Source organism: Nyctibius grandis, chromosome 5 (genome assembly GCF_013368605.1).
Source record: "Nyctibius grandis isolate bNycGra1 chromosome 5, bNycGra1.pri, whole genome shotgun sequence".
In the NCBI taxonomy this organism is placed as follows: domain Eukaryota; kingdom Metazoa; phylum Chordata; class Aves; order Nyctibiiformes; family Nyctibiidae; genus Nyctibius; species Nyctibius grandis.
In genome coordinates, this window is record NC_090662.1 from 64,258,981 (window position 1) to 64,378,521 (window position 119,541).

At 40.2% G+C, this 119,541-nt stretch overlaps 2 protein-coding genes across 4 annotated transcripts; both read right to left on the minus strand.

The window, feature by feature from the left end:
• Positions 1 to 10,929: 10,929 nt before the first annotated feature.
• POLR3B (RNA polymerase III subunit B) lies at positions 10,930 to 91,371 on the minus strand. The gene is made up of 28 exons (XM_068400808.1): positions 91,264 to 91,371; positions 89,879 to 89,911; positions 87,419 to 87,475; positions 87,274 to 87,338; positions 86,699 to 86,774; positions 83,451 to 83,551; positions 79,683 to 79,774; positions 78,364 to 78,481; positions 77,234 to 77,342; positions 69,301 to 69,423; positions 67,651 to 67,767; positions 67,039 to 67,173; positions 61,518 to 61,679; positions 57,996 to 58,196; positions 56,964 to 57,126; positions 54,832 to 54,985; positions 52,801 to 52,875; positions 51,933 to 52,031; positions 48,230 to 48,357; positions 39,829 to 40,038; positions 37,813 to 37,971; positions 36,285 to 36,402; positions 34,464 to 34,606; positions 23,409 to 23,512; positions 22,343 to 22,509; positions 19,956 to 20,069; positions 15,891 to 16,064; positions 10,930 to 11,483 (listed from the first exon to the last, which is right to left on the minus strand). Exons 1-28 carry the CDS (start codon positions 91,333 to 91,335, stop codon positions 11,354 to 11,356), a joined length of 3,399 nt encoding a protein of 1,132 aa, XP_068256909.1. The 5' UTR covers positions 91,336 to 91,371; the 3' UTR covers positions 10,930 to 11,353.
• Positions 91,372 to 94,599: 3,228 nt separating this feature from the next.
• On the minus strand, positions 94,600 to 112,208 carry TCP11L2 (t-complex 11 like 2). 3 transcript variants are annotated; one of them, XM_068400801.1, is made up of 11 exons: positions 112,022 to 112,208; positions 109,157 to 109,286; positions 107,003 to 107,172; positions 104,812 to 104,944; positions 103,683 to 103,803; positions 102,728 to 102,948; positions 101,633 to 101,769; positions 100,493 to 100,680; positions 98,909 to 99,090; positions 97,970 to 98,142; positions 94,600 to 97,397 (listed from the first exon to the last, which is right to left on the minus strand). In XM_068400801.1, exons 3-11 carry the CDS (start codon positions 107,136 to 107,138, stop codon positions 97,153 to 97,155), a joined length of 1,536 nt encoding a protein of 511 aa, XP_068256902.1. In that variant the 5' UTR covers positions 107,139 to 107,172; positions 109,157 to 109,286; positions 112,022 to 112,208; the 3' UTR covers positions 94,600 to 97,152. The 3 variants fall into 3 exon arrangements, with proteins under 3 accessions (XP_068256902.1, XP_068256899.1, XP_068256900.1); XM_068400798.1 differs by having other exon boundaries at positions 104,812 to 104,947; XM_068400799.1 differs by having other exon boundaries at positions 104,812 to 104,947; positions 112,130 to 112,201.
• Positions 112,209 to 119,541: the final 7,333 nt, after the last annotated feature.

Here is a 119,541-nt window from a genome sequence, read left to right on the forward strand (position 1 = left end):
GTTCGGTCGGGGGGCTTTGATCTAGTGGCAATTACAGAGACTTGGTGGGACGCCTCGCATGACTGGAATGTGGTCATGGATGGCTATGTCCTGTTCAGGAAAGACAGGCCGCTAAGGAGAGGTGGTGGAGTTGCTCTTTATGTGAGTGAGCAGCTAGAATGTATTGAGTTCTGTCCAGAGGCGGATCAGGAGCGAGTTGAGAGTTTGTGGGTGCGAATTAAGGGGCAGGCTGGCAGGGGTGATACTGTTGTGGGTGTCTATTACAGGCCACCGGATCAGGATGAGGACGGTGATGAGGCCTTCTACAGGCAGCTGAGAGCAGTCTCGCAATTACAGGGCCTGGTTGTTGTGGGGGATTTCAACTACCCTGATATTTGCTGGGAGGCCTACTCAGCCAGCCATCCCCAGTCCAGGAGGTTCCTCCAGTGCGTTGATGATAACTTTCTGATGCAAATGGTGGATGAGCCAACTAGGAGAGGAGCGCTGCTGGATCTTGTTCTCACTAACAAGGAGGGTCTGGTTGAAGCGGTGAAGGTTGAGGGCAGCCTTGGTTGTAGTGACCATGAGATGGTAGAGTTCAGGATCTCATGTGGCAGGAACAGAATAGCTAGCAGAATCACAACCCTGGACTTCAGGAGGGCCAACTTTGGCCTTTTCAAGCAATTGCTAGGGGAAATCCCATGGGACAGGGTACTAGAAGGTAAGGGGGCCCAAGATAGTTGGTTAGCATTCAAGGACTGCTTCTTCCGAGCTCAAGACCAGAGCATCCCAACAGGTAGGAAGTCAAGGAAGGGTACCAGGAGACCTGCATGGTTGAACAGGGAACTGCTGGGCAAACTCAAGTGGAAGAAGAGGGTGTACAGATCGTGGAAGGAGGGGCTGGCCACTTGGGAGGAATAGAAGTCTGTTGTCAGAGGATGTAGGGAGGCAACTAGGAAAGCTAAGGCCTCCTTGGAATTAAACCTTGCAAGAGAGGTCAAGGACAACAGAAAGGGCTTCTTCAAATACATTGCAGGTAAAGCCAACACTAGAGGCAATGTAGGCCCACTGATGAATGAGGTGGGGGTCCTGGAGACAGAGGATAAAAAGAAGGCGGAGTTACTGAATGCCTTCTTTGCCTCTGTCTATACTGTTGGAGGCTGTCCTGAGGAGCCCCGGACCCCTGAGGCCCCAGAAGAAGTCAGGATAGAGGAGGAATCTGTCTTGGTTGATGAGGGCTGGGTCAGGGACCAATTAAGCAACCTGGACGTCCATAAATCCATGGGCCCTGATGGGATGCACCCGCGGGTGCTGAGGGAGCTGGCGGAAGTCATTGCTAGGCCACTCTCCATCATCTTTGCTAAGTCGTGGGCAACGGGAGAGGTGCCTGAGGACTGGAGGAAAGCGAATGTCACTCCAGTCTTCAAAAAGGGCAAGAAGGAGGACCCGGGTAACTATAGACCGGTCAGCCTCACCTCCATCCCTGGAAAGGTGATGGAGCAACTTGTTCTTGGTGCTGTCTCTAGACACATCAAGGATAGGGGGATCATTAGGGGCACTCAGCATGGCTTCACCAAGGGGAAGTCTTGCTCAACCAACTTGATAGCCTTTTATGAGGATGTTACCCGGTGGATAGATGATGGTAAAGCTGTGGATGTGGTCTATCTCGATTTCAGTAAAGCGTTTGACACGGTCTCCCACAGCATCCTTGCAGCTAAACTGGGGAAGTGTGGTCTGGATGATCGGGTAGTGAGGTGGATTGTGAACTGGCTGAAGGAAAGAAGCCAGAGAGTGGTGGTCAATGGGACAGAGTCCAGTTGGAGGTCTGTGTCTAGCGGAGTCCCGCAAGGGTCGGTTCTGGGACCAGTTCTATTCAATATATTCATTAATGACTTGGATGAGGGATTAGAGTGCGCTGTCAGCAAGTTCGCTGATGACACAAAACTGGGAGGAGTGGCTGATGTGCCGGAAGGCTGCGCAGCCATTCAGAGAGACCTGGACAGGCTGGAGAGTTGGGCGGGGAGAAATTTAATGAAATATAACAAGGGCAAGTGTAGAGTCCTGCATCTGGGCAAGAACAACCCCATGTACCAGTACAAGTTGGGGGCAGACCTGTTGGAGACCAGCGTAGGGGAAAGGGACCTGGGGGTCCTAGTGGACAACAGGATGACCATGAGCCAGCAGTGTGCCCTTGTGGCCAAGAAGGCCAATGGCATCCTGGGGTGTATTAGAAGGGGTGTGGTTAGCAGGTCGAGAGAGGTTCTCCTCCCCCTCTACTCTGCCCTGGTGAGGCCGCATCTGGAGTATTGTGTCCAGTTCTGGGCCCCTCAGTTCAAGAAGGACAGGGAACTGCTAGAGAGAGTCCAGCGCAGAGCCACGAAGATGATTAAGGGAGTGGAACATCTCCCTTATGAGGAGAGGCTGAGGGAGCTGGGTCTCTTTAGCTTGGAGAAGAGGAGACTGAGGGGTGACCTCATTAATGTTTATAAATATGTAAAGGGCAAGTGTCAAGAGGATGGAGCCAGGCTCTTCTCAGTGACATCCCTTGACAGGACAAGGGGCAATGGGTGCAAGCTGGAACACAGGAGGTTCCACTTAAATTTGAGGAAAAACTTCTTTACGGTGAGGGTGACTGAACACTGGAACAGGCTGCCCAGAGAGGTTGTGGAGTCTCCTTCTCTGGAGACATTCAAAACCCGCCTGGACGCGTTCCTGTGTGATATGGTCTAGGCAATCCTGCCCCGGCAGGGGGATTGGACTAGATGATCTTTCGAGGTCCCTTCCAATCCCTAACATTCTGTGATTCTGTGATTCTGGATATCCCATGTGACACTTCAATCAAGTACTTTATTCTTCTGAAAGTGTGGAGCATCTCCTCCTGTGCTGCAGGCTGGCAGTTCACAGATGGAAGCACTACAAGTCACTAGCCTTTTTTTTTTTTACAGGTAGGCTATAGGATTTGATTTGATAGAGAGTAAGGAGCAGGTCTCAGCAAGGATGCAAGAAGTATACAACTGGGAAATTTCACTCCAGGTTCTTGCCTACACAGAACATCTACAAGCCGTAAAATAAACAGTATAACCCTACACTGCATCAATTGATGTATTTTTAGTGGTGAGGGACTCTGTTGCTATTGTGAAAGGAACACCACCTTTATTCAAGAAAGAATATAAGCTTGTGCTGGTGTGTGGAGAGAAGAGCAGGGTCATCAAGGGAACACAAGACACATTCCAGACTGCATCCAAGCTGCCAAACAACTGCATGTGAAGCTGTCCTATCCTTTTAGGTGACTGACTGATAAGGAGTTTCTTTTCATGATTTAGCAAAGCAGAGGCAGAGTGGAAGTATGAGAGTTCGTATCAACTTATCACCCCAATAATTTGAGCTCTCTCAAAACTGCATTTCTGTGACTGTCTTCCACTCTGCAGCCGATTGTGCCAATAGGCTGCGACCACACAAACTTTTCTTGCCATAAAAAGTTCCTTATGCTGGTACTAGACTCCAAACATCAGTACTAGACTCTAACATAAATATTTCAGGGGTAAACACCAAGAAGACCTTTTTCAACAAAAGAAAACTGTTGGCACAAGAAGAAAAAAGTATAAACTGTTATCTATTAATTTAGCTAGAATATCCAAGGCAGCTTTAGGCTGAAGTTCTAGAGGAGTTTTCCCATAGACTATCAGGGACAAGAAACTGCATTAGTTTTAGGAACGAGCATGAATGGCTTGTGAAAGGAGTCATGGACAACGGTTGTCTGCGACACCAGGGATCTGAGTTCAGTGACTCAGTGGATCCTTTTGGATCTGATGTGTCTCTGCAGAGACTGTCAGATTGCTGGCAGCAGCCAAACACAGTGACACGTCATGATTTTAGGGGTGGCTGCAGTCTGTGAGTGGTTCCGTATTTTCTTACTTGCCTGAGCGAGCAGCCTCCTGCTCTCAGAATGAACCCACACTTCTGTCCACCCTCCTTCCCAGCTCTTTTCCTCTGTTTATCCTGTCTTTACCTACTGGGCAAATCCCGTGGAAGAAACACAAAAGGATCTTGTTTCTGTATTGGTGTCCCTTTCCCACTTACTCATCTTTATTATCAGAACAGGACATGTTAACTTTATTTTACATATATTAACACCCCTGAGGAAGCTATATGTATAGGTGAAGGACAGGATATGGGGTAAGCTGACAGATGACTTCTGGAATGCGCTCTGTGTATGTGCTTGGGGAGCGTGATTCTGACAGATGCAGGAACTGGAAGAGGAACATCAAAAGGCTGCCTAGGTAAACACGTGCACCGATTCCTTCAAAAGGCTTTAATTGACACAAGCACTGAGAGAAAGGGGCTGGGGCAGGCACATATGCAGGTATCTGGGAGAAAACGAGCAGAAGAGCTGAGGCATGCAAATGATGGATTGCACATGCACCGGGCAGGGGGTACCTTCCTTCTAGTTTGAAAGAAAAGTAACATGAATTGCAGCTGGCTTGCTGTAACTGTAGACATGTCTGAAGCCAGGTTTTGTCGAAGATGAGTGTAGGTCAGCCTAGGTCAGCCTTAAATGACCTTCTCTTCTTAATGCTTCTGAAAGGAATTTTGCTCAGCTCCAGTCCTCAGGCTCATGGAGAAGTGCAGTGCCAGTGCTGCCAGGAGGGACCAGTGAAAACATCTTGTTCACACTGGTCAGCTCTGGCCTGCGTGGAGGAAGGGAATTCACTCTTCTGGGTAGTATCGGTGTCCACAGGAGTCTGTAAGAACCCCTGCCCCCAGGGCTGCTGCCCAGAACACTCGGCCTGCGAGACTCTTGCTGACTTCAGTATGAGAAAAGGGCAAGCAGTCATCGATTTCTGAGCTTACACCAGATTTAGCTGGCTTTTGTTGTGTGTGGCTGGTACTAGTTACCAGAGGATTTGTACTGTGTGTTGGAAGAAGAGACAGCCCTAAAAGCTATTATAGACAACAGACACAGAAAAGAGCCATTCCAGACTGCATCTAAGCTGCCGAACAACTGGATGTGAAGCTGTCATATCCTTTTAGATGACTGACTGAGAATGAGTTTCTTTTGATCTGCCTGGAGCACGGAAAATTACCTTCAGCGCCTGCCTCTGACTGGCAGGGTGAGGCCTGGACGCAGAGTTTAAGTTTCCAATTCACTAGGCATTCAAGGGAAAACCATTTCCATTATTAGAACATAATTTTAATGAGAAATTAGAACTTCACCGTTTAGCGCAGATTTCTTTTCTTAGTTTTTGAGTTATTTTTCTGTTTATAATGGCTTTTTTTGTTAAGTCTGAGTGCACAATAACTACCATGCAATGTCTGGAATGGTAAAGCACATACATAGGTCAAGTAGCTCCCCAAAACTCATGCTAACGAAAGACAAAGGCTCCGCTGCAGTCAGCAGCAGGGAATTGCTATTGATTTGGAACGAACATGCTGCTTATACACTGACTGGGAGGAAGGGACAAAGACATGCACAATGAAGTTATTGGAAAAAATACGTGGTCATTGGGATCACCTCAGAGGTACCTGCCTCAGGAAATACAGAAGTAAAGGGGTAACTGTAATTAGGAGAAATACATAGTTGTTTGTTTTTTTTTTTTTCCCCAGCAGCAAGATGCAAAGAGCAATGGGCTGCTCAAAAGCTTGGAAGGATTTTTTTGAAGATGGAACAAAGGCCCAAGTCCATTCGCAGGGCAGCCAACAGAAATCTTTGCTGTTGACTTTGAGACAGGAATTAAGCTGTACAATCCGCTTTTTAAAAATTCCAACTGCAAAAACACTCTGTATTGGCTCTGACCTGGTGTCATGGTTTAAAGCTGGGCTGGCTATTAAACCTGTGTCAGACACTCTCTGTTAACCCTCCTCCCCCCCCCCCAAAAGAGAAAGGGAAAAGGGAGAGAGACTTACAGGTTGAAAAGTTAAAACAGTTTTAATAAACTATAATAATGAAAAAGAGTATAATAATAATAATAGAAATAATCAAATATATACACATATATACAAAACCAAGATCGAGCTCCCCCGATGTCGGCCACGTCACCACTGTGGCACTGCAGGGCAGGCTCCGGGAAGGCCCAGGCTGGGCTCAGTGACGGACAGGAACTGGATTCAGGGATGCACGGATCGGGATCGGGGGCAGCAGGGGAACGGACAGAGTCGTCTTCGGACACCGGCCATAGCAGAAAGAGAGCGAGACCCTCGTGATCCCCCCGCTTTATACTGAGAATGACGTGTATGGGATGGAATACCTTTGTTGGTCAATTTTGGGTCACCTGCCCTGTCCGCTCCTCCCTGCAGGTGTGACCCCCCTTCGGCTCTTCACTTGTAAGCAGTGAGGAATTTAGCCGTGACCTTGGTTTCTCTAAGAATAAGTACAGCAAGAGCCTTTCTGCATCACATCCCTACCGGTGCCTCAGCGATAACGATAAACTTCGAGCGTTATCAGTCCTGGAAGCAGACACTGCCTGCAAAACATGCAGTTAGTTTCAGAAAGTGTAGTTACTTAGAAGAGACTTAGCTGAAAGTAAAAATCACTGAAAGGAAAATTGGTCTGTTTTAGGCCAAACCAGGACACCTGGGTTTGGAGAATTTAACTGAGAATTCTGGTGTTTTGGGATGTATGTTCATACATATGGAAGACAGAGAGGGTGTATTTGCCTCCTGGATCCATATAGCTCTTAAATGATTGCCGAGAGGCAAAACTGATCCACTGTCCAATTCATGCAGTCTTTGCTGCCTGGAAGAAGAGAGTCTGACCGGGGCCACGTACACAGGAAAGAGTAAGGTTGCAAAGTAGCCAGTCCTTACTCCTGCACCTCTCTACCCCTTCCCAAAGAAAGAATTCCCCCACTGAAACTGGTGGGTCCAGGCTGAGAAGGAAACATTTCATGAGAAGGATGGACTGAAGTCAGAACTTGGGTTCAAACATACTCAAGTTTCTAGCAGCATGTAGGTCTAAAACATGGATCCATTTTCTGGCCTTCTGAGCCTTAGATACAGAAACTGGAATCCAGATCTTCATCATGCCTTGCACATGTTAAGCCTCCCAGCACTGGTCCAGATCATAGCAAAGAGTCACCATCTGGTTGGATTTTATGGTTTGATGAAGTGCTCAGTTTTAAGGCAAGCACGTGTCTGGCACCTGGGGACTGCAGAGTCCTCATCCTAGTTCTGGCACGGCGTTTCTGTGGCCTTGGGCAAGTCACGTCCTCTTCGGAGGAGGGAATTCATCAAGTGCCCCATGGTCCTGCTGAATCGGCAATGGGCTGTAAAACAATCCTCAGCTCCAACCGGAGGAGAGGCCGGCTGGAGGGGCCTCCCGTCACTGCTGAGCCAGCTGTGCCACAGCCCAGAGACGCTTGTGCTGCGACACGGCTGAGGAGGGCCTGTGCCCCCCATGCTGATCCTGTGGGTCACTGTGGGAGGGCTGGGAGCCAGGCAGGTTGTTTCAGGGCTTGTGCTCCCTTGCACTAGGGCCTTCCTAGTCTTCAAGAGCCTCGAGACAGAGAAAGCACAGACATGTTTTCAGCCCCTCTAGTTTGGTTTGCAGTCGCATGATTCCTAGTTATTCTTACCATCAGACTTTACAGGTGTCTTCTAAGCAGAGCTCATAAGCCAATTTTCAGATGCACAGCACTATTCATTAGTTTGCCACTTGTTACCACTAACCAATGAAATATTCTTCAGCCTTTTTAGGCTTTTTATTATGACGTACTCCTGTTTTGCTATAAACCACAGGTATTTTTCTTTTTATCATCAGATAACCTGAGAAAAGACATACGGCAATTTCTCATCATCAGGGGTCTATGTCCGTCATTGGTTTTCCTCCCTGTTTAAGGAACAAGTAGGGAGTCCAAAGAATTAAAAGCTCTCTTTGCTGCACATTGAAGCTTCTTTGTAAGCAAAACTCTTAAAGAGATACGGACATTACAAACAAAACCAATTGTGCTTAGTGGGAGCCCTTTACTTTCCACATCTTAAAATTATTAAATCTCAGTACACCTATATTTCATATTATATCCTGTTTGAATGCCAAAATTGGCCTGTCTGGTTTCATTTTTCTTTATAGTTCACTTTTCTAGTTTCTATGTTTGGAAACATTTACCTTAAAAACAAAACGAGTAAAAAACTTGTAAGGGTTATGTAAATGACTTGAAGTGAGGCTGTGCTTCTGAACTCTGAACAAGTGACCTTCCTTGCCCACAGTTCCAGAACTGGCTAAAAGTGCTTTGCTCTGCCCCATAGCATCCTGCAGCCCATCCCCAGCTTGATTCTGTTTCTCACAGTACAACTGGACATGTATGGTGTTTGAAGGGGTAGCTTTTAATTAATGTCTTTGTTTTGCAGTGAAATAATAGACTTGATTACTGAATTCTAGGCCTGTAAATGCTTCTACTTTTTAATAGCGCTTAATCCTCTATCTGCAAAGTAAATGGCAACTTAAACATACTATATGGAGTTAGATCTCTCTTCCAACAGCAGCACACACCTCTAGCTTATCTCAGAAAGTGGATTGTATTCTACATTTCAACTGGGACTAACGCTAGTGACCTTTATGCTCAATATCATTTCTAGAAAGCCTCTCCTGGACACCAAAAAGCAAGAGATAAAGAAGTTGCAATGGAATGAAAACTTTATGGCAGTTTTCTAGTTCCATGTGCTGAAGCCTTAAGATTTTGTCAAGTGTTGTCCAGAAAATTGTATCTCTTCCAGCAATTAGACAGAATCATGGCAGGGTTGATTTGGGCAAGCCTAGTTACAGCAGTGCAGCCGTTAGCTGACGTGAGACCTCTTTGTGAAGGCATTCTCTGTATAAAAAGGGGGGGGAGGGGAGGTTGGCTAGGAAGATAATTCAGAGGGCTGCAAAGATGAGGCTCACAAGAGGAAATCAGTGTGACAGCTCTGGGGTTCTGAGGATGTATTGTATCTCATCAGTCCATGCATCATAATTTTTCCTGGCTGCAGCAGGATTCCTTCCTTGAATTGCCACTTTGACCAACTGTATTCCAGGAATCCATAGCTGGCTGTTCTGTTTCTGCTGCTGGCTTTGCAATGCTTATACCGTTGCCAAGAGATTATTTGCAGGTCTCTATTATGAAGGAACATAGGTAGCCTCTTACAGAGAGGCAAAAAGTAAAAATCAGAGTTTCAACTCAAATTTGCACTCATATAAGCCTCTGGTGTATGCACAGGCAAGGGTGTATAAATGGAACTGATGCAGGTATCACCAGAATAGTTGATAGCGGGTGACCCTCACCTACTGTCAGACAGGTCTAGTTTCTATGTTCTGCTGGATCCACCATTGCTAAGGCTGCCCCTTTCTTCCTAAACGTTAGCTATCGCAGAGGATTCCCTTCACCCTCACAAAACCTTTCATCCCCACACTTTCATCAGCTCGAGGTAAACTAGCTGCAAGGTTACCCCTCAGGGTTGCACCTAGACCTGTTCTCCCAATAGGGTAACTCATGAGCATACGCCTCTGCTCCTCCTCTTCATCTCTGCTGCATCTGCTTAAATTTCCCCAGGTGTAGTTGTACATATTGCTTAGTCTTTCATGTCCTGTAGCTCCGACCATGTAACCTAGGAGACCACTGAAAAGGACTAGCTAGCAAGAACACCTTACCCTCAGTGTAGTTTCCTTGATGCACGCCAAAGCGTTCCCCCACCAGCAGGCTGTAGCCTTGGAGGCTCACTCCCTCTGCTGGTGCGCCCGAGCCTCCAGCTGGCAACCTCAGGGAGCAAAGCAACAGTTGTTAATCTGGTTGGGGCTTTTGGTTAAACTCTTCCTCCAGTTTGAAGCTGTAGGTCACTCTCTTACAAGTCTTTGTAAATAACCCTGAACCGTTCAGATCCTGGTAGAGGTGCTTCAAGAGCTTTTCCAACTCAAATGTGCTGTGTTGACATCTGTGTTGTTATCAGTCCAATTGCAAAAAAAAAAAAAAAAAATAATTAAAAAAAAATCTATTCCTTCAGACTTGATTTGTAGGCCCAGACACAAAACTACTAGTTTAAGCATTTTGCTGGAAGCTTAGAAAGCAAGCCTACTCAGGCTGATACTCATCTGTGCTTCTTAAGCAGCTAAGAAAACAGCAGCAACATGACTGCAAGAACAGCGTCAGGATCGGCATGCATAGTTCAGCCATACGAGGAGCCAAAGAGCATCTCGGGACTTCCAGATCATAGGCAGTGTTCTGTATCCTCACTGATCTAGCATGCTGCCTTTCTCTGAAGTACCTGAACATGCACACACTTCATGTTGACTTCAGTAAGACTACTCCTTTGCTTAAAAAGTTAACCATATGCTTTGCTGAGTAAGGGCTCAAGTGAGTTTAGGGTACTAAGTGACTCTTAGTTCATCCACTGCTTTACTTTCAGGCCTTAGATCTCATGAAAAAATTCAGCTATTCCCTTTCTAAATCCTTTCAGGTCATTTAAACCTGCTTCGCTGTCAGTGGAGGATTTGTGGTTTTTCACAGATCTTTTTTGGTTTTGTTTGTAAAAAAAAAGTTTTAGCTATGCCCATATTTAAAAAAGAAGTTCTAAAGTCCTAGGACAGCATACATCAGTACCTAGTGTTTGCAGCCCATCTGTTCAGGGTTTTGGGCCACTGTATTATTAAATCCACTGTACTCGGTAGGAATTGAATTGATATCTGTGAGCTGTATCACGCACTTGGCGCATATGCAGTCACTTCCCTTGAACTTCATAGAAACTGCATACGTTTAGCTGAAAGCAGACTGACTGTATAGTCACACCATTGCTTGCACATCAATGCACCTGCATATTGAAATCCCACTCAAAATGTCTGATTTCAAGTTCCCGAGAAAGTAGTTTCTCACTACTTAACAAAATTCTAATGCTTTAACAAAATGCTTTAAGAATAGGGAAATGGTTTAGACATTACAAGAAGGCTTCACCACCCTTACACAACCACCAACACATATTCAGGCAGTATTATTTAAAACATTTATTAGCCTTTCATATTCCACTGGTCTGGAAAACATTTTTAACCTCTATGAATAAGAGGCGCATTTAGCTCAGCTCAAGCCCTAGTCCAGCAATGCACTTTTCAAAACCAAGTACGGGCTTGTTTGAAGTGATGCAAGTGCTTTACTGGATCATGGCCTTATTCCACAATTCCCACATGTCCTGTTCACTCAAACTAATCAAGGCTTTCAGAACTGCTCCTAGTGTACTCTAGTGACAGAGTCTCCCCTGTCAACTTAAAAACAGGTAGGATATGTAAGAAAGATTTCTTACACTTCCCTTCTACCCGCTCAGGTTTTAGAGTTATTCCTGTTCACCAAAAAAATCTTCCAGTTATATATGCTGGATTTTGATTTCTGTAAAGTATTTTCTTCCATCTTTTTCATCTTGTTCATTCATTGTACTTAGCTAGTTTTAGCCTAGGTATGATGTTCATTGACTGCAGTTCTTGGAACAAGAGTTTACAGGCATAAGGTATGCGCAGAGAAGACACGTGACATGATGATTTGCAGTAGTGGCACCTAGGGAAACAAACAAAAAGAAAGTCAGAGTTGGTGCATAAATTAAGCTCTGCAGAAAAGAACAGTTGCCACTATCCACTGGTTTCTTTGTCCACCTGCATTTAAACACTAGGCTCAGTCCTAGAAAGAGCCAAGTGCTTGAGACACATTTTAGCGCTTAAGCAAGTCATAACTTTAAGCCCTTAAATAATCTGACTGAAGTCAACAGGAGCTTAATGCTAAACCTGCACTTTTCTTGGAGAAGAATCAAAATGCCCAGTAGCTAACAGGACTGACTTCTTCACCACTCACATAACTGCCAACACAAATTCATCATTGCATAATGACAGAAAGGAGGCGAACAAAGCTAAGTACTTCTGAAAACATGGTCCAGTTTCTGTCTTATATATATGTCACAAAAAAGAGGCAGGAAGAAAGAAGGTTCATGCTTAGGTGTTTTCCTCATAGCAATTTCACCCTACAATGTCTCAAATCAGTTCATATTCCAGAAAAAAGGCATCTCACATCTTACATCTTTCTGTGTGAACAGCCAAAGCTTTAGTCAAGACAGGAAACGAGTAAAACTGCTTTAACACATATTCTTTGCACTCTTTACTCAAATAATCTTCTAAAAATTCTGGGGGAAAGGGATTTTTTGTCATATAGATACATTCTTGACCATATCAGGAATAGATAGGCTGGTCACTCAACCATCTTTCCAGTATCGGGACTCAAATTCAGTGGTGGTAGCAACTGTTTAAATTCTTTCATTTCAAACTTTGTGTACACACAAAGGAAATTAAGAATCTTTCTTACAAGTATCAGTTTCCAAGCTCCCTATTTCCTCTTTCTCCTGTATATTCCATCTTCTGGATATGGAGAGTTGAGAAAGACAGGCCTTTGGGAACACAGAGTGACTCAGCACTTCCCTAATGGTCTAACAAAGCTCTTCTTTGGCTCCTGTGTTTCAAATTTATATTTCTGGCATAAAGTCATAACAGCCTGAAGATCCAATTAAGGAAGAATTAGCAAAATTCCTACATCCTTCTGTGGTACAGAATGAGGCTAAGAGTCAACATCTACAATAAAACCAATGCTTAGTCACTTGTTTCTGTTACCAGTGAACTTGACCTAGAGCACGTGGAAGTCAATGGGACATGTCCAATAAAGTTGGTTAGTGTTAATAAGGTTCTTGGTTATGAGAGTTGGCATTAGTCTGCCAGTTACTTTTTCAGACTCTGATACTTCTCTTTTACAGGCATACTTAAAGAGCATGTTGAAGAGCTGTTTTTTTTTTTCCAAGAAAACTGTGGTTGCCTTGACCTCCACATGCTCCATTCTTGGGGTATTTATTTTGTCTTTTTTTTTTTAAACCAAGAAAGCTTTCAACCAATAGTACAGAAGCCTTGATTACATTTCTGCAGTTCATGATGAGGAATGAAGCTTCACTTATTCCCAGTAAATTGCTTTGGCTTTGTCTAAATCTGACTATAGGCAGGAAGAAGGTAATAGACTGAACTAGGTGTTTCCCTGGCACAGGCTTCTCCTGTAGACACTGTTACATAGGGGAAATGTTACAGCTAGCATGCCTTTAAAACAGAATACACCTCAACCGCAGGTTTATAACTACTCCCCTAGTCCAAATTTATAGGGATAGATACATTTTTATGGTGGGAGGAAGTAACCTAAACAGAAGCCATTTTCTGATGTTAACACAGCAAGCAATTGCTCTCAACAGAAGAAGCCCTGCAAGCCTGAAGAGGCACAACTTTTCTTCTATGAGCAGATGTCTGGCATCTGATTACAGCTACTAGGGACTGAGGAGCAGAGACTACTCACTACACCTAGGCTCGATGCTACACCATGCTGGGCCTGCTTTGTACTTGGATGAGGATCACCCAGAAAGGTTAAGGTGCAGTAAGCACACAGCACAAAGCTCTGTCCAACAGAGATCACAGAAACTGAAGTACTTGAAAGACCATTTGGTACTAGAATTGTCACTAAACTGGACAGGAAAAGGCAACTGTGCCAAGGCTGAATCTGGACCAGAAACATAATTTTTCTTCATGTATATTTTAAAATGCTCAGACTCTAGGGATCGGAGTAACTTATCATCAAAAAAGGACCAAATTTTGCTCATTGCATTCAGTGGAGTCCTGCCCCTGATCACCTGTACAACAGCAAAGTTAGAAAATTTGCCTAAAACTGGTATGTCACAGTAAGTTTCAACTGTATTTTTTACGGGGACAAATTGTGTCACTGCCACAACAGTTCCCTTCCCCCGCGAAAGTACCACTTCTGTCCCCAACACTGATCTGCTGTTACTATCTTGCAGAAAAACATACCCAGTGGCTAGTCCTTGTCTTGGAGGAATGGCTCATCTTCCTTAAGACAAGTGCCCTTAATGTTAACCACCAAACAATATATTTCTAAAAGGTTTCTTGCAGCAATGTCTTCTTAATGCCAGAATCACTGAAAAGCCCAGTTTGGAAGTTTCTCTTAATGACTTAGTCTCTACCGTGATGCTCATTATAGGGCCACTTGCTTCAGCTGCTGGTAGACACAGCATATCATTTAGCAGAAACTACCTCTTATTGGTGACTCTCACACATCAGACAGCTTTTCATAGAATCAGATTGCAAGAATGTCTGGCTCTGCCTCAGAGAGTGGTTTCTTTCACAGTTACTTAGAGTTACTAAACTTTGTTACAAACTTCAAAATACAAAATATATTAACCACACCTTAAAAATAAAATGTAATACTATTTATGAAGTTCAAATTCCTAATTTTCTTCAAGGCATCCTCACTTCTTGTGGTCTCTGAAAATCTTCAAGGACTGCTCTGAAAGCCAAGGTCTTATAAAAAAAAAATTGAGCTACATCTGTACACGAGGTTTTTTTAAGGCAGTGCTTTCCAGTTAGAAGTGGTTGGTTGTTTGACTTATGGCATGTCCTTACTTTCAGACAACTTCCTTCAACTGTTATTTGCATTGCAGTAGTTTTTAAGAGACCTGGATCAGAAAAAGGCCTCACTTGTTACATACAGTGTACACACACACGCTCAAGAAAAACAGGACACTCAAAAATACTTACTGCACAAAAGACAGCAGGACAACGCCCAACTAAAAATCACCAACCACAACAAGATGCACAGAGTAGGCCTCGTCTCTCCTCTGGATTTCACATGTGTTTACCTATCTCTGTCTGAACTTCTGCTCCACATGGTGCAGAACTGCTGCTGCTACGAGCAGACAAACATGATGTTCTGTTTCTGGCCAGAAGCCACATGCTTCAGAAGAAAGGTCTGACCAAGGGCAGAAATGGTAGCCGTCACTTTTACACATCTACAAACTGAGAACACACCTTACTTTCCTACTTCATTATATCATGGAAAAATCACTCTCAAAGCACTGAAGTGAATAAAGTCCAATTTCCTGCATCTCCCAATAGATTGGTATCAATATCCAAGATGCGGCAAGTTTCCGACAATGTTCTTTTGAGGTATTTAGAAATTAATCTCTCTCCTCCTCCTTCCAACTCCCCATCTTCCCCTGACATAAATATTAGAGTAACTTGTAACTTGAACTTGCAGTGTTGATTTTTTCCTCCCTTAGTCATGGGATTCCAGGTCACCTGTTTTCACAGAGCTGGCAAGAACTTTGTATCTCATAAATTCCTATTGGTCTCACAAGTCTGTTTTTCTGCCTGGCTAAAACAAAACCAAGCTAAAGCAAAACATTTCCCTCACCTCTGAAGAACATAAAAAGAAGCTTCCCTATCTTCCAACAAGTATTTCCACCATGCTACAGCACAACTTTAAATCTAACATCTCAAAATTACTGTAGAGAAAAGATGGTTAAGAGCAAAGTCCATAGTATTATACATGGTGAGCTCCACATATTTTTGACATCCAGTTTTATGCTTCCCCTACATGGAAAACCAGTTTGTTTGCAGGAGATAAAACTCAGTACTGGCTTAGGACCCCGAGTAAGACAGCAAGACCATTAGTTAGTCTAGAGATACGTTTCTTAGGAACAAGGCAGTCGGTCAGAAGCCAGCTGAATTCCAACCCAGCAGCTGCTTGTGTCTCAGGCTCCAATGTGGCGCTGGTGTGTTTGTCCGATGCTTTGAAGAGGAGCTCCTTGTTTTACAAGACTAGAAAGCAAAAGGTGTTTGGGAGGGGCACAGTGAAAGAAAGCAGTATGCATGTGATTATGAACTCCATAGCTAGAGAATAAGCAAGCAGATAACGTCGATTTCTTCTCCCGTTCTTCTGTGCCCACTCTCTCTCTTCAGCCTTGTGAGGTTCAACATGTGAGAGTATCAGCAAGATCTGTGACTAGCCTAGCTCATAATCTCATTTCTGATGTCAGAAGAATCAAGGACATTGACACAGCTAGTTTCCTTTTTTCAAAAATAGACAACTTACCAGCCAGAGTACCCCAGCAAGCCACACTGCCCACAAACATCCACTTCAAAGGCATCACTTGAAATCATCAGTCTCTCCAACAGAAGCATGCTGGCTCCATAACCTATTAAACAATCCCGTTCCATCTCTCCAAGACGTAAACCACCATCACGGGATCGACCTTCAGTGGGTTGCCTTTGAAATAAATATTTGAAAAATGTAGTAAGTATTCCAGAACATACACTTTACAACTCTAGGAATGCCTGTCTTCAAACTGTACAAACAGTACAGGATGAACGGACAACAGTTTTTTACAAATCAGAGTTGCTGATCTCACAAACGTGTTTGTTATTCAAGTTGAAGCAAATCTTCTTTGCTTCTGCACTAGTAATATGATGTAGTTCTGTGAGTAACAACTACAGTATCAGACCACAGCTCTTTATCTCATAGAAAGTAGCTGAATAAATGAAAAAAAAAAAAGACTGAACAGTATCCAAGATGATCTGGACACAGATTTAGTACTCCTTTTTTGATGAGACATTCATTATAGTTTGTAGCTAACTAAATGAAACAATATTCAGCAGCTAATGAATGAATCATCAAGCTAATGTTTCAGCTGAACTACAGCTAAGTAAGACTAAATTCTTAAAATAAAATCATTTTTGGTCTGGGAGAGAATACCAAAACAAAGCAGCAAACAAGTAGTACACATATTACTAACTCATTATTGAAATACTTTTTTTTTTTTTAAGTAACACTTATCTAGTTTATTTTTTCTTCACGTCTGACAACAGGCTAATTTTTGTATTGTATAGGTTCCTGGTTCTCTAGTTCCTCAACACCAAACTCTCATTTCTTGTCTGGAAAGACTTCCCGTCCTTATGGTGCTAGAGGAAAGTTTTAACAAGGCAATATAAGTATACGCTAAAGATCTGGAGGTAAAAAGGCAAGGTACAATGCATTATTTAACAATACTATGGCTGTTTAAGCCATTTTTTCTTTGGACAGTCAAAACTTTTAATGTCTTGTTTGTCATCCTGCAGTTTCATACAGTTTCAGTTCTACTCTCATGTGCTAGCACAATGCAGTAGTACTTAGGTTGCAAATATTAGAGTAAACTGTGAAGCAAAAACAATCTCAGATTCCTGAAGCATTAATACATTGCACACATTTTATTAAATACTTCAATCTTAGTATATTCCCTGAAGCATGACAGCAAAGAGAAGGAATAAAAAATGTTATTGGCAATCATAAGAGGCTTTGCTGCTCAGTGAAACCCCATGCGTATGTGCTGTTTCTGATACCTGCAGCAGTGTAATCCACCTAGAATACCCAATGACAGATCTGACCCATAACTTTTGGAGTATGTTTTGTTTATATTGTTTCAAACAACCAAATTTGTTAAGCATACTACATATATTAAAAATAAGTTTATGCCAACTTATTGTGACTCAGAGAAAAGAATTTTAAAAGCCTTCAACATCTAATAATCTTTTGTAACAACTATAATAAAATACACCTAATTACCAGACCAAAACATCTTCTAAAGATGCAAGTTGTATTTGTTTTTAGGGGGAAGTAGTTTCCCTTATTGTGACCCCACTGGAACCTCAAAACTAATCTGCTTGTAATTCAAATTGTCCTTTTCATTCATATAACCTTCTATTTTTCCCACTGTTGGGAGAAGGGATAGAAGTTGTTTACATCATGATCAAACTCCCTAGGGCCCCCTCCCCAGATGATGGCACCATCACTGTTCAGATGCTGTTTTAAAGGACTAACCCTGTGATGAATGCAGTTTCTCATCTGAAGTCCCAAGAAGCAGATGTTAAAAGCAGTTGGGGCCTCCACAGATACAGGCATTTGCTGCGGTGCTAGAAGTGCCTGAATTCCCTTTACCAACTGATTTCTATAATATTAGTTAACACATAAGCCCACTTTCAGAAGTTTCACCAGGTGCTGTTCCACAGGATAAAATATCAAAATAGTTTCATAAATGTGAGCCCCAATAAAGTCTCAATCAAATTAAGGAAAGATAAAAGATATTGAAAAATGATAGGGTCTCAACTCCACCCCTTTTAGAGTTGATATGCCATGGATGTTCCAGCAGATACAGGATGAAGATTTCTAAGGCAGCTGAAAACCCATTTAAAACAAAACAAACCGAAACAAAACACAAAAAGCCTCCCAAAACCTAAAACCCCAACTTGAGTCTTAAGCTCTTAAGTGTTTCACTCCCACTGACTGTTAAGATGACCTCATTAAAAAAAAAAACAAAACAAACAAAATCCCCCCTCCCTAAAAAGCAGTTTTCTAAAGTACCAAAAATATCAATATTGAGATTGGGCCTTTGAAAAGAATCTTTCGGATTTTTCTTTCCGCTCACATGAGTTTGAAAATTCCTCACACCACGAGTTGTTTAAAATGTTAAAACAGTATTTATAAAGCATTTGTGTTTCCCCTTTCCCTCTTTACACACGTACACTGCACCTGTTGCCCTGGGCAACTCCTTCCATTCTTCATTCTAAATATAACATTCTGAAAACAAAGCAGACTCCTGAAAATAAGATTGGGAATATCATTAAAAAGAGATATTTTTCATATTAAAAAAAATAGAAAGTTCTTAAAATTCGTAAGTGCTAAATAAAATGCAGCGATTCTTTTTTAAAAAAAAAGCCAAGTGGTCTTCATACTATTTAACTGCTGCATTTAGAAAAAAGCATAAAACAATTAACTTCAGTGCTTTTAAGCACATTAAGAATTTATTGGCACTAATTCTGCATTTTCTGAAAGAGCAGTGGGTTCAGCTTTATGGCCGTGTTCCTTGTTTCATTGGCCAGTGGAGGTAAATAAGTCTACCCCCATGAATAAGAGCAGGCCTGGTAGGTCTCAGCAGATCTCCCTTGTGCCTGTTTCAGAAAACCAGTGGCTAACTCGAAATGGAGTCGTTGGCTGAAACACTGATCTCCAAGAGGTGGAGTATTACCTGGAAAAGCACTGCCTGAAGGAGGAGGGCGTACCATGCTCCCACAGCCCCCGAGCGCAGACCAGTGTCATCACATTACTCCCTTGCAGTATAATAGGAACCAGCATATAATCTTATAAATTCAGAAGACACGCAGGTGGCAGCTCTGACAATGTCCATCAAAACAACTACACATGCAGAAAACTTATATTGATCTCTTGTAAGGAAAACTAAAAGCAGTTTATCTATTAAAAAGATTTAGCAGGACTGGGTATCTAGGCAACATCATATATAGAACTATGTTTTAAATTAATTGTCAACTACTCATGGCAAAATAAATTAAGTATTGCATTTCATTTAACAAATACCAATTCAGAGGGCAACATCCTGGCGGTTTTTGACTGTGCTGACAAAGTGCTGCTTTGCAATTCTACAAAGTCTAATCAGAACAATATCTAGAATCAGTGACATTCAAGGAACTCAAGTCTTCTGCCTTATTCCATATGGAAATACAGCTTTGCTCTGTCAGTTAAAGTACATTTGTTATATAATAAAATGCATTTCAAGACAATGACAGCCAAATTCCATGGTGGAAGCTGTTACAGGATTACTTTTAAAAGCAGGGATGCACATTGTTCTCATGCTTGTTTGTACTACACTAGGGCCAATGTATTTGCTTTGCCTTGACAGGTCATGGGTTATGGGCCACGTCAATATTAACCTGCTGAATACCAAAGGATGCTGAAATATTAAATTTCTTCCTTCTACTCATACCCAATTTTGTAAAAGTACAAAGGTTAAAGAAAAAAAAACCTCCTAAAATACCTATGATATGGGCAATGTGAAAGGAAAGGACCAAAGTGCGCACTGTGAATCAGCAGATGGTATTTTTACCAACTGCTAACACAAGTCTGAGAAGCTAACTCAGTTTTGGACTGCATAGAGCACACCTTCTGCCACAGTCTACTGTGAGAGTTTTTAGTCTGTAACAGTGCATTAACAGGCAACAGCATTTTGTGTCAAGTATCAGAAGGTAAACACACTTTGTTTTATACTCGTCAGTCAGCTGGGCACACTTCTGAATGTACACTAAGAATTTTGTGCTTAGCCGGTAACAATACCTGGTGAGCACTGCTCTGGGTCCTCGAGCTCTTGCATGCATTTTATCCAACACCATGTGCTTCAGTTTCTGGTAATACACAGGGCCAAAATAGATATATGCTTCCAAAGGTTCCCTGAAGGAATAAAAAACCAAAACAAAACAAAAATAATATCCACAGTTAGCATATATTTACCTTAAGAGAGACAAGAGTGTTGTGCACAGGAGGAATTTGAAACAATTTGAGGATTCCGAGTGCTAGAAAAACGCGTTTGGGCTTTCAGGGCAATCAGTCTGAAAACCCCACAGGGAACCCTTCTGAACACGAGAGCAGTACACTTCCAGCACCACGTACTGCTGTACCCACCCTAGCGAGGAACAGGCTCCTGAACTCTGGCCATACACTGTGCAAACACGATGCTTTAGCTGCAGGTACCTGCTTCAGCTGTTCTATGTTAAGTCCCTCCTCTGTCTGTGCAGGAGTGTTTCAACAGTGACATCAGCAAGTGATAAAGACTGTAAATGTGTCAGACTCTGGAGAGTGACTTAAGATATTTCTATTTACATTCCTTCACTTTACATCATTCACACACAAAACAAAGGTAAGCATATATGTAAACAAATACATGCAGCATAAATGCTCAAAACATCATTTTTATAGGAGCAGTTTAAGGAAATTGCATTTGCAAGAATCGCTTAGCACCAGCACACTATGAGCTTGACAGTCTTCCCATCCATTCATTCCCCCTGCGCACCACTTCAAAGCACAACGCAAGACCCAGACGGGTGAAAGCCCTCCCTTAGTGGCTGTGCATCAGTGCAGGGCCCCTGCAGCACTGCTCAGCAGCTGTACCCATGGGACAAAAATCACTGCCCAGGCTGGTGCTGGGGGCTCAGATGAGCAGGGTAAAAGGGCTCTTGAGATGCATGTTTAGACACCTGCATCAGCTTGAGAGCATCCGTAAGCAGTACGGAGGGTGTGGCTCCATTCTGTAAGCTGGAGTAATGGCTAAAGATTTCTGTGTTTAAAACACCCCCAACTGTAATAACAGCTTAAGCGACTAAAGACAAGAAAGCAACAGTTGAAAGCACTCAGTCATTTCCCAGCTACCACCTTCAGCACTAAGAATGACCAGATTTAACACAGATAAACTCAGCTCTGCCACTGATTTATTTTTAAAAAAATGTATGTGCAATGTAAAAACAAGTAGGAGACAACAGCATTGCACCTCCCATTCAGAGTAATTACTGACGTGATGCAGTGTTATTCCAAAAGCTGCCTATTGAAGAAAATAATAAAACTTAACTAGATGATTAGAATTTGCAAACTTCCATATTGTTATGAAATCTGCCTTCAAATTTTGTAACAAATATAAAGCACGTGCAATTTTCTTGGAAGAATACCCGTACCCTAAAGCAAAGTCTCTAAATAGGGTACTACAAAGTTGAAGTTTGGGGACAGGGGATTTTTAGGGCTAAATGATTTTATTCTCCTTAGGAAACAAGATTAGTCAGATTTGTTAAAAGTTACCACGATGTAACAACAGAAAGTGTTTCAAACACCAGGACACTTGATATACGAATTATGGAATATGGAGTGGGTAAGGAAAACACTGAAACAAAAAGAGAAACGACATGTGGAACAAGCTGGTAGGAAAAGCAATTAAAATAAGTATTAAAAAAACCTTACAAGATAGACTAAACTTGTTCCTTGAGAAGAAGGGGACTAGGAGGATAATAAAAATAGCAGGAAGGTAGAATTAAGATACGTTTTGGAAGGGCTGGCATGTGGAGCCATATGGCCTTTTCCTGTTCCTAAACTATCTTACGTCCTTTGAACTCCATGTCTCAGAAGCCAGTCCGATCAACACAGCAGGAAATTTGCAGATTAGAGTATTATGCAAGACTGAATCATTGTGTAATTGAAAGAAGAAAAAAAAAAGAAAAAAGGAGCACACACAAAATATTCCCAAGGAACAGACACCTGCCAAATCCACATTTTGCAGTATTGTTAAAGTTGATATGAAAATGCTTATCTGATTCCAAGCATATATAAGATTTGCTGCCAACACAAACTTGAAATTTCTTACAATCTCTCAGAAGGAAAACCTTGATTTTACCTTTTTTGTTATGCAGTAGAAGTTGGGAGATTTTCCTATGTACTACAAGGGCCATTCACATTACAGCCACACAAATACTAGTGATTCTTAAAATGTGGAACCACAAAATACTTCTAAGAAAAAAAAAAAAGCAGTGCACCATTCTTCAGCCCCTTCCCTCCATCTCACAGAGTGGTTTGCAAATAAGAGAAGGTTCCTGAGCTCTGAGACATGAGAAGAGTTTTCAGATGCGTCTCACAGGATTTCCCCACTCCCCTGAAATGTCTAAATCTATACAGCAGATTCTTACCCAGTGATACCAGATGTTACGTAGTCCTTCCCTAGGTAGTTATAACCATGGCGAATAAGATCTTCACACACATCCTTAACTTTACTGCCTCCAAAAGCTGTTCCATAGTGAAATCTGCCATCAAGGACGCCAGCCTTTCCAGCCAGGAGCTCAATTAACTTTCCTACCTGTGCAAAGAAAAGCAGAGTTAACAGCCTGCTCACTGGTACGGTTATACCTCTGGATCAGTCACAGCACAAGTTAGCCAGGCAAAGTGTCTGAGATGGCAGCCTGGGTTATTGCATGCAATGGGAGGAGTGGAAGCAGCCCAAGAACAGGGAATACTCCTGTGTGAAGGGGAGAAAACTGGACTCATTGCAGGGTCTAGGAACACCTTTAAGATCCAGAGTCAGGCAGCTCCATTTTTTCCAGTTGTCTGGAAAATGAGCAGGATCCAGTGTGGCCTTCTGCTCTGGGAGACAGCCTCAGAGATTGACACACTACAGTGCAGCCAGGGGAACTGAAGGGAAGAAGCTAATAAAGAAGAAAAGATAAGAGGCTGTACAAAGTAACCAGTGGAGGTCCCATATAAAGGCCCGGCTGTGAGGTATTCAGTGTGACCCTGCAGCACAGGTTCAAGACTTGCATCAGTTCCAAGGAGGCATGTGTAATCTATGAAGTTATATAGGCCTAGAACTATTACTGAAACTCCTCACCACCCTTCCCCTCACAGTCTGCCCCAGTCAGTTTAGTGGCCATAGGCAGTAGGGAAGGAAGAGGGAAAGGAAGAAATTCTCAAACAGAAAGGGTGCAAGTGAGGTATTCAGTTGCTTTCCTATTAGCTTGATATAGAACAAAATGAGAATGATGCACAGCCTGCATCCCTACTCCTTTTACAACAGGATGTTTCAAAACATGCAAACCAGAAGGCTGTATACTTATAGGACAGCAAGTGCATGGCATGATGACTGGAGAATCTTCTCAGCTAAACAATGTTTCAAACTTTTTTTTTTGTTTCTTCTGGCTAATCTACTTTACTTTCCCTATTGAGAGACACTGTCTCTTTAATTGTGACACAACCACTAACCGTCATACGCGATGGGAAGCCATGAGGGTTCATTATGATATCTGGACAGATTCCTGTATCACAAAATGGCATGTCTTCCTGAGGAACAATCAGTCCGCACACCCCTGCAGAAGAGAAAACATTTCAATTCACAAACAGCAAACCACCAGCAGGGCTGACGCTCATCACCAGATTTTCTTTAGTGTTTTCCTCCTCCTCTCTTTCTCATGGATCACTTTTTACCCAGATTCATTACCATGACCAGTGCTCACAACCTGCAGGATAGAAGACAGCCCTTGTGATAGGACTGGCAAAATTAGCATACCCTTACATAATGCTCCCAGTGATTTGTGACCTAGCAAATTAGGGAAGAAAGCTTTAGATACAATTTTCAGAGGCAACCAGAAACGACTGACCAGTCAGACTGGAACATCTCAAGGGAGACCTAGTGTTTAAAGCTGATGCTATAATTTCCTGCAAAAAATTAAGAACTCAGGCCTCTTACAGTATCTCTTTGGAGATAATACAAATAATACAAAATTATTATTGGTTTGAAATTTGTTTATCATATGTATCTTTGCTAAATACTGTAAATAAAAACAAATCAAGTCAGGACTTTGACAGGGACTGAAAGGAGATAAGTAGGGGAAAGTAAAAAAAAAAAAATCACCAAGATTTTTTCAGGTAGCATTCATTTGCTGAGCAAAGACTGCTTTCAATGAATTACAAGGTACAATCCATTCCCCAGACTGCTTATATTTTGTCAGTCCATGAACACAAACTGTACGTTTAAAAGTTTTGGAAGGTTTTTTCAGGTTCCATCAGTATTGGATGTAAAACAAACAAAACCCCCCAAACTCTAAAACTATTTAGGAAAGATTAAACAGAATCAAGAAAACTCATTTAAAATATTCCATCATACATCCCAAAATTTTCTTTCCAACCATTATAACTGTTTCTACCGTGAATTCTGCAAATCAAAATACTGCAGCTATAAATGACCGAGAGATCTATCATTCAAATTCAGGTGCTAAAATGCAGCTGCTTAAGTCTATACTCCTTTGAACCAAAGCTACTGTTGCAGTTGGACAATTTCTTCCAGAAGCCCTTAGAGCTGAAAAAGCCTGCAAGCTATTTGAGATCAGCCTGCTGCAACTGCCAGAGCACGCTTTGGGAACAGTCTTGAAGCAAGGGGGCTCCTGGAAGACCAAAGGTGCTGGTTACATCCCTAAAAAGGCATCCCCTGACCAGTCAGTTCACAGGGGGATATTGGCGTCTTCTCAGGAGGGAGCTCCTCTTCCACTGTCCAAGCAAGACAGGGATAGGTGTATGGGACAGTAGTTAATAGAATGAGAATGGTAAGTATGGGGGAAGGGAGCAGGAAAAAAAAAATAGGATTGGAGCATCTGGGGTGGTGGTGGTGGGTTGTTGTATTTAGTTTTTACACCTATTGAAACTAATTTTCACTGTTCTATTAAGATAAATCAGTAACATCCTTCTACCCCTCCCTGCCCAGCAGCAATCATTTGATGAAAATGAAAAAAAAAACCCAGCCCACTCTTGTGTGCACAGCTTTTTTATCCTAAAATTGTACACCTAAATACTTTATTATATATGTATTATGGCACGTACATTTTGCGTTATTTGCATGTACTTCTAAGAAAGCATTAGGTTGCATCTGGACTTCACGGCACCTGTAAGCCAGAAATTAAATCTTAGCTAACTTAAAATTACTTTAGGCTCTGAAAACCTTTCATATGCCAAGCCGGTTCCCATAGCAGACAGCCACTGTGTTGTTTGTTTTGTGTGAAAGTGAATGATAAAAGATCCATGAAATCGACACAGAAAGGCAGAACAGCAGAAAGAACTGAGGGTTCTCCATCATAGCGGCTTCTACCCTCCGCTGACTTGTATAACAATGGGACCTACACACCCAACTGCAGATCTAACACAGCTGTGCATTTCATTAGATGAAGAGCACTAGTGACACAAGTAAATAATTAACTTATTCTGGTCCGCTGACTGTGGTTATGAGACCAGTCATAGCTGACAGATTTTAATACAAGTTAACACAAAGACAGCATAATGAGCTTAGAAGTTAAAAACAAAATATTTAGACAGGATCCAGCAATGTGAAGCTCACTAAGCCATTTATAAAGTTTCCATTTTACAAGAAAAAAAAAGAAAAAAGAAAAAAGCGCCATAAAACCTCAATTCTAAGCTTCTGCATTTTAAGAAGGCGCTGAGTTTATTACAGATCTATAGCACGTCCATGTGAACTTAGAGAACAGGACACAGAGAAGATTCTTCCTGCCCTATGCTTTAAGAAAGTTCATTCTTTCTCATGAAAAACTGTTAAAAAAGCTGGAAGACATCTTTCCTATATACAACGCTAATTCTGATTTTATTTTGCAGTCACTTGCCTCAGAAGCTCTTTAAGAGACTAGTGCTTGCAGGTCTGCACTTTAAGCTCCTGGATTTGCTACTCTCTCTCAGCCCCGATCGCAGAGCCAGGCTTTGCAGCAGGGCAGTAAAAGGCAAGCCTAACAGTTCTGCATTGCTGAGCAGCTGTGGAAAAGTGATCAAGTGAATTAATCCATATAAGTGGAATTATCACTTGCAACTGGCTAATAAAACAGTAAAGGAGAAAAGAAGGTGCTGGATTTAAGGCAGCCTCAAGTTCCAAATGTTGCCCTGTCCAAGAACTGCTTTTCACAACTGAGCTGCCCAACTCCTCCCCATACAATATTCATAAATAGGACACACTCAAACTAGTAGGTAACTTTGCTCTGGCTCTTACTACAAATTTTTAAGATTTCCTAATTGTTACTGATTTAGACACCACATGAAAATCGTTCCCCAGCATTCACACAGGACACAATAATTTGGTTTCCTTCACTTCCCTTCCCCTCACAATTTTTATATCCTGCATCTGAAATTTAGCAATACCATTTCAGACTAAATGCTATACTGCGATGGGCCTGAATGTGCTCTCACCTATACGCTCTGTAGTTCTCATCTAGGACCAGAATCAAACATTAACAATGAGAAAAGGCTGCAGACAAAATAAAAAACAAAATGTTTTTTTAATGTCTTTTTTAAATGTGGATTAACAAGAGGGTTGTATGTATGAGTACGAAAGCATTCAGCAGCTTACTATATCTCATTTCTTTTCAACTGAAAAACAAATTGAATTGTAGAAAAAAAAACTTTTGTGTATCAATTTGATAATGACACCTTAGAGGCAAAATTAGTGAAAATGCTAACAAATTCTTTTAAGATATCCTTTTCTTTCAAAAATAAAAAAGTGGATTAATAAGCATGGTAGTTTACTGCAAGGATAACAGTTTAAATTAGAATAAACTTAAATCAGACATCTACAGTGGCTTAACATGCAAGTATAAAACAGCCACAGGCAGTGGTTTTCAATGCTATTGTATGCCAGCCAATAAATGACAGCCCTCTGACTATGCACGATGGCCCCCATCCTCACACAAGCTATCCGCATCAATCCCGACAGCATCTCAACACCCATGTACCTCCACAGGGCCCTGACAGAGCTTAAAGATCCTCTCACCCAAAAAGTACTTCTGTCCTTTAAAAGCTTCTTTTTCTAATCAGGAGAAATTCAGGTTTCCAGAATTGGTATCTTTTATGTGGTTCCTTTTACAGTTTGCTGACAAACACGAACATACACAGACTTGTAAAACAGCAGTTCAGCAGGGAGGGGGAAGTGGGGTGGCAGGGAGGGGGCAGGGACAAAACACAACAGTATGGGAAAGTTTTTCACCGGGCTACGGTAAGATGCCTTCTATACACACACATGCCAAATGAAAGAAAATCATCAAACACGTCAAAACAACCTAATATAGAAAACTAATTACTACCAGCAGGAGGGACATTAGAGAGCAAAGGAGACTAAGTGAATAGAAGCAGCAGTTAATACCAGTTTCTATCAGCAAGATAAAAAGAAGCACATTACTAAATGTGCTTGTTTACTTATTCTAATGATACAGTGGTAAAAGAGCTAAAACTAACTTGAAAGGCGTCTATTTTAGATTTATCAGATTTGCCAGAATTTGGAAATACTCCTCGGAAATAAGAGTACGTCACATAATTAAGAGGAGTTGCACCTATAACACAGCACTGTGAATTGTGGACAAGTGACAAACAGATCTGCAAAAATTAGTACAGTTAAACAGAAATGTACATCTGCTTCAAAACTCTTTAATTACATACTGTGTTGGCTAACTAAGCATAAAACAAGTCCAAAAGAAAAAAAAGTGCTGCATCACATAAGCTTTGTTCAGTATTGAATCATTCACTGATCTATCATATCACTTGCTACATCCCATTTGACATAACAGGTAAAGAACAGAATTAAAATTAACAGATAAATAATGCATAAGTAAACTTGATTAGTTTTCTTATTAAAAACATCACTCTAAATGAGAGGAGGTGCTAGAAGACAATACAGTTTGTACACTGCTTTCCCATGAGCTGCTGAATGGTCTGATGTGATAAATTTGCATAGTCTGAAGCACACAAAGAGCTGATTAATTGAAACCCTTACAATGCTTCTGGAAGCAGCTATTGTAAAACAATAACCATAGGAACTTTACAAAATACACATGGCTGAATGAGTCAAGAGCTTAATAAAATGTGTGTTCAGGATACACTATTTGGAAACAGAATTAGAGATTTTTATTCTGTGCCATAAAATGCTAAATCACCCTAATTTCAGAGGTTCAGTTGAGGATTTACTGAAAAGGTCAGAAGGTTACCTGTTTGCTGCTTGAGATAAAAAATGCTGTAATTTTCTTCTTAAGACAGCAAGCTAAGCAGCAGTTTTGTTAAAAATAAATAGAAAAAACAGTATGAGACGTTTTAATGGCATTCTGACATGTCATTTTCTCATATTCAGCTTCTGAAGATAAAGTAAGAAATTCCTACCTTTCCTGATGCCTAATAACTACTAATCATCCCACATTCCTGCAGTCGATAACAGTAAATTCTTTTTAATGCCACTTCAACCACTTAATTCCTATAAACCCACTGATGTTTTGTTAGAGATAAAGTACTAAGTCTGATTTGTAACAGGGGAAAATGACACAAGTAGCCATTTAAAACTAACATCTTACATCTTACTTTATATGTTCTGCTTATATGTACTATACAAGTGCCTATTAAAAGGCGAAAGAGAAGTTCTTATCAACTATGAAGTTAGGCAAGCAGAAGGCAGATACTCAAACTAGTAAAAATTTTAATAAGTAAGCAAGGTCAGATAAATGGTATTGTCATGAAGTTTATGTAGTTGACAATGCTGTGAATGGATTTTGTTTTGACACTAAAGAACATGGTTCATTTAGGAAAACAAAGACTATCTTTCATGAATTTAAACTCGCTTCCTTGTCTTTAGAGTTGTTTAAGTGCAGATACTTCAGAAAGGTTTAATCCTTTATCTTAGATCTTCAGCTATTAAAAAGCTTCTGTTTCCCAGTTCAAACAATCTCTTGCTTAAATACAGTTTTTCCACTCCTCAGGAATACTGTTCAGTATTGCTGCTTAGTTCTGTGATCTACAGGACCTTTGTTGGAGGTGTTAATCCTTTTTCACATGAGAGACTGAGAAATGTTCTTTCAGAGAAGTGATATATTGCCTTTTTTCACATCAAAGGAGCCCAACTTTTTCCTCATTGTGACTCGTAGCAAAGCAAGAGGAAATCTGGAAATATAATAATTTAGTTTGTATGGAACTCAGATGAAACTTCTTTAGCTTAACAATCCTTTAGCCTTCCGTGCTTTGCAAAGTGACTTTGCTTGAAGAATGCAAGATTAAAAAACAAAATAATTAACCAAAAAGGTTTCTTTATCCTTGCGGAAAAAATAAGATGCAATATAGTTATAACAAAGTCCTACAGCTCAAGATAAGTCTTCCCTGGTAGGTATGTGTTTTTTTGTGAGACATTAGAAGCTTAAGGGCTTACAGACTAAAGTGGCAGTCCCCCTCGCAAAGATCCTACTTCAATGTCCAGTTTGAAGATGAATATTGAGATAGAGCAAAATACTTGCTGGTGCGTTTCCCAACACGATGGCCTCATTTGCATTTTTTCTCCTCCTCATACACTTTGTTGGCAGATCTTGAAGGAAAGGCTAGCTTGTACAGGCAGTTTGGAAGAAGTGTACTTAAAACATGGACTTGAATGAAAAGGGGGTGTGGTGGACAGGCCAGAAGTGGTGACCCTTGCCAATACCATGTTGACACGTGAGAGGACACAAAGAAGGTAGCAAATATAGAGGCAGCAGCATAGATCTATATTATTATAGAGGCTACAAAATCTACATACACATTTAATGAAAGGCTCTTCTGTAACAAAAGGCTAACGCTGGTTTGTGAGATTTAATCTGTCATATCCCAGACACTTTCCAATTCTGTTACTCCACTTCTTTCTGCCTCAGAGACAAAGTATAGCTTTGGAATACAAATCAATTTGGAATACAGGAAAAAGCCCATGCAAAAAACTTGAGAAATGTTGTTTGTGCAATCTCTTATTTTGCACATATTTATTGTAAAACTCCTGCTAAAGTTCCGTGAAATCAAATCTCATCTTCATGCATTCCTTCTAGAAAATAAAAATACTCCACAGCAAAGACTGACAATACAAAAAGGAGAGAAATACGCTTTCTCTCCTTCTCACTGAATCAAGGTACTTGTTAGTTTAAGCTCATCATAGGTTTAAATGGCCCCGAGATGGGCTTAAAGCTAACATTCACAAATTAAACTTGAAGTGGTAATTGCCTGCACTCAGACGAAGATGAGAGAACAAATTCAGGGCTAATTAAAAATTCTCTCAATGGAAAATGTTTAACTGTTAGTATTACAATTTCTGTTTCACAATGGTCTATATTTCTCTGTTATGACTGATCCTTCCCTGATTTGATGTCAGAGAAGGGTGATACTAGATGTATGTTTAAACAGCTAGCAAAGGAGATTTTCCCTCTCCTTTTCGTGCCTTTTCTCCTGTTCTATCATTGCCTGTAATCTAACATTAATGTCAGTATCTGGTTCTTCACTGTATACTGAAGTTGCAAAACAGTAAACTCCACTGTTCTTGTTAGTATTTTTTTTCTTGGTATCTAACACATGTATCTTCTCCACTAAGCACACTTCTCCTTTCTCCCATTTATTGTGACATCATTTCCCATAATGTACTACAAGCCAGTGAACTGCGAGGTCTGCTACCAGGAAGGATATGTATCCTAGTAGAATGTTATAATTTACAATATGATCACTCCCTTGATCACAAGAGATTACTACAGATTGATGTACTGGACATCTAACAAGCACATGCCTGTGAACTCTGTAACACAACTGTTGCAATGTGCCCACTCATATCTCCAAAACCAAGCTGAAAGGGACATTTGCTATTCTGAATAATTGATGGTTTTGGATTATTATTATTATTATAGGTCCAAAGCACAGATACATGGGGGATCAGTCACTCCAACCTGATGCAATGCCAGGCATAACTATGGGCGCCCTCAAAGTTCCCTACAGCATTTAGGATGTTGTTTTCCATTACCATGGGATTTTCACAGGTATTTTACTTCTGAAAAAAGAATATTACTAACTTTCTATGGATTTGGGGATATTAAAGAAAATACCACTAGATTCCAGTACAGTGGTATGAGTTGTTTCTGCATTTGACCATGAATATCAGGGTTTGATAAGTAGCAAAAGTACTCGTGAGATGTCTGTCCTTCAAGACCTCTAAAATGAACTTTCTCTAGACCGTGAGATGTCTTACTTGCATTTAATGGTATGGAAGGCCCTCTGCTCCCTAAAGCCATATTGCAGCCTGCCTGACACAATCCTGTTTCCTTCTGCCATTCTTTCACTTCCACCTTTTGTCCTCTGATGGCTCTAGATTTGTGGAGTACCCTTTTTCTTGATTTTTGGAGAGGTATGAAAATCAGTCCCATTTAAATCCTGCTCAACTAACTATTTCAATAGGTACACGTTAATAGCCCAAGCTAGGAGAAAAAATCTTACCTGCTTAAATTTTTCATGCAAATATCCATAAATACTCATCATGATTAACCGAGCTGCTTCTTTAGTGTAATTTGTAGGCTATTCTTTTTTAATTCTAGTAAGAAATTTGTCCTGCACAGTACTGATCGTATTGTTACATAGTAACTTGCAGCTAAAATGCCACATGCCACTTATAAGGAGAAAGGACTAATTAGACAAAGCTCAAAATATATGAAGGAGTGGGCTTTGCTCTAAAAGTGGTCATAGGCTTAAAAGTACTGCACATCTTCATTATGTATGAGATTAAAAAAATTGTTTTAAAGAGACTCTACACAAAATCTTCCAGAAGAAGAATCTTCCTGGAGAGAAGGAAGGAATGGGGCAGTTGAACCATTCCAACTCCTCAGCTCTTCCTGTTTGCCTCTGAAGATAATGATCTTCCCCCTCACTTACCGAAACTATCCTATATGGCTGTAGTGCAAGAACTAGACTGGATTTTAAAAGGAAAGTCGAGAATATACTGCTTCTTCTTTACTTTTTTGAAGCCTTCAATAGGTACCGGTTTCCAAATCACTTGGGGATTTGGTGAGAATCACTTCATATTTTTAGATCAAAAGTCATCTTGAAAATACAATCAGGAAAAATGTTTCAATGCTTACCAGAAGAGTTTCTGTTTCTTAATGACAGCAGAAACAATGGAAGGATTTCTTTCGAATACTTCAAATGGAGTTTCAAGAACCAGTTTTATGGGTTTATGGAAAGATACTGTGGAAGCAAGGGTGATCTTGGAGAGAGCTCGATGGACTGAGAAAGCCTGCATTGACTGTACTCCACAGAAAACATATAAAAAGAACTTGAGGCAACATCTTGTAACAGCTGACATGATGATCAACTACTGCCTTTTGTACCCATTTCACCTCTTTTGATTGATAGGTTTGCTCTAGGTAGATGTCCTGAACACCAAACCTGGAGACTACAAAAATGAGGATTAACGTGGCTCGCCCTGCATCTCACAACAGGGATGCAGTCTCTCACTTCAGTTACACCTGGCCACCTCATTGCCACTGATGCTTATGTACTTCCATAGACCCACAAAGTCATAAACGACCTCAAGTTTGACTTCAGGCTACATATGTGAGTAAAGTAGTAAATAATGGCATGGAGCATTATAAAAATGACTTCTAACTTGTGCCTGGGGTCCATCTGTAAGCAACCGCTTTTCATACCTCTTCCAACCACGCAGGCACTGAATATGCTGGAGATGATTCTGTTTAGGCTTCATTTAAGAGAGCTCTAGAGCTGGATACTGCCTGTGTACTGCTGACATTTGTTGCAGTTTCATCTCTTTTCACTGGCTCAGATCTACATATGGATGTTCTGCAAGTACCAGCTCTCTGCTGACTGACTCCAGGGCATATTTGCCTACAGAGTTCTCTGGTTCTTCTCCAAGGATGTGAATCAGCACAACAAGGTCAAACTCAACATGATGCTGGGAGTAGAGTCTGACCGTGTCTCAGACTACTGAAAGGGATGCTTTCAGGGAGCTCTTCCTAACAAAAAGTGCTCTCTCTTCCATGTGTCTTCTGACAAAGAGAACACTTCTCATGAAAGGCCAGTTGGTTTGCAAGGCGTCTCTTAGCTAGTATAATAATTTGATGGATTACTACAAAGTTCATTGACTACAATTAGTTTTAAGCATTGATGTTTCAAATCTAAACAGCGCTTTCTGTTATTTTCTCAGTTCCCTCCCTCTGCCCTCTACACAGACCTAGAGGATACTTCTGTTACCAGATGTAAGAGGCTGGTGTGCTTTACACTCGATGCTCTGGTTCCAGTTCCTCAGAAATCAAAGCAAGGAAGTAAGGATTTTTTTTGTCCCAGTAGTTATTAAGACAGTATCACATTTGCCCAGTAAGTGTGTGTGCTGCAATGGAAAGGATTTGGTAATATCAACCTCTTTGCCTCCCTACCACATCTGACAAGAGACTGAGCAATGTTCTCAAACCAAAATAAGACCTAAAAATGTAACAAGATTACAACATTCAGGTAATAGGTTTAGCTCATCACATACAGTAAGGCAGAAGGTCATGCTGAAAGTACTAAAAATCTAGATTTTCCAAGTGTACAGATAGATGAAAACATACCAAAACCTGTCCCACATTAAGACCAATGGGATCAAAACACACTTTTAAGTCAGTTACAGTGAGACTGTTTTCAGTCACTTTTTTTTTAACACCCCTCCCACAACTCCCAGCCCTTTGCGATTCAGAGAGGATGTTCCAAGTCGCCTTTTTTTTTTGCCATTAAGGTCAAAGGGAGTCCACTGTTTTTTTCAACAGATATGGAAACAGGCTCCTGATTTTCATCTTACTATTAAAATTAACACTAGAGAGCCACATACCACCAAGTGGCTTCCTAGTAGGTACCCATTTTCAACTCTCAGTTTGAAGATCCAGAAGTGTCCCAGATCATGTCCCAAGTGGATTTTTAAAACCATTTTCCCCTTCTTTCTGGTCTGTGTTGGTGCACCCCTAGTTGCATTCCTGATTTGCTTCCCTTTTACACCATGGCTCTGAGCTATCTATCTGCAGTCTTGTCTTTTAGAGCAGTATGTTTGCACAGATGACTTGCAGACATCCCATTCCATCTCTGGTCTTTTCTGTCCATTCAGAATAGGCCCTTTCACTCCTTTGTCCAATCTCTCTCTTGATAACCCACTGACCAACCTTTCACCTAAAATGAAATTCACACTTGGAAAAAAAAAAACCAACCCAAAACTCAAAACCCTATTCTTATTTAAAATGGGCAACTACTGTATTTTCCAGATTCATAAGTCAACACGGAGTTGTGTTTACCAATTCCTCTCCTCAGTTCCAGAAATTTCATTGCTAAATTAGGTGAAATTAACGAAAAAAAGGGATGTGGTCTTCTACCACTGCGTTCATAAAAGATCTGAACCAATCAATGGAAACATGCATGATGATATTATGTATGTATAGTAGGCATACCCAACATGCATTTATTTTTATTAAACATGTAGCTTACCTTTCTGCCCATGACGACTGCTAAATTTATCTCCAATTTCTGGACGTCTAGTTTGCCTCAACAACATTTTGATCAAGAAAGCATCCTCTGCATTAGATGAAATCATTACTTTTTCAATATAAGAATCAGTCGCACCTTTGTAGCTAGTACAAGAAGATAAAACACGAGTTTTACATCTATGAACCAAATACAACTTACAAACAAGTATATGTGTATTTGTAAGCTTCTGGCTAAACTGTGGTCTTCATGGAACTTATATGTGGGAGGCCAATGGAGCAAAGATGATATATATATATATAAAAAGATCCAAAGTACAGTATGTTTCTGGAAAAGAAAAGGCTTAAGAGATACAATAGAAACAAAGGGAGAATTTGCAAAGAACAAGGTACATTTTTTGTCACATGGGCTCTTCTTGACAGAAAAAAGCTTCCTAGTATATTGCAAATTTCTGGATCTTCAGTTAAACAAACAAAAGCCAAACAGAGAGTTATAGCTGAAGAACGGAGTTTAAGGAATATACCATGAGAATTTAAGAACAAAATTAAGGCATAATACACTGACTGAAACTATGAATCAGGTGCAGATGTGGAAATGAACCAAGGGCAGAACATAGTATGAGGTACAGAAAGAGACGAACTCTAGAGTTCGAAATGCAGAGATTTTGGAAGAGGGGGGAAAAAAAGAAAAAGAATAAAAGGAAGGCATGACAGAGCAGGAAGGAAAAGGAAATTATTCTCTTATCAGCTTTTTTCTATGTATTGCAGAATGAGGGTAGAGCAGATTTTAAAACCTTATTTAGGAGATTATTTGGCTCGTTGTTCAGGTAGCTGAGATGGTCAAACTATGACACCTAAACTCAGAGCCCTGGATCCATGTCTTTACCTGGCAGGATTACTCCTTTCCTCTTGATAATTGCACTGTTGCCATATGTCTTTATTACTATCTTGTAGGAGTAAACCTAGAGCTATTGGTTATGAAACACACAGAAGTGCAGCAAAGCTAATTCTCCCTTTCTGATCCGGGCACCAATTGCTTGCTTTGCTCTCAGGTACTTTATGGAACTGTCAAGGCTATTCCTGACAAAACAGTGAAAAAAACTTCATTATTTATTTATTTATTTATTTATTTATTTTTACATTTAATACAAAATTTTCATCTCACATCTCAGAAGCCCTCTCCTGTTCTTTCAGGACAGGATGTGAAAAACTCTTATTGACTGTCCTTTCCCATTCACTGGTGCCTTAGTAAAGGACATCTAACTGGAGTGCCCAGAATGAGCTGACAGCCTCTGAGGTAGGGAGGCCTCCATCTCCTGGCCTCCTGCCTGGCAAAGTGAAGGCTGAGCACCAGTCAGCATTGGCCATTTTCTGTGGGAACCAGTATGGAGGAGGTATGCCCCCTCACTAAGTACACACATGTTCTCCACCCTCCCACTCATCCTGCTTTTTTCCTGTTTCTCCATCACTTCATCCATGAGTGACTCCTCTCCCCTCTACCACTGCCTTAGCTCCCTCCTCAGTTTCTCCTGGGAACCTACTCAGTGATTCCTCTCTATACATACATCTTCAGGAGAGTTTCTCCCTCTGTTTGTGATTCCAGCCTTTCAGGTGTCAGTATCTAACTTATTAGTGATTAAGTGGCTACACACTTCTGAAAATAACCTAGGCTCTGAAAAATTCTGTGAAAAATCAAGACCTAGAGAACTAGGTGTCTAGGTTGCAGAGGGAAGTTTATTCCTTTGACTTTTCTAGAATTGAATATTTTCTCAGGCACCTTTCTTCCATGTACCTTCCCCAACTATAAAGTTATGATGCAACATACGTTACTGGCACATCTTTGTACTGTGGCTGCTGAGGCACACTACTTCCTTCCAGAGGCGTCTGGGTCACAGTTGGCATAGATTTGTTCACAAGGACTTGCTTATTTTCTACTTTTTCACCTACGAAGAACAAGAAAAAAAAGCACCATGAAAACATATCTGGCTACCAATGTGAGAAATACATGTTAAGTTTTAGAAAAAGGTAAGCTGGAAGACAAAGTGGGAGGAACATGTCCAGGAAGTATGCCATGATCATTAAACTAGCTTTTTCTTTGTAAACCAAAACAGAATAGGTTGCATGCTGGGTGCACTGTAAGAATAGCTATTCAACATACTCTGAGTCTAAAGAATACACAAAAGCATCTGAAGTCATCTGCCATAAGTATGGAAAAAAATTAACAAGCAACAAACACGGTAACTGACAAATTTCACAAATTCACACTTAAATTCAGGACATCACATCATTTCCACAATGAGATGTGCAAGACTACTTTCAGCATCTCCTTGCAATTAGTTTTTCCTATTGCTTCTGGTCTCATATATCAGCTATTTTCCCCTCCATTCCCTTTATCCTCCCCTTCACACAGAAAACCAGATCGGTAGCATGCCCAATGATACTAATGCACATCAAGTACCTGCCTCCCACCTCTTCCACAAAATTATACTGGACTTCAGCCTATGTCTCTTTTCTGTCCAAATGAACTATTTCAAAGAGGTTTTTACCTACATGCTGAGAACAGCCTCAGTCTAGTGTCTGCCCCAGTCCTATCTATCTGAATACTTCAGAGAATTCTTGCCTTTTTTTTTTTAATTGACTTGAAAGCTCCATTGTGATGTGTTAAAGAGAAGAAGTGACCCAATTGTGTTGCTATAATGGAATTAAGTTTTGTGCCTTTTACAGCACCTTTCTTATTAGATCTCAGCAGATCTATTAAGCCATTTCCTAATTGAAAGATGACAATATGGGAGGATTCTTTCTCAAATTTATTTCCAATGGAAAGTTATACACCTATCCTCATAACTAAATGTAGTTGTATTTATTTTCTTATCTCTCCAAACATATTTCTAAAGTGCTAAAACAACAAGGTTTTACTTCCTCAAACAACTGCATTAACTGACAGCATGCTAGGAGGTTTTGACATATGAAATCAAAATAATAAGGAATCTATCCTTAAAAAACAGAACATATGAGAGACAAACAGTAAAAAACTACAGTATTAAAAGTTTGCCAGTTTGATGATATAAGAATACAAGTTATAATGCTTCAATAGATTCACACTGTTAAAGACTCACTCTTTTACTTAAATATAAAGCTCCTTCTTCTCATGTACAAAAAACCCCCCCAATGACTGGTACTGCACTGCTTTCGGAAACTAACATTTTTTAATTCTCCATTACAATACTGTCACCTTCAAGAAAAAAAAAATATTACATGAAATATAAAACAAGATGCACAAGAAATATCAACAGAACATCAATTTCTACCTCAGATTATGAACATGCCACGACTGAACATGCAGTTTGACATACCTGGAGAGCAGATACCATCAGCATCTAAAATTTCATGGCGCCAGATTGGTTTACGGGTAGCTGCATCCAACATCGGACCCATAACTTTATCAAATGTCTGGTTTGTGTAACGCTTCAGTGTACACTTGGCATTCTTATATACAAGACACCTTCCAAAACCTAAAATGTAACACAAACTCATCTGCCTAGGAGTTCAAAGATTCTTTGTTAACACATTATCAGAATAAAACAAGAATGCTGATCCACCTGCTGAGCTACAGAACATAATTTTTTTTTTATTAGTTAGATTGTTCATTGACTTGAATATGCCTAACATTGTACATGGATACCTAATAGCTTACAATCTAAAAAACAGATCGTGCATGCATTTTTTTTTAGACATTGACTACGGTCCAATCCTGAAGTTTTGCTAATCCCCTTCTATACCTCTGCATATACATGCATGCATCATTTCTCTTACCTTTGGTGGTCCACAGAGAGACATAACATAGGAGAAGAGATTGTAACAGGATGAGAACAGCACCTCTTCCTTTCAGGAGTTCTAAGAAATCTGAACTTTTATTCATGTTTGTGGTTGACACAAGCTACCAGGAAAGTATTGATTGAGTGTTTCATATAATCACCCCATTACTCACTTTTTTCCCAGCTGAAAGAATTCTGAATTACATATATTGTTATAAAATAGGTTTGTTTTGGGTTTTAGATGAGAAAAGTAGCATGTCTGGAATTTCTCTCCAACTACAGCAACTAGCCAAAATACTAAACACTTGTATCCGTTTAGAATTACAGACAGCCAAGAGCAAGGCTTTTGAATAATCCTACGTAATTTTAGTTCATTTGAAAGATGGCTGCAGCCACATACAGTACATCTATATCTTTAGATTATGTCAAGTAACTCCTGACAAGCACTACAGCTCTCCCTGTAAATGTTACCAGTCTACCAGAAAAGAAAACATTCAGTTTTAAATCATGCCTGTTGTTGTTTTAGAAAAGGAGGCATAAATTAAATGTGGCAGACATTAATGCCAAAGATACATGTCTAGGAATACTATTATTGCTGCCTAGCAACTAGGAGGAAGGGGGTGGGGGGGAATAAAGTCATGGAAGAATCTGATTTTGGCCACCCGAAACTAAAACCAATTTGATCACACTGCACGATGTCTTATCTCAAGGGAATTTATTTAGAAAAGAGAGAGAAGAGAGACTAAGTTTTCAGGCAACTGTCCTCAAACCCCAGCAGCACTAGCATAAAACGCTGAAGAACTGTGTAGAGAGTGAGACAGCCCAGACCAGCACAAACATAGGTTTCACTTAGTTACTTTCTATTTGGTGCTTACGTACTTTTACTTAAAATACACTGCACTGCATAGATTTTTTTTTTATAAGGAAGCAGGTAATTAATTTATCTTTGAATAAAGACTAAATTATTTTGCTTTAGACAATACTATTATTTTCCCTCAGAAAGTAGGCAATACTGCTATTGCTCCCTCAGAGCATCAAGTTCACAATGACACAAACTGCCACACGTTCCGTTCCTTTCCCAAATACATTCAGCAGTCTAATTTCATCTATTGCTTTTGTTACTGGTGAAAATAAAGAGACCCCTCTCTTAGTAATGTACAAAGGTTCAGGTAACCATCTAAAAAGCAAGCCCAACAGAACAGATTATCTAATACCTTCCATTTTTTGTAAATTAAATATTTTCAAAAAAGGACCATTTACACATTTCTAAAGTCAAAAGTTAGCCATTTTTTCGTACAACATACATACTTAGAAGTTTATTCACATGTTAGCAACTTCACTGCACTATTGCAAGCATGGAATTCCAATCACTATTCATGCAGAAAACAAACAAAAGCATTCAAAGCACTTTTGGAATTCAATTTCTTAATTGGATGTGTACTGTTTATAACTGCGATACGAGTTATTATAGGATAACACCATGAGATGAGAAGTTTATTAAAACATGTATTAGAATACACACTAGAGAAGCGGGAAAGAATTGATGGTTCTTACCTCTGTCCAAAGAAGCCTTGTTTAAGACAAGAGCATCTTCAATATCATAACCACTGTAGCTCATCACAGCGACTGTGGCATTTTGTCCAGCGGGCAGTTTTTCAAAATCTATCAGTTCAATTGTTTTTGTTTTTACCATTGGCTTTTGCGGATAGGCTAGAAGATACATAAGAGTATCTATCCTGTTTCTTTGATTGTAACCAATAGTACCTGTATGTAAAAGAAAAACAAAAGTGTGTGAAATTAGTGAGTTTCCTAGAGATGTTTTGGCTAAAAAATTACCAAAATGCAAATGAACTAAAACTGCAAACTGAGGAATTCCATCTAATAATAGAAATTCTTCAAGAAAGGAAGGGGAAAAAAAAAATCATAAAAGAGATCAAACCAAAACAACTTTACATTATTATATTTAAATAAAGATGTAAGTGGCTTCTTAATTTAAGCTTCCAGAAAAAATTATTTATTTTTTCCTCAATCAGGGAAAACCTAAGCATCAAGACAAAAAGAACAACAACAAACGAATCAGTCAAGTCCTATATGACTGAATGCAAATAAGATTTTTTTTAAATCATGACACTGAATAACAGTGCAAGTTTGCTTTTACTGTTCTAATAGCCGTAGGTTTTTTTTAGAGAGCTGAACTTGTGTTCCATAGACCTGACTCAAAATTTCATGAGAATCAATATAAAGACTCCCATTGAGCTCAAGACGAACTGTGGATCAAGCTCTGCATCTTCCACATCATGTTTCCTTCCTTTTCTGGGTAATAATTAGTTCAACAGCAGCCTGTCTTAGAATGTCACAAAGCATGAACACAGCATACAGTTAGCAGCAGCCAAGACTGATTTACTTTCTGAAATTAGAGGCATCATTGCTAGAAAGACTACAGTAGAAGTTCACTCACAATATATTTGTCTTTTTACATGAAATTAATTTTAAATTTATGGTTCAGAATTCAATCCTTTGTATAGACCTCCCAGCTTGAGACTGAAATTTTTGGCCCTGTCCCATCAGACTGCCAAAGTGTCTTCTGAAATCTGAGGAAAAAATAATTAACACCCAGCAGGGAAATATAAACTGTTGTGTAGCAGAACAAAAGTTAAGGCACTCGTATGTTATTAGAGTTTGCTGTACCAGGACTATGCTATGTCTCTAAGCAATTAAGAAATTATAGTCTGAAAAGTTAAAGTTTTAAAGTTTTAAGTACTAAATATTCTGCAGTACTTGTGCTTAGGAGGTAAGTCTTTCAAAACCTTTCCATTTTCTCCTGCAATTTCAGAGGCTGGCTGCTTTCAAGGAAAGGTCAAAGCAGCCAGTGTATAATGAAGACTTCACATACCCAGAATATAGTACAGCTGAACACAAACCTGCTCTTAGGGGAGGCTGTCTTCATGTTTTATATGCATCTACTTGCAACTTCCAAATGCCAGCATTTAAATAAAATGTCTAGAAAATCAAATATCTAAAACCAGGCAGCATCATGGGCAGTTCCAAAGACCTACCCTGTCCTTGGCACTAAGCTCTCTCTCCTAAACCACCAGAGGTCTACCCCTCCCAAGGACATAACGGGGAGATACCTCAACAGATACTGTCTGAAAATAAACTGTTATAACCAGCTCTTGCACGCCTGGACTTTCCTTTGTTCTAGAAAGTGGATTTGAAGCCATGGGCACAGCATTTTTAAATGGTGAGGGAGACTGGGTCAAGTTGATAGGCTTTACTTATCTCTTGCTTTTGAGCAGTTGCTTTTCTGTTTTTTTCTTGGAGAAGGAAATTAATCATCCTTGAGCAGTATTTTCTGTCTCCAGTAAGAAGCAAGCCAGTAGGGCCTGGATTCATCAACACTGAAGACCCTCCCAGTCATGCTCACAAGGCCCACCATCTGAAGGCCCTACTACTTCTGATATTCTCTTAGCCTAAGTATTAGACATTGTTTTCACTGTACTTTGATAAACAAACTGGTTTCCCCACTATACAGCTGGGAAAATCTACTTCCAAGTTAAAAACTTAGAGGTTTAGACAATTTTTTCTCTCTATACCTAGAATGGATTATCTGTGTGCTTTCATAATAGGTTGTCTGCTGTAGAGCTCATCTTAAAAGTTTCACAGATAGAGACATTTTCCTGTTGTCGGGAGAAATCTTCTCCTGAGTTTGCCATGCCAACTTACATTTTTGAAATGCTTGCATGTTTTTTCTCCTCTGAGAAGCTTATATGCTGTACCTGCTATGGTTCGCTCATTAGGGATGCTAAGATGGGATGAAGTCTGCAGCACCTGATCATAGCTAAACTTGTCCTTTATACCCCAGGGACAATCTGTGGAAGTCCCCAATATATCAAGGATTATAGATGACCCTTTTACATATTTCAGGTAGTACAAATTATTTCTCTCTCAGATGCTTCAGGTATTTCAAAGTTGGTATTTTTAACAGAGGTTCAGATAAGTCTAAAGGAACTGTTACTGTTTGTATCAGACCAGGAGCCCTGAGTGACTGACATCACTGAGATTTTGAGCTTCAATAATAAAACTATATTCAGGCAATTCTTCAGGAGCTGAATGCTGTATCATATCAAATGGAAAACGTATACATATGTATCAATGTTGGATATTCTAGCAGGACAGAAACTGGCTAGAAAATGATTCAAGAGCACAAGTGAAATAAATTAGCCAAAAAGTATGCGATATTTGTCCTAATTGCTATAATTTAAAGGTTATACAAATAATGCCTTCTCTAGACTGGTTCTAACAAACCACTGCCTTAAACCACAATCTGCTTATTTAAAATCTAAGAAGCAGCTCTCTTCTGAGGACTGGTGTATTGGGACGAGACCTCCGTGTGGGTATTGAAATAAAGGAAGTCTCTAGCTTTATTTCTGTTTTATCTCTGAAAGAACAGAGCCCTTGTTTGCTTTGGCCAAACAGCCAAGCAAAAGTAAAGTATAATTAAACTTCACCATAACAAACCCTGCTCACAATGACCCACATTTATAATTATCCCAAGAGCAAGAACCAAATTTTTTCATTGGTAATTAGCCTTGTTTAAAGCAAAACACACAAGGTTGACCTGGATTCAACAAAGATCATTTTCTTACTTTTCTCAGCGCTTGGTATATTGTGAATGCACATGTGAATTCTTTCCTTTTTTTCCATTTCCTGACAAGTTTTTTTTTTCTTTTAAAGTATCATTTGATCATTCTTCAGTGTGAAGTAATCACTATAAAAATGCTACCTATTGATATTTAGCATAAATGGGATATTGTTATTCTGATGCAGAAAGTTTTGAGAACTCACCAGAACAAACAGCCAGCTAAAATAAGCGTTAATCTAATTCTCTAGTGTATTACTTACAGCAGCATTAAACTGTACAATCAAAATTAACAAGGATACAGAAATCAATCTACTTAAGATATTAGCCACAAAGGGCTATTATTGTACATACCAGGAAAAGAACTGTGGTACTTCTGTATTTCCCCTGATTTCACCATGGATTTTCTACTATTCTGTCCTTTTGTATAAGCACAAACCAACAGAGAAAGAAGTACAGTTTTTAAATGCTGCAGAGGGGGCTCCAACTCATCTCAGAGAGATTTTCACAGAACACGTATTAAGTGATCTGGATGTTCAGCATTCAAAATATTCTTTTCACTGTAGAAAGATTAAGAAGTCAGTTAAAATGATTGCGGGTAAACTGGGGGAAGTTGTCGGGCTCACTTCTGTCTCAGCACTCCTGTGCCTGCTACCAGGGAGGGAAGACCTGGCAAAAAGAGACTGTGTTGCAGAGCACAAACGCTGCTCCTCAAAGAGTAGTGGCAGAACTGAGCCCTGGCCACAAAGCACCCAGGTCCAGCTGTGACGACCAGCAGCAGACGGTTTTGCTTTGACGTTTGTTTCGATTCTCTGCCAGTAGGCTAGCCGTACAAAATTTGGGAGCACTTTAGCTCTCAGTCCACCGACAAGCATTTCACAACTGTCAAAAGCCAACAACCCCCAGCACTTGGTTCCTTGAAGAACATTTGTCTTCTCAACTCAATTTTAAAACATTCAGCTGGTTATAGCACATGGCAGAGCAGTGTATCAAGGGGTTTGCTATTTCACAGAAGCAAAGCAGAATGTCCATGATAGAGTAAGAGGGTTTTTTTTGTAGTATCAAAGTAGTTGCTTCAACACAAACCTCTGCAACAAAAGCTCTCACCCACCTACCACCCTCCCCTCAAATACCTTCTGTTCTTTCACAGGTTAAGGTTTCTCCTTCTATGACCAAGTGACCCGCTTAGTAGATGAAGGCAGGGCTGTGGATGTAGTCTATCTAGACTTCAGTAAGGCATTCGACACTGTCTCCCACAGCATCCTCCTGGACAAACTGGCTGCTCGGGGATTGGATGTGTGGACTCTTAAATGGGTTAAAAACTGGCTGGATGGCTGAGCCCAGAGAGTGGTGGTGAATGGGGCAAAGTCCAACTGGCGGCCGGTCACTAGCGGTGTTCCCCAGGGCTCAGTTCTGGGGCCGGTGCTGTTCAATATCTTTATAGATGATCTAGACGTAGGGATTGAATGCACCCTCAGTAAATTTGCAGATGACACCAAGCTGGGTGGGAGTGTCGATCTGCTGGAGGGTAGGAAGGCCCTTCAGAGGGATGTGGACAGGTTAGATAGATGGGCCGAGACCAACGGCATGAGGGTCAACAAGAACAAGTGCCGGGTCTTACACCTGGGCCACAACAACCCCATGCAGTGCTACAGGCTGGGGGAAGAGTGGTTAGAAAGCGGCCCGGCGGAAAGAGACCTGGGGGTGCTGATCGACAGCTGGCTAAACATGAGCCAGCAGTGTGCCCAGGTGGCCAAGAAGGCCAATGGCATCCTGGCCTCTATTAGGAATAGTGTAGCCAGCCAGTCTAGGGAAGTGATCGTCCCTCTGTACTCGGCACTGGTGAGGCCGCACCTTGAGTACTGTGTCCACTTCTGGGCCCCGCACTTCAAGAAAGATGTTGAGGTGTTGGAGTGAGTCCAGAGGAGGACGACCAAGCTGGTGAAGGGTCTGGAGGGTCTGACCTACGAGGAACGGCTGAGGGAGCTGGGGTTGTTTAGCCTGGAGAAGAGGAGGCTCCGAGGTGACCTTATTGCAGTCTACAACTACCTGAAGGGAGGTTGTAGTGAAGTGGGAGTTGGCCTCTTCTCCCGGGCAACTAGCGATAGGACAAGAGGACACAGCCTCAAGCTTTGCCAGGGGAGGTTCAGGTTGGACATTAGGAAGAATTTCTTTTCAGAAACGGTTATTAGACATTGGAATGGGCTGCCCAGGGAGGTGGTGGAGTCACCATCTCTGGATGTGTTTAAGAAAAGACTGGACATGGCACTTAGTGCCATGGTCTAGTCGACAGGGTGGTGTCAGGGCAACAGTTGGACTCGATGATCCCTGAGGTCTCTTCCAACATGGTTGATTCTGTGATTCTGTGATTCTGTGTGAAAGTAATAATTAACATCCAAACCCTCCTTTCCTTACTCAAGACTTGCATTACGACATTTGGGTTGAAACTGCTGTGCACAGTTGGGCTGTGAGAGCGTACAGCTTGCTTTGCGTACCCCACAGCACCGCTTTCACAGATCGCACGTGCAATATGGTGGATCACTGGCAGGAAAATGTCTATATTTTCAGTTCTTATATTAGGCTTTTACATAATGCTTCACAGTCACAGAGGTACAGTGTGTAAAAGTGGCTGATTTTCTACGTCTTAATGGAATTGAAAAGCTCCATTTAAAATTATTTCTCTAACTGTAGGAGCCTTTGATCCTCTTAAACATTATTTTAGCAACACATGAAATGCAAACAGTACAGACTCTTGTATTTTAATCTTAAATACTTCTCAGATTTTAAGCTACAACTCTTAACTTTGCATTGAAATGTCAACGTTCAGCTGAGGTCCTTGCAGCTGCTGTTGCATTTGCCACCTAATCATAACTTCCCCTCGATCTTACAGTTCAACCTGCAACATATGGTAAATTATCTATGCCAAAACAGAGGGATTTAATTTCAATTTCATTTCACTGAAATCCAGTTTGCTCACTAAGCGCAGCCCCAGTCCTCCAACAAGATGACTCATTCTGCCCATGAAAGAGAGGTATTTTTCAGGATATTGAATGTTATCCTGCAGAAACATCAATATTTTTAATACCTAACACTTGTCAGGGATACTGCATTATAGACCCTATTGCAAGCTCTGATGTCCACCCTCCATTTACTTGTGCTTTCACACCTTTCCCTGGCTTGATGTTGCTTAAAAAAGAGCAAAGACTGTCCAAAGCTGCTGGCACAGCCCCATGACATGGTCAGAGGGGGTTACTGTTGAGTAGCACAAGGCTCTCCTTTCCCAGTCAGAGCCCCGGGGCGCCCTCCAGACCCGCCAGGTTTTGACAGCTGAGGGAGTGACACAGTGGACTTGGACATGAGACTTTCCACATGGCAATGTTGGACCAGGAGCTGCTCTGCAATTTCAGCATGGGGAAAGAAAGCAAGAAGGGTGGATGGTTACTTAAAAGTGGGGGTTTGAAGCACTACATCACATCTCTTCGTAAATACAAACAGAAAAAAGTATGTGTAATATTTCAAGAATATCCTCTAGAACTCATTTGATCAATAAGTGTAGGGAAAAATCTCTTCTGCCCCCACATATTGCCACTTACGATGGCTTTTTTTTAAGCAGTTATTACAAAAAGCTTCAGGTGTTTGCAAATACTTCAGGCAGAGCAAAATATAGCTCAGGTCATGTGCCAACTTTTAAAATGTACTTTTATCTAGCTGTTTATTCTTTGAGTCAGGTGTTTTGTCATAACAAACCGAAACAAAGGCTTTTTTTATTGCTCAAGATATTCAATGGCTTTTGTGTTCTTAGCGTCAGCAGGAACGTCAGAGGATTGTATCCAAGGAGCTAAATGTGCAAGACCTAGGGTCAAAGCAGCTGAATACACCAACCTCAGAAAACACAGACAATGAATTGCAAATGACACTCAAAACAAAACGGGGAAAAAAACCTTCACACAGAAAACCACAAAAGAACTCCACAGATACTGAATTGGCTTTCTGTACACACTGATCCTGCTTAACTGTGTGTGGTAACTAACCAAACCTTCTGAGACTAATAGTCATAAAATAGAGACTCGGGGGTGGGGGAAAGATAATGGGATGGGGGAGAACTGGTAAGGAAAAAGATTGCATTGCTCCTCTTTCCCCCCCCCCTTTTTTTTTTTAAATTTAAAAGGAGAACATACATCTGTTGCTATTTTCTGCTATTTTGATGCGCTGAACATGACAGTTCAGCACAAGGCAGTTACTTTGCTATTAATTCTGCTGGAGAAGTCTCACAAAAGGTGCAGTGTTTCAGTTTCAAACACACAGCACAAAACAAATGGTTTAGTAAACCTAACAGAAGCGGTAGTTTTTTCATGACACAGAGTTGTTCTACTGTAGCTCTCAACTTGCGAGCAAGCCACCAATACAAGGCATAAAACTGGCACGCACAGCACAAGTCTAAATACAGCTGTCTGAACTGATGTACTGCTGGTCAGGTTCTTCTTGGGACTCTGGCTTGATCACAGGCCATATGACTTAGATGCTTTAATGCTAGTTTAGCTGTGTATTAACGGAGGGATTAGAACTTCCCTAGTGTCAATTAGCCACAACAGCAAATTTACAAAAAGGTTGGTTTTTAATGACCAGCTATCACATTTGTAAAAAGAATTATTCAGTGATCAGGAAATTAATTTTGTTTCAGTTGTTTTGCTGAGAGGCCGTTACTTGCTCTCTTCATCCAAAACAGAAAAAGCCCAAAATCTAAACTACCACTGCAGGAAGTGTTCAAGTAACTAAGCACTCTCTCTTGCACATTTTCGATTCCTCTTATTCTGTAATGTAAATGTAGCTATTTATTTATTTATTTATTTTTAGGGCACCTACTCAACTATTCTGGGAAACTCTCCTCTCTCAGTGCTCTGTCTCTTTGTGACAGCACTTTTAAACTCTTTTTGTCTGGAAACCTACAGCACATCGCAGCATAAGGAGAAAAAAACCCCATTCTGCCAATCCTGCAGCTACGCTGAAAACTTGGAAGTCGTGATGATTATCAAAAAATCCCAACAAAAAGCCAATAGTGCTCCAATTTCTCCTCTAAGTATTAAGACCTTCAGATATGGTCTCCATTAAGTAAAACTGACTGATATTTTTTTCCTTTTAATTTTTCCAACTTTTAGAGGTAAATTCTTTCTTCCTCTATGCTAAAGAAGTGCTCTCTTCCTCTTCCTAGCAAAGCTTTTATGTGAACTAGGAAAGAAAGAATTTCTCTGTTTTGTCACTTTTGGTACATAGCTTCAAAAACTACATAACACTCCAAAGAAATAAAAAAAGTCTTACCCATTGCTTGTTTCCCCATGGCACACTGATAAGTGTTTCTTGGGGACTGGTTGTGGTGAGGATATGGAATCAGCCCAGCACAGACACCAAGAAGCGTGAAAGGCTCAATCTCCAAATGAGTTGTATCTCTTAAAAGAAAAGGTACCAATTATAGCAGCCTTGTAAACAAACATCTTAACCAGAATTTATTTAATTTAGTGATATGTCATAATACTTCAATTAAATTCTGTTCAGGAAAATAAGTCAGTAAGACCTCAAAATATGGATTCACTATGGGATTTTTATTTTTTATTTAAAAAAAAACCCAAAACTTTCTTTTCGCTTTAAGTGTTTCCACACGAAAAGAAATGAAAGAGAAGTAAATGAGGGTTTGCGAATTTCCATCATGGGGAAAAAGCCTCCAGAAAACGACAACCTGAGGGAGCTCAGTAAAACAATAAAACATCAGTTTATACAGTAAGACCCAAAATGCCTTAAGGAATGCTTTCTCATGTAATGAGAGCCCTCCGCATCAAATTACCAATCTCAGAGATCTCGAAATCCACTGGGGAGGTGGAGGAAGGAAGAGCAAGATAGATTCAGGTATTGAAAAAAATAAAAGTGTAGTTTCAGTTTTCCAAAGTGAGTTATATAATATCAGTTAGAGGGAAAACATCTGTGTCCAAACCAGATCCAGTGCCATGGGTGATATGGCATAATAAAACACTATTTGAAAAGCTCTGCAAATATTTGGAAGTGATTATGTTGTTAAAAGGCAGTACTGATGAGAAGTAAAAAGACAGGGACAAGGAGTAAAGACTGAGAGATAAAATTTGTTCTACCTGGCATGAGCTTCAGAGGAGAAAATCCATGTTCAATAAAGACAATGAAATCATAGTGTGCATTGGGATGCAAGTGGAGTTACTAATAACTAATGATGGAATGTACAATAAAGCTTGGCTGAAGCAGATCTGCTTTTCAAATCAAGATAAGTAACTAGGAAATGGGGAATTTTGAAATAAAGATAATTATAACTAAACCTATCCAAAGCATATATTTCACAATGTTCTGGAGTTATTACACAGAGCTTGTGTTTAGGCATACATTGCTTCTCTCACACACCTAAACCCACTGCATTCTAAAACCCCCGTCTTTAATGCTTGACTTCTCTTGAAAGTCTTTTGGAAGATTTTTTTTAAACAGTTAAAGAAATTAATTTGATTTCTAAACTTTAAGACCTTGAAAAGAAATGACAGAAAAAATCTTTATTATGACAACACTCAAACAACGGCAAAGCATCACAAGCTCAAAAAGGCTGAGAAATTACCTACAAGTAGATACAGGCTGAAGACAACGACCAGCAGGAACCTACATAAACAATGTATGCACTACTGCAAAAAATGAAATCTGAAAACCGAAAAAAATCTGGAAACTCTGAGAAGCAAGCCTACTGACATTATCTATCAGTCCCAGAAATCTTTATAAATCACAAATATGCTTGAGCAACCTAAAAATCACCTGCTGGCCAGAGGATAGCCACTATTTTTCTCCACTTGATAAAAAGCAGCTATGTTAATTGAAGCCTGTCTTAAGAAAACACAAATGGTAGAATCCAAATTGCAGTCAAGTAATTGCAAAATGGTTTCAAGAGCCAGTAGCAAGCTTAAAGCATAGACTGCTCCCCCGTTCTGCACAACTTCACAGAACTGCTGAGACTTCTCAAACAATAAAACAAGAGGCTTAAGACTTACTGACAGTGAAGTTAGCAAGTTTCTTCAGAAGGTACTAGAGCATGGAACTACATATACATTTTCAGACAGGGTATTCAACACCAGTATTTTTCCATTTAGGTCAATCCTATTTCAATCAAAGAAGATGCAACATATGCAGATCCTAGTATCTTATGAAGTATGCCACAGTGCTAATGAGAGACCTTCAAACTTTACAGAGCAGTTCAATTTCTGTAAGTCAAAACGCCACCACCAGAAATGTGCCCAAGAAAGGAAGGCAATCTCACGAGTTTGAAAATCAAGAGTTACAAATGGCTAAGGAAGAAATTGAACGCATTAAATAGAGTCAAATCCTCCAAAGAAAAACCCCCTAATTGGATTGGAAAGGTAAAGACAGAGTACTGTAGCTAACAGAAGCCTACATTACAAAAGCAGGAATGTTAATGGGATACTTCACAATAGTGGATTGTATCAGTTGTATTACCAGAACAAGCTGTACCAAGATGGTCGCACCATTTAAAATGCCAGATGATCAGCTGGGGGAAGGGGGTACACAAATCAACTGTTCAGGATGTAGAGAATATCATCATTACACACAAGGAGCAATGTGCTCATATGGTGCAAGCTCAGATACTTATGGCAGTATTAGCTACAAGCATTGAAGCTAAACTCAAACCAAGTTGATGCACAACACAAGAATCTCCCAAACATTGTGGCATTTATTATGGTGTCATTTCCTTGCACTAGTCCATTGGAAGTTCACTGTCTCCTATTTTTGGCTAAACAGTGATTTCATGTGATACACTCCCCTTAATCTTCCTAGCTGAGTCAGGTGTCCTGTAACTTCTCAGCTCGGGTGCTTTGCGGAAGTTCTTTAATTTTGGCACAAATGACAGCAATTGTGTGTGCTTTTCTTTGCTCATGCATACAGAAGCCAGCCAAGAGCATGCAAGAGTAATTTCTTAAAGTGTTAAAGTCTTCAAAAGCCTGGGCAGGAGCAATACAGTTTAATTAGCAGAGTTAATGCATTTCATCTGGCAAAGATTAAAGATAACTGAAGGTCTCATCCAGCTCCACTGCAATCAATGATGTATTTCTATTGGCTTCCGTAAGTACTTGACCAGGACAGAACATTTAGAAAATGCATTTTCTGCACAAATCTTATCAAACATTTCATGGAGATAACTTCCAACATGTTACATGCAGCCTTCAGTTGACAGGATATTGTCACAGAAACACTAAAAAGAAATATAAAGATAGGGGGACTTAAAAATGTAAAAGAATCATTCCTTTAATGTGGGCTCTTTAGTAACAGTCACAAGACAGAACAAAAAAAACAAAGCATCAGGTCCTTTGTATATGTGGAAAACAAAAAATCTGGAAATCTTTCTACACGAAAATCACATAACAGGGATGGGTTTAACATATCTGGTAAAGAATACACAGATTGATACAGACATTTTTATCAGGGCCCATTATACATCCAAAAGTCAAAGGGAAGGTCTCATTCCAATACTTCAGACATTTAGTGTAAGTTGGTTGACTAGGGTCCCTCTACAGCCATAAGAGAGATTTTTCCAAATTATAATCATGACATGCTAAGATCATCATTTAACAGGTGGAACCATTTGCCTTCTAGATTCCTATTGTACAAAATTAGTTATGATGAGCAGCCCAATGATTAGAACAAAAAAAAAAGCCACACACAGAGAAACAAAGGATATACCTTTAAGTATTTCATATTTTTGAGAGTTATAAGCAGGAACAGATCTCCCCAAACCCAAAAGCTAAACCACTTTTTGTAATTATCCCATAGATAATTTAAGATGTGTGTAAACGGACTTCTTTCTTTAGCTTTCATCTGGAGTTGTTTCAACCTTTAGCAAGGGAGCAATGTGTGTGAAAACAGTAACATTATTAATATGCTGGCATTTCAGAGAGTCACCCTATGAAATTTTTTCTTGTACCAGTGTTTAGTCCGAATGCATACTTACTTATTAATTGTATGTTCATACAGTGCAATGTTACAGTCATTTTCTTCATTCACATCCAAATATTCAACGAGGCCTTCGTGCAAGAAGTCTTCAAAATTCCTACAGTTAAATTAAAAAATTACACTAGAAGTACTGTCTTTTCTTGTATTTCTGCAAAAAAAAAACCTACATAATACATATATTGAAGGAATGTAATGTGTAAAAGTTAAACTAGAGAAATACTTCTACATGAAAAGTTCTGCACATTTTATATATTTAAAGAAAACTGTATCCTTTTAGCTTAATCCCCTTGCTCATTCACTGCTTCACACAGTCTGACTGACCAATGTTACTTATTTGAACAACTAAACCAAATCTTCCTGTATTCATCATCACTATAAATGTAGGCAAATATAAGGGTAATCTGGTAAGTTTTTGTATGGTTTTGCAAATTTTAGTTAAAGCTAAATTTAAATGCTTTTGTGTGTGTTTTTTAAACACCCAAACTCAGAATTTGCAACGAGCTGCAAAACTAATTCTGAATGCGCCTAGTTTAGGGCGGTCAAGTTGACATTCCTTTGAAGTGTTTGATTTTTCAATCAGGAGAAGGATGATACTGCCTCAGACCTTTCACTTGCAGAAAGATGAGGCTGTGAGATGTATTTATTCTGTATAATAACCAAATTTCATAGCAGTAACAAAGTAAGAAGACCAGACTTAATTTGACTTTAAACAGAAAACCTCCAATACAAACGTTATTAATTTATATAGGAGAGTAGACTTCTCCTCTACACGGCTAACCCCAAGATTGTGAAATACTGACTGACTGAAGTATTTCCACACAGTATTTACTCAATGAAGATGAATATGGTCTACTTGAATTGTGTACCTGTATCCCTGAGCCAGTTCTTCCATGTGTTTGTTTGTAACAGCAGGTTTTTGCTTCTTGACAATTATGTAGGGTCTACAGTTACCAAAAAAAAAAAAAAACAACATTATCATAGCAAATACTTAGTCAGGAAAGTACACACAACCTATTTTATAAACCACTTTTTAAACTTATCCACCTTTAAGTGATATAGTCACATAAATACAACCAGTAATTATTCAGACCTTAGTGTGATACACAGATATCCTGAACCAACATATTGTCTATGAAGTACCCATAAAGCATACAAGAAAAATTAAGATTTCAATTTTGAGAAGGAAGCCTTCTCCCTCCCTCCCCTAAATCTTTAAACTAACGTTTTATAAGTTTTACCTACAGATTTTGTTGATGGCTTTAAAAGTTTTAAGATTTCCCAATCTACAAAGCTAAGAATAGCATTAAGTTCTATGGATATTGCAGGGACTTCATACAACACTGAGTGAACAGTCTGTGCTCAAGTGTCCAGATGCAAGAATGTATTTTGCCGTTACTTACATGATGTAAAGTACAGGCATTTACTGAGTGACCTCAGATGAATCCATAAATTTAAACAGCACATGGATCTCTGAAGGCTTCCTTACCGCAAGGAAACACTGACACAAAGGATGGCATGCAAGAATGAAACGTCAAGGGCTGTTGCTATTTGGACAAGTTGCTCTTATAAAGAGCAGCAAATAGCTACAAGATACTTGTGAAGTCCACTCTGAAGTCTAAATAACTGTTTGAAGACTAATGAGCACTTTTAAATGGTTAATAGGGGTATCTGAACAATTGCAGGGTGGAGGGTGCCACAAAGCAAACTTGGTAAACTCCTGGAAATCCACATGATTTCACTTGTCTTTATTTTACAAATTGGAAGTTTTGCTGCATCTCCAAATCTGCAGAATGGCCAGTATTAGCCCTGACTGGAAAAGTGATTTCTCTGCCACTGAGTATGCCCCTACTCTGGATCTCTTGACCAGGTATGATTAACTGATGATTTGTACGTGTACTATTTTGGAGCCTCTAGTGTGCCTCAAGCTGCATTCAACATGCTCTGAGATTCAATTAATGAATAAGGCGAAATGCCAACTGCAGTTGACTGCTGCATCTTTAAAGTATGCACAAAATATGCACACAGCCAGTCAATGCTAAAATACGCATATATTTATTAACTCTCTGCCTCTCTCAATCTCTGCTTTGTTCATCTTTTACGCCTTGTTCTTTAGGCTAAACTGGAGATGTTTTACTTCTAAATAACCTAGCACAGCGCTGCCATAATCTGACTGGAGACTCTAGCCTCTACTATAAAACAACCTGGTTTTCTGTCTCAAAATATTGCTATGTTCCACTTTCTCATTTTAGCCACCCAATTCCTTTTTGCTTTCCTCTGTGACATGACTGTTATTCAGGCACTTTTTCTGTCTAATAAAGAGAATTAGCATCTAAAGGCAGAGACCCTCCTCACAGGTTTATTGAATTCCCCACCTGCTTAAGGGTAAGCAATGAAATAAACCAAAACTGTGAGACATACTTCTTGGTACAGGTATACATGCCTGAGGAAGTTTTGCAGCAGAAGTAAAGGCCCTTGAAGACAAAGAGTAGCTTCGCATTCTAAAATGTGATATCACATCCCTGGGATATCAGGCAAGTGGCTGCTTATTTCTTCACAGGAAGTAAAAAACCCCCTCCAAGAACACTGGACATTACTGCAGTTGCCAATCAGTCAGGTTGATTTTAATCCCCCCCCATTTTTTTCTTAAAGAAGGCAGAAGCAACATTTTGTTTTGCCTTTTGTTTAAAGATAAAACAGATTTTTTTTTTTTAAGTTGCTTGACTATATAGTATGTTCCTCAGATCTGTCTGTTTTGAATTAGGGCTATTTAAGAAGAAAAGTCCTACTGAATTTGCTTAAATCTGTACTCATGAAAGTCTTAGCCCAGTGTATTTACAGTGCATAAAACAGTGTCTATAGTAAGTTCACTAGTGAGATAATTCTGATGAGATATTTACCTGCACAATCTTCCTCCATCAGAGGAAATGTAGACACATCTGTCAGAAAGATTTGTAGAGATGGAAACGAATTCATTGATATAACCTGCTCGACGCATTATCCGAAATGTGTTGACTAATTTCTGATGATCACGTATGACACCGAGGATGTTACCTATTCAGAAACGGAATAAATTCATGGTGCATTCTTTGCATACCCAGAACTCTACTTACAAATTCTGATCATGTCTAGCATGCATAGAAGTACCTCCTACTTCTTGCAAATAATAAGAGTTGTCATAAAATTTCTCTTTTCTGACATGAATAAGAATTGGCTCTTTTTTCCTCTCAGTAAAAATTTAAAGAGTGTCAGAATTTCCCAGGTCATCTATCTGTTTGCCTCCAAATAGCTTCAGAAACCAAACATGTGCTTCATCCACCTTGCTTCAAATATGTTTCTGCTCGGGTGCCCATTCACCAATTAGTGTGCAAGCAAACACCACTTCTGAAGCCTGCAATTTCAGCTGTACTGAAATGGATCTAAGTTTTCCAGGAACAGACCAAGGAACTGTCCTGCTGCCTTGTCAGAAATTTTGGAAAGACTCAGTATTTTTGATGTATGTGATCACTCACAACAGCACCAGAATTCCTCCTTCAGGAACTTAGCTCAACAAGCTATTGCTATTTTAGCAGGGCACTTTAGCATATACTTAAGTATTCTGACGCATGATGAACAAACAAGAGAGTAAAAGTCATTTTTAAAGAGTCACCTGACCAAAGTCATCTTAATATATAAAATAAAAATAAGTATGGTGTCTTTTCAAACAAAACTTTAAAGGAGAAGACAAAGCGTGATAGTTTAGGGAGTTTGTAAGACAATACATAGGTCTTTATAGCTTAAGGGATTTGTACTTAACAGATTTTCTGCCCTCTTTGGTCACAAGTTTAAATCAGAATCACGTCAGTCATCCACAAGACTAGAATTTTTTATGGATTAAACCCACAAACTAGCAAACTGAACAGTAAATGGTGTTGCCTCACTTAGTACTATATCATCACGTTTTGGAACATAACTATCCTGTTCCATACCACAGACTGTGCTTGTAAAGCAAGAGTCCAATATTTCTGCTCTGCACTCCCCTTGGGACCATAAAACAAGACAAAAAAGAGTGCATGTGGTTTCACTGAACCTTATCTTTAACATACCGCTACAGAATAGCGGAGCAAAGGAATGCAGTTTGGTCAAGTGTTGCTTTTATGTTACTGGGAAAAGGCAGGATTGAAGAACAACTGTTGTTTAATTCAAAGGTAAATGGAGAACTTACTCATGGTGACAGACATTAAATACTAGTGCTTGGAAGTGGATGCTGTTGACAAAAGGCTATTTAAAAATCAGAGTTGTAGTTTTTAAAATGTCAGTATTTTGAAATCTGATATCATAGTACCTGTTGATTTAGAAACGCTAAAAGATCAGTTGTGAAAGGAACATAAGCATGCAGATGCAAAGCACATACACCAAATCATCTCTTTAACAAAGAAAAGAGGCCTGTTTTCCAAGGTCTAATTTTTTCTAATCATTCACAAAGCAAGTAGCCCTTTAGAAGGATAATTTTAAAGAGAATAGCATTGCTAAACTTTGCAAGCAATTGATGTTTCCTTTCTGTTGTTAAAGGCACTTGCATGAATATATATAAAAACACATAAAGCTTATGGTAAAATTTCTGTGAATGAAGCTCTGAATTTGTAAATTTAATACAAATTTAGCAGCATTATTCTCTTTTAAAAAAGTACTTTATGAATGGTACCTCATTTGGTGAAGGCCTGACACAAACAAATCTGTAATAGAATGTACATATTTTTGTGCCTATTCATGCTAGTGTACTTAAAAACAGTACTGAAATTTGAAAAAGCTTCAACTTCCCAGCTACATACATCTGCAGTCAGAATTCTGAGGACACAACTTCAGACAACTAAGTGCCATCATCTGGCCTGTCTACTCTGCCTAACCCTATCAAAATATTTACAGATTAAATTCTCTACATGTGGAAAACAGCATCTGTGGTTGATGGTGCACCACAAATTGTTGGAGGGTTTCCGAAGCCTAACTCTCCATCAGCCACAAATCAGAGTCAGACTGCTGAAAAGTTACATACCATTAAGGAAAACAAGGAACACATTTGGATATGAAAGTTCTTCACCACAGAGCAAGTTGACATCTTCAACTCCAAGATTACTGGCTAATTTAATAATTGGGCCATCTTCCATATCTGTAGTAATGTGAGTCATGAGGGCAAGGTTTTTAACCAAACCACAAGCCTAAAATAAAAAAACCCACATCTTTTATCCATTTTATTCCAAAGTATTAATACTATACGTATCTTTTTCTTTCAAACTGTACTTAGGAACAACAAAACAAGTCAAAGCATAAAGTGAAAGAAATGAAACAAATTAACTACACTGAAAATTAGGAAGGAAGAAAGGAAGAATTTTCTATATCACACCAAAATGTAGTGTTTTAGCATTTACAAACTAATAAAAAATACAGGCAATGAAGTTGTAGCTCTTAAGTTATCCAACCATGTATAAACCTATATTTCTCTCTTCAAAGCAACAGCTACTTAGAAGTGTAATGGAAACACACAATCAGTCTATTTACCAATTTTCCAGATATCCTGTATGTTCTAACACAAACTTTAACATTTTAAAATGAAAAATATCCAAGTATCTTATATAGCACAATTTTATTTCAGCTGCTTAATGAGACTAGCTCATGTTGATTACTTATGTATGCCAGAAAGTTCAGAGTTGCCGCAGTACTTTCTATTCAGGAAAAAAAAAAGAAAAAAAGGAAAACAAAAAAAAAGACTGTCAACATCAATCATTTGGTTGAATAGTTGGATGATGTCTTTAAAGTCAAACATAAAAATGACTTCTGAGCAGTTTCCAGACAGTCTACTCAGGTAGGAGAAAAAAGGCAATATAATAAGGAGGACCACGATGTAAATAGACGGGATGTGAGAAGGTTGTTGAAGAAGACAGGTTGTGTTATCAGGCTGAGAATAATTTCTCTCTCCAGAAACCTCCTCATCAGAATTCTTCCTCTGATGGAGGATCACCTCCTTCAAAATAAAGTGTCTCCATTCCTCAGGACAAGAAAAACTGAAAGCAAAATAGAAGTTCCTCACCTCTCCTTCAGGAGTGTCAGATGGGCAGAGCATCCCCCACTGAGATGGTTGTAGCGACCGAGGACCACTCACTTTCCTTGTCTTTTCAAACTGAGAAGAGATTCTAGTCATCATTCCCAGAGCAGATATGTAAGACAAGCGGGACAATACTTGTGTCACACCTTGGCGGTCCATTTTGAATCTCTTCAGAGACCAATTTCCCTGTAGAATAAAAGGAACATTTCAAAAAAGGTATTGCAGTTTATCCATGTTGCAACACTGCATGTCTTTTTTCAGCATCTAGACAGAATGATAACTGAGGAGCTTTGCACAGTGAAAGTTGCCCATTTATATAAAGCAACTTTCTAGTTACCTATCTGCATATAAACTACTAGTTAAAACATAGTTGTACTAAATATTTAAAAAGTTGAAACAAAAGAACTGTTCCTTCAGATGAGAGGATACTTTTGCTATTATAAATTCAATCACACAAAGATTCTTCATCATCTGTCCCTTGCCCATAAATCAATACTCAAATTTAGCTAAATTAAATTATTTTCTGTTCTCCCTTTATAGATTTTTTCAAGTATTTAAAAAAAAAGGTATTTTGAGTGAAATACACTTTTACAATAGATCCCACAAACTTTCAGTTATGCTTTTTCATGATTTGTTATTTCAGTAGGAAACACAGGCATTTATGCTGGAGAAGTCTGACACCAAAGCCGTCTGTACTTTCTTGAAGTGTTTTGTTTTTAGAATCCAGAGGAAAAAGTCTCACTGATGTGTCTTCTCACAGAAGAAGAGTGTGTGTGGGGGTTAGGTCTATCCAGCTTCTCTGATAGGATTACACCAACTACAAAATACAAGATCTATGCATATGTTAGAGGTTCCACGTTTCAGGACAGTCACAGGCAGTATCACCTGTGGTTTTAATTAGGAGAACAGACAAGTTCAGAAAATGTTCTAGGACACAATTATGTTTCCATGCCAAGTAGATTTAATAATCTCTACTGTAAGATCTTGAAATTTGGTGCTACATTTTTTGACTTCATGACATCTAATCCATTCACAGTTCCCAGCACCTGAGTCAGTGGATACAGCAAGTTTCTGTCCCAATTACTACTGCTTACCCCAGTCACCATGTTACTGGTCAGTCCAAAGGCAATGAAGATCTCAAAGGTAACACTTTCCCAAGGACTGTCTTCTGCTAATTCCCGTAGCCTTTTTGATAAACTCAGGTCACCAATGCTAACAAATAATTTGAAGCTCGCTTGCTGTACTACAGTGAAATCCTTTCAGAAGGTGATTTGCTTGGCTTCTTTATTTATACATTAACAGCACAATCCCATTTTGTGATGAACAGCAAGAAACCACCACCCATCCCAATGATTTTGCTATTTGTTTCCCCTGGATAGATTATCAAATAGTCTGCAGAACTTCTCTTTCTTCCTTGTTACAGAAAGTAGGAAGACAACGCCCAATGGTAAGTCAATCAAAACAAACCTGTCCACTTGCTCACCCTTCTCGGGAAGAGTCCACTCACTGGCCATTTCATTCTTTAAGGACTGGGAGTTATCAGAATGTAACTGGAAGAACACAATAAATGAGCAGTTTTTCCTCACACTAGAAATGATTGCATCTGTAGTCTAAACTAGCATGTGGTTTCTTCTTCACTGCCCAGAAGTCTGCAAAATCTCAAAGACTGAAGGAAAGGGGAGGTAAAAACGCTGCCTGAAGAAATAATATGAAAAATTCTTAGTGCTTTGGCAGTGACAGACTGACTCCTTCAAAGTTGTCCAAAAAAAAACGAAAATGGGGCCAGGGATGTTGCAAGACCATCCCCAGTGGAGAATTTCCTACTGAAAACTCGTGTGAACGACAAGTTGCTCCCTCAGTGGCATTGGATGATTCTGCAGATGCTGAAATGCCTATTAGGCCTGTGGCATCACTACCCGACCTACCCTCTCTTCTGGTATTTTCCAGGGTAAAAAGAAGACCTAATAGCAAATATCACTGAACACCACTGTACAGCTGATATAGGGGTGGAATTCTTTTGCATGCTACTGGTGTAATTATGAATCCACTGAGTTATTTCATGCTCTTTGAGACTATCATTGAAGCATTCTGGTGAGATTGGAGATTCTCGTTTCCAAGAATGATTTTTATGGTATTTGCTTAATCTCTTGAATAGTATGCATTGGGCATTGTTCCTGAGAAATTATTTTCAATGCTTAAGAGCAGATGGTGTTTAACTGCTTATGTGGCAGTAAAAAAAAGTCCAAAGACGGTGGAAGAAGGAAGACTTTACAATATGTACTGAATAGTTTGCAGATTTATCTCTGTCAGTCCAAATGGAAAAACTGGCACAGGCTAGAAGAAAGCACTAGCATTTAGAGAAACAAATCTGTCAATTGTTTTGGTTACGTGCACTGTAGAGATTTAACTACATTTGGGGCACTCATAAAATTAAATAGTGATAAGATTAAACACTGGGATTTGTAAGTAACAGACTGTTGGTGGTTTTGGATGCAATTTGTGGAGTTAATTTTGTTTACAAGAACTGAAGAAAAACCTCATTTTCATGCTAGGCAGAAAAGCCCTCTCAAGAGTTCCAAAGATTAAAAATTAAGTTGCACAATTTTTACCAGCTAATAAAATACTTAGACTAATCTAATTGCTTAAAAAATCATGGATTTCAAAGTCATTTACAAGCTAGTAGCTAGATTTCAGGAACCATCTCACAAATTGCTTTTGCAGATGTGTGAGGTAAGAGACAAAGTTAGTAATTGTATTTTCGTTCTTGTCCACTGGCACGAATGAAAATATCCATTCTAGTAAAAGGCAGACACGGGCTAAAATCTAATCAAGACAAATATTTAAAGGCTTAATTATGTTTTTTTTTTTCAATAATACAGCATGTAGCAGTTTCCCTATTAAATAGTTCAGTATCATTAGCAGGGAAGTACTAATTTCTGTGCTGCAAATTTGCTCATATTAGCAACTTCATATGAATAAAAAGGCACTGCTCTTAAAGGGCTCAAAATTCAGCTTTTGCTTTTTTTTTTTTTTTTGCCTACTCGCCCTCCCCCCTCTCCCCTCAGTTGTCCTCTGTTCATGATGTTTTCCTGCTGTTTTTCAACCACCTTTTGGACATACGATGTAACCTGACCCTAGCTAAATCCAGATAATAAAAAATACCATGAACCACATAGTCAAGTAGAACCTAGAAGACAGCAAGTTGGATAAATACAAACATGATCGCTATTTTAAATTTGCTTGTTTCTACCATTCCTCCACAAACACTAGAACATCACTTTGAAATAAATCGTGAAATAAAAAGTGGCTTGATGATTAATGATTCTTCAGTGAATTCCAAAAGCCCTGCCCATGACAGAGTTTTGCAATTTTAATCTATAAAGAATGTTAAACAGATTTGCTTTTACAACCAAAGACAGTAGAGTCATCAGAACAAAATTTACACATTTCCGTCATTCACTAGAGTGGAAAAACTTTACATACTAGAATGAAAACAAAAATACTTACTGAGGAGATGGCATTGACCATGCCATTGGTGATTTGGTCTTGACGCATATGCTTCACTACATCAAACTGAGCTGCACGTTGCTTAGGGATTACCTGGTCAGCAATCTTTTTTAGTTCAGAGTTAAATTTTTTGAACAAATCTTCAAATAGAAGAGAAAGAAGCTGGAAATACAAAACAATTGGATTAAGGGAAAAATTATACTTCTCCAGGTCTGGGAAATGGTGGGGAGTGGGCGGGAGGAGAAACACATGTTTAATATTTCTACCTTTATACGTCTTGTCAGGTAAAAAATATCCTCTCTGTTTCTCAAATGATATTTTTCTCATAAGTTTTTTGTTTTTTTTTAAATTAAAGTGCAATATCAGAGAAATTATTTCATAATAGAAAGCAAATTAAGTAGAAGAATGGTCTAAGCCTATGCATTTATCCCTCTGGTTTGCTTTAATCCTTCCTTCACAATATCTTACTATAGCCATCCATCTCCACGCTATCCATTTACTAACTGTTTTCCCTAATCTGCTACATTACAATCCATCTGATCTACTCCTTCCTTCCTAAAGTCATGAACTCTTTTGAAGATTTAATACCCTATACGTGCAAACCCCAAATTACACACAAGATTTGGAGGCGAGACCAGCTTCTGTTCTAATACTGGATGGAATAACTGCAGCAAAGCAGTAACTGAAGAGTCACTTTGAGATCTTCTAAAAGTGAAAAAGGCTGTTTAAAGTACTCCTTCCCAGGAGCTACTTAAAATGGACAAGACAGACACACAAGTGCCTGTAAGGTGGCCTTAGGGGAAGCAAGTCAGCAGCACAGAATTTGGAAGCAGTGCACAGTTTGCAAGACCAAACCGAAGAACAAAAGGTGCAGAGTTACCACTGCTTCTGGACAAGCAGAACTAAAAGAGACTTTTTTAGGGGCCCAGAAGCAACCTCTGCTCTTGACAGCTAGCAAGACATATCTCAGATTACGCAGGCAGCTTCCTCACTCAGAAACACTTTTATCCTGCTACTTTCTACCAATCACAATCTATGGAAAAACAATTACACCCACAGAGTCCACCTGGTTCAACACCTGCCATCCTTTTCTAGAAGTGCTACTATCTGGAAAGTGCAATGCTCTTCCACATCTCTCCCTTAAAAAAAAAAAAAGTTTAAGTGAATAGGCTACTTAACAGAGCTGAATTAAAAAAAAAACGAAAACGAACAGCAATACAACCCTTCAAAAGTGCTGCAATGTAAGCCAATTATTTCCTGTATATGTATACTTATTACTTCTAGTTCTCAAAATAGCCATAAAAGGAAAAGTCTACCAAAGTTTGTGATCTGACTTTTTTGCTCTCCAATCTGCTTTGCTTCTGCAGTTTGCTCACCCTCTCCTTGCAGACATTAATAGTTTTCCAAAACATTTAAATCTGCATTACATGATACATTTTAAGTGTTCACAATGATTAGCTTTGCAAGCAAGCAGTGTAAATTCTAAAGCTTGGCAGTCATGTCCTGGGACTCTATTTTACAGCAGCTCCAAGTCTCAGAAGAGCTAAAAATGCAGCAGCTACCAGTGCCAGAAATGGTAGTTCCCAGTGTACAAAGCATCATAGGGCTGAACAAGCTAGGTATCCAGCCACCACAAGCTACAACATTCTGGAGTCAGTTGTACAATTTAATTTCTGTATGTGCAGAATTAAACTGAATTTTAACTATCTCCATTAGACACAGTCCCAACATTTCCTCATCTTCTGGAAACAAAGCAAACCACTCATTCCTCTATCACTGGGATGGGCCATTAGCTTTCATTTGCTTTCCTCTACCTACGTGCCCCAGCTGGGCTGTCCAAACCGTTTGGCAAATGACACTGTGAAATGACTAACTAAATTATAAGCCACCCTTTCCACATAAATGCATTTAGGAATAAAAAAAAACCCAAAAACGAAACAAGTAACACCTGTAAACTCAAGACCGACATCTGATTTGCAATAAAACGCTCCCACTGGCCTTCATGGAGAGCAAGACTGGATTATCTTTGACAGTCTATTCTACAAGACATAAGGAACACTTAGTGTTCAGTCACTAATTGTAAAACCAGCGATAACACACACTGTATGCTAACCCTTGACAAAAATGGAGCCCTATTTCCACTCTGGACAAAGAGTTTTTGCTGAAAACTGGTGAAAGTGGTTTTTTTCAGACCTGGCCTTGGCATGCGAGGAAGGTGTTGTAGACCCTCTTTCTCTTCCTGATGCTTGTAGTACCATTAACATTTACAAGGTGATACCCTCTCACCACTGTCAAAAGAAATCCAGTCACCTGCAACTCACCTGCGATGTCACAGCTCATTTAAAACAGATTTCTATCAGAAACAAAAGCATCCTTTATGAAGCATCATAGTAGGAAGGAGAACCCACTGGAGTCTCCAAAAACTAGATTATAAGGGAAGTATTTCAAAAGTAGGGAAAAAGCAAAAGGAAAGAATGTGCATAGTTTTAAGATGTCTGATAGTCTTGTCAAATAAGAACTACATTCTTTTGAAATCAATCTTGGTATTGAGCAGGACTTAAACATTTAACAAAACATTTAACAGCGCATTTAAAAAAATCCATTCAGAGAATGTTTTCATGTTGATTTCTTGATCATAAAATTGCAAAAATCTCCTAATTCCACACCCATTATGGATTATAAAGCCACATCACCCTTCCTTTTCTCTGAACTACCCCAAGCACACCAACTTGCTACTATTTGCCAGTCTGAAAAGCATCATCCTTTGCTAATTTCACTGACAGACTCTAGGTCTGTAAGAGCTCTGACTATCTGGCAAAGCAGAGTCTCACAATAACCACATTATTTAGGTCAAGAGCAAGTGATTAAAGAAAAAGGATGGAATGTCAGTGATAATATTCAATGGATTCATAGTTAGTCCAGGGCCTTTCAGCCTGCTTCAGACAGGAGCACTAAAGAGCAAATTATATTTAAGAAAAAAAAAAAAATACTGACAGCTCATCAGTTGATTTTCATTGAAAAACCTAAGAAAAATTAATAAAGAAGTTAAGCTGCTGAAATACAGTTTCACCAATTAGCTTAATGTCAGAGAATTCTAATTAGGCGCCTTGAGATTGCTATTTAGCGTTTAAGCCTTTAGAGTGCCAAATTCTCCCTTTCACACAAACTGGTTGCAAAATTAAAGACATTAGGCAGCCTTAATTATATTATCAGAACAGCTGGGATTAGGCAATCTCTGAAGTCAAGGCGGTATTCTTTTGTCACAGGGTAGAAATCCCTTGCTTTCCAGGGTGCCGGATTTTGGTGCTGTTCCATATCTCACCCATACAAAGCAAGCTGCATTAGAAACAAAAAAAAATGAGGACAAAGAACAGAGTAATGCTTAGCAAATAATGAACACATTAAGGAAAGTGAAAAGGTAGGTGAAAAGATTAAGCCTGAAATCGGTAGGTTTTGCTAACACCTCAGCTGGCACCTGGCCTACCGAGCCTCTAGTGGCAGAAAGACTAAGAGAAAGCTCTGTAAACCAGCTTGGCTAGTGGATACAACTCTGTTATCTAAAGCTAAAGCACATTTCCTACTCTCTTGTCCCATGGGGTGTGAAATTAGCAGCTATTGTTTTCACACATTTTTATAAACACAATGCCTTTTATGCCTTTACGTTGTTTAGACCGCTATGTTTTTCTCCTCACACAGGAGTCTTGTCCTTTTTTTTTTTATTCAAATTTTAAATCAACAGGATTTTTATTCGAGGAACATGCTGGCATTAAAAAACACCAACCATTTTATCCACACGAACTTTAGCTAAACACAGACATTACAAACTGGCAAAAAAATCTCTACACTTTTTCGTCTGTAATCCAATCAAATTAATATTACACCGATAACATGGCACAGAGGAATTCAAGTGTTCAGCTTGAAATGAGCTTTTAAAATATCACAAGGGAGCCAGAACTACTCTTAATCAAGTGTTACAACTCCCCCTGCATAGCTCTCCTTGATGTAGAAAAAACACACATTGGCTTTGTTATGATGATCCTCTACGTTTAAAACCTCTTCCCAGTTAATTTAAAATGACTTTGGTTGTTAACATCTGTGTGAGCAGAGGCCTTTTTCTTACAGCTTGTAGAAAACTTTTTACCCGCTCCACTTTCTGCCTCTAAAAATATTAGGAAAAAAACAAACTACTCCTTAAATACAGTTAAATAAGAACAATACGATGACAAAACAACTACTGATTTTACTGATTATAGTCATACCGAACTACAGTAACATTACAGCAGAAACTAAATAAATCCATTACAGCTTAAAATATTTGTCCCATTAGAATATTGCGCTAATGTCCTCTTACTGCTCCTTACACTTCAGGGATACATTCTGCTTCAGCACAAGAGTAAAAACTTGATGAACAGTCAACATATTGATTTGAAGAAAGGGGTTTTTTTTTTAACAGTTAAGAGGTTTTTTCCCCTCATATTTGTGCTTACAGTGTGTTCAAGAGTGTGATCTTAGTTTTTTCAGCAAACTAGGAAGCAAAGCACATGTTTTTACTCTGAAATGATTGCGCGCTCTGTGCGTGTGTTCACATGTATGCATGGAGGACAGGGCAGGGTGGGAAGAACAGAAGTACGAGACAATATGTAAGCACGCATCTTAAGAAGTACAATAAGATGAAAATTCCCACCAGATATGAACAAAAAGGAACAGATACTGTTACTTGTGCTGCAACAGAAATCCCGATACAAACGATGAGGGGAGCAGAGATGCATAGGAGAAATACATGCCATGGTAACTTAGCAGTTCCTTCACCTGAAGGCAAATTCCCACTGCATTAGGGGAATGTAGTTTGGCCAACAGCTGTGAACTGCCACCCTCTCAGCAAAAGAACAGTGCCAGTCAGACACCTCAGACCATTCTCTCCTTCACAGCCCTTTGTTACTGCTTCTACCTCCAGTGTCAAAATTCTGCAAGCAGAGAAGTCCATGCAATCCACTTTCATTAGTTGCTCAAGTTAACTTTAAACCACTTACTTTGTTAATTCATGCTACTCTAGATGCTAGAAAGGCAGCTGACAACAAATAAGCAATCCTATGGTCTTCACCAAATTACAGAAGGCTTGAGTGGCTGTTCTGTGAGCTGCTACACAAGCTAGGCTCTCCACAGTGGGACAGCCTGGACCTGACATGCAGGCACTGACGTGGCCCCAGTTTATTCCCTTACCCAGTTGCTTAGAGAGGGACACTGGAAGATGGATCTTACTTCTGCCTTCTTGGCACTAACAATGTTATAATGGAGCTAGAACCGATGCTGTATTTACACTGCTCTGCCTTTTATCTGGTATAAAGAGGTAATGCAGAAGTGAGGATATAATCTATGGGTCAATACAGAAAAACAACAAAAATAAAATGAGAGGAAAAACACTTCAATCGAGAAGACAGGGATGCTCCTTATTCTGCCATCTTTTAAAAGCAGATAGTAACAAAACCCCAAAAGAGCATTTAGCTTTGAAGTAAAAACTCACCTGCCCTGCCAACTCCAAACGTTTATTTCCATAGTAGTCTCTGTCATCTACTTTATTTTCTCCTTGAGCCAAAATTACTCTGCGCACCATCACTGCTGTGTATATGCACTTGGCACGAAAATTGAATTCCTTCACCTGTAAACAAAAAAATACTGATGTTTCAGGATTAGCCCCTTAGTGCTTACTCAGACAAACCCATCTATTTAAATCAATGAGTAATCTGTGCTGACTGAGGAGTTACAAAAGGGATTTGTGCACTTTACCTTCTTAAAAAATGCTAAAAGTAATATATCTTAGTGACACTGAAACAGATAGTAAATGAAAACAAATAGGAATAAAGGTATAGGTCATGAGAATAAGGTCCTGAACTAACAGCTCTTACTGCCTGGCTATGTAGAAAAAATGCATAGTATGATGAGTAGTTCGACTGTACAGCATTTCATAAACATACAGATTACTTTTAACTCAATCCAAAACTTCCCCTTTATTTTGAGGATGAGTTACTTTATCTCAGCTACAAAGCAAAGACATTGTTCCCTGCCAACAAAGCGCTCACCACAAATAACCACACAAATTTACTCCACTTTAAAAATACAAAACAGCATTACATACAAGAACATGGGTCAGAATAGTTGATGCTAGCAACTCTCGTGCTTCTTCCATCTTTGTCTTCTTTGGTCCTCCCCACATCCTTTGCCTCCGTACTTTGTTTCCAATGTACTTCAATGCCTGTCAAGTAGTGGAATTAACTGAGTTAATATCAGAATCGTAACCTATATGAATATTCACATAAAAGGAGATCTGTATATATTCCTTACTAAGTGCAATCCCCCTAGCCACAGATGATACAAACTCCAAGCAAAGGGCAAAATACCAAACACTTAGGTGATGCTAATAAAAAAAATTCTTGAAAATTGACACAATTGATTATAATTAAATATACAATGTGTTGTTTATCATATGTTGATAACATTTGGAATGAGAAGCAGTGAAAGAGCGTGATTAGCACAATACTGAAAGAAACGGTATTGCAGAGATACAGGAAAAAGGACTATATAAATTCCAAAGACACCTAGTTTATTTAATTTGACTTTTCACCTCCAGTTCTTTTGTGTCCTTGCTAAGTTTCACTCAGATATTAAATCGTGAGGTGGCACTCGCTGTTTAACAGGCACAAATGCTACTGTGTGGCTTCCACATCTGTCTCCAAGAGTACCTTGCAATGATTAATGGATTCTTACTCTCTTACCAGTTGTCCAAGAAATTTAATCAATCTGCAGAATTCAGGGTCAAATGAGTCAAAGAAACTATCCAGGTCCACACAGCAAGGTCCTGTCTGGAAATTAAGCCATGCCTCTATACCAAAGAATAACTCTCTACATGAAATGACAGACTGTCCTTTCCATCAGTTGCCTTCCCCAAATAGCTCACTTTCTTTTCATTTGGGATTTCTTGCACAGAGTAACTTCTGTATTTCTGCTCTTCTGCTTTCCTGGATGCTTCACGTTTCTCTATGTTCCTCCAGCATCACTATTTTACTCTTCTGACTCTGAATTAGAAAGGCCTTCCTGCTACCTCTAACCCTAAAATGCCCCAAAAGATGCAAACTAGAAAGACGTTCATTTTACAACACTCAACATCACACATGGAAAGATTTGATAAAGTGTACAATGAAATAGCAGAAATAAGACTAATCTTCAAAAGCTGCTTCTAGCAGATTAATATGTACATGACGGAAATGCTGCCAGTAAAATGGCCTGTGTTCTGGCTAATTAAAAAAGTACATGAGCTGAAGAGAATCCTGGCAAGTCATTAGCTGGATGAAGGGTGGCTATCATTGTGGGCTTTATACAAGAGATTACAACTGGGGGAGAACATTTACTCACAATGAAATGGTCATGTCCACATCAATGGGGCTTTTGCGAAATGGGGCATTAAATTCCTTTTGAAAAAATGGGAATTGTCCTCAACAAAATACCTTAATCTTTTGGACATCACTACTTGTCAAATACATTAAAACATAATCCTGGGCTTCTGAAAACAAAGCATTTCTTGACTTTGGGGTTTTTTTTTTTCAATTAGGCAATGAGAGCAAAGCCTCGCTTTTAACAAGTCCTGCCCCCTGAAAAACCCTCAGCTTAAAATAATGCCCCAAAACCAAACCTTGAAACAAAAAGTGTATGTCTATTGCTGACACAGCAAAGTGGTCAATACCCACCATCTTTAGATTTTTATGGCCTCTGGCCATGTAAAAAGACACACCTGCATCTGTGTAAAAATCTGAGCTTTTTGGCATTCTTCCAGACTAGGAGCAAATGCAGCCATCACATGTTCCTCTGTGCCAATCATCTGTACAATCTCTTGGTCACTCTCAACACCCATGGCCTAGGAAAAGAAGAAAAGACAGAAATAGCACAGGCTTTATGTTAACTCACTGACATTTGCTTATGCTAATTTGGTATTGTTTGTTTGCATTACTACTAAGCAAGAGCTAGTTCTTCTCTAAGAAACTGTGCCATCTGGCACGGGCAGCACATATTCTAGCTATGGAAGAACACTAAATGTGGCAGGGGGGTTGGAGCTGGATGATCTTTGGGGTCCCTTCCAACTGAAAACATTCTATAATTCTAAATGGAAATCTTGATAATCAGCAGGAACACACACACACTCTCTTTGGAGAGTGTCTTTTTCTTCACTGACAGGAGTTAAATTCTATGCTTTTTCTTAAGAAAAAATAAATACCACAAAATAACAACCCTATGTGTGTAACAATGAAAACCAAGCCAGAATCTACAATAAGTAAAGGAAGGTGAAATGTCCTAAGAGATTACACATGGTCTCTTACCACGAGCAGTTTTGCAAACTCAGTTGACTGTGATGCAACATGTCCCATTTGAGAAACATTTACAATTTACCTCCTTTGCAGCTCTCTGCATTTAGAAGACGACTTCACTACACAACTCCACTTGAAAGCCGTTCTATTATTTCACTGATCCTTGGACACCTTGTTAGACTTTATACTGTGGAAAAAGCTTAATAAACTAAGAAAGCGCTTAACAGGTTTAGAAAAATCTCTCTATCAGTAAGTGTTTCAAGGTGGCAGCCAGCAGTGAAGGCCTTTGTGGATTCCAGATGGTGCTAAAGCTCCCCCCTTCACACATTTGCCTGGAGCTCTGCCATATCAAGAAACGGAATAATCTCACTAAACCTCTTCTGGCTGAGTTATAATATGTTTCTCAGAACTTTGTAAGGAAGTTATGTTTGCATTCATATTATTCTTCAAACTGCCTGCCACAAAGACCATTGTAAATAATAGCCTATGTAGATCCTAGTATTCTGGTTCTCATTAAAAACTGGCCGTGTCCCAAAAGGTTACATTTTCCTCAAAAATGCAAATACCTTCCCTTCTTATTGCCTTCCTTGGGTGTCACTTTGCTTAACACCTAGCTAATGCTATCCCCTTGCAAAACTGTTGCTCTAATTGTGAAGTATCCAGCTTTTTTTTCCTTTTTTCTTTAATTTCTCCTTTATTTTTCAACAAAGAAGTGGTCAGTTGAAGTTCCTTTAACTTAAAACTCTGTCTCTTCAGCTTGTGGTTTATTTGAAATTAAGAGCAGTGCAAAAGTAGCACATACCCATAACAGTGTGAGAACATTCCTGCTTTAGTGCAAAGGACAGATCACAATTCCACCATCTTGGACAGACTTGAGTGTCAAATTCAGACACAGTTACTTCATCATAGTTTGCTCCCACTAATTAGTCAGTCCTCTGATCTTAAGGCTCTTTTGAGAACCAGAATTTGTCCATGTGATATTACAGTAGTTCAAATCTCTCTTTTTCAAATATTATTACACTTCCTCACCCTTTTAAATAAGGTCACACAGTAGTCAAAAAACCTCAGCAGAGAAGTTAACAAGATCCCTCATGACCTGAGAGCCAGACTCATAAGAAAGTCTACACAGGCATGAAAGCTTCACAACAGTCATTTTCCATGTGCCTAGGACTTAATAGCTGACCAGCAAACCAGCTTAGGAACCGCAACTGGACTCATACAATTATTGCACTTAGCCTACAGAAGAACAAAATTTTATTAAGGGAATGTTTGTGCCATTCTAGGCACATATACCAGGAATACATTTATCTAAAGCACATCAAATGCAAGCTGATAAGATACCACCCTATTTCTGTCCACCAGGTTAATTTTAGGATGGCAACCAGATCCTAAGAGTCACGTAAAAAGTGAACAAAACAAGTGGGGAAAGAAAGTCAACCAGCAGTTTTACTATGCTCTTTTGACCATTAAAAAACAGAAAGCCACAATAAATTAAGGAGAGTTGATGATTTCTTCTAACTTGATGAATTCGCTGATCAAAAGTCTGACAACAACAAGATGAGAATAAGACATATCATTACGCCTATGTAGATTTTCTAGCTGAAGTTTGTTAGCAGCAAACTCACTTGAGAATTCTGACTTTGTGTGTGGGAAAGGCTGGGATCTGCCACCTAACAATATGTGTTGCTAGATTGTTAGATAAGTGCAAACTGGGGGAAATTAATTTATGACTAATGACTAAAAACTGAGGAAAATTACTGAAAAAGATGTGCTGATACAATAGCCTAAAAGTAAGCCCATTTATTCTCCTCTGTACTCTCACCAATCATGGACAGAGCTGCACACGCAACCCCACCTACACGCAACACTAACAGGGCAAGCAATAGGCTCATGCTGGTACGAGATAGATTTGTAATCTTAACACTTTCTTTTTTAGTAAATTTGGCCCTGATAGTGCACTTCTGCAAATAAAACAAGACCAAAAAAAGTACTTCAGAATTAGCCCGTAACATTACTAGGATAGTAACAAAATATTCCTGGGTTGTTGCCTCGTGTTACAGAAACACTGAGGATATGCAAAGTAGGAATGGGTTGTATGCTTAAAGTGCTCATGATCCCAGGACAAAGCCAAGGGAAAGGGAATTAACATAAAAGCAAAGCAGGAGACAGTATGTCTTCTTGTTTTTTTAATTGGAAGGCAATGTCACAAAGGAATAATTTTACGGTAGGGTGGAGAGGAAGGAGACATTGCAAAGGGTAACGTACCAGTAGCAGTGAAAGGATGAGGAAGGAGACAGTAGCAGGCTGCTGAAGAGCATGGTTGGAAGACTAGTAGTCAATGGACATAAGACAGACCAGTCAAAGCAAACATTCAGAATATCCAGATCATCCTGAGCTCAAGTGGGAGAAAGAGGTCCAGCTGGGGTCAACTGTTTCCTAAGACTGGGGAGGTTCCTGCTGCCCAAAACGTGTGTGTGCACGCCTGTGTGTGCGCACACATACATATGCACATATACACACGTACATATGAGAGCGTGTGCATGGGAGTGCGAGCCCAGCTATTTCTCCCCCAGCTCGTGTCTTAATGATGATGTCTAGGTGTTTCCATGGCACTTCCCTAGAATGTAGTTCTGCAGTCCATCAGGCTAAATTACAGAATGGAGACAGGCAGATGACTGGATTAAAAAGATGTCAGGGAAGTTCAAGGTTGACATCATAGACAGAATTGGTCTGGAGCTTTCATAATTCAAAAGATACAAGCTATGAAACTGCAGCCATGGGAACCTGTAATTGCGTAGATCCAGTAAGACCACCATTCAACTGTTCCTCTAGAGTTGCATCTTAACAGCTCCAAGACTAACACAGATTTGTAAAAATGAAACTTGACCTGCTGTTCAAATCTTTTGCTGTACGTCCTAGAGCAGCTCCTTATAGCTCCCACATCAACTAAAGATTACTTCACCTAGTGAATCAGGTCGTAATATTCAACTTTTAAGTCCCCTAGGTTACTTATAATTCTCCTCCCTTCCCAACCAGTTTTGGTGCAGCATGCAGCCTTCACTTACTTCAGCTCCCAGGACTCACTCAAGTCTACCGAATCAAGATCACACACCCAAAAGAAAAATAGCCCTTACCTTAAAACAGCTTGAACTCCCTGCAATGTAGGAAGCTCCCTGCAAACCAGCAGCACCACCTCACCTGTAACCCTGATGTTTTTAAAGATAGAAACACCCTTAAGTACTACACAAATATTCCACACCTCCTCTAACGCTCACTGTTACCTACAACTGCCTGAGCTCTCCCAGGTAAAGTGTGCATAGCTCATAGCCTGACATACTGAAAAAACCCACAATGTACCATTCACACAGCCCTATGATCTGTGCACAACTGACACACAGCTAAAACAAAGGTCTCTTGGGGTTGCAAGTCAACTCAGGACATCGTAAATATCATTCTGGTTGCGTGCGTATATTAACTAATGAAGCAGTGTTACACAGTAAGCAGGAAGCAAATTAGTTGTGTCTGCTTCCCATTACAAGGCAGTTAACAGCGCTTTAAAAACCTCAACAAATACATACTTTGGGAGCAAAACTGTCCAATTTATGGCACTACTTCAACCCAAAAACTGCATTTATATATGTAGGGGCTGCACAAATGCCTCAGTCACTTTCAGGAAGAAAGGTTAGGGAAAAAGTGTTTAAGCTAGCACAGCAACAAAGCACCAACTCCCCCACATCTGAAGAGCAGACACTTCAAGTCTGTCCTAGAATAGTGCCAGGAACATGCCTTTTGTAGCCTATCAAATTTCAGTTAGCTGTGGTCAATGTGCTAAACTTCACAAAACCACAACTTACATGTGTTCAGCACAACTAGCTGTTAAATCTTCAAACGTGCCAATTGCAAAGATCCTTACAGGTCTGGATGGCAGAAAAGCAAAACAGCAGAACAAGTCATTTGGGCTTGCAGTTTAGAAAAGACTATGGATAAGGAGGAACTGCAAGGCAGATGCCCCCTTTAGCATGATACTACACAGTCCAGTCCCCCCACCTACCCAGATCAAGGGACCTTTAGATCCACACTACTATTCCCATCCCTCCCCACAACCCATGCACCTGGATATCCTTCCTCTCCATGAAAGAAAAGAAAGGATGGGGAATACCGTATGCTCAGGTCTTGCCCTAACATGTAGCTGTGTCCATGACTCATGCCTGAAACATGAAAGTACTCTTAGATTCTAGTTAAAGAGAGCTCTTTATGAATTTTTGGCCTCAGCTCTGTCAGCAAGTGGTATCTGTAATGCTCTCTACTTCACAGCCCTTGCTTTAGATGAAGATGTCTAAGGGATATTATCACACCTCCACTTTACAGTTGCAGTAGCTTTAAAACCACATTAGATTACAGATCTGCAATACTTGCTTCATTTTCTATAAAGCTACAATAATTTTCTGTAACTCATCTACATCATATTTGCAGGAACACTAGGCCATCTAATGCTTTGGGATTAGAAAGACAATCCACCCAACTTTCTCCTACTGACTCTCAGATAGTCCCTGACACACCTGTCCCTTCTAGCTGGCTCATGCACTGGATAGCAGCCCCCTACTAATTACTAGTCATTTTCTTAGTCAAAACACAAAGGTCTGCAGAACTTGGCTGCAGCCTGGATGTTAATCTGGGAGGAAATGCAGAGCAATAGATTTTCGTCAGTCTTCTCAGTTTGCTTTTTAATCAGAAATTACACAAGCAGTTACTACAGTAAAAGTTAAGGATGCAAAGGCAAGCAAAACTTCAGACCTTAGATTGTCTGTACAGCTTAACTTTGCCCCCTGCAGATGTGTGTCTCTACATTACAAGAAGCAGAACACTTATTAGTAATGAGGAAGACCCATGCTCCATGCCCGAGGCTTGGGTCTCAGCAGAAAGGAATTATTCTCCTTGCTTTTCCAACAAATCTCCTATGTGTAACACTGCCAGGTGAGAGAGCTAAGGCTACACGGGGATCCTTAAATTAGGGATTTTCCAGTTTCAGGGCTACAGTGTTTGTAACATCACTTCTAGTAGTTAAATACAACAAAGTAACACCTGCATTACAGCAATGCCCAAGAAAGAAAGATCAGAAGCCTAAGAATCCTTCGAAAAGACTGTCTGGAGTTTTTAGTTTCCAGCTGGAGACTCACCAAAAGCGGACAGAAGATGCCTCAAGTTCACATGTCATTAAAGGAAAGGTAAGGAAAATGACCACTCATGAGTACAGTTAAGTGCCAGTTATGAATGTAACATTCATAATAGTTAAAATGGGTGCAGCTCATTCCCTATTTCATTAAGTCAATATAAATCTTTGAAAAGTACTGCTGCCAAGAGCTTCTAACTGCAAACCTTTATTTAATAAATAAATGAAAAATTATGCAACATTATCTAGAATATAAAAGATACATATAGGCAGGGGGATAATTAGAGCAAGGATTGTCAAAAGATGATCAAATAGTCAGTACAATGTTGTTTAAAAAAACCCAACAACCACCTCCTCAGACTTAATAACCCAGAGCAGCTACTCTTCTGTGAGCAGGTATTTATCTATACCAGCAGGGGGTGACAAAAAATGTAATAAAAGTCTGTAAGTGAAGGTGGAATCCTGCTGTTTGGTACTCCAGCAAACGGATTAAGAGCCACATTAACACTTTCCTGCAATAAAAAATTGGTGAACTTAATTCTGACACTTTTATGTGCATTTCTGCCCACAAATCATTTCTTAACCTCCTTTAACACTGGTCACTAAAACCAGATGATCTTCTCCAACTACTTGAAGAGATTAGCCTAATCAGAGACAGCAAACATTTGTCTCTCAAGTCTAAATTCAATTATTAAACTATTTTCTAGTACCAAACCCAAAGCACAACTCTCAATCAGCCAAAGAGCTGCGCTAATACAGAGAAGTCTGTAGTTGGCAACAGCCAACACGTCAGCACTGCTGGCAGAAACTGTTTGGATGCTGTAAGCAACTGCTGCCCTCTCCTGGCAATTTATTTCCTTAAGCGATTATCACCTCCTCAAACCTTGTGCTCTAAACGATTATAGTGAAAAGGGAGCTATAGGATTTACTTCTATTGGTTGCTAGATCCAGTCAGAGGCATTTTTGTGTCCTAAGCCACCTTCCTTGTGAACAGTGCCTTCAAGACTGCTGCCCAGTTTCCTTCTGCACACACACTGCACCAGGCTGCAAACCTACAGGCAGCAGCGAAACCTATAGGACAGAAGGGAGCTACCAGCTCTTGGGAGGACAGGTCCTAGCCTAAGGCCTGGCCATGCCCTGCTGTCTTCTTCAGCGGCCAGACAGTGCATGTCCGCCCACCACCTTTACTGGCTGCAGCCCATGCGTTTGATACCACAGACAGATGGGCTACCAGCCTGCTTCCAGTCCTGTTGGGCAGCTGGGGAGTAGTCATCATTATGCCTTCAGTTGCGAGCACCCTTGAGTGAATTAAAATGAAAGCAGCAGAGGGTGAAAGAAAGCAATTCTGGCAGTTTTACAGGAAATGAGAGACACTGTCATCAGCTCAGCTGGCAGGGCAAATACTCCCTAATTCTTGCCCAGAATCAGGGGTGGAAGCCTCTCACAGCCCTTTGTCAGTCCCACCAGAGATCACTGCAAAGCTACGATGCCTGTGCATGCATTCACTGCGATGAAGACACTGGTGAGTGTTCCTGAATCAGGCAGGGATTCTGCAGCATTCTGACTGAGGCAGAGTTCATTCACAGGGAAAGGAAGTAAACTGCCAAGAAACGCAAGCCACTTTAATAATCTTAAAGGATTTAGGAATAGGTCTAAGAATTGCAAGACTTCCCCAAAGGCTATCAGTTTTGTGTACAGTTATGACTGGAAGTCATGTACAACGAGCTCATGGGTACGTCATATCCCTGGATCTGAAACAAAGGGTGTTGAGCTACTCAGCAGTCCACAAGTTGGAGGTGGGGGCAGGAGGCATCAAAACCAGAAACGAAGACCCTTAACACAAGTTTGCAATGTAGCTCATAGCAGAAGAAATCAAAACCATTCTGACTTTCTGTAGCAATAGGAGCACAGGCAGCAGCACAGAGAGGCCTTACAAAGCAGTAAGGGGGTGGCAGCATTTGTCTTGGCACAGCAATCCTCTCCTCACAGGAAAAAAATACAACGCTTTTTCTCCTTTTTGCTGTACAATAAAGATGACTTCCCAGGGGAAAAAAGCTTGCATTCTCTAAGCCCTGCCAAGTCCTTCTGTATGTATTAACTTCTGAGAGCTGCTGCAAATCTTCATTCTTGAGCTACAGCACAGTTTTTCTTTTTTTCTTTTTCTTTTTTTTCCAAACCAACAGTTGTATTACCTTAAATATGATAGCAATAGGAATATCTTCTGACAGAGTGTTGTGCCTCAGGTAAAATCTTCCTTGTTTCACAACTATATTTGTTCTGCTCTTCTTCTCATGAGTGGAACTGAAGTTAAAAAAATATATTATGTCCAACAGAAAGTTTGCACTGACACTCCTAGAATCTCTGTATAAAACTTATCAAGCTTAAGCAATCTTTCAGCTGAATTAATTCCACTTTCTCCTCTTTTAAAAATTACATTAAAACAGCCAGACATCACTCCATAACTCCAAGGTAATAAGGTATTATCACCTGTGATGGGGAAGGTCAATATTCAACTTAAGCAAGTAGAACCCTTTCAAAATCATCTTTGCATGCTTTTATCATCGACTTGGATGTAACCAGCAAGGTCAAACTATGCACAAGTACTGCAGCAACAACAGTAATGAGATAACAGTACTTTGTGTTGAATGTTTAACCTCATCTAGACTTACTGCGGAACAGTAAAGTAGCTAGGAGGGATGCATGAGAGGCATCTGGAGAAGTAAAAACAGCCCTCACACTGAACAGTGACAAGCACCATATGATATCAGCATGCAGCTTCGGAACAAAACCAAAAGGCAAACAAAATATAAATTAAACTCAGTCAAGGAGGAAAGCCCAAATTTAGACTACCTTGCCATTTTCAATAATTTGTGTAGTACAAAAATACTTTATTTTTGTTTTCTTCTCAATTGCCTTTAAAAGCTTTTACACGAATTTGATTTAGAGAGTCAGACAAAAGGTTACATCCAATTTCCACTGCAGTAACTTCATGTTACTTGCTGCAAAATGAGACCAAACACCATCAATTAGGAAGTGCACTTTGTTAGGTTAAAAATTAGAACTTGCTTTTCCCAGTCTGGGATGAATCTTGAAGCATATGGTCAACCCCCACTGATTTCTGTGGGAATACTGTACTAACTGATTTTGGGATTGATGTTTTAGCGTACAAAATGACAGTAGCAAGAGAGGGGCATTGAATGTCTACAGCTTTTTCCCGTTAAACGATACTAGGAAGAAAATCACACAGCTACTTCAACTACAACAATGAACTTTTAAAGCTTTGGTTTTATCTCCGTTATGTAATTGCAGGCATTCACCGTACCTGGTAACAGAAGCGCCAACTGTGCCTTTTCTGTCAGCTTCCACAATGATTCTGTTTTTGGATAACTGCTCTTGAATAAGAATGACTTTCTCTACACCTTTAACAATGAAATATCCACCTATTCGACAGAAAAGAAAGATTTTGCATGTCAGTACGCTTGCACCTTACTTGCCTCCTTCAATATGCCTTTGAATATAGATTATTAGAAAGTAAAAGTACAAAAAGGACAAAACAGGAGAGTAAATTCTCCCTCAAAAAAGTAAAGAACGAATTCTGTGTGGAACCTATGACAACTATGAAAACGTTCCACTAGACTAAACAGAATTTTGCCAGTCTCACACATAGTATTTGGGATCTAAGACTTTATTTGGGAAGTACTCAGACAGAAAGAACTCACAGGCAGACCAAAAACTGTAAAGCTGTAAAAAAAGCCCAAACCTGTAAGGTAAACATACTCATTAAAAGATGTTACAGAATTGTTATTTTTACAAAATAGGTAAAAATATTGCCTGCCAGAAGAGTATATCATAAGGACATCAAAAAAGAACTGGCCATTTCAGATGCTTGGTATCAAATAAAGAGACTAAGTCTTCCGTAATTACTGACTTGCTCTCTCCAGCGCTCCAGGAAGAAATTTCTTTTTTATTACTTTTTAAAATGTATTTTAATGCCCTTGTTGTATCTAAGACTATATAAGGAATCTGCACATGAGCCATGTTAGATTCTTCTCTTAAATTGTGGCTATCTATTAATGCTCCTCCAGCACACCACGTCAGATCACTGTATCTTGCCACCACAAGCAAGCACAGCACATGTCCAGTGCATGCTTCAAAGGCAGCAGATAAAAAACAAAGAAGTTGCTTGTTATAACCCTTCATCTCCTCTCTACATTTCAAATATTATAATGTAACACTTTACTCTTGCTTTACAAAAGGCAGCAAATGAGAGTTCCCGCTTTGGAGGACACCATTATACTCCACTCTCCCCTGATCCACTTAATTTTCATGAACAAACTCCATCTCTGTTTCCATGTAACACATCACTGTACGATACTATATACACTTCTCAACTTCTTCAAAATTTTAGTGTTATTGTTTTTGTGGTTGAAAACTCAGTCTGCAAATACAAACATTCCATGCTGTGAACAATTTATTATTTCCAAAAGCCTGCCAATTTTATTTAGTTACAAGCATATACTTGAGAAGCTCCCACCACAACTGCACAGTGGGAGGAAACATACCAATGGGATATTTCTTTGCTAAAAAAAGATTTAAAACTAAAGGCACAGTTGGGAAAAAAGAACATAAGTGCAGATGTACCTGGATCTAAAGGACACTCGTTAAGTTTGGCAAATTCTGCCGGAGTTTTCCCAGTAAGAACACAATTGGAGCTCCGCAGCATTATAGGCATTCTGCAAGAAAACCAGTTACACTTTTACTTTAGATTCAGAAAGAAAAACATGAATAGTCAATTCAGAACAAAAACCATGCTGAACAAACTGGAGAAAACACGTTTAAGGTAACTAGAACACATGCAAGCTATGAACAACAGGTTTTTCCTTTAATCCCACCTTATTTTATTGAACATGTCGTTTGAAAAGAGAGACCTGAAATTGGACATCTACTGGCAGAAACTGTAGACTTCCTATTTAATTTTTATGCAGCTACTACAGGCAGCCCTGACAAGCGCAGTCACCAAGGCCAATGATTACTAGTGCAAAGACTCCTGGTCCCCCAAAACAGTACAGTCTGCACTGAAGAACATGCCATTGCACATCCACTGTTACCAGTTTTAATTAGAAAAAGCTAGTTCAGATCTGGTTTCCCACATAGCAATCACTCCTTATGGGGGCAGAGAGATAGAGCCTCTAAGACATAACCTAGGCATGAAGTTTCCCCAGTAGTAGCTCTGATTTCTCTGGTGTCTTAGCACTGAATCCTGCAGCAAGCATTTTGTGAAGCAACATGAAGCGGTGGGAAAATATTCCAAGAAATTAAAACCAAATTCTATGCTTAGGGAGGAAAAAAAAGAGAAATTAAAGATGCACAGACTGAATATACAGCAATACTTCTTCACCATGAGGACAGTCAAGCAGTGGAACAAGCTGCACGGAGAAGCTGTGCAGTCTCCATCCATGGAGGTCTTCAAGACCTGACAGGATAAAGCACTGAGGAATGCAGCCTGATCACAGAGCTGACCCCATTTTGAGCAGGAGGTTGTACTAGAGACCTCCTGAGGTCTCTTCCAACCTGAAGTATTCTATCACCCTGTGATGAAGTCAGGGAATGTTCACGTTCATTTGGTTTTGCGTATTTACACTGCAGTCTTACTAGGAATTTGGCTTATTCAACAGCTAATTAGCAATAATTTTGCAGTTATTACTAAAAAGAGTACTTTTATAGTCAGCTTCATAACGTACCTTTCCACTCTCAGGTTTTTCACCAAAACTTTTGAAAGAGCGTATTTTAATTCCAAAGAAAAAAGCTGCATTTTGCTCAAGATAAAAACAGCTTATCACTACATCTACCAAAAGACCTCCATGTCCTTTAGTCTCTTCTACAAAAAAGTGGACTTTTGATCCAGCTTACAGAATTTCACTCCTTGATGGACAGCCTTTTTAAGACCTATGTTCCAGGTGTTTGCTAAGACATATTTTGACAAAATTTATCTGTGAGTTCTACTATGCAACTATTTGCAACCTCAGAGATATTTCATTCAAAATTACTCCAACAAAAATTAAGATTAGGCAGCTCTTGCTAACAAAGTTATATTTCTTTTATTCAAATCTTAGCAATGATTTTAATTTCTTGGCCATTTTCACGTTCTTATATCTTAAAACAAAACTGATGAACTCAAAATTCTATATTTTTGAAGAAGATAAAAACCTATCTTGTCACTACAGGGCTCTATACAGATAACCTACTTGCTTCAGTCATTTCACTGAGAAAGTGTTTCCTAGAGATAAGCAGCTTCATATGACAATCACAATCTTGTACCACCCACACGATAAGCCTAATGCATTGGTTATTTATATCAGAAACAATAATGCCAGATGGCATATGGAAACTCAAAATAGAGTACGTAAATGCCATCACTGAAAATTCCAGTGAAATAGATGTCATCAAGTATCTATTCTTCATTTCACTTGCCAACAATAAAATATTTTGCACCTAATATAGGACACTATAGTAAGTCATCTTCCTTTTGAGGACAGAATCTATTTTTTTAAATATCTGAAGTTATCAGGAAGAACAGGAAGAAAATAAGAAAAAAGAAAAAGGGAAAATAAAGTTACTGAATTTCTGTGCTTCAAGACACAGAAAATGGGTACACTAATTTGGCACACTATTAAGCATTAAAAGGAAATTTTCCTTTTTAAAGACACAAAGATACTGCCCTGGGTTTTTTTTTTTTTTCTAATACATATAGGTTATCAGTGACTCTGCCAAACAACAAAAATAAGAGAGGAAAGAACATATAGCTTTCCTCTCCCAGTCTGAACTGCATGTCAAACAAGAGCATTGTATATACTCACCCAGCAAAAGGAAACCGACATAATACTAGGGATAGATGAGGAAAATTATTTCTCATGGAAATAATAACTGGATATTAACAGTTTTTAACAGCAAAAAGACTTTTTGCATGTATGCCCTTAAAACCAGTTGGACAACATAACTTTATTTTTTAATGGAGAATATTTACTTCTTCTGCCGTGATCTCACTTCACGGAAGAGAATTTACAGGAAGAGGCCTTAATGTAAGATAAAACACACTAGTGCTCTGTGCATTAATTTAGTCTTTTCCAGCATATTATGGATGCTTTACAAGTCATTTTCACCCCATTCTTTTTTTTTTTTTTCAAAAGAGAGGTGTAGACAAATGTGTAGACTAGTTTTTGTTGTGCTTCTTTTAGCTAAAACTTATCCTTTAAAGTACTGTCTTTTATATACAAATTGATAATGTATTTTGGTGAAAACACATGTTTACTTGAGCTTTTTTCTTTGCCTATAGCACACATGATGAAATAATTCAAAGGACTCAAATTTCGATGGTCTTTTAAAAATTTTTCTTTTCTTAAGGAATGACTCTGAACAATAAACTCTTACTACAGGTAACTACTACAGAAGCTTGGTTTTGTATATGCATTGCTATGTATCATGTTCTATCGATAGAGTTAAAGTCTATTTTTTTCATATGAAAGCTTAAAACTTCATTACAAGAAGTGTAGCTCCTTCAGTACCTATCTTCTCTTTCCTGCCAGTATTCCGCCTTTGCTAAGATGCAGAGCCACACAGTAAACAATCTCTGTAAGGCACTGACCTCTAAAGCCAGCAGGGTTGGTCTTTAAGAAACCTTGTCTACAAAAGACAGACATCTTTATTGCCTTTAAAATGGAACTTTGCTTTCAATAAATGGTAGAACTGCCAGGTATTTTGCCTTTTTGACGTGGTTAAGAGCTTGTTTTTCTCCCTAAGGCACATTATTTTTTCTTTAAGAAATCAGATGTCCTTCACAATACTAATAACTTCAAGTCATTTGACAGCCTTCAGAAAAACAAGACCGGTAAAAAATACTCAACACTTCTCCACAAAGCTCAGCCTTGTCTCTAAAGCAAACCAATTTTAAAGCAGAGCTTAACTTTGTATGGAAGAAGTAATGCCTGCTTTACTGGTTTTACCATCCACCTTCCACAGACATACCTCTATACATTATGTACGAAAGACTTGAGTAACTTGGCTACGAAGTAAACATAAATATTTTCATTTTGCAATAATGTGACTTGCAGCTCTAGTATTCTTTCATGTATTTCCCTCTTTGGTTTTATATCAATACAAACATAGACATCATCCATCCTTATATCCATCCTTCTTTGGAAGGATACAGATTTCCAGAAGCTTTTGCCAAACAAAATCTTATAACAGAACCTAACAATCACATACTGTACAGTTGTTCATCAAGATTTGCCTGCTCACTGTTTCTTTTAACAAGGAAGCAAGGTTAGTCTACATTTATTTTGCAGTAAAAACTCTTCCCAACACAGCAGCAAATGAAAACTAATACCAGAAGCTCGACATATGGTATCTTACCTGCCAATGGGTAATGCATTGCGTATGATCCTCTGGCTACCTCGTGTATATTCAATGTCCACTGTAATCGGGGCAGAATAAGTCATGTCTCTTAAGCGGCACTAAAAGGAGAACAGTCATATAGTTAGATGTTAGGTTACAAGCTGAAGAGTCTCTCTTAGAACATTCTGTGTTGACCAGGCTGGACTATGTTTGACAGAGTCTCCTGTTTAAAACAAAACCAAACACCAAAATACAATTAATATCATGTTTCAAAAGCAGCCAGTGGATCTATGTCTTCAGAGGACAGCACTGCAGAGCATAACTTCTAAACTGCTTAAATAAACAAACAGGCCTAATCAGCAGAGCTGACACAAAAACCATACTATACCACAGGCTCTGAGAGCGGTCCTCAGCTCAGGGACTTTTCCATATGAAGACTCTCAACAGCTGAAGAGTTGTGCTGTCATATGAAATTTGATGGAAGGGAAACACACGAGAGTAAGAGGGACAGTGCGCTACCTTATTAATAGAATGAGCAAATCTCACTGTATGGTTCTGTTTCTAAAGATGACTTACAGAATACTCCCTACAGTTCACTTCCTGTAAAGATTCCCAGAATTTGTTTGCAAATTCCTCAGACAGCAAGAGAAGTAGGATATACATATCTAGGACATTACATAGCTCAAGGCTCAATCATTTCTAATCCGATTTTTCTGGTCTGCTCTCCTCAACCTCACTCTATGACTCTGCTGCTAGCCCTTAAGGTATTGCGTATCTTCATGCAAGACAACATTTACTGCATTTGCTGAATACAACAGAGCAACTCACAGAAAGTCATTCACGACCTCACTGAGCATTCTATACCTTTGAGCTCCAGGATTATAGGTTTATCAGTATTTAGACTTCTACATTTATGGTTCTATAGTCTTTCAGTGTATTGATGATGCATTAATAAAAGGCAATTAAAATTGTGCTGTGCATTGAAGATGCAACTGTTTGGAAAAATACGCCTCAAGAATCACTGCAAACTGTATGCTCCTTCTCTCCACGTTAAAAAGTAAACCACTTCTCTAGTAATAAAATACTGCTGTGCACCAGCAGTTTTCAAGCTGTGACTTGTAGGAAACTAGGTCTCATTGTGCTCCCAGCAACTTCACTGAATTTAAAAGTAACTGAGAATATTTCCATTTTCTAATTACTTTAAATTCATCTGTATGGAACAGTTGATGTAACTCCCATAAGGACTGCGTAAGAAGGAGAGTTAGTCAGCTTCATTAGTATTACTTAGGGGAAAAAAAGGCTTCGGGATTCTTTGTGCATGCTTTGTCCACACAAGACACAGATACAAAATAGGAATTACATGCTGTAATATTCCAGCATTTGTATTTTTCTATCACCTTCCTTGATGTAACTTCTCCTTATATTAGACACTTAAGAGACCAAAGACAGGCATGACTTCATCTTCAAGGAAAGCAAGGATATAAAAACTCCCAAATTTGATTGAAAATAGGTAAAATACTCAGACCCTTATGAAAATCTGATCATTTTAGGTGTCTTTGGGAAGGAATTTTATAAGCTGCTAACAGAGAAATTAATAAGTATCTAATCTTTTTGTTTGGTTTGCATTTTTTTTTTTAAATTGCACCCCTGGTTTGACCTGATCAGCATCCTATTTAAGACAATAACTGTGGCCTTCATGTGTGTATAATACACTGAAAAAAAAAAAAAGGAAATTATGCACTAGTATAAAGCATCAATGAGGATATATATGAGATGCAAGAGTAGTTTATTCTAAATTCAAGGTCGATATGCTCTATGAAGCATTTATTTTGCCCTCTTCTGCTTGTACAGTCACTTAGTTATACAGTAAGCAAGCGTTTTAATACCTGGATTCTTGGATACAAGTTGTTAGCCACAAACAATTTTTTGCATGAAATTTCATTCCTATATAGAAATTCTTCGTTTTGTGCGTGTTCGTACCTACTGATTTAATGTTAGCTATACATTTGTGAGGTCCATGAGCTGTCCTGTATTACATCTAACTGCACTGTTGATTGCTGAGTTATTGGCCTTACTTAAAAACTTTCCATCAGATTAAATGAGATTTGAGGCAGGTCACTGGAGACAGAAACGTGGCTATGCACAAAAGGCAGCCACTAGACGGCCTTTTTTACAGAATTTCACCAAAGCACAGATTGTCTTTCATGATAGAGTCTAAAGTGTGCCACATAACATTAAAAGAAAAAAACAACCCAACTTCAAGTATCAAGTGTATACAGCAGTGAAAAAAGTGTCTGATATGTGAATTGATTTATTAGGTCGATAATAGGCTGTATGTAGGTAAATGAGTGCAAGTTCCAAGCTCAGTTCCCGTTCTGAGGCCAAAAAGAGGTTGTCAGTACCTCTGTTGCAGTTGTATAAATCTCAAGGCACAGCAGCAGGAGAGGAATACTTTGTTCCTGAGCAATGTCTGAAGGGAACTGAATGGCTTTAGCTACCTGGAAACAATCCTAAAAGGTCCAAATCTTATCTTAGTTTACTGCTTTCTCATATGTACAGAATCTACCTTATACCCTGCCAAAAGCAACAGACTGATTTCAGTCACAGCAGCATTTGTTCTCCATCGTGCATCTTTATTACAGAAGTACACAATCCATTTGTTAACCTACATGCTTACAGCAGTACAAAGAAGTTAAATATGCGCCCCATAAGGCTAATGCTTTTCTGCAGTTTCTCGTAATTTTATCAACTTCCATCTGTTTCTGCTCAAAGTTTTCATGTTTGCTCTCTGACTCAGACTTTAAAACTACAAGCAAAAAATGAGAGATGCATCCTCAAAGACGACTGAGAGGGAAAGGGAGACCGAAGTGACCTATGGTACAGACAGTAGCTAGGCTAATATTAAAAAGAAGTTAATAAAAACATCAAAGAACACTACAGTGCAGTGTGAGGACTTCAGCTCTGTCATAAGTAGAGCCACAAGATTAAGCAAGAGAAGTACTTTTCACTACTTTCATGGAAACCCACTCAAATAAAGCTACCATGAAACACTGAATACAGCTATTCGTACACGTCAGAAAAAAATAAAATAAAAAAAATTTACAGTTATTACATGATGTTTAAATCTGAGGCTTCTTTCTACAGTGATGGCGGAATGCACCGTATCACCTAATGTAGCACGCATGCACTCAAAAGAGAGTCATATGCAGCTACAATCCAGGACATTCCCAAGACAAAACAAACAAGACAGATGCAAACATTAATACCTCATGAGGTGATACAGGTCGTGTCACATTGAAGCTTTCCTCTACATCTGGAGTACCCACATAGATATTGAGGTACCTGTAATACCAACAGTTCCAAAATGAGCAATGAGCCAAATATTTTTCAGGCGACCTGAAGGAAGCAGAATTCTACATGTACTGAAAAATGAAGCTACTTTGATGAACGTAGGTTGATTAATAGCAAGCAATGGTTCTTCCCAAAGTAACTCATTGTATTTGAGCTGTGTTCTAGTTAGTTAAAATTTAAACTGCACATGCAATAAACCCCAAGCTACCTTTGCAAACAGACAAAAAGAAACTCCCATTTGCCATCTGAGATCACTAAATGATAGAAAAATGGTGACATAAGGTATTGTTAACAGCTATCTATTAAGTCTGCTTCACATGATTATTCTTTAAATCTTCCCATCTTTCAATGCTCCAAATAAGAGATAAGTCATGGAAAATACTCTCTTGATTTATACCTACAGAAGTGCCTATAAACATTTTATAGCCAATAACAAACCCATGAGATAGTACACATGCTACTGCTGATATAGAAATCATTTCACGCTTACTTCAAGTACCACATTGGGTCAGCATCACTTGTCACTTTTTCATTGGCCTTCATGATTTTCTTTATCTGGAGGGGGGGAAAAAAATTAGAATCATGTGCCTTTTCTGAGTACTGAGAGCCACTCTCTTCCCACCAAGAAAGCATACCTCTACATTGATGAAATAGTTGAATGAGTCTATGTGCTGCTTCACAAGTCCTTTCACCTGGAAAATACACACATGCAGCAAATAAAATTAGCTTCAATAACAACAATCATACAAGGCAGAAATTAAGATATAAGCATTCATAAGTGTTTTTGGATCTGTGCTAAATTCTTTCAGTTGACAAACTTATGAGAACTGCCTGGACGACTGGTCTTGCTCTACACTGTACATTTCCAGATTTACACCAGAGCTGTCATTGCTCTTTGAGTCAGAAAAGTAATTCAGTAACTGGACAATGTAAACACCCAATAGACTTTGAAATTCATATAAACAAACAAGAGCCCTTACAAGTCAAAGTATTCTATCAGTTTGCTGTTACTTTGAAATAATTTTAATCATTTGTAGGATAATTAACCATGTGTGCTGCTTGAGAAAGAAGCTGTCTCCCCCCTAACAGGAATAGCTGGCATAAAGAAGAATGAGAAGGAAAGCCAATGAGACAGGGGAGACAGAAGAGAAGTGGGGTATGAAATAGAGAATTCAATAAGCAAGGAAACAGCCACAGGAGGGTAGGACACTCATAAGAAATCAGAGTTTGATTTGTAGGCAGGAAGACAGAGAACATGCCCTGGGGTAATATCACACAGAATAAACAGTACCTCATTCCTCGAGGTAACGAGTTGATACAGTACATTTCAAGGATTTAAGTTTAAGGCATTTAGAGCAATCAAAAGAAGGGGGATTATACTAAGTAAAATGATCTGGGGTTAAAATAAAAAACAAAGATTTTGGCTTGAAGGAATACTTGGAGAAGCATTCATTTTGTTAATAGATTGGCGTTCGCATAAATAAAAGGTGTAACTATCCTAACTACAGTGCAAAATCCGGACTTGAAAAGGAAAAAGTGCTGATATTGAGACACATGCTTACATGCTCACAGAGGGCTTTAAGCTTTGAAACATCCCATGACAACTAACATGTTACAAGACTTAAAACTTCCTACAGAAAAAGGATGCATTTACACAGTTTGCGTGATAGGCAGCAGTTCATTCTGAAATTGTAAGAAAGAAAAGGAATGCTTGGAATGACAAATCCAGCTGCTCAGTGAAGCCTCCAGGGTTAAGACAAAGGAGGAATGACTCCAGAGCAAAATTCTTTAGATAAGGGTTTCCCTAATTTACAAACACATTGCACATCATATGATATAGGCAAGAAAATATTATGGATTTATTAGTGTCTAGAAATCAGGCTGGTGCTTCTTTCCATTTTTTTATGAGGCAGTATCAACAGCTTTGTTGAAAGAAAACTCCACTATAGAAACTGTAATGCACAACATCAGCTTTGTGTAACTGTATCACTGCTGCATAAATAAACCAACATGCAACAGAAAGGCCAGACCACCATCAGCAGCCCTAGAGTAAAGGGCTCACTGGCTGGAAATAATGTGGGATGGATATACTTGGCATAAAGCACACAGTAAATTGCACCTCACATTCAGCAGCCCTCCCTTTTCACAGTCTCAAGAATTCAGACAATATCACTAGCTTAAGCTCATGATGGAAGTTCATGTGGTTGCTAGGAGAGACACAGAAACATGATTCATTAGGACCCTGAAGCATCTTCAGAGCCCTGAACCAAAGTGAAAACATAAGCAATTCGTAACTGACTTTTGAGCTTTGTTTTCCTGCCAGGATCAAACACTCAAGGGTGCAACAAAAAGAGAAGTGCAGGTACTGAAACTGGGAAGGAAAGGAATTAACAGTGATGCTGAAAAGAACCTTGCTGAAGTGGGTAACATTTCCAAAGACTGATGATGGGTGCAGAGGTGGCTGCAATTCCCAGAAGGTACCTACGCACATCACAGACTTTACCTGCCATCTTTTCATTACTGCCTCTCCTTCCTCAATTCCAAATGTTTGTTAGTCCTGTTATTACATCCAATGGCATTTTATATAGAACTGTGCCTTCAACTAATACAAGATTATGAGTAGCACTGAAATTAAGACACTAGTAATCTTTGACTTCAGTCAAGCTCTGACATTCATGAGGGAAGATATACATATATTCAAGCCTTTGCAGAATCCAGATCTGTGGTTATATGCTTCCCATGACAAACACAACCTACCACCACAGTCTTATATACAGACCATGAATAGGGTCTCTCAGTGCCAGTAAAATAGTCTGGGAACATCACACATATATGTTGTTCATTGAGAATGACCATACAAAAATACAAACCTCTAAAAGGCTATCTCCACAAATTAATCCGTAAATCAATCAAGAAACCAATCTATGTACCAAGTTTATCTGTAATTGCATGGAACTAAAAAAAAAAGTAATTGCAAAATCCATACAGAAGGTGAGGACAGGTATTCTAGGAAACAGCAAAAGCTAGAAGAGAGGAATGTAAAGTTAGAAACAAGACAGTGAATTCATGCCATGAAATGTGTACATAACACTAACCTTTAGAAATGCTGGAAGAAGTCTCCATTTTTCCTGAAACAAAAAACAGTTTGAAATAGATTTCCAAAGAGTGACCAAACATCTAAGATACTTAAGCTTTTTTGTATGTTTTTATTATTACCATTTTTAAACAGTAACTTTATTTAAAATCAGATCCATTTAGAAATAGAAAGACTGCCCAAAGCCAATTAGATGAGTAAAAATAAAACAGGTATGACTAGGATCGTATTAGTAAGCCATGTGTGCTATGGAATATGAATTCAGGATGCAACGGGACATTGCCTTTTCTAAAAGCAACTTATGTGAGAATATATATTTCTTAGAAGATTCCTTACTACCATGTCCTCATTTAAGAACAACTAACTCTTTTTTTTTGCCCTCTTAACACTGTAAATTATATTCCTAGCAAGCAAAGACTTGCCACAACTTTTACTTTACAAAACACATGCAAGAATCTCAGTCCTGGGAGCAGCACTTGCAGACATGAGTATCTGTATGTAAAACCTACCAGTACCCTAGCTCCTACAAAGATTTAGCAAAACTATCTGAACAAAGTACTGACAAGTGTAAGTATACCAAGGTTCCTACAAACTTATCCCCATTTCTACTCTTCAGTGATGACAGGGAACATCACCTTACATCAGCCCCACTTTCTACCCCCACGGCATGGGGAGCCCACGCCACATTTTGGGATGAGAGATGCAGGTGTAGGGCAAAGGTGGGGAGGGCCAGACAGCACAGCACGAGGCTGCACCACTTAACTCCAAAAGAGAATATCCTATAATATTCACAGACCACCATCACCTCATCATTTCAGTTGGACACTCAGCATGTAGAAGCACACGGCAATGCTGTAGCTGTAGTGTAACGTTGTCCCGCACGGTGCAGGAGCCCGCAGATGAATTAATGGCCAAACACAGCACGAGGCTCTCGGGCTCCACCGAGACGCGCTCTTCCTACACAGAAAGCCCAGTCCAGCCAGAGGGACCCTAAACACGGCCTTCACCTCCTCTCTCTCCCCACGCGAGGCAATCAGGAAACCGCCGCTGAGGGCAAAAACCTCTCCGCCCGTGTTGGCAGGGCACAGACCGGGCAAACGCTGGCGACGGGACCCGCACCTCGGCGGGCCAAGCTGAGGGGCACAGACCCCCTCCCCGAGAGGCGCCGCGCATGCGCTGCAGACCCCCCCGCGCCCACCTGCGCAGGCAGGTGGGGGAACTCTACGCATGCGCGCAGCGGGGTGGTCTCCTTCCACCTCACCTCACCTCACCTCATCTCACCCCAGCCCAGCCCCCCTCCGGGAGGGCCCAACGCGTGTCGCCCCTTCCCCAGCGGCCGGCCGGCCGGTCGGTCCCCGCTGCCGCCCGCCCCAGGCCGCCGCTAACCTCCACCGTGTTCACAGGAGCTGCCGCCTGCTCCGGAGTCAGGGCCCCCAGCTCCATAGCCAGCGCCTCCATCCCCAGGCCGGTAGAGAAGCCACAGCGGAGGCTGACGGCGATGGACCCGCGGTGTAGCAGCCAAACGCGTCCTCCCGCCGCACCGGCGCGGCGTCCGAAGGTTCCGCGCCCGCGGAGCGCTGCTGGGGGCGAGCGCAGACACACACGCACGAAAAGGGGGCGAAGGCTGGAGGTTCTGCTAAGGGCGGTCAGGCCTCTCCCTCCCTGGCTGGACTCTCCAGACCACCCCCTCCCAATGCCCTAGCTCCTCGGGACTTCATTACCCTTCAGCGTTTGGGGCTTCCCCCCATGAATCCCCGAGCTGGTGGCCACCCCTGCCGAGATACCCGGCCCTGCCGCCCCCCAGCGCCGGCAGCTGAAGGCCCAGGAGCGGGCAGGGGGAGAGGACAGAGGAGGGCACAGAGCAGTTAGGGTACAAAGTGATTTTTTACGATTTTTAGCATGCAAAGCAACGTGGAGCATTTAGCATTATTACTGTCTTTTTTCCGATCTTAGTGTTGAATGCTGTGTAGCTGGATCACCTACAAACTGACTTTTTTTTTTCCCTTTGCAAGTGTCAGTGCTATAGAGACACCAAAATCCCAGTCAAATAGGGGAATACTCATCTTCCTCAGTTTAAGATTAAACAAGAAATATTCGTGATCTTTGCAAATTCCTGTGGCAGTAAGTTTTTGCCAGTTCATATATAGTAACTGCTAAGTACATTTTAAAAGCAGAGTGTGAAAACAATACTTATACGTCTGGTCTGACTGGATTCTGCATGAATAAAGTTTGCCGAGTTTGGTCTGGGCTTCACGCACCCTGGACATGAAGGCCCAGGTTAAACATGAGATTACCAACATTTCAGACCACTTCCATTCAGTTTCCTGCCTAAAGCAGAGAGTCAGCCTGGAGAGTTTGTTTAATATATGTCAATCCTACAACATCCTACACCGCCTTCCATCTAACTAACTACATGCTCACCAAGCAACTATTTCAGTCTGATGACCTGGTCCATTACCTGTGGTTAGTATGTAATCAGAAATCATGATTACTTCCACAATATAAAACTGTAATAAATTAAAAGTGGGAGTTAAAGGATTAAGAGTTCCTTCTTACCTTTCTAAACCAAGCACCTGTTAGAGTTGGTTCTTTGCCATTTTTTTTTTTATTATCACTTACGGGAAACCTAAGCTCTATCAGACAGCACAAGCTTCAGCTGTAAGTTTACTCCAAAATGTTCCTACTGCATAACTGACCAAAAAAAAAAAAAAAAAAAAGAAAAAAAATAGAAGCAAATTTTTCTGATTTTACAGATTTGAAAATTCAGCACTGTGCTTTTCAGGTATTCTTTAGTGTAACTTTGCCTTGGGGCTATTGTAAATTATTCACAGAGGGATTAAAAAAACTCCCAGGGATTACAAAAGATCAAAATCCAGACGTGGCTGAGTGGCAGTCATTTTAGAAATACTAGAAGTTCAAGAAACATCATGTTTTCAGCATATTCTCAGCACATTTGACCCAGGCACATGCAGTACAGCTAGCACTTCAAGACCAGCTGAATTGTACAGAGTTATTCTCCATAATGCTACTAAAAGGGAACCAATATGGAGCCATCAGTCACCTTTAATTAAAAATCATAGAAGGAAAAAAGAATATCCATCAGCTACACATTGTCCAATTCTCCTGCAACCAAAAAACTTTTAATAATGCCAGATTCTGGGCAAGGCGTTCCACAGCTTATCTACACATTGTTGTGAACAAAACAGTTCGGTTATTTTAAACTGACCACGTTTCTTTGATGCTCCTTGTTCTTGCAGCCAAAAAGACAGCAAACAACTACTTACTCTTCTGTCTTTATTGCCACTCACCACTCCAGAGATCTGGCATAGTTCACTCCCCCAACATCTTCCAGTCTGGAGACTCCTATCTATTTAGCCCTTCCCAAGGGTGAAGCTATGATCAAGTACACAAATTACCTTTGTGGTGGGTTGACCCTGGCTGGATGCCAGGTACCCACCAAAGCTGCTCTATCCCTCCCCCTCCTCAGCGAGACAGGGGAGAAGATAGATACAATAAAAGGCTCATGGGTTGAGATAAGGACAAGGAGAGATCACTCACCAATTACTTTCACAAGCAAAACAGACTTGACTCGGGGAAATTAATTTAATTTATTGCCAATTAAATCAGAGTAGGCTAATAAGAAATAAAACCAAATCTTAAAACACCTTCCCCCCACCCCTCCCTTCTTCCCAGGCTCAACGTCACTCCCAAATTCTCTACCACCTCCCCTCCGCACGGCACAGGGGAATGGGGGTTGCGGTCAGTTCATCACATGTTGTCTCTGCTGCTCCTTCCTCCTCTCGCTCTTACCCTGCTCCAGCATGGAGTCCCTCCCATGGGAGACAGTCCTCCACGAACTTCTCCAATGGGAGTCCTTCCCACGACTGCAGTTCTTCACAAACTGCTCCAGTGTGGGTCCCTTCCACAGAGTGCAGTCCTTTAGGAGCAGGCTGCTCCAGTGTGGGTTCCCTGCAGGGTCACAGGTCCAAACATGCTCCAGCATGGGCACCTCTCTCCACGTGTCCACAGGTCCTGCCAGGAACCTGCTCCAGCACAGGCTTCCCACAGGGTCACAGCCTCCTTCAGGCATCCACCTGCTCCGGCGTGGGGTTCTCCATGGGCTGCAGCTGGATATCTGCTCCACCATGGACCTCCATGGGCTGCAGGGGCACAGCCTGCCTCACCAGAGTCTTCACTGCAGGCTGAAGGGGAATCTCTGCTCTGGTGCCTGGAGCACCTCCTCCCCCTCCTTCACTGACCTTGGTGTCTGCAGAGGTGTTGCTCTCACATAGTCTCCCCTCTTTGGCTGCTGTTGTCCAGCAGTTTTTTCCCGTTCTTAAGTATGTTATCACAGAGGCATTACCACTGTCGCTGATGGGCTCAGCCTTGGCCAGCAGCAGGTCCATCTTGGAGCCAGCTGGCATTGGCTCTATTGGATATGGGGGAAGCTTCTAGCAGCTTCTCACACAAGCCACCCCTGTAGCCCTCCCCGCTACCAAAACCTTGCCACGCAAAAGCCAATATAAATCTGACTCCTTGGAGGAAGGTTAAGCAAGTGACTGTTCTGTTGTGCAGCTGGATTAAAGTCACTACACTCCAGCTGCAACTGAGAAGTTACAGAAAAAGAGTCACAACGTATTATTAGCGCAGTCATTTATCTTCAGCATTTAATAATCCATTACATTTAAGAAACAATTTGCATAAATGAGTTTTCACCACCAATGGTATCACAAACAAAATTTAATGCACACAAAACCTCAAATATTTATATTTCAACAAAGAAAGCTGCTACAGAATGGCATCTTGTTTCACAAGGACAACTTCAGAGTAGAGGCAAGCGCGTTTCAGCCACGGTAGCATAAGCAGCATGCAGCGCATGACATTAAACAGATGAAATGTCCATGTTTGAAACATTAAATAAAAATTAAGATACATTAAACAATCACTTGAAACACAGGCCATGCTATAAAATGCCCTTTGCAAGTCACCTTAGTCACCAAAAAACTCCATTGAAGCCTCAATTTTTGAGTATTTACTGGTAAAAACTAGTATGACAGTTTCCCCAGTACATTAAAGATCTATAGTGTGATATTTATTTTTACAATAGAATGGATATAAAGTATTATGATAAAAAGTTCATAATCATGTTATAAATCATCTTCAAATGTTCATAAAATCCTCTTTTGGCTAAAGCTCAGAACAATTCAGGTATTTCTAAAGATGTAGCAAATCACTATGATTTAATTCCTCGCAATTGCTTTTGAAATGCATTCTTCTCATGATGATTTTAGATAGCACATCAAAATTTCATATTCATCTGAGCAAGCCTGTTTTACCTAGTGGCACAATGACTATATTCTAAGAGTTCCTTTGTCTTAGGTTTTTCAGGCTTCACGAAACAGTTCCCTTTAAAATATGTATTCATCTTTATTTTGTGCAATGTTTTTACAAAGGATAGAGCAGAAGAACACGAAAGACATTTCTTTTCTAAAAAGGCATTTTGAAGAAAGTTTTTCTTATCATGTACATGTGGCCAAAATCCTGCAACACTGAGGAACAACTGACTAAAAGTCATTTCCCTTACTAAAGAGTACACAGTTCTGTAAAAATGGACTACAAAACCACAGTGCTAATAATGCCCAGTTTTTAAGACCTTTATGATAGGCATAGTAATGTACATACACAATTTGTGTGACACATTAAGCTTTTACGGGCAATTTTTTTGTCTCTTCATAAAAAATAGATTGTAATATAAAATATTAAAAACAAGCTATATAACTTGTACCACATGGAGTTTCTACATATATGACATTTTAAAAGAACTATTATATGGTAATATATTAAAAGATCATTTTCAAGTAAATTATGATTCAATTTCATAGACAAGAACATGTCTACAATACGTATTCCAGCAGTATCTATTCCCAGTAATCTGAAATATGCAAAACAAAGCCTGTGTAAACTTACAGAAGTTTACTTCCACATTTCTCAATTTCAAGCCTATTAATTTTCTGTATGCAAGATTCCTGGTGCCTTAAATGGGAACTAAGTATTGGGGCCTATTCCAAATGAATTTGAAGAAAACTGCAGTATTTCTCACAGACTTTGTGAAATTGAATTCAATCACATTTTCAAGAATGACTAATCATTTGGGTTCTGGCTTTCAGACCCAAGAATACATTTTGAAAAGCTTATCACAGAATCACAGAACATTAGGGATTGGAAGGGACCTCAAAAGATCATCTAGTCCAATCCCCCTGCCGGAGCAGGATTGCCTAGACCGTATCACACAGGAACACGTCCAGGCGGGTTTTGAATGTTTCCAGAGAAGGAGACTCTTATACCTTCATCCAACAGAATATAAGAGGGAAGTTGCTCTGTGGTACTCTGTAAGGTCACTCACTCTCAAGTGCTTTTGGGAGTAAAGGTCAGAAAGACCTAACTTAAAAATACTTACTACCCATTAAGATCAAACATCAGTACATTAGAGATCAGATTTAAGATCTGTATGACCTCCACTGGATAAACAAAAAGCTTAAAAACAGTATATACAGAAATTTACTCCCTCCCCAACATCATATTTCTCAGGTGTTTATCATTAATCTCAGTTACAGTTGAGAAGTTCTGAATGATTCCTACTTTAAGTGGTGAATGCTGCTTCTGTAACTGCTATATTCCAAACAGCTTATAATACTGGCATTCCTTAATGTAACAGGCTAAGTTCTGGTTCCAGTAATTGCAGGAGTACCAGAACTTGGCCTAGTATGAACCTGGTTTTGGTTACAGAAGCGGTTATGTTATACTTTTTTTGCTTCAAACTCTTTTCAGAAACATGTTTTATTAGATGTTGCTCTCAAAAATACAAATGTAAGCACAGTATATTTTATCTACAATTGTTTTGTCATTTCATATTTGCATTGCTATATGTAAATATATTTAAGTTGAAAAATAACATTATGTTTTAATGGTGGCAAAACAGTAAGTATTTTGCCAGCTCTTTCCCACTGCAAATCGTAATAAATGTTTGCCTTGAAAAATAATAATTCACTGGCTATTACAAGTGACATAATCCATTAAACAAATTTAGTCTATTAAAAAATATATGCCCTTGAAATTAATTTCTTTCCAGTGAATTTCAGAAACTATCTGCATACATTTTACAAGATCTCTCTCATTAATACTCACTGAAGTGGGCTGTTCTTAGTGGGGAAGTCAGATCACAGTCTTGGAAAGTAAAAAAAGGGGTATAGTAATAGGTCTTTTTTTTTTTTTTTTTCAATTGGTAGGTGTTTCTGTTTCTGCTTTCCCCGTTGGTGCCTCAGGAAAAAGTAGTTTTCTAAGTATGTTTGCATAGAATGGTCCATACACTTGTTTATTAAAGTTGACAATGCTCGCATACTGAGATCCAACAAACTCCATCTCCGTCTGAATCACAGAAAGGCCTCCTGGCATAGCAGGCATACACTTCTGAAAACTCGGAAGAGCAAGCAAGCTTCTCATGAAGAACTGGATGCGTTTGTCTGAAATGGAATATAAAGTATGCTCAGAACAAACGTAAACCCAAAATGAAGTCATACTCGCTTTGCAAGCACCCTGCACATCAGCACCGCAAAAAAATCTAACAATGTAGGTAACAACTCTTCCCAAGCCTGTGTTGCAGTGGGAAACAATACTGAAAGCTTCTTAAAGGTGGGTCCTGCAAGGTGGACACAGCATAAACCTGCTGCAACAAGTTACGTTACCTAATATGAAGCAGACTCAAAGAAAAAAAATCACTAGGTTTAAACCCAGTACTGACAGAAGGGAGACTGAGCAGCACTCATTTTTCTAAATTCTTTTCCAAAATACTAGCATGTCTAGGCTTGTTTGTACAGACACTTAAAATTATTTCTAGCTGCAACTAACCATGCTCTGCAGCATACCAAGAACACCATCTACAGGTAAACAACATTTCCTTACTCTTAGTTGACTCAGTATTTTACTGCAGGAAGAAAATGCTTTTAAAAAATTATTAGACAGCTGATTAAGCTTGCTGGGAGTAAGTTTATATACGGAGACATACAATAAGACAACTATGTATTATCTTACTAACCAATCAAGGAACTGACGGGATTATTCTCCTCAACAATATGAGCGATTTGACCCATTAAATTACTCTGCATTTCTGCATTAAGAGTGGGAAGACCTCTTTCAGTTAGAGACCTGTTCACTTTGCTGCAAATCTGGACACCAATAGCATTCAGAGCCTCCTTCAAATCAAAAGTTCTGGAAGAAAGAAATAGAAAAAGCATTAACTTCTGCTGTTTCTGTAGCACAGGGTTGTAAGGTGACCTCACTTGTCTCCTTTCCCTTTTATTTTCAACCTGCTCTCTGCAATGAGAGAATTTAGAAAAGTTATCTTTTGCTTTTGCAGATTTATGTACATCTACAAATACAGGACAAATCTCCATGTGGAAGATAAAATAAGGACCTAATTGTGATTCAAAGGGCAAAAATCATTTCAAGCGTGCAGCAGTGACACCAGTTCGTTTTGCCCTTATGCTTAGGTGTTTTCCTGGGCCACATGCATAGCATTGCACGAGAAAAAGCAAAGCGGAAAACTATTTTATGAGACACTCTTTCAGATCACATCAGACTTGCTTGTAGTGCAAGTGGCAGCAGAAAGACAGCCAAATAGCTTAAACTACCTAAAAGAAGTCTGAAGCAACTGGCAAGACAGTTTGGTGAATGTATCGCTACAGTCTCCTCTGTATTAGGAGCGTATGAATGAGCTTTAGTACTAGGCTCCGAATTCTGTAGACTAACATCAAGATTAAGATTTCATTAAAATATAAATTTGAAAACATGTGCCTAACATACCGTGGAGTGATATTGTAAAAGGAATATAGATACAGATTATTAAAATTTGGTATCTTCCTATTATTAACAAGCACTGGCTATGACATATGAGTTGTTTCCAAGGGTTTTCACATCCACCTGGTATTTCCTGTTAAAAAAAAAAATACGAAGAGTGATAAAAACAAGGCCTTACTTCTTGTTCATGCCTTCAAGAAGAGGAACAGAGATCCTTTTCAGTTGGTCAGCAAAATCAGGCACATCTACAATTGCTGCACCCACCATATTGTTTGTTATGAGACAAACACAAGCTATGATTTTTAATTGATTGAGCTTTTCTCTCAACTCCTGAAGACGAACTTCATCTGTTATTAGAGTCTAGAATTGAAACAATAATACTAATTTAGGAATATGGAGGAAGAGAGGCAGGGAAAAGGACAGATATAGGATGTAGTCATGAAGCATTAATATTTTAAATCACAAATACGCAAAGTCAAATGAGACAGCAGCTGAAATACTCTGAATATGTAGTATTGCACAAAGTAACCTTATGTATGAGTACCAGAAGAAAGCCTGTGGCGGGAAGAAAGGTAATGTCCTCAGTGCAGAGGACACTGAGGACATTGCATCTTATTCCTCATCACGGCTGACAGAAATCTGCGACCAACAATTCAGCCCATAATGTGGACTGCACAGGGGATCCATAGGACATTGTAGTGATCAAGGTTACAGACAGAATAGTCTTCTGGATTCAGCTGTGCTTTGAAAAATGCCAGAATCTAACCGATGGACAGTGATGAACAACTGCACATGACAACCACCAGTTCAACCACCAGAGCAGGTTCTGCAAGTGATACATAACCTGCTACAGGCAAAATGCCAGTTCATCATACCAAGAATGTAAGTAATTCCCACAGCAAGATGTAGCTAGAGTGACTTTTTTTTTAGGTTAGAAAAAATCCATCCTAACCAAATCCCTCCACTGAGAATCACAGCGGCATTAACATTCAACTGTTTGGTAGTAATTTCATAGCATGACAAACTAGATCCACCAGAGGATACCTGTGTGTAGCTCTTATTCAAAACTGTTCAAAGGAAGGTAAGAATAAGGTGTTCTCCCCTCTGTCCACTGACCAAGAGCACTAAGAGCATCCCCATGTATTTAGCAAATTCGCTGCCAGGCCACCCTAAGTATAACTAAGGCGCTCACTGCAGATGCTAATTTTAGGCCTACCTGATGGCCAATTTCAAATTGGCTTTACAGAAAGTTGCAGAAGTCAGTAATCAGGAGTTGGAGGGGAAAAGTGAACACTGATTCTTGAAGCAATAGTTTATATACACTGAGAAAGGGTGAATATCTACTTTAGAGGGCTTCAAGTTTTTACTGATTCTGTTCTAAAGCAAGAGTGATCCCACCAATTCCTGCTGCTGTTAGGAAAAGAGGATGCTGTAAGTCAGTTCTCTCAAAAGATATAGAAAGCCAAGTGCTGTCAGTGCAAGGCCCAGCCTTTGACCATGGCCAAGACTGCTCTTCGGGTGGAGCTGGTGAGCTATGATTGGATAGAGGGAAAACAACCTTTACATTGCTCTTTTTTAGTTGTTGACTTGCCCATCTCATATTTCAGAAACTAGACTAGCATATACTCTCCAAATTCACTATTCAAAAATTTAAGAAGTGCAAGAGAATACTTCACCTATTGTCATCAATAGCCAAATTATTATACTACACCAGATTTCTAGCTATATGAAAACACTGAAGACGCCAAAATACACTCCTTACCTCTGGAAGTGTTTTGCGATAATCCCATTGTAACAGTTTCAAGTAGCCGTTGTTTAGCACCAGTGTAGGACTAATAATTGGTTTAGAACTACTATCAGCACCAGGGGATGATGAAGATTCATCAGAGACAGATGACAATTCATCTTCTATCGATTCCTTTATCCATTCTGTTGTGAGATCCAGAGCACCTAAGCATTGCAAATCAGCACATATTTACTGCATGTTTTCATCAAAATAAGCAGTAGCTTGAGGACAAGAGTTGTATACATCAACAAGAGTACTGAGCTTCTGAAGACTAAACAAATTGTTAGACTTCAGCCAAAACTTTTGGGTTTAAAAAAAAAAAAAGCCTCAAAGTCTGAGTTCCCAAAGCATTTTTTTCCCTTTTCAGGGAGGCTACTTACTAGTTGGGGCATGGGACTGGAGAGTAGAGGTGAGGGGAGATAAACTGTATTAACAGCAAATGAAATGCTTTTAAAGAGTTATTTCTCAGGCTGCACACATAAACACGGCAGGCCATATCAGTGGCTCAGGGTTTCCCTTTTGAAAGCTGCTGCTCCAGATGTTAGTAAGTTTACTTCTTCTTGGAAAATGTATTTTACTGAAGACTGTTTAGCTATATTACACAAAACCTGTAGTACTGGATCAAGTCAACTTCGCATCACCTAAGAAGTTTTCCTCAGAATCCTGCCTTTTGTTTATTAAAAAAAATTGATCCTGTCCCTTCCAGCTTTGAGGCACACCATCTGGTTTTACATGTTTACTTCAGACTAACAACAGATTTGCTGCATACAAAAGAGATATCAAGTCTCATCTTTCAGTACACAGGACTTCTGCCTCCAGCCAGTAAGAGCTTTTTGTTTTTTTGTTTGTTTGTTTGTTTGTTTTTCAGATACCAACCAATTTAGCAAATACAAATTTGTCTGAAAGCACCCCACATTGCAGATAAACATACTTTATAGGAAGTTAAGCAATTGCCCATTGGTAGCTTGCTTGTCAAAGAATTTTTGCATTAGTTAGATCCAGACACGAAATTGAACTTTTCCTCCGGTTAACTACAATTGACAGATTTTCATAGCATGTCTTTAAATACTCCTCTTTTTAAAGAAAGGTTTCAATTAAATATAGTGTGATACCTACTTGGTGTTTCTTCAAGAATTTCCTGGAATTTTGTTCTTTCATAGTCCACCAAATTACGCTGAAGGTATGGCCTAAGGTTTTGAATTGTGTAATTAGCCATATCCACTTTCATCAGGTCCAACACACGGAATATTTGTCTGAAAGGAAGAGTTTAAAATCTGACAGTTACAATAGTCTACTGGTTTTAACCAGCACATGAGGTACACCTACATTAGCACTTCAATTTTGATTCTAGGAGAAGTAAACTCCTTCATCGGTATTTCAGCGTAACAGATATGTTACCTATCTTCCAGGATACTTGAAGGAGTATTGTGTATAAGGCTTGGCGTAAGTTACAGAGAACGGGACAAATACGTATCATCACTAAATGCTACAACCCTGTAAGAGAAAGGGAAGGGCTTTCAAGAACTATATCAATTGGTACATTTCAGCCCAAACGAACAGATTTTAACTTTTTAGTCACTAATAGCACCAAGAGAAACAATCCTTCTGATCCAGTTGCTTTGGTCCCTTTATATGATCCAAGTTGCAATAAAACAGTGGAGCAATAACTACCATTTACTCTTAATATTTCAGTGTACCTAAGGAGCCGTAAACTGTTTTCTGCCCTTTTATGCAAGTTTTTTACTGAAGTTCAAGTAATAAGATATTTACTAAAGAGATTTTAAATCCACAGTTTGGCTTCCTAGAGGAAGCATGCAATGAACAGTTCAAGAAGGAACAGTAGAAATATGCTGCTTAAATTTTGTAAGGATGAACAGGGCTGAAAAAGCAGTCTCTGAAACACAGATTATTGCAAGAGTGCTTTTTTCGTTGTTTAGTAGCCTAGATATTCAGAGCTGGTAGTGTTTGACCTAGGCATTCTACCCATTTCATTACAAAGTAAGATACACATAATATTCTGGTCACTGTGTCATAGCTCCTCCCCTTTAATGCTTCTGTATAAAAATAAGTTTTCCTACACTTTGAAAACAGGCATTATGTAAACGGACATAATTTAAGATTTCTTTTTAAGACTTTACCCCCCTCTTCCACTGCCCAGTACTCTTTCAGAGAAGAGGTTTTTCCTCTAAAATAACCCACCCAAATACCAACCTCAGTAATTCTACGATATTGTCAGTTGCTTTTAACTGTTTGATATCGTTGTCTCTTATTGGAGCACACAACTTTGCCATAGTGTTGATGATATAGTTAGCTAGCCCATGAATATCAACAGCATTATGTTCTGCCTGCTGTCTTATAAGATCTGTATCTAAAACTTCACAAATTTGATTTTGAATTCTGTTTGCTCCAGGAGTCAGGAAGGAAAGAAGAATCTAAAGTAGGGAAAAAAAAAAAGAAAAAAAAAAAGGAAAAGCTTATAAATAAATACTAAACCACTTAGTAAACATGCTGAAGTAAGATTTTAATATTAATGTCCAGTGTATTTAGCTGACCGACTATAACAAGACACATTAAGGCTGAACATTATCTAAGGTAGCAAGAAAAAAAGGACTGTCAAAATGATCACAGTACAGTTCTGCAAAAGTGCTCAAAGCCAGTGAACCAGAAAGCATGTCAACAATGAAACTCTTTCAAAAACTGTGAGGCTGCCCTGTAAAACAAACATTTACTAACTTAGAATTTTGAAAGACTTAGTATTGTGCCTGAATTGAAGGTCTGTATGCTCTCTTGTGCAATGATCATAAACAATAAAGTCTATTTGGGCAGGTGCAGTTACATTTATACTGCTGTTCATTCCTTAAGCTCACAGTATGTTGCTGGAAAGAGGCTAGCGGAGATGTGAAGCTTCAAGAAAAGAGCTGACTTGCAACTAATCATTACGCAAGGAAAGCTGAGTGGACAAGTCACTGTGTGTTCATGGCCATATTCATGGTTAACATAAATATACTATCAATATTTGCAGTTCTGAATAAACATGGTTTCATCTTAAAAGAAAGAACTTGAAGGTATTGGCTTGACTGAGTTAGCGGACCCTTCAGTGAAGTAAGAGACTCTCAGACCTAAGCTGACAAAACAATACTGGAGGGCAGGCGGGGAGGAACATTACCTCCTTAATTTCCTCAAAGAGCTTGATAGCGTGTTCATATTCTGGAGGATCTTCATTCAGTTCCGATTCCAAATGATCCCAAAATGCCTTGTGTACAATTTGTTTCACTGTGCCTGCAAAGCTGTGGAATAAGTCAATTAGATACAGAAGAGACTCCCAACTAGCTTTCACCCTGGGTAAAAGTGTTTTAGATTAGCCTAATCACTTGTTGGGAAACACACAATACCTCACCAACTATTGTGCCCCACACCCATAACCTTCTTGGGGTGTGGATCATCAGCACCCAAAACGTGGTCTAGACTGACAAGTCTTTCCTAAAACACCTGTATTTTATAAAGTGGTGCTGGCAATTCAGATGTAGACAAAGAGATATTACCTTTCATTTTTCCTTTTCAAATCTGTATTCATTGCCCTGGTACGTTATGTACTAAGCTTTCCCAAAAACTATTCTCTGTCATATAACCACTTATCAGTTAAGGGACTTGTGCAATTAAAAACCTGTTTGTTTTTTACATAATTTTTCTCAAAGACAAGACCTGGGTCATTGTTAAGTTAGACATGTCTGTAAGCAACAACATTTTAGTTACCTACACTAGGGAAGTTACTTCTCACTTCCTCTGCATTTCCAGGTATTTTTGCAACTCTTCTGAGGCTAATATTAGAGCTATGTTCATGATAAACTCTATCTTCTTATGACTATGGCACCAATGAGCTACTACATACAACTGCATAGAAGGCCACCATTTCATCTTTTCCACAGGGCTTGGAACTGCACAGAACAGACAGATACTCATCTTCACTACAGTCATTCATATTGCATTAGCCTTTTATGTTCCACATGACATTTAAGACAGAGCAATATGCTCCAAGACAGTGTATCAGCTCAGCTGGTCTGCAACACTTGTTCTAAGCCAGATAGCTTTGACAGTGACTCCCGGAGGTGCAGGATAAAAATCTGTAGCCTTCTAAGATGTTTTGGTTTGGGGTTTTTTGGGGTTTTTTTTTTTGGGTGTTGTTGTTGTTGTTGTTTGGGTTTGTTTTGGTTTTTCTTTTTCTTCATTTGCTGCTCCATTCATTTCTCCTCTCTTCCCAACCCCAGTGCTGCTTTTTGCAAAACTCAGGCTCTTACCTGTTCTGTGGGAAGTCTTCATGTTTTATGCAAAAATTTGCATTAACAGCAATTTCATGAGCTAGAGTCAAGTCTGTCAAATTTCTTGCAGCTGCCATCAGTTCATCAAATGTAACAATCTTGGGAGGGCTTGCTGCTGGAACAAACAAGATCAATTCAAGCCAAATATGTATAGCTGATTGATAAGTACAATTGAAAATATTAAAATTTAGAAACTTTACTGCTTACTAATTGGACTCTAGTACTCTAGAAGAAACAACCTATGATTACCAGGTCTTTGTATCTTCTTAAAACACTAACTCAGGAAACTCCCAGCTTATCAGGGGTGTGTGTGGAGGTAATACCACACAAGCTGCACAACATTTTGAAGAGCAATTTCATATTTCTGCATCTTAACTAAGATATCTTTTTTCCTTTAAAACAAGATCTTGCATTCCACAGATTTCCTATTGACTGTTCTGTAAAATCCACCAGACCAAAAGCACGGGCAATAACAGATACCAGATATCCATTACAATTCTGAGCACATAATGGCTATATTGTGGTTTTATCGCCTGTAAAGAGGGTTCTGAAGTTACTGACTTGAGAACCCCCCATTTATGTTCCATAGCAGATGCACTGTAAGTTACACTCCCTTTTTACAAAAAAGTATTAATGACATAACAGAAACTCTACATTGGAAAGCAGGAGTAAATTTCCAAAGTTTCTAAACCCCCAAATTCTGTCATTTCATTTAGTATTTGAAATTAAGCCTTTGAAGACTGGTAATAAAGACAAAGAGCCAGCTGCCAATTGCAGCTACACTAACAAGATTGTTTTAATGTAGACTTCACTTACACAGATGCTGAAAAGTATGCATGGTCTGAGAATGCTTACAGACATGAACATGAAGTACATTTTAACCAAGGTTTTATCTATCATTACTCAAAATACCTTCCTTGTGCAAATGTGTGTTTTCTGTTTGATCCTAACATTGAAAGAAAAAATGTGAATTCAAGATTAATTTCATGTAACTTCATGTAATATTATAAATCTGTAAGTTACTGTCCTGGTTTGGCCTAAACCAGGCCGATCTTCCTTTCAGTGATTTTTGCTTTCAGCTAAGTCTCCTCTAAGTAACTGCACTTTCTGAAACTAACTGCATGTTTGCAGACAGTGTCTGCCTCCAGGACTGATAACGCCCAAAGTTTGTAGTTATCGCTGAGGCACCAGTAGGGATGTTGTGCAGTAAGGCTCTTGCTGTACTTATTCTTAGAGAAACCAAGGTCACTGCTGAATTCCTCACTGCTTACAAGTGAAGAGCCGAAGGGGGGTTGCAGCTGCAGCGGGGAGCAGACAGGGCAGGTGACCCAAAATTGACCAACGAGGGTATTCCATCCCACACACGTCATTCTCGGTATAAAGTGGGGGGATCACGAGGGTCTCGCTCTCTTTCTGCTATGGCCGGTGTCCAAGGAGGACTCCATCTGTTTTCCTGCTGCCCCCGATCCCGATCCGTGCATCCCTGAATCCAGCTCTCAGCTGTCGCTAGGCCCAGCCTGGGCCTTCCCGGAGCCTGCCCTGCAGTGCCGGTGGTGACGTGGCTGACTTCAGGGGAGCTCAGTCTTGGTTTTGTATATATATTTGTATATATTTGATTATCTCTATTATTATTATTATACTCTTTTTCATTATTATAGTTTATTAAAACTGTTTTAACTTTCCAACCCGGAAGTCTCTCTCCCTTTTCCCTTTCCCTTTCCCTTTGGGGGGAGGGGGGGGGATAACAGAGGGCATCTGCCACAGGTTTAATAGTTGGCCCAGCTTTAAACCATGACAGTTACAGATTTTATTTTTAAGTGTATGGAGCCAGAAGAAACCCACCCTTTGCACAAAGCCATATCTGGTTGAGTGTGAGACTGCTACCAATGTCAAGATTAGCTCAAGATTAGGATGTCCACAATGGCACACTTTTCTTACACTTTCTGAAGGGAAGGAGTACACAGGGAGACCCCCACGGATACAGCTGCTGGTGGTGGTCGACACACAAGGAGATGCGCTGCTTCATAGCAGAGAGAAAGCCATGCCTTTCTCTTAATACTCCTAAACAGAGATTCAGAATCCCAGGTTCTACCCATGACAGCAAAGAGAAACGAGATAAGTTAGCCTTATCTGTCTATGCACAATGGAGGTAAGGTTGAAACAGGCTTACACGCTGGGGAACTGGGTTTGCTTGAAGAATCACTGTTAAAGCTCTGTCTTGAATATTCGGAGTCGCTAGAAGAAGCTGTGCTTTCAGAGAGGCGGGAAGAATCTGAATCACTGTTCTGGTCATCATTGAGAGGCATTCTGATTCACTTTAGCTGCTACAGTAAACAAGACCTAGACAGACAAATACACTTCCCATAAAACCAGCACTTACTTTTTTTGTTTGTTTCTCTAAAGTCAGATACTGATCGTTATATTGTGAATGAAGAACAAGTAGTTGCCTTTCTTAAAAAGGTGTTACAGAAAGGATCTGGCTTGACATGCATAATCAGACAGTTATTAACAAACTACACCTGTTCTGCAAGAAAGTTTTGTACCTTCTGCCGTTTCATACCTTAATGGTTATGTTAGAGACAGTCTGTAAATTGGTTATATTTAAAATACAAAAGACTAGCCACAGTAACCCCTGAAGTTGCTTGTTGTCCAAATTTTGGAAGTTCTCAATGTCCATAAAGACATCTCATGATGTTACCATCCCCCACCTGACTTCACCAACAAATGATGTTTAGCAATTAGCTTCCTTCCACAAACAGACTGCACTGAATGTAACAACTCTGAAGCAAACATAGAAGTTGCTGAGGGAGAATAGGCAAATAATTCAGAATACTACATTTCTGACAGGGTGTAGCTGGAAGTCTGGCCTGCTGCTCTAGGTGGGTCTTTACTCAGAATCAGATCAACAATGGCATAGACCCAAAAAATACTCCTCCTAGGGGTAAGGGTGGATGGGTTTTCTGTTTTAAGTCAAATGGTAACTAAGCCTCTAACATTACATTCAGCATACATGACAAGTAACACTGAACTGTCGTGCTTCATAGTGCTTCTGTCTACATAAAGAAACTGCCTCCCAGGCAGATAATCTGCAACTGTGAAGAATTTGGACAGCTGCATAGTGCGATAGAGATGATTAATAGTTGTATGACAGGAAGTGAAAAATATGTTCCTAATCATATTAAAATGAGAAACTGGAAGTCAGCCATAATTACTACCAAAGGAATTTGGCCCAGATACCAAAAGCAGCTGTCCATCTTTGATTATGGCCATGAAGCATTCTGTAGTAGACTTTACGAAGAGACACAGCCAACAATGCTTTCCCTCAGCAAATTTAAGTAATACTACTTCATTTATGATTAAATTGCATCAACTTCAGCAGGCAAGGAATATCGCACTTTGCAACTGTTGAACTTGGAAAAAGCCACTTTTGGCAGCAAAAGGATGATCTCTGTGTGTACGTATGTGAATCAACGTATGGTGGGGTCAAGAGCTAGACAGAAGGGAGTAAGAATAAAGATTTCTTTACGCTGGCACCTAGTTACAGCTTAGAGCATTTTATTTTTTGGGTACCAGGTCATCCTGAATAGGCCTTTATAACCTAATGAAGTATTACACTGATGAGTACTCCCCTGTTAATGGAGATGATTAACATTTGTTAAGTGTATGTTTACTCCTCCTCCTCTCTCAAGAGGAAAGAGGATGCATTTGAGTGCCTTATTTATGTAATGTTTTATGCTGGTTTTTGTGAAAAGAATTCATCATATCAGCAAGAACACAACTGACAGTTTATTACCTTACTAGAGAAGCCCATAAGAGAGACTTTTGATCAGGATATAGAGGTCATGGGCTCAAGACTCACAGCATTAGTTGTGATTCTTAACATCATAATTTTATAATTTCTAACAAGCAACTGAAAACAAGCAGATATTTAAAATAGCATTGACTAAACACGACAGAGTTGCAAGAGAACCTAGAAAACCAAAAGGCTGAGATATTATTGACTTGGAAATTGTATGTTTCAGTTACAATTAGAAATGAGTCACTAGTTAATGTTACACAAGAGACTAAAACTATTTCTTCAATTAAGATCAGTGTTACAGATCTCAAAGCTAGAGCTGACTAGAACTAGTTGTGACGAGTAACCTAGCTGTAGAACGCACTCCAGGTTCTTGATGTGGAACCGCTCACTTAAATACAGTAACCCTACAGAGCCTGCAAAGCTTGTATTACCCTCCCAATATTGTTTCTGGACCAGCATCAGAACACTGTATTGCCAGCCTCTAACCACATATAAACCCCCTTTATTTATATAGAAATAACTAACCTCCAAAACGTTAACGTTGCATGTGGTCCATCGAAAGATTGATTAACGTTGCTAGCAGTGTACTGGCCCAAAGAGTCTTGGAAATCACTTGCCCAGTATGAGCACTTCAAGATGTGTCTATTGCTTCAGTCTAGGTGTTAAGAACATGGAAGAAGTTAAATGACCATTAAAAAACCCAAAATTCTCACACAATTTACACATCATCATTTCAAGAACTTCCTCTTAACTATCAGTATGATAATTCTAATAAATATTCAAATTTGTAAATATTCAGATTTGCAAGGTGCTCCTGACAGAAGTACAACACCAACCGCAGAGGCAAGTCAGCATTGCCATTTTCTACCCCAGTCTTGATTCCCAAGAAGACTAAATCATTAAGGTAGAAATCAAAATTCTGTATGCATTGTGTCTTTACATACTAGTCCCAGCAAAGGATCTTTTGGCAATGAATATGTGCATTTCAAAGAGGCCTATGACATATTTTGATGTACTGAGACCATACCTGTTCCTGTAATACATGCGCACATACAGATAGCAGAGTTGTCAGAAGAGTGCTTCAGAAGGCTTAATTTAAATAGGAAGTTTCAACAATGCAACAGGAGATGACACACTGAAAAAACACTGCAATCTTTGCCACAGTAAATATATTTCCTAGCAGGATGCCTCAAACAGAACGGTAAGGAAGAATGGGTGTATCTGCAGATTCAGAACATTATTGCTAAATTTTAAGTGTAAAAGATTAAACAAGGCAGCAAGCACATCAAAGTAAACATACATGAATACACAAGCAGAATCCGGATGGCCATCTACAGTTTTTAAAGAGGCTGCCTGACAGCTAAAAACCTTAAAGAAATTCATTTAAGCATATCAAAGGGAAGTACAAACCAAAAAAGGCTTTCCTAATTAGTTACAACAATAGGCAACTGAGTTACTTAGTCCTCTCTTCATGGCATCCACTGGAAGAGCTGCTTTTCCTTATGCTTTTGCAGGCGGCATAGAGCTTCTCATAAATTACTACAGGCCAAGTTCACATTTAATTTTAAGTTTAGATTAATATAATTCCCAAGTAATACTTCAGAAAGCCCTATAGCCTTCCTTTGTAACTCATCATCTTGAACAGACAATACCATCTTCTTTTTGAGGTGTTCATTAGGTATTACATATTAGGCTGTTGTTTTAATACACAGCTTAATATCCTACCTTAGTATCCTACCTATTCTATTAAAGGGTCAGCCTGTGGTTACAACATGCTTTACTCTTCCTGCATTAGAAACAACTGATGTTTACTTTTATATTAGGTTGGATACCTTCACAGTGGGCTTCATTACACTGTTCGCTTTCTTTCGATCAGTACTACTTTGCAGTTCTTTTAAGGATAAACTCTAAATGGGAGACCAAGATGAAAATATCTTCTAAATGTACAAAACCCCAAGTTTCCAGTTAATTTAATTTAACAAGGAAGAACTAAATTATCACGGTTTCTGCTGCTATTTAGACAGATTAGGATTATTCTTTTTAGTAAAGATGCAATGAATACAACTCTGTAGGTGCCTAAAGGCATCTTGCTCTTATACAGTCACCGCATCAGCCAACTCGATCATTCACTTAGAACCAATCAAGACTGCAAGATCACATTAGTTTTAGAGAACACAAACACTTTTTATTCCTGAAGGCTTCCTTTAGAAGTTATTTTATGAAGCACACTGGAAGAAAAAAAAAAAAAGACAGTTTGGAAAGTGCTTTTTTCCTTCAGATACAATCTTCAAGAAAAGTTTCTCCACAGCTCTGCTTTGTTCAAATAAGACCCTCCATCCACACACACTTTTTAAGTGCCCTATCCAGTTTTAGCACTATAAATGTCTTAACTTTGTTTATTCTCCTGGGCTTATGTCCTTACTATCTTCAAGCTGGCACCGACTGAATCTCCTTTGGGCTCGAGTCTCCCTTTCACCGACTCCACCTTTGCCAGCACTCACGGCACCGAGGCAGGGAAGAGCCTTACGAGTTACGGCATTTCCTCACGCCTCTTTTTTTGACATCTTACAGCCGACATTCCTCTCCTTTAGCCTTCCAGCTCCGCAGCTCTTCCCTTTATACACGGCCTTCCCTTGCCGAAGGCTCACAAATCTCTCAGCAAGAGAGACGAGTGCGTGTCCCCCGAGGCCTGTGCGGGGGACAGTCCCGGGACCTGCCCTCACCTCAGACACTGAGGCAACGCGGCCCCCCCAGGGCCGTGACGAGGGGCCACCCGCTCCTGAGGGGGGACCGGGGACGCCCCTCCCGCCCCGCGGCTCCCCTCAGCGGGGCGCGGGGGGAGCGGCACGGCCGCCGGCGGCTCCTCCTCTTCCTCCATCTGTTTCGCTGCCTGTCTTCTCCCCCGGCCCCATGTTTTTAACGGTTACCAGAGGCAGGAGTTTGGCACCCACCGACCAAAACAAACAGCGTTTCCAGGGACAGGCCCGGGGGGGGGGGAGGACGGGAGGAGGAGAAGAGAAGGGGGAACCCTCTCTCTGCCAGCCCCGGGGAAGGCGAGCCCGGCTGCCCGCCTCCAAGTGTCCCGGCCCCGCATGCCCTGGGGTGCCCTTGCTCTGCGCCGCTGGACCGGGGCTGCAAGGGGGGAACCCCTGCGGCTGCGCCCGTCGGGACGGATGGTCCCGTCGGACAGCGGACATTAAGAGACGGACACAGCCCAGCAGAGACGGGGCCAGCGGCGCACTACAGACCCACGGCAGGGGCTGCGAAACCCACCTGCTGCAGCGGGACCCCCGCCAGGGCAGCGGAGCGGAGCGCCAGCCCGCCGCCTCCCAGCCACCCCCATCGCACGGGAGGGCAACAGCCCCCGGGCCAGCTCTGACCCGGACTCACCCCGCAGCTCATCGCCCGTACGTGCCCGGACACCCAGGCGTGTGCCGTACTGCATCGCCGTCGGACGGCTCGGCCGCAGCCCTGTCCCCGCTCGTCCCGATCACTCACCGCGGCCCGGCAGCAGCTCGTCCTCCTGCGCGGTGCCCGCTGGGACTTTAAACAGCCCCCCGGGGTTTAGGGACCTAGCCCGGACTATTAGTGTCTTCCTTGGGCGCGTCCACCTCCGCTGGTGACGGGGGGGGGGGGGGGGGGGGGGGGGGTAACCTTCTCCTGCCTGTCAACGGCGAGTTAGCCCAAGGGACTTGAGTCAGTCTGCGCCAATCCCCGCCGAAAGTGTTCACGTCTCCTCATTTTTCCCGGGCACGAGCGCTAAGCCAGGAGAAACCTGAGGTGACAGGGAAGACGTTTCCGCGGACTCCCCCGCAGCTGAATGGGCCCTGCCCGCAGGGGGAAGGCCGGGGGAAGGGCTGGGTGGTGTTTACGGAAGAGCCGCGTCGATCCGGACTGACCCCGCCCCTTCCCTAGCGCGGGGCGGGGCCTCCGCCTTAGCCCCGCCCCGGAGCCGCCGCCGGGGGTGGGGCGGGGAGGGAGCAAAGCGCCCCTTCTCGTCGGGAACCGCGGCAGCGTGTTTGCTTGTCTCTGTGCACTGCGCTGCCAAGGACGCTTTAAATATGCCCCCACGAGCTTTCCTGCCCTGGTTTCCTCAGTCTCCCGACGGGAGGGTGAGGCGCCCCAACCATCCACCATCTTAGCCCCCCACTGCCGCCCCAGCCGTCGTAGCCTCAGGGGAACCACTCAGGACTGTGCCGAGTTTAGTCACCTGCCTCACTCGTGGCTGCGGTGTTATGAGGCCTCCTGAGCACCCACTGAGGAACGCAGCACGAAGCAGTATGGCACTATTATTATAAATGCTTGTTGCTGTATTGACCTCATCCACCGAGCAGCTTCACGCACCCACAGGGCCAGCAGTACCTGTCAGGGTCATCACCTCTTCCTGTCACAGGAGCTACCTATGTGCCACCATTGCCTCACCTACCAGGAAGCACAGAGGGCAAAACACTGGCAGTCATCTCTGAGGCAGGAGCTAGCTAAATGAAGCCTTGCTCATCATGAAGACACAGAGCTCCCCTTCCTGCAAATAATTAGGTCATCTTTAGCATGCGTGATAGACTAGGTGGGATACATGTTGTATTCGCATAGACCAAAGCCCACTGTAGGTCCTATTGATATCTGCTATAAAAGCAAGGGCTCGAAGCTGGGGACAGAGGTTGGCTACGCAAACGCCAAGTGCCCAGCCCGAGGGGGAGAGCTTGCTCCCTGCAATGCAGAGCACCCGTCAGCCCTGCCGCTCCAAGCCCAGCCTTCAGAGACGTTAAACGGGATTAAGTCCAACAGCCTAATCCGATAGCTTCCATAAAGAAGAACGATGTTTTAAATAACTGTGTTTGCACTACTTTGCCCCTGTTTGTGCATGTCACGTGGCAACGACAATCTGAGAGGAGCTCAAAGGTGCTTTGGAGCAGACTGTCTGTGATGGCACGCAGATGGACTGCCTTGTGCAGGACTGTTTTCACTTCCAAGGACATTATCTATTATTATTTTTTACATCTATTTTGGCTTAAATGCCATCTGAAAAATGGGGGAAACCTGAATTCTGGTCTTTGCTGTGATGGTTGCTGATGCCTTTTATTAATTAACCAACTGTATAATCTAAAACTGCACAAGGAATACTTGCAGCAAACACGAAGGCCAGTGACTCAGGGTCCATTTTGTGTGCTGTGTAGACTGGCAATTGTGGAAACTTGTGGTGCTCAGTGGCCTAGCTTGCCCAGGAGGGAAAGGGATGCCCCAGCCTCACCAAGTAAACTACTTCTAAATATTTATATGAAAGATCAGCTTTAAAGGAAAAAGTATCTCAGGGAGATACTACATCACAGAGTAAGAGAGAGAATTCCAGAATGATATGGCTTTAAAACAACTTTTTTTTTTTTTCATCTGTAGTAGTGCCCTTCTCCCATAGCACACCAACTGTTTTGGAGCCTATTCTTAAGTACGTGGCTTGCTCTATCTATCTATCTATCTATCTATCTATCTATCTATCTATCTATCCTGCTATCTATCAATCAATCAGAGATGTACATCTGTATATATAGCTGAGGCACCAAAGACATGCTTCAGGATTCCAGTCCAAAGGCCAAGAATAAGTTAGACACTGGAGTACTCGGCACTTAACCTCCTTTTTGGTTTCAGTTCCTTCCTGATCCAGAGGCACTGAAGCTATAGGCCATTGTGTGGATCTTGAAGTAGATTACCTACTGTAGAGATTTTCTCCACAGAGAAATGTGACTCATTTCTCATTGTCTGTGTCTTCCACAATGTCAGCCAGGAAAATAATTGTACAGCCTTTAAATTTGTTCTGCTCAATTAAGAAAATCAATGTCCTTGTGTCTTATATAGGACATGCAGGTATGCGCTGGTTTTGGCTGGGGTAGAGTTAATTTTCTTCATAGTAGCTAGTTATGGGGCTATGTTTTGGATTTGTGCTGGAAACAGTGTTGATAATGCAGAGATGTTTTTGTTACTGCTGAGCAGTGCATACATAGTCAAGGCATTTTCTGCTTCTCATGCCACCCCACCAGCAAGTAGGCTGGGGGTGCACAAGAAGTTGGGAGGGAACACAGCTGGGACAGCTGACCCCAACTGACCAAAAGGATATTCCATAGCATATAACGTCATGCTCAGCATGTAAAGCTGGGGGGGGAAGGTTGGCGGGGAAAAAGGCTCGGGGACTAGCTGGGCATCAGTCGGTTGGTGGTGAACAATTGTTTTCATTTGCATCACTTATCTTTCTTGGATTTTATTTATATCTCTTTGTTATTTTCCTTCTCATTACAACTTTTAAAATTATTATTATTATTTTTATTTTATTCCAAATACTTAACTTTTTATCTCAACCCATGGGTTTTCTCACTTTTACCCTTCCAATTCTCTCCCTCATCCCCCTGAGGGGAGTGAGCAAGTGGCTGTGTAGTGCTTAGTTGCCAGATGGGGTTACACCACAACAAGGTACAAATTTGGAATTTTGACTAGTGTTTCAAGTTGGCCTTAATTCTTGGCTTTTTACTACAGAAGTGCTGTTAATTGAAATGAAGAACTAGTTTGTGCTCAGCCTTTGCAGCAAGTTAGTCCATAACCTTTCCTTACTGTTACCAGTAGAACTGGCAAAGACAATAAAGCCTACAATTAATGCACTGCTTTATCCAGCAAGCAGCAATGCAGCTACTGAGTGGGCAAGACATGCAGCTGCATTTGGCCTCGCAGGTCAGGAATGTCCTAGTATGTGGCTAATGGATGGTTGGAGTGGGAGGAGAGGGAAAGGGCAAGGCATGTTGTTGTTTACACCAGGGCCCATGACAACTAAGTTGAGAACATAACTTGAAGTCACAAGATATTTTGCCGTAATCCTAATAACTGAGCCAGGCAGACTGGCTTTAGTGCTAATAGATGGATGTTAAAACTCTGGGTTGACTGAGACCATCAGGCCCACATTTGATAATAGGCTCAAGGGTGAGACAAAAAGGGTGAGACAAAAAGTCCACAAGGCAGGTTTAAGGATGCTTTCTCAGCTTGCTCTTCTGTGGGGTTTCCTGTGTTCCAGGGAGAAATAAGTCTTATGGGAGGCAAACAGCATTGCTACTTCTCCCCACCAAAATATTCAGCTTCAAATTCACACACAGGCAAAACAGAATATTGAACCTTCTGAGAGTAAATGGTACATCAGTAAACCCCCCAATTGCACCAGTGTGCAGTATCTAGCTACTTTATCACCTGAGAAAATTCCCAATGCACACTTCCCTCAGCGCTAGTGGTCTGTCTTTCTGTACAGAGGAAAAGAAGAGTTTGACCCACTGTGTTGAATACAGTGAGAAGCTATTTGTAGAGTGGTACTCTTGGTCAGAAATAGTTTGTATTGGTTCCTTGGTGAGAAAAAGCCTTAGCTAGTACATTGCTAACATTTTCCTTGTCACTGCTGAGCTGGAGGAGAAATGGTATGACAGTTGCCTACACAGGTTTACATCCCTTGGTGCTTAACGCTGATGATCCTCTTGATTATTGTCTCTGGTAACACCCATATGGCTCAGTTCTTATGGCAAACTCTCAGAAATAAACAGCTTCAGAGCTAAGATCCTGGGTCTTAGGGTACTGCTACATATCCTGGCCTTTCTAGGCCCTTCCTTAATAGAAATCTGAGATCCTCCTTATCATAAAGTCTGAGGCAGCTAAGGCTGTGGCTAGATGTTCACTGTGGAAACTCTGCTATTCTAGCCTTCATGGGGTGCTTTGTTTACTGCTGAAGATTTCTGCTCCCATGGTATTGAGGACAGAGTATTCTGAGGGTTCCTCATCTGTTTCAGTGCAAGCTCCCCCTATATCAGCTCCAGCCACCTCTGGGATTTAATTAAGACAATGTCCTGACCCCGTGCAAGCTCTCTACTACTTGTTAGGGTCAGGGCAATCAGCTAACCAAGTTCTGTTGTGGTGTCCATAACCTGCAGTCACTCCAGCATCCTCTCCAGTTGGTGACTTTTGGCCTCAGGTCTGTGCATTTGATAGAATTATGCTGACAAAATGCCTGAAACAATAAACTACAAATTCTCCTTCTATCACCCATGCTAGTGGCTACTGACTAGAACACCATGTGCAGACCAAACAGTTCAGTTCATCCTAAACCTTGGCAGAAGTATTGAATGGAACTGGATTTGCTGGGCTGAAATCGGAGGCTGTGATCCTGCCTAGGCTTAAGATTCACTTTCTGAAGAATACTCAACCCAAAATTTATTAAAAAAAAATTGTACTGGGAATCAAAAGAAAGACCAAGAAAATAAAATGTCTTCCAAGACAAAACTTGATTGGTTTTTTTTCTGTAATCACATAGAGAAACAGATAAATTAGCACCTCAAGCTTTTGTCTTGCAAGGAGTTACACCTTGCACATTAATGTAATGAGCTTCCACTCATGGAATGACTCTTGGCAAGCAAATGCATTTCAGTATAACATAAAAGCACGAGAAGGAAATAAATCGCATTTGCACTAGCAGTTCAGCAGCCCAGAACTGGAAAGAGCTTGTTGCTACTAACATTTTTTACGTCTTAGAGACACTGAAGCTATATGTGTAAGATCTTTGCCCAGGAGCCCCAGTAGAGCTTTAAAGCATTATTTTTGTTCATTGACTCTATGTCTTGAACAGAATTTCCTTTCATCCCAGACAGATCTTTAATATGAGTAAATATTAACAGATACAGACAGGAATACAGACTTTCTTAAAGTTAGCTTTGGGTAGAAAGATACACATTAAAATACAGAAGAAGAGTAACGTGTTTGAGGGAGAAACCAACTGCCAAGAACTTTTCATTGCATTGTTCTTAAAAAAACAAACAATAAATCCTTTTGACACTACCACCATTACTACTGGTTGTCTAGCAGTTGTTTGCTTTTAGCCCAGGTCTAAATCCGTTATTGCTTTGCATGATCCTAGTCATGAACCTGCTGAGAGAATGCGAGACAGAGGCAGTAAAAGAAACCTACCACGTAAGCCTCTCTGGTCTTAATAATTGTGAAAGAAAGAGGCAATATGAGATCAGCTAACTTTGTTCATTGATTGTCTTGTGATGAAATGAAAGGCATTTTCAAAAATACTTGAGTCCATCCTGATACCCTCGCTACTCGGCATGTCTATCGGAGAGGAGGAAAGAGGTGTTGGAAACCGAGTAGCCTCATGGATCGGGCAGTTGGACTAGATAATCTTTGTAGGTCCCTTCCAACTGGAACTATTCTATTCCATTCCATTCCATTCCATTCCATTTCTGTGTGAAATGCGGGTAAATGTGGGGATGAAGCAGTGGAGAAGATTTTTTAGCACTTTTTTGTTTTTAGGAATCTCCAGTACTAACTGGGTCACGTTGGACACTTTGTTACAACACTGTTCTAGGTCCAGGATCCTGGGTCCAAGTGCCTCGCGGAAGCTGCCAGCAACATGCAAACACCACCTGATTGCAAGCTCTCTTCTACTGACTCTGAAATAGCAACTTCCAATATATATCTTGCTTCGAATCTTCAGCCAAATCATGAAACAGAGTTTCTGAACAGGAGAATAAGTCTTGCTTCCAGTTTCAAAGGGAGCAGTGAGCAGGACATCAGCACGGGGCACTCAAGAACTGAAGAAGGCCAAGCAAATACAAGTGCGCTGTACTCCATCAGGTAGTATATGAAAAAGTCTGTATTGCTTTTGCCTGCAATGTACCTATTTAGGTTAAAAGAAAATATGCCCCAGTCCTTTCCTGTAAAAAGTAGGACTCACTTCCAGAATTGTAACCCATAGTTACAAAAATCAGATGCAGTGACAGACCTTGGCCTTGCACTGTGCATGTGTGGACAACTTTACACAAAAGGTTACAAAAAAACATTCCCTGTAAGCCATGAGTGATTAAGGGTCTAGGCCCAGAACATCATCAAATACTTTAGTGACCTGGCAGAGCAGATAGATGTCTATCAGACGATAGTCACTACATTAACCTGTTAAGTTAGGGCTAAAGGACATAAAAAAGAGCTACAATACTGATGAATTCAAGGTGTATTTTTGAAACAGTTAAGTTTTAATGTGCTATCATCTGTCCTATTGTCTGGCCCAAAGCAGCAGGCAGACAGTAGAAGGGGACTTACATTGTATTTTTTCAAGCTTCCACAATCAAGCGAGCATATGATAACAATTTAAGATAAAAATTCTCGGTTTCTGAAAAGGGTTTAAGCAGTTCTTTGTGATGCTGGAAAATCTGAGGGATATTCAAAAGAAGTTTTAAAGTTATTCCCATATGATATCTCCCTTCCATCCAAATGCAGGTGGTAGAGCACTTTCTCCTCCCCTTTCCACCATGTAGAAGAGTACCCATCCCCCAGCCCTCTATTACCAGTGCCCTAAAACTGCAGTGTCAAGCCCACCCATTTCCCTTGCATGAGGATCGTCTATTACATGATCAGATGCATTCCCCCTGCTTATTAGTTCAATGCACAGCAGACTGATTCCTCCACCAACGCCTTATCCCTTTGCTCTGCCTAGCTCTCCTCATCCCCACTCTCCTTTTCCTGCTGGCACATCCAAATCAGTCAGCTCCCACCTCCTTCTAATCTGCCTCCTCACAAGCAGGAGAAAAACTGAGAGCATGAAGAAGATCAAATGGCGGGTCTGTGCTCAGCAGCCTGGTGGGCCCAAGCTGGAGGCAGTGATGCAGGAGAAGGCCTTCTCAGGCTTTCCTCTCCTGTGCCGGGACGTGCTCTATTGGGAAGATGAACGCAGCAGGCTCATACGATGTGGTGAGGCAAAAGAGCATGCTCGGAGCGCGAAGGCTCTGCAGGGAATTTTGGTGCTGAGCTCCCAGCCTCTACCGAGTGTGCTCAGACGAAGTGGGCCGTGAAACCGATGGGAGTTTGCATCGGGCCAGAAGCACTCCTGCCAGTCAAGGCCG

What these genes read in the sequence shown, in the direction of transcription:
- POLR3B (XM_068400808.1), bottom strand. Translation starts at nt 91,335, where the DNA reads ATGGAGGCGCTGGCTATGGAGCTGGGGGCCCTGACTCCGGAGCAGGCG. An exon ending in CTCCTGTGAACACGGTGGAG is followed by an intron (nt 89,912 to 91,263) that starts GTTAGCGGCGGC and finishes TTTTTGTTTCAG; the next exon opens with GAAAAATGGAGACTTCTTCC. An exon ending in TACAAAGATGTGCCAGTAAC is followed by an intron (nt 34,607 to 36,284) that starts GTATGTTGCATC and finishes TTCTTGTACTAG; the next exon opens with CTACAAAGGTGCGACTGATT.
- TCP11L2 (XM_068400798.1), bottom strand. Translation starts at nt 107,138, where the DNA reads ATGCCTCTCAATGATGACCAGAACAGTGATTCAGATTCTTCCCGCCTC. An exon ending in AATATCGTAGAATTACTGAG is followed by an intron (nt 101,770 to 102,727) that starts GTTGGTATTTGG and finishes TCTTCCTTTCAG; the next exon opens with ACAAATATTCCGTGTGTTGG. An exon ending in CTTGAAGGCATGAACAAGAA is followed by an intron (nt 98,143 to 98,908) that starts GTAAGGCCTTGT and finishes TCTTTCTTCCAG; the next exon opens with AACTTTTGATTTGAAGGAGG.